The sequence below is a fragment of the Cryptomeria japonica genome, chromosome 4 (genome assembly GCF_030272615.1).
Source record: "Cryptomeria japonica chromosome 4, Sugi_1.0, whole genome shotgun sequence".
Lineage (NCBI taxonomy): Eukaryota > Viridiplantae > Streptophyta > Pinopsida > Cupressales > Cupressaceae > Cryptomeria > Cryptomeria japonica.
In genome coordinates, this window is record NC_081408.1 from 546,708,087 (window position 1) to 546,852,265 (window position 144,179).

Sequence of the window (144,179 nt, forward strand, 5' to 3'; positions counted from 1 at the left end):
CGTAGATAGCTCCTCTATCAAACTGGAAAGGTCTTCCCACCAAAACATGACAAGCACTCATAGACAAAACGTCACATAAGACCTCATCCCTAAAAGGTCCAATATTAAAAATAACCAAACATTGCTCTTTTACTTCTATCTTTTGATCATCTTGCAACCAACTTACCTTGTAAGGACAAGGGTGCTTAAGCCTCTTCAATCCAAGCTTCTCTACCTTATCCTCAGATACCAAATTATCAGTACTTCCACTATCCACAATAACTTTACAACACTTACCACCAGATTTACACACAGTCCGAAAAAGATTCTTCCTCTGAGTATATCCGGTATCTTCACTACTCTACTTCATCAAGACTCTTCTAAACATAAGGGATTCTCCCTAATCCGGTTCCAACACATTCTCATCGGTAACTCTAACTTCTTGATCCTCATTTGCCACACAATTTCTTGCCATCCTTTGCTTGCACTCAAAATATCTATGTCCGATTTCTCCACACTTGAAACATATTCCCAAGAATTCTTCATTGCTATTGCCACTGCCTTTTCTTTGTGTCTTCTGATCTGGTTCTTTACTCCATTTAGGTTTTGATTCTTCTTCAACATTTGGCTTCTCTATACTACCACTCATATGTCCTTTATATCTCTCCTTTCCTCTAGGGTTGTTTTGTTGTCTTCTTTTCACTTACTCCTCAATCTTCAAAGCATATTGGTAAGCCTCTTCAGTGTGGAAATCTTCAGCATACTCATCTCATCCCGGATGTTAAATGCAAGTCCATTTATGTACCTATCCACCTTCTCTCTATACATCTCTCTATGTCTAGACCTGATCATCACCTTGTAGAATTCCTCGGTGTATTATTTCACACAAATATTTTTATGCTTCAAGTTCTGCAACTTCTTGAACAACTCCAACTCATAGTCTCCCGGAATGAATTTAGCCTTCAATCTCGCTACCATTTGGCTCCACCGGGTGATCTTCATCTCACCATTCTCAACTCTATCTCTCTACAATTCCTTCCACTATAAAGAAGCATGCCCTTTCAACTTAGTCTATGCCAACCAGACTCTTTGCGGGTCCTTAATATCCTCAAACTTGAAGTAGTCCTCCAACTCTCCGATCCAATCAATCAAATCTTTTGGATTTGGTGTCCTAGAAAAGTTCAAAACCTCCACTTTATGAACTTTACTCACTTGTGCCACCACTCTCAGAAATATTTCCTCTCTTTCATCTTACAGTCCTTTAGCCTCCTCGACCTCAAGCTCTTCTCCTACCTCTTCATACTCATCCTCAGATTTTGGATTCCTCCACAAACCAGCCAATGTGTTTAGTATCTTGTTCCTCATCTCATTCTTGAAATCTTCCATCATCTGCTCTACCCTTCGAGGTTTCATCTTTCTTGGCGGCATCTCCTTCTTTGCTCTGATGCAACTGCCTCAACTCGACAATCTAACTACCAGTTTCAATTGCCTCACACTCAGCGATCTAACTATCGGTTTTGATTGCCTCACACTCGGCAATCTATCGAACACACTCGCAGCCTGCCTCCACTCAATGATATGTTCACCCAAAGGAATGCCTCAAGGTTCACAACCAGCTCTGATGCCACTTGGTGCAGCCATAATCCGGTGGGTCCTCAAAGAGAACAAACCAAATCATGCAGCAAGAGTAACTCAACTGAAGCAACAACAACACAAATAAAATGCAAAATCAGATATCTGCATCATCATATTATCATCATAGAACATCCACTAATCATCTAGTTACATGCAGGCTAACATGCCCTATTTTAAACTATATGCCATATTACAATCCATCTGGACCTCCAAGAGGCATCTGAATTACAATTCCACAAACCAAATATTCATAACCTTCAAACCGGTCTCTAAGGATCACATAAAATAATATATATATCCTCCAGAACACATGTGGGTCGGCCATATTAGATTACATTTACCAAGAAAGGAATGAAACATGCAAATAAGTCAGCCCCAAGAATGAAAGGAAAATCCTCCGGAAAAGAACAACCAAGAAGTATGAATCGAACAAAAGGTCGGCCAAGGACTCAAGAACATCGAGAAAGGCACCAAATAGATTCGCAAGCCAAGAAATCGCTCCGCACAAGAAGAAATCTCCAACTAACTGTTAAGCCCAAAAATTGCTCCAGGAACCAAGAATAGCCAATCTGGAAGCAATAACTCATCGAAAAAGAATCCAAATGAACTAACAATCTGGAATGATGAACAAAATCAAGCCTGGAAATCGAAAATATGATCTGCAACGAAAAAGAACCATCTACCAGAACACATTGAAAGAACACAGAAACTGCAATACTGAACTAAACAAGATCAAAGCTGAAAGGAAATATTTTTGGTTGATGCAAGATTTCTTGTAGACCAGGGATGCTCTTGCATCAAGTCCCCATGTAGTTGCATAGCTTATTTTTGTTAGCAGCCACCAGTCAATTTTTTTAGCAGCAATATTTTGAGTTGGTGGCCCCATGATTATTAAATTTGGTTTTTTATTCTTAAGAACTCATCTTAAATAGTGTTTTTAAATGAAATTATTATTAGTAATTTTTGTAGATAAAAATTGGAGAAAAATAGGAGGTGAATAAACAAGAGGGAACACAACTTGTAGAGCCATGTGTCATTTTTCCCAATATGGAGTTGCTTATTTCTAGTCCCCTCTTTTTTCAAACCTTGTTTTTTTATTTTTAAGTAGTGGTTTCTCCACTAAAATAGGGAAAGGTTCTAATTTATCTTGTAATTAAAAATTTGGTTGGGAACACTCTAATTGCTTAAATTTAAGCAAAAATTGCATTTAAGCAATTGCATGGGACATGGGGTTAGCTCCAAATGTATAAAAGATATTTCAAGAGCTTAAAAAATGAAAGGAAGCAAATATAGAAGCCTATCTCCTTTGTGTGAATAAAATTGGTAACACCATCGGAGGACTTGATGAAAAGTTTGAAGATTCAATGATTGTGCAAAAGGTATTGAGGTAACTCCCTTTAAGATTTGATACAAAAAAATTTATGTCATTTAAGAGATGAAGGATTTGAATTCATTAACAATGGGTGAGTAGCATGGGATCCTCGTTAGTATGAAATGAGGACTAAAAATGACAAGTTGCCAAAGCGTGAAGCAACATTCAAAGATTCAAATAAAGTTAAGAATGAAGATCCCGAATCTAGCCAAGTTAGATGCAGAGAAAGCTCATTTTGCAAGAAAGTTGAAGAAAGGATCTAGCAAATACAAAGGCAAACTACCATTTAAATGTTTCAATTGTGGTAAAATAGGACATTTTGCTACTAAATGTCCATATGCAAAAAAGGATTATAGTGATGATTAAGATCAAAAGAAGAAGAAAGGGAGCAAATGACATCAATACAAAACCAACTTCCATAAACATAAGAAGAGACTCTATTTGAAAAGGGATAGCAAATCATCTAAGGAAAGTGATGAAAATGTCTTAGACAGTGACAAAGAAGGAACTTTGTTCATGGCCGCATAAACAAGGGTCGATATCATGAAAGGTGAATACAATTGTGTGAAAGAAAAAGATGGATTCAAAAGAGGATGAAGATGTTGAAATTGAAGGAGAAGTGGATGTTGAAGAACTCATTTTTTCCCTAAGTGAGATAAAAATTCTTAAGAAAAATATTATAAAAAATAAATTGCTCCTTTAGAAATATGAAGAGGGTTAGGATTCACAAGAAAAAATATTGCAAAGCCTTGAGGAATCAAAGAAGAACATCATCTTCCTAAAGTTTCAACTAGAAGAGGCAAAGAGGATAGAATAGATGGTAAGAACTTAATTGAAGACAAAGGAAGAATACTATGAGTAGCTAGAGTTTAAAATTGTTTTCATGAGGAAGGAAATAGATAAAATTGTTGCTTGGTCGAATTGAAGCTTAAAGCTTAAGAAGAGTATTGAAATCCTAGACGTTATCAATTGCCAACGGTCACCATTCATTAAGACTAGTTTTGGTTATAAAGAAGATCAAGGGTATACTAAAAAAAATCATAATACATGGGCTAGTAAACCACCAAAGAGGGTGAATGTAGAAAAGTCTACAAGCCAGACAGATGCACGTAAGGGATCTATCAATCATGAGAGAATCGAGAAGAAAGAAGATGATATTCCTCATATAAATGTCATGGAAAACAAGGGTTTTAAAAGATCATTCCCTCCAAAATAGCCTCATATGACCAAGTTCCAAAATTCTTTATTTGGTTATTGTTTTTTTGTAATCATTTTGGGCATAAGGCAGTAGATTGTAGGGCAAATGCAAGACATGATTATGCGTTGCACAAAAATTAAATTCTTTTAGGGTTCTTAAATAGAAACTACAACTTGTTTGCTCCTTTGTTGGATTACAATATCATGTGTTATAAGTGCAACAACCTTGGTCATATAGCATGCTTATATAGAAGTGATTTTGTGGGAGCCTCCTAGTCAAAATAGGAAAGTGGATGAACCTGCAAAAGTTTGGAAAATGAAGTAGGAGCAAAGAAAATAGTAGAAGAGAAGTTTATGCTTGTGCAAACTACATTTAATGCCTAGAATGAAGGGAAAAAATGGTACATTGACAATAGATGCTCAAACCACATGACAAGGGACAAGAGAAAGTTTCTCATTTTGAAGGAAGTAGATGGAAGCATTGTGACACTTGGAGAGAATGCTACAAGGAGGATATATGGAAAAGGTACTCTTAGCCTAAATAATGGTAAGACAAAAACAAAAAATATCTTGCATGTTGAAGATTTGAAGCATAATCTTCTTAGTGTTAGTCAAATGTGTGATCAAGGATACAACCTCACATTTCATGCGCAAAATTGTTAGATTAGAAAGGAAAGTACAAGAAAATTAGTTGTAGAGGAAAATGCAATAGCAAATAACCTATACAGCCTCAATGAGAATGAGGGAGAAAGATGTCATATAGGACAAACAGATGAAAGCTAGTTATGCACAAAAGAATGGGCCATATCAAATTTTGATAATCAAACACTGTGCAGGTCAATATTTGGCAACCTAGTATATGCGACGACATCAAAGCAAGACATTATGCAAGCAATAAGCTTGGTGGCATGTTTTCAAGAAAAAAACTCGTGTGCAAGCATTCTAAAGAATATTCAAATATCTTAAGGCACATTGGACTATGGCTTATGGTATCCAAGATGTGAAGATTTCACTCTAGCAACAAATATAGATGCAAATTGGGCAAGTAATGTTTGATGATAGCAGTGGTGTCATGTTGTACACAAGCTCATGTTGTAGAGGCAATATACATGGCAGAGGCAGAGTACAATAGTAACATTTTCATGCTCTCTAGATGAAGCAAACATTGAAATACATTAAGGCAATTAAACAACATGTTAAGTTGGAGTATCTCGGGCAAAATTTGGGAGAAGTACAATTTCAGAGGGAGTGAATGATTGTATTATGTTTCAACCCTATAGATTTCTCGATGATATGCTTTTAGAAGACAACTCAAAGCAATCTCAACTAGTGAATTTCAAAAAGAGGGATAATTATAGGAAAAGGGAGATTGACGTCAAAAAGAAGAATTATTAAAAGGGGGAGATTCTCTATGAGAGTATTGGACATCTCTTTGGCATTGATGTCAAAGAGGAGAGTTAAAGAAAGGGGGAGCACTGCAAAAAGAGAGAGTACTATGTTCTTGTTGTATTGATAGATTAATTCTTTGCAATGTTGTCATCAATGATAAAGGGGGATATTGTTGGAAATATTGGCATTGATGTCAAAGTATGTTTTTCATCAACGAGAGAAGTTGTTGGGAATATGGCCATTGATGTTAGAGTGAGATTGTTGGAAATGTTGTCATTGATGACAAAGGTTGGTGATGTCAAATTTTAGATAATTGTTTGTTATATTGGCTTCAATTGTTTGGTCAACTCATGTAATTTTAATATTTTAAAAGAGGTGTACTTTAGACCAACTCATGGAATTTTATTATTATGATTTGATTATATAAGGCTGACCTATGTGTTTTATGTAATAATTTTAGTATCCTAAGGGGTATAAAAAGGTAAAACACGTTCGTAAGTATGGTGTGTGAAAATGTTTTATCATTTGAATACAAAGAAAAGAAAATTTTAATGCATAACAAATTTGAGGCATAGCAGATTTAATAGAGTCAATTTTGTCAAGTGTGAAAATGTTGAGAAATGTTTATCATTCGTTGAAGAAGCAACATCCAAAAGGTGAAAATTCACATAAGAGGTTGGTGCCTCCTAAAAGAAGATATTGGTCTCCCTTGTTGAATTAGTGCTCAATTGTGGAGATTGGCATCCATGGTAGGTTGTGGTGCCTTCATATTCTATAAATGGGGATTAGTGTTTCCAGTGGGTTGGTGCCTGCAAATATAGATCATTTTATTTTTGTTGTGGCTGGATATTGATGTAAATAGTGAAAATGGCATGCAACATGAAAGTTTTTGTGGTTTCAAAGGCCTTTTTTTGGGTTTCATGGAGAGAGCTCTACTCCTCAACTCTGTTATCTATCATGACAGAGAACATGTTGAAGGCATCACCTCTCGACCTCATTGGGAGTGTCTCCCACAAACCTCCATGAGGGGTGGTATCCCTCAACCCCACTGAGATCTCCACTCTTTGCCCCCACTAGTTATTAAAATCACGTTGTAATGCTCGCCAAAATACCCTAGAGAAATAAACCTAACATGCAATATGAGATTAAAAAAAATTAGAACATCTCCTAATACATGTACAACCATCTACTCATATGCATTTAACATCCATTAACAAGATATACACATATTCATCATGACCATAACACAGAAGCGATATACACAAGCAAAAATAAACACAACTCTACAATTAATCCTCCCTAGGGTATCTCAATGCCATTACTTACAACATCACAATTGCTACCATAATCTAATGCATTCTAACTCAACTAACATTTCTCTTTCATGCATACATAAAATACCTTCACTATTCTAACTATCATGAATACATCCATTAATAATGCAAATCTCATTAGACCCCCAAGATTCATTTTAAGAGCACCAATACTAAATGTTCCTAAACCCGATTACTTATTCAACATCTAACATTGTTAATCCATTTTCAATATTAATTACCACATTACTAAACCATTCCTTAATCATCATAGTCATTCACATAACACTAACACATATTCATAGAACCAATTCCATTAAAGAGCATTACCTAAGATACAATAAGACACATCTATATGTTCTACAAAACTATGATCATAACCTAATTCATCATCTACCATTATATATACATCAACCTTTACATCAAGACGCATAGCTCTCAATTACAAATACATTTACATCATGAATTCTACACATACATATGCCATATGAAACATATACATCCATCTGCGACAAGTATCCATCCATAGTTGAAGAGAGAAGAATACACATCTATGCACAAGAGCATCCAATGAAGAACATCCCAATGGAACCATCAAACCACCCGACCATGTGGAACCATAAGGAACCACCACCCCCAATCCTCCCCCCCCCCCCCCCCGGTGCTAGGAGATGACACAAGATCCCACAACACTCTAGATCTAGGTTGACACCTAATAACCAAGGGATAACACTTCGCACATCACGCGGCTAAATCAAGGCTCAATATAAACATAAGACCTAAAACCTCCAGAGACAACATATCAAATCAAGACTCAAGGAGCTAGGACTTACATGTAGGGAAAGAGTGTTATTGCATGCAATCAAAATGGGAACCTGGGCACCTGTCCCGACATCCAAGATGCTCATGTGGAGTCATCTCAACCTTGAAGGAGTAAGGGAGATCAGCTTAATTGGGTCACCAAGGCCTTCCCAATCCTATCTCAAATTGCCACCCCAAGGCAAGGAATTGGGACCACCATGCCCATTCTTTATCTTTATTAAAAGATGAACTATTTCTACCCAACCCTCAAAGAATTATTATCTAATCAGATTATCACTTGATTACAAGGTAAACTCCCAATGAGATATTCTGGCAGCTTGGACCCCGGGTAACTTGATTGTCTACTCCCCACAACCCTAATCACTCACTTGGAAGCCCATTCCCCCTAACATGCACCTAGACCTCAAGGTCACAACACATACAAACATAATATAACATGACCAAGGGCTCTCTACAACATGTATAACCTGGTAATCCAAAGTTCTAAAATAGATAAATGACAACAAATGTATTCATAACAGCCTCATAAGAAGTAAGCAATCAAATCCACCATATTAAGTATACAACCAACATGAGCCCGCGTAAATAATCACAAGTAATCCAATTCAGTTAATAAAACAGTCTTGGGACAACTTAGGAATTCTAAAATCAACAGATAACGACCTCTAGAAAAACACAAAATTGGAAAATCAACTCAGAAAGTTCCAAAACTATCACAAAAGATAGATAAGGCAGTTTAGTGCTTTTGCTCGGCAAAGTAGTGCATTCACTAAAAAATTTAGTGCATATGGCGCATTCAACAAAGCTTAAACACTATAAAATAGTACATTTGCTAAATGATACAACACCTCCAAGGCATAGTCTAGCGCATTCACCATACCAAGTAGCGCATACATAGGAGATATTAGCGCATATACCTCAAAAAACTACACGTATGAATGATACAACAATGCATATGATGAATTAGTGCATTCGAACAACAATTCAACACATACACAAAGCAAGACTCAGAAATTTGGAAATCAAATTACGACTATGACATAAGATTCTGAAAACAATCCTCATAACGAAGACACGAGGTATTATGTCGTATTCCAAGCAAACATATTATAGGCCAATAAAGGAGATAAATTAATCAAGGTAGATATGGCTCGCCCACAAATAGAAAATTGTCTCTAGCAACGCACAGAGATTAATACAACATGGTCTAAGAACATCCAAATTCACAACACAATATATTTTGCAATAATTAGAAGGTAAAGACAAAGACAACCTCCACACACATCATCAACAACAATTACACCAAAGACCCAAGACATAGTTCCAACAAAATAACAAGCTCACGACAATACACAACCACAAGAAAATGCTAGTTTCAAAATTACAACCCAGAGAACAAAAGCACAACCAATATAGTAATCCCAAATTATTAATTTAATACCCGATAATCTTCCCACAAACACAATGCAAACAATCCTTCCGAAAATAAAATGCACGAGGGATTTAATTCTCTAACCTGGAAAATGGACTGAGAAGGCCGATGAAACGCAACAACCAACAATCCAAAAATCCAAGCCAAGCCAAATCTCCACAATCCAAATTCGTAGAAAATATATACATATAAATCAAGCAATATTATTCCAAAAATTCTTCCACGGGCTAACCCCTAAGAATGGATAGAAAACTCAATAAATAGAAAATCATATCAAAACTATAGAAATATGTCGACCGATGAGAACAATCAATTAAAACATTTCTTACCAACCCTTTCCAATTGCCAAAGAAAATATTAATAAAATAATATTTAATTAACTTACCCAATATACTCATCCAATCATAAAATAGGGTAGGTAAAGAATATAATATAATATTTGATTAACCCAATAAGTAAAAAAAATAATAATAAAAATAATATAAACAACCAATAACAATTTAAACCATGGGCACAATTTAATATAATTTATTAATATTTAATTAACTTACCCAATATACTCATCCAATCATAAAATAGGGTAGGTAAAGAATATAATATAATATTTGATTAAGCCAATAAGTAAAAAAGGAAATAATAAAAATAATATAAACAACCAATAACAATTTAAACCATGGGCACAATTTAATATAAAAGCCAATTAATAAAATAACCAAGGGTGTATAAATAAATACCCTAATTAATATTGAAGTCTCAACTATATAAATGGATTTCTAAAATACTCAATTAATAAACTAATTAAATAATAAATAAAGAATAATAAATTATAATGATATAAAATCATTAATTAAATATAATCCAATAAATATTAATAATGATTCCTAAATAATAATCTCAATAATACTAAATGTTAATATCAACCATTTATTTAGTTTATTATTATAAACTATGTAAATCCATTAATTTAATTTAACATTATTAAACTGTATAAATCAATTGATTAATTAATAATTAAATCAACCAATAATCACGACCCTCAAAACAACCCAACACAGGGTAACACAAAATACCACAAGACGACTCAACACAAGTTTCTAGACTAACAAGGATATCAACTTAAGCCTAGAGTGTAAATGAGATTTCATGTATCTCCGGTTAACTTGTCATTGGGATGAAGACATGCTTAGACCTGCAAAGCCAAGTGGAGTCTGTCTGGTAATTGCAAACCTGTCACCACCAATACATGTGCAACAACATATATCATGAAATAAACAGACAAGTGAGAGGGAATCGCAACATCATGTCGTGCTCACGAATGAGTTGTATGACATCATCCCTATCACAACTACAGTAGAAGACAGTCACAACAAACAAGCACTAAAATAGTCATCATCATATCTCATATAATCATGAAATAGGGTTAGTAAATAGTTATGAATCATGATACCATCGAATCATCTTAAAATAGACTAAGCTCTATCAATATAATCTTTTGATGTACAAAAGGGCAAGATGAATCAGAAAGAGACACATATATATTATAGCCATACCTGGCCCAACTAAAAAAAATATGTAACTTAAGGCTTAAAAATCTAAATGCCAACACAAAAAGTATTAGTTGAATAAAAATAGATATATGTCCCAGTTCCCCAAGCTATTTTATATTCCATGCAGACTCGGAGTCAAATCCGAGGCAATCACATGGTTGACTCTTAAAATAATTGCTGAAGATGAATTGTTGCCCTAGTTAATCACAGGTCAAATGAATTAGTGACGAGGCCACTGGATTGTGGTCAAGAGTTTGCACTAGATTTCTTCTCTAGCAATACAATTGAAAGTTATTCTGTCAAATAGACCTCTGAATAGCGAACTATTAATTGGCTAGAGTAATTTTCTAACAGTCCTAATCAAAGAAACTCGCATATTCTTCTGAATGTCAATATCACCTATATGTCACTTTGCCCAAATATGAATAAATGACTAATGTTGCATCAAAATGGGGGAAAGCATAGACGATATACTCTTAGCTGAGTAGCAACTGCCACATATTCTTCTTTAGCATTCTGAACGAAAGTTACCATGTCGAGCATACTTCTAAAATGCAACTATTAATTGGTCAGTTTCCTTTTCTAACAGTCCTACGGAAACAGACTCTCATATTCTTCTTACTATCAATATTGTTTGGGTGTCACTTCGCACAAATAAGAAATACAAATGGTTAATGGTACATAAAAGGGGGGAAAGCATTAAAGATATACTCTCTCAGTAAGTACCAATTTTAAAAGGAATACCTAAAAGAGCTACACACCTCTGGCTTCATTTCTTTCAAGGGTACCATGTGAACTTCCTTTGATTTCATAACTTTCTGCATGATTGAAAATAAAATACTCCATCTCAATCTTTAAAGATAGTCTATGGATTTCATTCATTTCTCGGATTCAAGGGACCGTGATAAAGACAATGGTATTAATATGAAGCAGCATTTGCATGTTTCACTCTACATGGATTCCTTGAAACAGGGGAATGTGCTTTGATGACAACTGCTTATCAAACCACAAGGAACAACAGGAAATGTATGGACAAATATTCCTTCCTCAAAAGCTAATAAAAATGTAAAATCATTACACAATAACAATATGTAGGAAATGTTTATGCAGAAAGTTGTAATTGACAAAGACGAAGAATAGTTTGAAACTTTGAATCTTTGTTAACACTTAACACCTTGTAGAATGCACAAAAAGGATTGAAGATTTCGTATGGCATTCAAATAATACTGCTCATTCCAAAAGCAAAGAATGAAATCTAATTATACAAACCTAAGATTGCATGATATATTAGAAATTTATAGTGCCATTTGTTTTGTTACAAACACGCTTCCCAAATCGTCTATGTCGACGCTGAAAAGAGCGTAAAGCTTCAGCGTATTGAGCTTCTCCAAATTCAGGCCAGAAAGAATCATCAAAATAGAGTTCAGTATATGCCAATTGCCATAGTAAGAAATTACTGAGCCTCTGCTCACCACTTGTACGGATTAGCAAATCAGGGCTCCCAAAATCTCCCACACAGCTTGTTTCCAATTCTTTCTCAAACAGCGATTCTGTAATATCAGTGGACTTGAGATTGCCATCCTCTACTTGTCTAGCAAGTCGCCGACAGGCTTGTACTATGTCATTTCGACCACTGTAACTTAGAGCAATAATAAGATTTAGACGAGAATTATTCTTTGTCATCTCTTCTACTTCTACAATTGATGTTTGCAAGGACTTTGTTAGAACAGCTAAGTCTCCAATCACACACAAACGAATATTTTCTCTGCAAAAAGGAATGTGTAGTCAGTGTATTGAATGTTTATGCACAAAGAACACAAGGCTGATCTAGATTCTAGACTGACCAGTTTGACATTGAACATCAGAAATTTTATAGAATTAATGAATAATACAATTTATGTACACTTGAAAATTGAACACCCATCCTTGGACCTATATTCAGCAGATAATACTAGATAAAGCACATTCTCACTTTCGGACAACCATGTTTACCTTTTCTATATCATGTAAAAACCACCAAAGTTGTAAACTTGTATGGATATGCATGGTACAGGCAAACAACACCATGCGGGAACCCACAAAACTTGGGGTGCAGGGGGTACATAGTTGTGAGGGAGAGGGGATATGCAAGCAGAGATGGTGCACACAGTACAGACTCTCAAATTTTGGGTACATCAAGCTAAAATTTGAAACATAAGATCATGAAACATCGTAAACATCAAATCAAATATAAAATACCATATATTATTAGTAATTTATGCATCAAAGACCTCATGAACCAAATTACAAACTTAACATAATTTGATAATAGGCATAAGTGTTTAAGAACGGTTTGTAATTACATGTAAATCAAAATTACAGATCATGTCAATGGGCCTTTGGTCTACTAGTGAAGTTGAATGGCTCCAAATGAGCCCACCAGGGATCAAGTCTTGCTGAGTTCAAGGCTCCGACATCACAAGGGATGAGGCCGGGATCGTGCTCCGAGCGAATTTGGCAGAATGGATACCCCTCAGTCCTTGGCTCTTAGCCAAAGAGGTTCAACCTATTGGCTCGTGCCCCCGTATCGGGTGGCAAAAAATACTTTGTGAAGGCCCTCGCTGGTCTGGCAGCTAACAGGCTTCATTCCCTTGCTGGGCTGTCGTGCTCGCAGGTCTGGACCTCCATCAAAAAAAAAAATTACAGATCATGTAATTGTAGCGATCATACGACATCATGCTTTAACAAAAAGTAGTATAAGATTCATGACTCGAGAAGTTAATCTCTTTGCTGGCTGATAACCTTTTTTGGCTGGAAGTCAAAATGCAATCAATCTGAGTTTGTTTACTGTTCGCTGAAAAAACATTGTATGCAGTGGGTGATATGTAGAGAAGAATGGCAATGGAGCATAATCGTTAAGTTGATGAATAGAATGATAATATATACAATATGAAGGCAGGTTTGTCATCTGACCCTTTTGCTTCATGGTTTATGTTTCAATTTTAGTTTTTTATGATTTCACATTTCTTTTAATATTAGATTTAACATCTTTTAATTTTTTCAGCTTTCTGATTGAAAAGAAATTTGCAGCAATAATATACATTTCCACACAACTCTTTTGAGAGAAAAATATGAAAAAGAAGTATTCAGAATCCAAATAGCAAACATACAACAAGATGACACCAAATCCTTTCAAGGGAAAAACCCAGCCTCCAAAAGAACTCACACAACTCAATGTATTATCTCAAGCACAAGATTACAATACACTTGCAAAGTCCCCATGCAAGGTTCTTTAAGTATCAAGCACCCTAGTTTAATTCCTCCATGTGAACAAGCAAATGAAAACAATGTAGCCACACATTCCAATCCATGCTTCTTCTATTCAAATATGCATCCTACAAGAGATGCTCAATCTAACCTTAGCCAACAAGTCAAAGGTTACACAAGCTAACCTCAACAATTACTTGTGTGCTTGCTTTCATAGAAACAAACTTACACAAAACCATCAAGTGGTGTTACATAAACCATGAGCTTACAAAACATCATCTTTTTGGTACTGAGTTTTCCCCTAAGCTTTGGCAATATTAAATATTTTCCCAATATGACAAATATTAAATATTTATCTCAATGTTACATATAACATACAAGTGACCCAAAAAAATTCTTAACCTATTGTGATGTCCACATCTTTAAGATACACAACAATTAAATATTTATTTTTACATTATTAGCATTATTATTATAAATTATGAAAGGTGTACAACACACCTTTCCCAACATTAATAAGGGTAAAGTACGTACTGCATTTGGATGCATCCCGTATGTCTAGGATGTGGAAATGGGTTCATTTCACACGCACACCCATCTCAGGTGCAAGTCAATTTTGGCACAGTACACCCCCCTAGACAAACTGATAAAATCGTTTATTATGTATGGTGGACAATTTATCCTTTGGGAACTTGGGAGTGAAAAGAAAAGCACAGAAAATATACCCTGGAATCCTGTGAGAACATGCATGAGGGGGAATTTATAAACTTGGAGCAGTCTCAACGACTACATAAAAATATAATTTTAAGTTTTAACGCTTTAAGTAAGAAATGCTTTTTTCATAAGAATGTAAATAACTTCCACAGCTTCAGATACAATTCAGATTCAACTAAACCAGCTAAACAATTTTAAGAACAGAAGCCAGAGATTGGTTTAGAATATAAAGGCACATAATTCTCTAAAACAGAGACAATAACCAACCATTAGCAAGTTACTGATCTTAAAATTAATATGCAATTTGGGAACAACTAACAGATTGCATTACATGAATGGCACATCATAGCCTCATGCTTATAGAACAAAGAGAAGACTTCCACCGAATGAAAAGATAGAACATACTTTCTGTATAGATATACAATGTGTAAAAGTAAAGTATTATAAAATGATAGACAACATGAGGTAGGTAACAAGTCAAACGATCTAGATTTCAGTGTTAAAACCTAGTAGAGTTCAATGAGAATCATGAGTGGCAGAGAAATGGTAAGAATATAGAATTGTACCGTTTCTTAAAAAAAAGCAATCTAATAGTAGTTCCAAAATCAACCACTTTATTGAATTATTCATATGGATTTTGAGAATTTACAACAGGTCACAAAAATGGCAAAAAAATACTCCATCCTAGATAAATAATCAGAATTTTGGAATATGTAATGTCCCCTTTCAGGATTACCTTATATTTTGCCTTAAAGTCACAAATCCAAATGAGACATAGAATGTAATATGGTTAGAGATATAATTCTCACCCAAGAATAAGATGAGATAAGTCTGTCTTGGAAACCTGCAACTAAGTCAGATAATAATATAGATTTAATCCATGTAATACATCCATTTCTAGGGTTAAGAAAAGATATAACACAAATCTAAATGATTATGTGGGTTTCAACCATAATGAGGGTTGAGACGGGAGGGACATGATAAGGTGCCTTAATTATCCCCTACCCTAGGCCCAAGAGCGGAAACTTTGTTCCCCTTGGCCTCATGTGGTCATTAACCATGCACATGATGTGGTGTACGTAGTGGAGCTTATACGTCGTTCCCCTCTACCATGCCATCTTTCTCTCCTCTTATGATTGAGAATCCCATCTAGTTCACCTCAACAATTGACTAATATAGGATTCGTAGGGGAGACTGCAATAGGGTGCCCTTAACTTGACCCTAGGCCCAAGAGCAGAATCTCTGTCCCCCTTGGCCTCATGTGGTCCTTAACCATTCTCATGAGGTCAAGTACCTAGCGAGGCTTGTACATCATCCCCCCTCCTTGCACTCCCTTTCCTACCCTAGCATGATTAATTGTTGCAAAATTGGAAATCATATTATTACTATTGTTCAATATTCATGGTGCTAAATACATAGATGTGGGTATTGTATTAGTGCATAGAATTTCATGCAGCGAATTGGAGTTAGCGATATCTTTTACCAATTGTGGAACAAGATAGATCTTGCATATTTCGATCTGCTCTCTTGTTCTTAGTTGTTCTTCCCTATGCTCTAAGTCGAATGATCTTTTCAATATACTTTATTGGTAAAAGAGACTACTTTTCATAGGGATTGAGGCACCACCTTTCATAAGAATTTAGTCACCACTTTTCATTGCTGCCTATGAAAATAATATATTATTGTCCAAACTGACCTCACTTGGATCTCTTCCTCAAACTAACCTTCTTCCCTTTATATCTCCCAATATGAGGGAGAGGTCATACCTCTTCATCATGTATGCCTTTTGGCAAGAGACACAACCTTTCACAATTAGCACCCTTTTGAAAGAGTGCAGCCACTTCCTTATCTATTTCCCATTCCTTTTCTTCTTCCATTACTATTTCCTCAATTTAAATGCTCCCTTCCTTCTTCCCATCTCTCTCCTCTCCCTCTCAAATGAGGTTCCCTTCTCCCTTTTATATCTCATATTTGAGGGAGTCACAACTTTTCATTTCATGTCTTTTGACCATTCATTAACTTAATTAAATTTTAATTATATTCTTTTATCTGTTAATTTAAATTTTATTTTTGTTCTGATTGGAGAGTCTTTAAATATGTAATTAATAGATTATGGAGAGGCGGATTCTGATCCACCTTATGCTTTGTCATATGAGTGAGACTCGATCAGAAGGAAGCATTTTTGTTCCAACTTTGTAATGGAGAGATGGCAGTGGGTTTTCCTTTGGAAGCATAATCTTTATGTACAGATGTAGACCCTTTGAACTCTTTGAATGTGTTAAGAAAATAAAGGAAATTTTTGAATCTTTGCATTCCACTAAGTTTCCTTTTGATTGTCATATACTTTGTGATCTGCAATCATTCTTCATATTTTTCGTCTGTCATATTAGATTGTGAGTGTGATTATTATGAGAACTTTGAGTCTGGAAGTAATCATGTCATCTAAAAGGGAACTTTGATCATTTTCCCTGATTATCTATTGTGAGCACTGAGTGAGTGAACTTTGTGTTATTTATCTCAATTTCCTTTTCTTTCTAAATTCATAATTACATTCATATCATGGTGATGAATGAGTGTTAGTTTTCCTTTCCTGCTTTCTGGTTAAAAGCTTACCCAGAAAATTAGAATTAGATCATATGAGAGAGTTGTACCTCTAAAATTCAGAGGAAGATTGATGATTTCATTAGTAATCTCTCCAACAGTTAGCTTCTTATTTGTCTTTCATGTTGGCCATATTGAGTTTTTCTTATAATTACTTTGGGAAGACAAATTTGTTAACTAACAAGCTCATAGGAATCTTACATACACATGAGATTCTAGGGCGTATACACTTTTCAATACTTAATTGGCTATTTGCGAAGGTGGAAATCACCAAAACAAGGTGTTTGACTAAGGCAAAACCCTATATAGCCACAAACACACCATTTTCCAGCTTGCAAGCACAAGTACAAGTTTCTGTCAGAGGGCAATTTCTGGGAGATCTCAGCAATCTGTCATAGACCCATTTCTAGAATTTGGCCCCAGATCTCGAGGACCGAAGCGCCCATCACCCTGGTCCTCCCTAATCAGGTGTAGATTTTGGCAGTCAGGCTTCAGATCACTTCAATTTGCAGATTTCCAGTTTTTGGCCCAATACAGCCTTAGGGACTAGAACGCCCAATGCACTGGTCCTATCGATTCAGGCTCAAATTTCAATATCATGTGCACATCAGAATTCCTCTCTTAGATTTATACTCTATGTCTTTGTTTCATTTTTGTATCCGAATGTTATTCTAGTTGATCTCATTACTTCTACTAGCTTAGTTAGTTTGCATCTTACATTGAGCACATTCCCTTTCATATCAACAAAGGAATAGAAACATTAAAAGTATTCTTTGACTCTCTTTCACAAGAGTTAGACAAAGTGAATCAATTCCTTAGGCTCTTTCGTATTCCCATATATGAATCGGAGTGGGATTAGGTCTTTGCCTACCCGATCCCATTTTCATCCATCACAATTAGCACCAAAAAAAAATAGATTAGGATTCATATTGCTAAAGGAGCCCTATTGATTGTTCCTCATATAGATTGAGGACTTGGCGAGGATTGAGGACTTGGCGAATCCTAGGGCTCGCCAAGTCCTGGCGAGTGACTCGCGCGAGTCTTTAAATGGCATTGAGTTAGTTAGCTCTAAAGGCTTAGGAAATGAACAATTTGTGATGATCATTCCATTTGATCCTCATCATCATGCACCTTTAAGGTCAGAAATTAAGTGTTGAGTCTAAGAAGTGGAGAACTGTCAAACAAAAGTGGAATGCTTGATGAGAGGGTAGTCGAGGCATTAGAAATGATGAAGAAGCCTTGTAGAGATGAGGTGAATGGAGAGCCCTTTAGAGTGGATGAAGTGAGTGCTGCAATAAAAATTGAACAAGTGCGGTTACTGATAGTGACCCCCTAAATCCCCACCTTACTGTCAGTGACCCTTGGAAACTCCGACCAGCCTCTACAAGCACTTCCACTTGGTGCCTAAATCCCCGAACAGCTCACAAGTACTTCCAATTGCTTGTCATTAGTCTAATCAGACTGAAAAGGTCCTTAATTTGGTGACGTTGGATGTTGATTGAGGTGAGTGCTTAATGTTTTGAAGTTATTATTGTCTTATACTTGGTGAAGTTGCTTTGAGTGACTGGAAAACACATTGAAATGTTGAGTGAGCAAGTTATACTCATGTTGGCTGATGACTTCAAGTTGGATCTCAAAACTCCGACCTGCATGGACTGACTTCCACTTCATGGCAAAAGGTCCAATTTGCTAAAGAACATTTCCACTTAGTCTTGAAAACCCAAACCACTTTGTGGTCACTGTCAATGCATGGTCAAAACTCCGACCTACTCCAAGTTACTTCCAGTTCATGACCAAATCCACAACTACTATCAGTGGACCCCAAAATCCATGACCATGCCTGTTGTGACCTAATCACACATCACCCCATTCCAAATGGGGACCCCCTACTTTTTAGGCCCTATCGATCTTTTGGTCTTGGTCTTCGAGGTTTGTTCGCAGTAGTCTCTTCGATCTCTCGGTTTTGCAAGTGTTTGGGGGTCAATTTGATCAAGTTTGCAGCTCGTTTGAGCAAATTTGGCTAAGTCTAGAGCTCGTTTTGTCATTTTTAGGGTTTTGTCCTTCAAACCTAGATTTTAGGGTTTTCAAAAAACTGAACATTGCATTGGAATTAGGACCCTTTAAAGAACCTACACGTGAAATTTGAGCAAATTCTAAGCAACTTTCTATTTTTAGAAAGTTCCTATTTTATAGGGATTTCACTGCCTCCTGGATTTGGTCTAATTTTGCCGAAAATCAAACTTACTATTTTTAGTAAGTTTCTATTTATAGTAAGTGTCTCTACATCTTGTTTTGCTCTTAACTCTGACATTATGAAGCACTTTCTATTTTTGTAAAGTCTATTTGTGGTAGGTTCCTTGCATAGAGGCATTGAAGACTGAACATTCCTGAAGATTCGTCTAAATCCGGAAAGTCAAAAGTAGGCAAAGTTGATAAAAAATGGTTGTGTGAGCATCCATTCTTGAAGTAGAAAACATGGAAAATATTCCAAGTTGGGCGAAAATCACTTCAATTCTTAAAAATGACATCCTGATCCAGAAATGATCAAAATTGGCAAAGTCTGAGTGAGAAAAATGTCAAATTCCCTAACCAGATGAAAATGGTGCCCAAGAAGCAGAAAGGGCACCAAATGGAGGTAGCTCTAGAAAACTTCAAAATCATGGGATTCACTGACCAAGTGAAATTTGCGCCTGTTGTGACCTTTTCACACATCACCCCATTGCAAATGGGGAACCCCTGTTTTTTTTAGGGTTTTGCCTTGGCGTCGCAACTGCTAAGTCCAGTCTTTTTGCAATGAGTTAGAGTTTTTGAGAAGTCATTCAAGTCAAATAGGGAATTCATGCTCGGAACAGTGTCTGGACGTCGTCAAAGTGCTCAAAAGGCCCGAAGGACAAAAATCGCAATTGCTTAGGGTCAATTTTGATACCTTCCTATTTTTTAGGAGTTCTACTTTTTTGCTTTTTGCTTTTTTTATTTTTGGCATTTTGGGACCAATCCGGGAAGCAGCATTTTTTGGCTTGCTTTTTTGCGTTTTTTGCTTTTTGCTTTTTTTGCTTTTTTGAAAGTAGACCTAGGGTTGGGTCCCTCAAGTCATGGCATCAGCACCCATGTCTTCAGAATCGAAAAATTATGTCTCTAGGTGTAAAAAGCAAGAAAAAAGCTTCGAGCTAGGGCTTGTTCCAGAAGTTCCAAGTATGGTCATGGTTGAGCAAAAGAATTTATCTGTGTTGTGGCTCTGAAGAGATTGTCCAAGGGCGAGTTCAACAACAAGCATGGCTTAAGGCGTCCAACGACTATCATCTTCAAATTCGCCCAAGACAAGGGAGTATGTGGAGATGGCAAATTGAAGGCAAAGTCCGCCATGGTATAAGAGCAGCCAAGTCCGCCCAAGGTTGAATGGCCAAACACTTAGCAACTCCACCCAAGAAAAAGAAGACAATGTCCAGCATAAGATGAAGTCCGCCCAAGAGGTTTTTTTTGACATGGCAAAAGGTATGTCCAATAAGACTTGAAGTCCGCCCTGATGTAAGGTTCACAAACTTCGCCCCAGACATAAAGGCATGGCCAATAGAGGGGTAAAGTCTGCCCAAGGTTAGAAAGATGCTATGGCAAAACAAATTGGAAGTCCACCTAGACATGAGAAGAAGAAAGCAAGGCATGGAGAGCTTGTCCAATGAAAAGGTTAAGCCCGCTAAGCATATGAAAAAGAAATGTCCATCCTATCCTCAAGTCCGCCATGGAAAAGCAAGTAAAATGGAAATGTCTTTGGCCACACAAAGTCCGCCATGAGCAAATTGTCTATGGCAAGGCAAAATCCGCCCAAGGGGAAGTTGGATATGTCCAAGAGATGGCAAAGTCCGCCATGCCATATGATTGCAAAATGTCTTGTCAAAGATAAAATCCGCCTAGCAAGGAAAGGGAATATCCAAAGCCACATGAACTCCGCCCCTTCCATATCATAGACATGGCTGGCCAAAGATGAAGTCCGCCACAAAATGACACAAGAGGTGCAAACTCCGCCCAAGGATGGCATGAGGATTACAAAGTCCACCCAGCTAGCAATGGCATGAGGAAGATGTCCAACAAGGTGCCAAGTCCGCCCAACCTTGGCCTAGAAACTACAAACTCCGCCCAAGCAAAGGAAAACATGGCATGCAAGTCTTCAAGTCCGCCCATGTGAAAAGTGGCATGACATTGCCAAAGTCCACCTAGACACATAAAAATGTGCAAGCAAGCTAAGGTGAAGTCCGCCTAGGACAAGGCAATTTGGCCTAACATATGAATCAAAGTCCGCCTTAAGGAGAAGTTAAATAACATGACAAAGTTGTCAAATCCACCAAAGAACATGTGAAAATGGCACAATACATGCGTAAATCCACTATTGGCGAAGGGTCAATCAAGTTTGAGGTTGGAAAAATCAAAATTTGCCCAACACAGAATTATTTTTCAAAATTTGCCCAACAATTAGAATTATTTTTCAAAATTTGCCCAACACTTAGAAACATTTTGAACACATGAATTTTGAAGAAATTCCTTAGAATACATGACCAAGATGAGGACAAGTTGGCTAAGTGTGAATTGGCTGGCCAAAGCTAAAGTCCTACCCAAGGAAGGAAAGGAATTACCAAAGTCCGACCCAAGTGTTGGAATTTGCCAAGAGGAAACAAAAAAATGCTTTAGTGTGGAGTTTTCCACAACAAAGAGTCAAATTTTGACTAAGTGTTGGAAAGAAAACAGGAAGAATGAAGAAGAATAAAGAGGAAAAGTAAAGAGGAAATGGATAAAATCCTTGTCCAAGGGATGGAGTCTGTCCTACTTAACACAAGCCAAATTCAAAATTGAAGGTAGGTCCACAAGCAAAGTTCGTCTAGCATAGAGATGGCCAAAATCTTGGCTAAAGTTGAAAGGTCCGCATGAAGGTGTTAAAAAATGAAATTAAATAGCCAAAGTTTGGCTAAGTATGGCAAATACTTCACAAAGAAAGTTCCAATTTCCTCCATTGTGGCAAAGGCACAGGGGAGTTCTTCTCCAAATTCAAGGCACTTGAAGGAATTTCAAAGCAGTTAGGGCAACTTCTTGAAGGATTTCATCTCTTGAAGAATTGAAGACAAGCTCCCAATCAAGAATTAGATGATGACAAGAAGAGTATTCCAAACAAATTTCCAAACTTAGGCAATTTCTCGACACAAATTGGAGAATTCAAAGGAATACCATCAGTCCAATTCAAGCAAGAGGAATTTCAAAGCAATCAGGAAAGAAAATCTTAATAACTTCAAGTCCAAACATTCGCTCCAAGGGGAGATTTCTAGACCTCAAAGATTCAAATACAAGTGAGGAAAGATCAAAATCTCGAAAGAAATTTGAGATCACAGCTACGAAGAAGCAAGCGCAAAGGACAGAGTTGTCAGCAAGGAAAGATATTCTAAGGCAAGTACGTGGAAGAAGAACGAAATGACCAAGGAGGACATCCAACATGCTAAGGTGGCACCTCGTCATCTTCCAACCAATCAGATTGTTCCAAATCAACATGTCCAGGTTCAATGAACCTAACTTATCCACAAAGGCTTCTAGAAGGCACATTCCACAATGCAAAACCTGTCTATTTTATTATTGGTTTATATTTAGTAGGACAAGTGTCCCCAAATGTAATTTTCTCATTGGTCAAGAGGTAGTTAGTTGTAACAAACCCTAATTAAGGGTTTATTTTGTAATCTCAACCGTTGATTTGAAATCAATCTTGGCCATTGAATTGTAATTGGGGAACCTATAAATTGAGCTCGCCCCTCATTTGTAAATCATGGGAGCATGTTGCAAAACATGTTGAGATAAGCAAATTCTTGTTTATGTCTGCCAAAGTAATAAGTAATGCATTGTTCAAATTGATGGTGATTACGTCTCTTATTTTGGAGTTTGCATGGTTTTTATCCCTCATCATAGTTAAGATTTTATTTCATGTACGTTAGACGAATGCAAGATCTAATAAGTATTGATTTATGGTGAATATTTCGCTCATACTTTTGATGAACAGATGATTTTTGTTCATTGTGTAAAGTTAGTCTGAGCCTACTTTGTGGATACTTAATTTCTGTCTGGATGAATATTGTTCGATTTGATGGTAGTTATTCATGACGTGAAAATCATAAGCACATCCCTTGAAGATTGCACCCACTTTGTGTAGTTTTCCTAGCGTGGTGAAACAAAGTGTTGTTATTGGGTTCACCTAGTCAATACCGCCTCTTGAATTCTTAGGAATAGATTAGAACCTCTTAACCCTTATCTCCTTTTCAATTTTCTCAAAGTCCATGATTCAAAACCCAAACGATGGATCTTCATTGTGAATTGAACAAACCAAGCTTAAGTCCCCCTTGTATTTCAGCATACATAATCAAAGTAGCTATCCAACACAAAGTCGCCCGTTCACACATATAAAACTTGGAGTCGCCACGTGGTCTTTCTCGCAATCTTGGCACACGTAGTGATTTTATTCAAGAAAGGGTAGAGTATCCTTGGATATTTTATTCTAATGTTCGGTAAATGATAAAACGTGAGCCAATAGCGCCCAAGTCAGAGGTTGGGCGCCAAATCAAGCATGCCATGGAAAAGTTCAAAGTTGCAAAATTCCTCATCCAAGGTGTTTTGGAGCCCAGGATGGAGGAAGGGCACTAAAATCCTAGTGCCATGGAAAAGATAAAAAACTTGGAATTCCTCATGTTGATGTGTTTTTCATGCACATGCGAACACAAAATAAAATACTTAAAAGTATCTTATCCTCTCTTGAACAAAGTTACTCAAATGTTGAAGATTAGCTTAAGGATCACTTGAGATAACTCCAAGGTTCTGGTCTTGACGTGTGGATAAGCACAAGTGGTCGTTGTGATTGTTGTTTCATCAAGGGGCCTTATGTATGAGAAGACTTCATGAAGTGCTTTATGGATGGTATGCAATGAAGTTCTTTCCTATTACTACTAGACGTTTATCGAAAAAACTGCAAAAGATGAGGGTTGAGAGATACTCAGCTATCCCAGGAATGGATGGATGAAGAACGATTTAAGTGAAACTCTACTAGTCTTAGTATTGCCATACAAGAACAACTCCACCAAAACTAGTGCAATCTTCTAAGGACATTTGAAGATTTTCAAATCATTACTAAGCATAGACACCATCACTTGAATGCATATCCATGATTTAGCAACAATTGAACTCAAGCACTTTCAATAATTCCAGTCGACCATGCAAGTCACGCTTACAATCAGCAAGAGGCTAGTGGTATGGATTATGAGCTTCACAATAAATTAAGTACAACATTCCATTATTCAATCTAAATACTTAAATCAATATCAAAGATTGACTTGAGAGGATGAAAAACCATGCAATAAGCTTCAAGGATTGAATAGAAACCCCATAACTTCAATGTTTTATTAATCCAATACAAAAAAAAAACAATCTTTCAAGTCCTCTTATTTCTCTGGAACTCTAATATTTATCTCTTATAGCTAATGTCTAATGTCTAATATCTAATTCTTTTACAAAATGAAATGAGTGGAGTTTATATATCACTCCCAAATACAATGAAGGGCCAAGATCAAATGAAGACCAAGAGCTAAGATTTTGCCACCTAAACCCTAACTAGGGTTTGATACAAACAAAACCATATCTAGATAAACATTATCATGAAATCAACCAATGAGAAAATAATATGAGCTAGCATAGGAATCAAGGAAGGATCCTCCAATGAGAAAACGAGTTGCCAAGTAGGATCATAACAAACTGTCTTCTTGAATCTTATTTCCTTTCTCCCTTTCCCTTTTGGCATATTCAATGAATCTGATCATCATGCCCTTTATCTCAGTCATCAGAACTTCTGGTAAAGTCTTCAACTGTTCTTCCATGTACATGAATTCCTTAAAGGCCTTGACGATAGCATTCTCCCATTCAGGTTCAAGTTGTAGTACCCCTTCCCTGATCAGACTCTTTTTAACCCAGTTTGACCTTGGTTGACTTTTAGTGGCTTACTTGGATGGTTGATATACCATGTTATGATGTTATATTCAGGTATTATGCTTGATGTGTGTAACGGTGAATGTTGATTACGCATTAATTCTTATGTATGATTAGTTGTTAATTTGATGTGTTACTGACCTCAGGCTAACACTTTTATTGAATATATATATATACATATGCATGCGTGGCTCGGTGATGCAGAAATTGCAGGTACTAGTACCGTGTAGGTACGGGATACCGACTCCACCTGGCCTTCATATCGTCCCTAACCTTGGCTCAATGGTGAGCATCGTTAATCTCCGGTCTTCTTTGCCAATTTCGGTATGCGGGTCATGTATTTACGATGTTTGGTTGAATTTGTGTGTGTTTTGCTTTGTGATTTGTTAAATCCTTCTAGTATTTTAATTGTGAAATTTTTTATTTTACCTTAAGGTAATTATGGATTAAAGTGTATTGTCAGGAATAAATTAAATTAGGGCTAAACTAAAAGGACCCCCTTTGGTATTAAAACAAATAAACCATTTTCACCAAGTTAGCAAATTAAATTAATAGTCAATTTTTATTCTTGAAAACCTTATGGTGATAAAATTTTGTGTTATATGTTTTTGTTTTAAAAAAAAAGTAATTAAAAGTTGTGAAAATAAAAAATCTCATGTTGACTTTTGTGTATGAGAAAATTAGAATTACTTTAAAGTTAAAAATATTCATTTAAAAAAAAAAGTATTTTTGGAATTTTGCATTTTAGAAAAGTGAAAAATGAGAGAGAAGAAATTTGCCCTAAAATAAGAAAAGAGGATATTTTTGAAAGGAGGAAAGATACTTTAGAGAGGAAGATCTTTTATGGAGGAAGATATTTTTATGGAGAGAATTTTCCAGATTTGAGAGGCTTTTGTAGTTTTTGGAAAAATGGGGATTTTGGGTAAAGAATTTCTTGCAGTTGAAGAAGGGGTTTGCTCTTCATTAATCTTCATCCAGGAAAGCATATGAGATTGGAATTTTGCAAACCCTTGTTGCTCTTCCTTTGAAATTTGTGATTTGGTGTGTGGATTGTTAGTATTCTTCCATTAAAATTGGTGGTTTTTTGTGTTCTTTTTCAATTTGGGTTTGCTGTTGTAAATTTTGGCAAAAATATAAGGGTGAAATGCTGGCCAAATTTCATCAAATTGGGGGTTTCTCATTCTCTGTTTGTCTCAGAAAATTTTCTGAGTTTACATTAAATTGGGGGGTTTAATGTTTAAAAAAATATATATAATTTCTGTTAAAAAAAATCTTACCCAGAAAATTTTCTGAGTTTGCTATTTATTGGGAAAGTTTGTTTTTATAAAAAAAATTATATTGACTGTTAAAAAAAAAAAATATAACTCGGAAAATTTCTGAGTTTTGATTTTTCTGAGAAGGTTTATTTTTAAAATAAAATTTTAAAAAAAAATAATAATAAATAAAAATATATTTGGGGGCGGTGGGGGAGCCGAAGCTCAACCCCACACCGCCCCCCTTCCCTTTCATGGGAGCTGCAGCACCCATATAAATGGGCTGCAACCCACCACGTGGTGAGGGTGCAGCAGCTGCAGGCCCATATAAATGGGCTGCAACCCACCACGTGGTGAGGGTGCAGCACCATGTGGGGTGGGGTTTTTTTTTTTTTGAAGTTTTAATTTTATTTTTATTTTTTTAAGTTCTAAATTTTTTTTAATATTATTAATTAATTAGAATTAAATATATATATATATATAATATTTTTTTAATTTTTTTTTTTTTTATATGGAGAAAAATATATGTTTTGGAAAATAGGAAAGAAATTAAAAGAGTTATTTTATTTTAAAAAATAAGCATTCTATTTTGGAAAAAGAAAGTAAATATTAGATTAATAAATAAATAATTTAATATATATATTTTTCTAATGTAAATATGTATATATATAATGTTTATATATAGAGAGATATAAATGTATTTGTGGCTTTTAATGTATTGTGAAATGGTGATATTTAGCAAACATGTTTAGATCTAATCAAATTGAGTTATTTGGGAAAAAGTTTCGCTGTTAAATTTAAATAATGATTTTATTTCCATTACATGAGTATGAATGTTGTTATTGGTTAAGTTAGAAAACTTATTGCGAGGGAAAAATTATCGTGAGTATAATGAGTATGTTTTTGTAATGTCCCCTTCTCCTTAGCACGTGCACTTGTGTCGAGGTTGGCCTATATTTGACCCTCGTAGGCCAAAGAGTTGTTTAGGGGGTTGACATGGCGGTGATTGGTGACTTCACATCTCTTTATTATTTGATATTTTGATGTTATAAGGAGATAACACGTATCAGGAGATGTGTGAATTTTACTTAATTAATAAATTAAAGGTACATTAAAATTACATGTTTAATTAAATAATATAAAGTGTACCTACCCTTATCTTCTAGAAGGTGATTGTGACGTGTTATGTAATGAATAAATAGAAGAGGGGAAACACATGTTGGGCATCAGTTGTTTATGTTATCTCTTGTTGAGTTGTGGGGACACAGGTTGTCCGCAGAAGATCTTGGGGAACGATACCTCCCTATTGGTCAGCATAACTGAGGGGGTGAAAGACCCTCCGAAGGGTTGTGAGGAGAGTGGGAAGCATTCAGCTTTCCATACTGAGCATAAGGAGTTTTTGATGTTAGATTATAGTAGTGCTTCAGACTTGCAGATCTGAGGATTCACTTTGTGTGATGGTGTAGGCTTCCCTTGGGCCTAACTAGACATCGATCTCCATTTGGCATCTAGGCGATATCTATCATCACTGTTTGGAGGCAAATTGAAGGTATAAGGTACTGTCATCAACACAGCTGCAAAACTTGGACCCACGATTTTGTTCATACCACCTCCTACATGCATCGATTTGACTTGTAATGCCTCCTAAATTCATAGGGGAGTGAGGCGATATGATTGAGACTATTTGTGAGTTATTTTGGTGTTCATTTCAATTTATTTGGGAATCAGATATGAGGCAGGTCGTGGGCCTTAAGATCCTCGATTTTAGCTATTGGTTGACTGTAATAGCTTGGAGACTCCTTTGGAAGTAAGGCGCTACATTTGGGAGGAAGGTGTTGGCTTGATGATGATTGTAATATATTCATCATATGTTGTCATTGATGAAACACATACACACACTTGTTTATATTGTCTACCAGTATAACTTCAAGTTGTTTATACTACAACCGGTATGCTAGAGGTTATACTAAGAGGTTTATCTCTAACCGGTACTTTGTGTCGACCGGTATATGCATACAAGACAACCAGTGAATACACATTAGTCGGCATCAAGATGAAGATCAAGAGGAGATTATAGTCAGGAGATTCAAGGACAACGGTTCATATATTTAACCCCAACCGGTATTTGTTGATTTTGTGATGAGTTACAACCACCGACTGCTTGGCGGTATTTTTGTGATTAGTTATGATCACCTGTCCAGATACACTGCACTTAGGAAATTGTGTTATGATTTCTTAAGGCCGACATGAAATCATACTGTCTATATATTGACATCACAATGAATTATTTGATATAAGTGAAAGTGTTATGTTGTGTGCGAAAGTAAAAAGAGTTAAGTTGCAAAGTATGCAGAAGAGCAGTGTTGAATATGTTTAGAAGGATCTGATCAAGCAAGTATTGTGCTACTCAGACAGATCAAAACAATCCTGTTGTTTTCTAACAATTACAGCAGAATCAAATCCCCTAACTGGGTAAGCTCTAACAAGCTTCAATGTATAAATCCTCTAACAGGGTGATCCATTAGTTTGGATTCAGAAATCCTCCATCGAGGTTACTCCTAACAAGGTACTACCTTTAACAGGGTATAAGCTTCTAATCAAGCTTTGGGATCTCTAACAAGATTCGCTCCTAGCAGAGCACTTTGTAGACCTTAACCGGTCAGTTATCTATTACTGCAGATAGTTAACTTGTGAGTTCCATCTCACCGTGGTTTTTACCTATTTGGGTTTTCCACGTACAAACACTTGTGTTATGGTGGATGTTTTACTTTTTGTGGATGTTGTTATATCATTTTGGATCGCATGCATTGTGTTTAAAAGTTTTGTTAAGTTCATCTACCGGTTAGTGTTTGAAGTAGTTTTATTTTCGGTGTCACTGATTCACCCCCCCTCCTCTCAGCGCTTTTCAAGTCCATCAATTGGTATTAGAGCCTAACTTCTTTGAAGCCTAATCGCTTAGAAGGGAGCCTTGAAACCATCATGGGGGACATGAGCTACTTCAAGATGGCTAGAGAGCTAGAAGCTAGCAGAAATGAGCTTGAAACCCTTAGGGTCAAACTGAAAGCTTCACAAGTCAAAAGGAGAGAGCTAACTGAACAATTGCTAAAGATATCTGATAATAGTTCTTCAGATGAAGCCAATATTGATGCTTTAGCCGAGGAGGTTGAAAAGTTAAACGGTGAAAAGCTAAATCTGAGGAGAGAGTTAGGTGGTCTCACTATCCGCATGAGTCAGGAACTGGAAGCCAGAAGAGCTGCTGAAGATCTTATCAAGGAAAGAGATCAATAGATTGCCAAGATCAAGCGGGAGAATGTCACTATGCATGAGCATTTGGTTGTTGAAAGAGAAGAAAAGGAGAACCTACAGATAGATCTTGAACTAGCATCATCTCTGAGAGAGAACCTGTCAAAGCATAATGAAGATCTCACCAAACAGCTTACTGAAGCTAATGAGAAACTGGAAAAGTTCAACAGAAGTTCTACCATGCTGGAAGAACAAATTCAATCACAAAGGATGAAGGGTGATATCTCTGGACTTGGTCTTCACACATCTGAAAAAGGTGAATCCTCTGGTACAAAGAGCAACACTCTTAAGAACAAATCTGCTCCTAAGATCAATAAACCTACCAGTAAGAAGGTATTTAAACCTGTCTGTTATGTTTACCATAAACCTGGTCACACTGCAAATGTTTGTAGAGACAAACCTAACAGAAATGCAAGTTAGAATACTAATGCCAGGTATGTGTCCAAGAAATTTGAAGGTCATTGCTTCACATGTGGAATGTATGGACAGATCTGTTGAGTGCAGATATGGAGCAAACAATCTTGTACCGCACATGCATCCAAGACCAAATGGTGACCGGATGAGGAATTTTGACAACCGAGTAAACCTGAACTGGCAAAGACCCTACAGCAACCGGTTTAGTCCATTTGAGATGGAAAAGGTAACAAATGTTATTTGCACCATCTGTAATAACTTTGGTCAAGTGGCTATGAACTGCAGAAGAAGAACAAGAAGAGGAAATGCATGACCTTGGAGATAATCTAGTATGGCCTATTATCACTGTAACAAACCGAGGCACTTAGCGAAATTCTGTAGATCAAGAAATAGCAAACCGGTCAATTCTTCTAAGGATCAGAAAGGAAAGCAGAAAGTTAATGTTGAAGAAACCAGAGAGGAAATGAATCGGATTTGGAATAAGAAAAGTGATGACTCACCTGGAGAAGAAACTGTTCCTTCACCCAGTGAAGAGAACCTTGCACCGATGTCTTAAGCCTTTTTAATATGGCTAAGGGGAGCTTAACGATCAAATTACCTCCGAGCCCCTTGAGAAAAATGAGCAGTACAAGAATTTTGAAGCATGAAATTTTGGTAACTTTTTGTCAATATGTTATCAACCGGTTTTTCTCCTTGAGCGGTGAAATTAGGGTTTGTAACCCTAACCGGCGAGCATTTAAGTAAGTAAAAAGGATAAAAGCGAGTTTTTACTTTGTCATTTTTACTCTAAAGATTGTTGGTTGATAATTGTCGAAGTTGCATTGTGATTTGCAATCAAGCTGATTTGAAGGTTGTAGAAGATCGAACTGGTGTGCACTTGGGCATTCAACTGGTAAACGGGGCAACATGTGCGAAACAAGGTATTTCTTTGAACATCCTACTTCGAATCTTGTTCATCTGGAATGGCATCAACTTCAAAAACTGTAGGAAGGTTAATGATTACTTCTAAGCCAATGGAAGTTGTAGAGGCAAAACAAATTGTGTCGTATAATGCATTATCATAAGTTCCAAGTGGAGTTTTGGTTAAAGGAGATTTGTCAAATTATATTGATTGTAAGATAGAGGATCTAGGGTCACTTTACATTTACACTCAGCTAAAATCCCTCTGTGATGAGAATGGAAAGATTCAATCACGGTATGCTAGGGTTTTCGAGAAAGGTTTTCATAACTCCGCTTATTTTCTAGAAGATTTTGAGGAAGAGCATATCAAAATTATTTTGAGTCGGGTTCATGGTGAGAACATGTACTTAGAGAGAACTCACACAATTACCAAGGAAGCCATTCAGGCTATAACTGGTTCTTTCTCAACCAGTGTAGTCCCTGAGTTAAGACGAATTTCAAAAGAGACGATATTCTCACTAACCGGTTCAACATCTGACAAGCGTGCTTTTTCTGTTAACAATATCAGAGACCCTGCTGTGAAACTGGCAACAATGGTGATAGGCTACCGGGTATTTTACTCCAGTAGACTAAATAGTGTTCCATCAGCAGCAATACACACAGCTTACAAGATGATAGCTGAAAATGCAGATTATGATCTTTGCGAGGCAATTAGAAGACAATTGTTTCTAAATTTGCAATCTATCAAAAAGGACAACAGTCTAAAATTCAAGTATGGTCAGCTATTGGTCGGGTTATTCTTCTATTTTCAAAATTTGCTACCGAGAATAGGTGATATTGAATGGTCAAAGGACCTACTGGTATCAGCACAAATCAAGAACATCATCAAGGTTGTAAAGAATACTTTTCCTGCTGCTATGAATAAGTATTTCAATGAGTTTCAAAAGAAGATGAGCATGAGAATGAGATTGCCTAAAGATGTGGTAAGTCATTTTGCAAAAGACATTGTGTTTACAGTTACCACTGATTTTTGTTTGATGCAAGCAATTGAGCCAAGAGAAGAAGAAATGGAAGACATGAGTTATGAGGTGAACCATGACTTACTGGTTGGTTATGCTAATACCCTATTAGCATCTCCTAAAGATAAAAAGAAGGCAAAACTGGATATTGTGGTATTCCAGGATGCACAAGACAAAACCAGTATTGCTCCTACCACAAGTGGGAAAGGAAAGAAAAAGAAAACTGATTCACCTCCAATGATAAAGACTACAAGGGTGACTCGGAGTATCCAAACCAAAAAGGAGCCGGCACCTAAAGTCTATACAAAGAAGGAGAATGCACCAAAGAAGAGGAATTGAAAACTTACTCTCCAACCAGAATCTAAGAGTACAGATACTGAAGAAGAAGCTAAGAAGATGAAGGCTACCAGTAGAGTAGCAAAAACAGTTAAGGAAGTGCCAAAGGCAACTATGCCTATTGATATAGCATCTTACAAGCCTGAAACCCATTTTGAAAGAACAATGAAGACACTAGGGAGGAATAGGTTTGACAATGTACAAGACCACTTTGATTCCTTCACTGAAGATGAGAAGAAGCAAGTCATTGAACAGGTAATCACTCATTTGTGTCATTACAGTAGATATCCACATGATCTGGAAAAGGATATCTCAAATTCTTTGTACACTATTCTGTTAGAAAAATGGGAGGAAGCTATAAAATTGGAAAAGAAATCATTGATGAGATATTTGTACAATATTTTCTTGAATTTTCTAAAGATGAAATTAGTGCTTTAGTCGATCGATACAAAGCTCGGTTTATGTTCAAAGCAAGAAGATTGAAGCTACTCAGTGGAAAGAGGGCAATTATTGAAACTGAGACCCATCGAATAGCCTATGAAATCAAAAAGATGGAAGAACTCATCTATTCCTCTAAGAATGAGGAAGATGTTGTTAATCGACCGGAAATGGATGAAGAGATTGTTCAAGCCGATGAAGTCTATCTTGTCAAGAAGAAGGATGACACCATTATTCATGTTGTTGATGAAGTTCAGGATTCAGTTGATATATCTAGAGACAACACTGCACCAGATATGGAGCCTCCTGAAATTACTGATATACAGGTTACCTTAGTTGAGCAACCGACAACTCAACTAAAAGTGGTCAATCCACCAGAAACTGAACAACCGGAGAAACCCCAATCTCCACCGGTCTTACAAGATACTCAAAAGGAGTCTACGGAAATTGTTGTCACACAGACTTCTGAAAAGGAAACAGAGAAGAATCAAGAGAAAGCAATCATTAAGGTTACATCCTCTGAACCGGCAAAGCCATTAGTCACTCCGCAGATTGACGAGGATGATAATGATACATTAGGCATTTCAGGGCCTGTTGATGTTGACAACATGAGCGCATCTGAAATGATGAAGATTGCAAGTGTCATGCAATCTAGAGCGCATAAGAAGAGATTGAAAGAGCAAAGGGTTGAAGCTGAAACAATTCAGAATGCAGTAGATATTTTATCTAGTCTGCTACCGGACACTTCTACAACACATCTGACATCCCCTATTAGCAAACTTGGTCAGTTAGTTGCAGATGCATCTAAGCAAATCAAGTCACTTGAAGAAGCTGCTCAGACCTATGCTGAGAAAAATCACGACGAGTATGGAGAGAAACTTGCAAAGGACATTAATACTGGCAAAATGGCTCTGTCACAAAACAAAGATTTGTTGGGCAAAGCTATTGAAACAGGAGGAAAGTATCTTGCTTCTACCTCTAATGTTTCATTTTGTTATTATGATATCACCAAAAGACAAACAAAAACAAAGCAAGAGATGGAAAGGATATGCAAGGCATATGTCCCACTTCAGGACTCTATATTTGCTTTTAGCAAATTTGTAGATGATTTGCACCACAAGTTGGAAACTTATGATCATGAGAAGGCAAAGAGACTCCAGTCTCTCAAGGAACTCAAGAGTCTACTCACATCACAAGTAGACATACTACAGAGCGCCTACTCAAATGCAGAAGCTATCTTAGCAACTCCAAAAACCTGTACACTGGACTCGATGGAAGAATTTCATTCACAGCTTCTATCTACAAAGGAGTACACTGAGACTATGCTAGCGACATGGACAAACGCCATATCACAGTTGAAGCAGAATTTTAATGATATTTTCATGAGACTGGCGAATGCATAAATTTTGATACAGTTTTTTTAAAAGTTATTGTTGTATATGCTGAACACTTTGATACAAATTTTCTCTCTCTATATATATATATATTTTGCTTTTTCAATTTGGATTGTTGTCAAAGGGGGAGTAGAAATATGTGTGCTTTTGAAAATTTTGTATAATGAATGTATTAAGGGGGAGCATGTGTATATGTGTAAATTTCTTTTTGTTGTATGCACACTTAGCGGTATTACTGTAAAAAAATTCTAAGTGTTGCCATCAATGCCAAAGGGGGAGATTGTTGGCTTGATGATGATTGTAATATATTCATCATATGTTGTCATTGATGAAACACATACACACACACATGTTTATATTGTCTACCAGTATAACTTCAAGTTGTTTATACTACAACCGGTATGCTAGAGGTTATAATAAGAGGTTTATCTCTGACCGGTACTCTGTGTCAACCAGTATATACACAGAAGACAACCAATGAATAAATATTAGTCGGCATCAAGATGAAGATCAAGAGGAGATTATAGTCAGGAGATTCAAAGACAGTGGTTCATATATTTAACCCCAACCGGTATTAATTGTTCCAACCGGTATTTGTTGATTTTGTGATGAGTTACTACCACCGACTGCTTGGCGGTATTTTTGTGATGAGTTATGATCACCTGTCCAGATACACTGCACCTAGGAAATTGTGTTATGATTTCTTAAGGCCGACATGAAATCATAATGTCTATATATTGACATCACAATGAAATATTTGATATAAGTGAAAGTGTTATGTTGTGTGCAAAAGTAAAAGGAGTTAAGTTGCAGAGTATGCAGAAGAGCAGTGTTGAATATGTTTAGAAGGATCTGATCAAGCAAGTATTGTGCTACTCAGACAGATCAAAACAATCCCGTTGTTTTCTAACAATTACAGCTGAATCAAATCTCCTAACCGGGTAAGCTCTAACAAGCTTCAATGTATAAATCCTCTAACAAGGTGATCCATTAGTTTGGATTCAGACATCCTCCACCGAGGTTACTCCTAACAGGGTATAAGCTTCTAATCAAGCTTTGGGATCTCTAACAAGATTCGCTCCTAGCAGAGCACTTTGTAGACCTTAACTGGTCAGTTATCTATTACTGCAGATAGTTAACTTGTGAGTTCCATCTCACCGTAGTTTTTACCTATTGGGGTTTTCCATGTACAAACACTTGTGGATGTTGTTATATCATTTTGGATCGCATGCATTGTGTTTAAAAGTTTTGTTAAGTTCATCTACCGGTTAGTGTTTAAAGTAGTTTTATTTTTCGGTGTCACTGATTGAACCCCCTCCCACCCCCTCTCAGTGCTTTTCAAGTTCATCAAAAGGTTCGTTTTGTTTGGAGGAATAACAAGACTCTAGATGCAGATTATACATGGTTCTCAGACTTCTTTTGGCAGCAGCAGGGACGACATATAGTGGGCTTCGATCTTGCACCTAGGAGGCATCATAATTGAGGATCCTGGCTTGCATCTTCATCGCTGTACCTGGGGCATTAAAATCAGGTTCTTAGCATTCCATACCCTTTGTTACAGTTGTAAATTTGTGAGTCTATATCAGTCCTTAGTCCTCAGAATTCTGAGACTTGGTCCTTGTAATCAGTCCATATAATGGTATTCTAAATGCATGTTGTAATGACCTCAATGTGGATTGGATTAGTGTAAGGTCTGCTTCTTAATTAGTCAGTATTCTGAAGATGTATGCCAAGTGTTTGACTAAATGACAGCAAGGAGTTATGACATATATGAGCCCGATCTGCCCTTAATATGTTGTAGTTATTGTTTAGAATTATTTCTATGATATTCAATCATTGTTAAGGCTTATCCTTCATTAAAACTTGCTTCAGAATGTCCTTGAAGTCTAACTGAAACTGTGAACAGCATGATAAACCATGACAGCCAAGTGTTTGTTGAAATGTCTTAGTGAAACATATTAGGATTTCATATCAGAAAATTAGCAGGGACATTACAGTTTTGAAATCTAGTATTTTTGACAAGTCAACTTCGTTGAATGTCAACTTTGGTTTTCTTATTCATTCCCTCTTTGCGATCGTGTTCTTGTTTGCTTGAATGCATGTGTGTATTGATGAAATTTTCACTCCATGGGAGTATTCTGGGATTGTTATAAAAAAAGGCATTATCCTCGTGCCTATGTTTGTCTTTGATTGAATGCAAGTTAATTTTGCAAGCCATTTTGGTTAAGTGTGAACTTTGACCTTTCTTGCTTTTTATCCTCGTTGTGGTCTTGGCATATGAGTAGACCAAATTGTGTTTTAACTTTAGTTGATTAAACCTAGATGGTGGAGTTGGGTAACCTAGTGAATTACTCATTTTTCTATTTTGAACTTCCTTTTGTGGAATTAACCTTTTGTTATGCCTTGGAGTCCTTTGGTTTGTGTAGTGTCATAAGGGAGAGTGGCTTTCGAGTGGGGGTTGCGCCCAAAGTGGTTAGCAGGGTAACCCATCGAAAGTTTGCTTAAGTGATAACTTAATAATATAGTAGGGGGTTTGGTAGTTCAAACATTAAAATAAGATAATTGTCTTTCGCTCGTGGTTGAGTGCTAGTACAGACTCCAAATGCAGTGAGAAGGCCTGGAATGGCAAACCAACAACCTTGTCTTCACGAAAAGATGTGTTGGGTTCACATGAGACTTGGATGGGGCCGGGGGTTCGGGAGAGGTTACCAGGATAACCCATGATGGGGGTCAGGACCTATGGAGGCCTGCCAGGATAACCATACCAAGCTATGTGATGACACTCTTCCCTTATGTTCACTAGTGTGCAGTTTGTGTTGATTTTGCTTGGAGCACTATTGTGGGAGTCATATCTGATTGTTTATGCTTTTTGTGAGTACCTGATATTCTTTAGGTTCAGGTTGTTGGCAATTTTTGTGCCAACTTTAGCAGAGCTCAAATCCAAGATTTCAGTGTGGCTAACATTTCGTGTCAGTCAATACCGATAATATGTCGTGTTATCTGTCTCAGCAGAGTTAGCTGCTTCTTCATAGTTTTGCAATCATATAGCACGAGGGTTATATGATGTGTCAATAACACGAGTGTTATTGACCCCCGTGCCTCGTATGTTACATCAGCATCTCATGTCAATAGCATGTCTTGTTATTGACCACTTCAGTTTGCAGCATGTTATTTGGCACTGAGGTGGGTCCCAGTCGGCATCTTCAGACAACAAGGAGCAAAGAAAAAAGGTCTCGCGGGATAAGGCTGTGCGGGGTAAGAGAAACAAAGCAAAGATAAAGAAACTCTTATCCTGCAAGGTAAAGCGAAGGTTCAACAGAGCGCGCGGAATAAAAAAGGTCAAAGGGCAAAAAGCATTTTGCTTATCCCGCGAAGGTAAAATGGTGACAGCGAGACTCCGCGGCATAAGAAAGGCAAAAGCAAATCAAAGAAAGCCTTAACCCGCGGAATGGAACAAAGGTTCACAAGGCCGCGCGGGATAAGCAATTCAATCAGGGATGTGTTTCCTCGCTATCCCGCGGGATGAAAAGATCAACAAGTGAGGATCGTGGGATAAGATATAACGAAAGCAAAACTCTAGGAAGCTTATCTCCCGGAGTTTAAAGGTGATTAGCGGGATGCCGCGGGATAAGGAAATAAGGGTAAATCAATGAGACCCTTATCACGCGAAGGAAAATGAAGACAAGGAAGATGTCGCGGGATAGGAACTCAATGGAGTCGGCAGTCAACGTAGCCGGTGAGACATGGACCCAGGGTGCCACATCAAACATCTGCGACTATCGGATTTTCATAAGGGCCCAATCTGACGGCCATGTTTTAATCCCTTATTGGGCCTGATGGGTGCACACAGAGAGAGATCTCGCGCATCCATCTTCGCGCAAATCTCTCAGATCGATGGGTGAATTTCAATTTTCTTGGTGGCCGTTGGAGTTGAATGCTCTCTGTCAAGGGTGGTTGTCGACCCGATGGTCGAGGTACTCATTTTGCTCAGTTAGCACCGCAAATCAAATCAGATTTTTTTTTCCAGCTGCCGAATTTGCGTGCCATGACTCCAGAGGTGACCCCTGTAGGTCGTTTTTTTATGCCACCATGCCCTCTTCAATGCAAAACAGAGACTTTTGTCCCTACAAGCGTGCTTGGCAATGCTTGTCGACAAAGATTACTTCACCGGGGGGTGATTTTCGCTCTTCCAGAGGCAGAGGACGCCTTCAGAGGCTAGCTGCAGCACACCATCAAATCTATCGATCTAATATTCTCCCCTCTCTGACATTTTGTAACCTAACCATGGTTAGGGTTAGGATTTTCATCAGTTGTAATCATCTCAGTTATGCCTGAAGTATAAAGGCAATTTTGTAACATTTTGAAAGGATCTTCTCCCTCTTTTTCTTCTGCAAAAGGCTTATGTCTCTCTGCACTTGTAAAAATTGCTTTGCCTCCTCATTAATGAAATTTATTTGCTTTGCCTGATTTCAATTCTTACAACCTGTGTAATTTTCTTACCTCTTTGTATGAATGTATTCTTGTTTGTTTTTCTTCATTGGAAATGTTGTGTTCGTCCCCTTTGTGAAAGTTGACTATGAACTGAGCTCAATTCCTCTCTTCTTTTCATAGATTTCAACCTTCATTTGCACTTAGGTAGCTAATTAGGGTAGAAATTTGTGCATGTCTTGGGTAGTTTCATTTGTGTTCTGTGCAGTCATAGGCAGGAGAGATCATCATTTCAGTCTAGGTGCAAACCCTTTTTCACTTCTTTCATGCAACCCTTCTCTCTCTCCTTTTCCCTGTCAAAGCATAGATTAGATTTTCATTTGTTGGGTTGGTCCAACACTTTGCATCAGATTGAATAGGAAGTCAGCCTTCTCTGGAGACTCAACCTCACATTTAGCAAGGTCCCACACTTGAGAGGTTGTTTCCATGTTTCACGAGGTTGATGACCAAGGTTTCTTGGGTCATCAAGGGTGCAAACTTTTGTGACAACACAGGTAGATGAAATGCTTCACTAATGGTTATCTTCGAGAGATAAGCAAGTACTCTTCCATCCTTCACCACTATTCTTCTTGAGCGGGAATCATAGTGTTGGGCACATTCAACAATTAACTCATAGCATCGCACCGCAAGAGGGAAGCCAGCTGCATTTGCAATCCCGCTGTCCATCATCTTCTTTGCTATAGCTGTAGGTTCACTTGTGTACAACGGGCTTCAGAACTTCTTGGTGTCGAATTTCCCAAGATTGGTGTCTACTATTCTGCTCCAATGAGACATGATCTTGGTTTCTAATGTACCGCTCCTCGACTCTTCTTTGATGAGTGCTTGACGGTTCACAGTTCCACTAGGTTTAGGTGCCGCCATTTTGTACCTATAAGAGATGTGTAAATTAGGAGAATGGTAAAAGATATGTGAACTATTAATCTAATGAAGCCTATTTGCCCATGAGAATGATAGTAGATAACCTACAACATTCGTTTAAATCAATCTTAAATTCAAATGAATTTGAAATTAGATCCCAAATAAGACTGATTCTTATACTTATCTGCACTTTCTAGTGGATTAGTAGTAATAAGAGATGTCTAATTTAATAAAAAGATCAATATTTGACTCCAATCAGAACTGTACCTGATCTTCTATCAATCAATATGATGCACTTACCCCTGATTTTTGATGATTCAACCTGATATGGGTGCTATTGATCGAATGATGTGATTGAGGAACCTGCTGTTGCTGAGTGTGAGTGAACAAATTCGCCCTTGTAGTGATGAATTCATTGCTCCTTAGGACAAATTTGCTGGTGATATTCCTTCTTGCAGATGGAATTCGCTTATCCTTTGATGAATTCTGTTATTCAATGATGAAGTTCGCTCTTGAATCTGCAATCTTAATGCAGAAATTCGCTTTTGATGTTGATTGAATTCTCCAATCTTAATGTAATTTGTTGCCTGCTGCTAAAATTCGCTTATTAGAGAGGAAGAAAATGTTTTGATTTGATCTTTGAAATGAATGATCTTGATTCTCCTCTTATAGGCACTTAAAGGAAAGGTTGTATCTCTCCCTAGGTAGGCCGACCTGGTTTAGTAAAAATAAAATTAAGTTTGTTTTCCCATGTTGGCCGACTTGACACAATTTGAACAAAATTGTATTTTCTTTTGGCGCCAAATTCGTATTTGATTAGTCTTTGATAAGCATGAAGGTGCATTCAAACATAATTCACCCTTTTCATGAGCAAATGAAAGGCATTTCGCTCTCAACAATGAGCACATGAAGTTCACTCCACAAGGCGTGCACTCGAAGTTCACTCTACAAGGGGTGCACTTGAAGTTCGCTCTAAATAAGGAGCACATGAAGTGACCCTCAAAACTTGCCCTTCATCATCTTAAACTCAAAATTGTTCTTTTCTAAGCATCAAATCGGCTCAAGGCAATGATCTTATAAGCAATCTCGCATCTTCTCTTGGGCAAATGAGGCAAATTCACTCTCAATAAGGAGCACTTGAAGTGGAATTCGCTCCATGATTCATGCACTTGAAGTTTGCTCCAGAGCTCATGCACTTGAAGTTCGCTCCAGAGCTCATGCATTTGAAGTTTGCTCCAAAAATCATCCACTTGAAGTTTGCTCCAAAACCCATGCACTTGAAGTTCGCTCCAAAACCCATGCACTTGAAGTGAATTTCAAATCAAAAATAAACCTGCTCTCAATCACTTTACTTTGCTCCATCGACTCAAACCTTAGGTCTTTCAAACATTCATTCATGAAAACATGGCAAACTCACCTCATGGAAGACCTACAAGGAAATTTCGCTCCTATCAAAGAGCACATGAAGTGAAATTCGCTCCAAAAGAGGAGCTCTTGAAGTCACTTCTGAGTTAACACTTTAACTCTCCTTCGCCCACTTACACTCACTTTCACAACTCAATTACATCATAGCATGCTCAACATGAGGTCTTAGGAGGAATTTCGCTCTGAGTCTTGAGCACATGAAGTTCGCTCCACAAGGGGTGCACTTGAAGTTCGCTCTAAGAGTGGTGCACCTGAAGTGGATTGAAACTTGACACTTTGTGATTTCTTGCTCACTCTCCTTCATTCCATCCACTTGAGTTTGTTGAAACTAGGCTCATGGTGCATTCTTGGAACAATTTTGCTCTCAACTAAGGGCACTTGAAGTGAATTTCGCTCCTCAAGAGGAGCACTTGAAGTTTTTCGCCCTCAACCTTGAGCACTTGAAGTAGCTTGAAAACGCACTTTTGAGTTGAATCTTATTCCTTTATGCCTTAGTTTATGTCTCTATATACTAAAGGACCTCAAAACTCACCTTGAATATGATTTCACCTTCAACCTGAGGCAACGAGATGAAATTCACTCTGAGAGAGGGGCACTCGAAGTGAATTTCGCTCCAGAAGAGGAGCACTTGAAGCATCCCTTACTAGCCATCTCTCATTCATTCTTTTGGTTAAATTCATGATAGGCTTCATTCCTCATGTGATCTAGATGTTACTAAAGGCTAAAAAACTCACTCATTTCTCTTGCGAGAGGGATATTAGGCTAAGAGACTAGGACTTGAGCAAAAGAAAGGAGGTCCCCATTTTGATGGGGCGATGTGTGAAATGGTCACAACAACTCCCTCAGGGTGTTTTGGCGCCCAAGTGAAGAATGGGCACTGAATAGGAGCCCTCATGGAAAAACAACAAAATGAAGATTTCCCTCCCATAGTGGAATTGGCACTCAAAGGCCAAGTAGGGTGCCAAAATGGGTTATTCATGGAGAATTCAAAAAGTTCAAAATTCCACAAAGCATGGAAAATAGCGCCCAAGGTGGTTATAGGGAGTCAAAAAAAGAAGGGCATGAAAAAATGCATAAAATCAAAGTTCCTCCTCAATGCCATTTTAGCACCCAACATGGATGAAGGGCGCCAAAACAAGGAAGCCAGGGAAAGTCACAAAATTTGCATATTCCTTGATGAAGTCAAAACTACGCCCATGTTCCAGGTAGGGCGCTAAAATCACAAGGCCATGGAAAATGCAACAAAACCAAAATTCCTTCCTGTTGTGACCTTTTTCACACATCACCCCATTGCAAATGGGGACCCTCCCTTTTTCCTGCTTTCTAGAGGTTTTGTTAGAGCCTTGTGACCTTCCTACTTCAGTATTGTCAAGTTTGTCAGTTTTGAGCAACCTGAGTTTTGAACATTATGAGTCAATGTGTGCAAGCCATGGTTCTAATAGAGTCTAGACGTCGTCATTGTGTCTAGAAAGCCCAAAGGACAAAGATCGCAATTCATTTGAGCTAATTTGGACAACTTTCTATTTTTGGAAAGTTTTGCTTTTTGTTATTTCCTATTTTTTAGGAAGTTTTGTTTTTGGCATTTTGAGCACGATCCCCGAAATGGCTATTTTTAGAAAGTTTTTCCTATTTTTTAGGGAACCTTGCTTTTTCTATTTTTAGAAAGTGGATCTAGGGTTTGCATTGTTCACACTAAGAAACACTAAAATGATCGACAAATTCCTCCTAAAATCCAAGTTTCGACCCAAAAAGCCAATTTCCTAAATTTTAGGGACCCTGAGGAATTCGATGGATGAATGAAGTATAGTTTTCGAATTTCAAGATAATCCGGTAAAATTTGTGCAAGTTATGGAGATTTCAAGTTTTTCCTAATCTTCATGAAGTCCGCCCTCCAAATCAAGGTGCATGACATCAAGAAAGTCCGCCTAACCTGCAGGTCTATGGTGCCTAACTTCAGCAAAGTCCACCCTTCCCCTACAAGCTGAAGTACAAGAAGTTGATAAGGTCTTCCCCACTCATGAAGAAAGGTGCACAAGCTCCATGAAGTCCGCCCTCCAAGGTTCCCAAGTTGAACAAAGTCCGCCATGAGTGGAGAGTTGAGGTGCAAGGAAGTAAAAAGGTCTGCCCTTGGTCAAGGACTATGGTTCCTAAAGTTTGTAAATTCCGCCTTCTTGATGCACAACGTCAAGCAACCCCGCCCTATCATGAGACATGGTGCAAAGATGATAAAGTCCGCCCTAAATGGAAAGGTTTTGAAGTGCAAGCAAGGGATGAAGTTCACCTTGCACGAGACAAAGTCCGCCTTTCTTTGAGTGAGATGAAGTCTACCTTGATGTATGGTGCATAAACTTAATGAAGTCTGCCCTTACCTTGGTCACATGAAAAGAAAAGTCCGCCCTATCATATGAGTTGGAGGTTAAAACAAGTCAAAGAAAGTCTGCCTTGCCTTAAATGAGAAGAAGTCCGCCTTGATGTCGGTGCACAAGTTTGTTCAAGTCCGCCTTGGGAAAGGTTCCCAACTCTCTCCAAGTCCGCCCTATCTTTGATGGAGGTTGAAACAAGTCAAACAAAGTCCGCCTAAGGGAGATGCTTGCCAGAATTTGAAAGTTAATGAATATTCCTCAACGATGTCATCACAATCTTCATGAAGTTCAAACTTAAGACAAAAATAGAAAGTTTCTTTGAAGGATATGCTGCAGATCAGTTCGCGTTTGGGACTGAAAATCAAATTAGAAAATTGCATTTGAAGTTGCAAGATAAGATTTTGAGTTTAGGAATGATGACCAAGCAACTAAGCATGAAAATAGAAACACGCAAAGACTGAAATGAGATTGGAAACAAATTTGTGGAGAAGATATTGTGTTTCCAAATATAAAATTCGAACTCTTATACAAATACCTTATTCATTCTCTCATTTTTACACATAAAGTTCGAACTTTCTGAGCAAGCTGAGAGTGAATTTGAAAGGCTTCTGCAGATTGAGAGTAAATTTTGAAGGAATTTTTGCAGGTTGGAAGTGTTTTGAAGAAGATTTCAAGTATATTTCTGAGTTATCAACCATTTTTCAACAAATTTCAACTCAGATTGTTGAAGAGTTTTGACTGTTTGGAGAATAAACCCATTGATTTTATGTGATTAACTTCTGATTTTCCCATTCTTCTTCATTCTTCGAAGGTGAAAGTTGATTTCATAGGCAGAATATTAAGGTTTCAACCCGATTTTTCTTCAAAGTGCTAAAGAGAAGGAATAAAAAGAAACAGATTTCCCTTCTTCTCTTTCTTGTTTTCAAAAGAAACAGATTACCCTTCTTCTCTTTCTTATTTTCTGCTTTTCAAAAGAGTTTGAATGGATTTAATGAAATATTCTTGGACTTTAATTTTCCCAAGTTCTGATTTCAAAATCAGACCTTAAGTTTCCTAAGTATTGTGATTTTCAAGAGATTTTCAGAATAATCAAGTATGGAAAATCCCATTTTGTGACTAAGTGTTGAAAAGAAAGTGAAAACCACAGATTACTTAGCCACCAAACTCACAAACTATGCCTAAAAGTATAGAATTTGACTTAAGTTTGTTTGATTGCTTTGCAGATATCTCACAGCCAGGATGAAATTTCAGGTGGATAAAGATTCCCCCCCGGAATCCAAGATGAGGTCTAAGTGGAAGCTGGTCGGAGACACGAACTTGGGACATATCAACCTGAGGGAATTCAAGAAGCGAATGTATGGCCAAGACAACTTGATGCCTACAGCGATTGCCAAAAAGATGATGAGAAATGGAATCATACAGGCTGCTGGTTTCCTTCCAGCAATGCAGTATACTGAGTTGGTGTTAAAGTGCTTTAAACACTACAATCCTATAGACCGGGAGATCATAGCACTTGACGGGAGAGTCTTGAGGAACATTAGTGATGCTGCTATCAAGGAAGCTTTCCGCATCCCTGAGTATCATAACCCTATTTACATGACCAAGGAGGAAGCAACACGGCTATACCAAGATAATATTGAAGAATATGAGGCCAATATCAACCATTCATGGTTGGATAAGCCAAGGAAGGGTGCTTCCAAGTTACCCAAGGATCTTGTGAGAGCCTATTTCAAGGAAGATATTGGAGACTTGATAGTTTTATTAAACAAAGTCATGGGTAGTCCACAAGGTGCGCCATTTGAGCCTTGGATGTACTACTTCATCAACGAGATAACTACCGAAGCAAAGATGATTGATTGGGCAAAGATTATAAGTAATAATCTTGATGACCAACTGAAGAACTTAGAGGAGAACAGGACATTTTATATGAGTTCCTATTTGATGTACTCTCTTGCTCGAACTTACAGATATAGAGGACTCACCTATCGAGGAGAAGTGGGAAATAAGGAGAACCAGTTTGCTGTTCATGATTGCTACCCACAACTGCACTTGGAGGAAAAATCTCACTTCAAGAGAGTCAACGATACATTCTTGATGCATATTACTAGGACGCTCCAAGGTGGTCTTCATCAAAGGCTCTCTCAGGAATCTAAAGATTTTATCAGCAGATTCGGGTATTGGATGGGTATTGGTACATCCAATACCCTAGATTTACTTATCTGAGAATTCAAGGATTATCAAGACCTCCTTACAAGTTACCTATGTATCCCACCAACAGGGTAGTGTTGCTCGAAGTTGTTAGGTAGCTTGAAAATTATATGATTGTTCAGAGAGAGAAGCAAAAGAAGGCAGGAACATCTTCTCTCACTATTGGAAATGGATTGGAGACATGTCCATCATCACAAGTTGCCGCTAGTGTTGAAAAGGAGCTTGCTTGGTACCCATTCTTCCAATATAAGGCCAGAAAACATTTTGACCCTTTTCACCAGATGAAAAAGGTTAACGGAGAGATATTCGAGCATAGACCTGATCTCAAAGACTATTGGGCTAATGCACCAGATAGTTTTGAAATTAGAAAGAGATTGTGATCCAGACTTCCCCTGAATTTGATTAGAGTAACAGAAGTGTTTCGAGTGGCAGATCAGCTTGAAGATGATCCTGAGTTTGAGGAGCCTCATTTGATAAACTGAGAAATGAGCCCCTTGCCTTAGTCGATTGGTCGGATTCTGACAGATCTGATTTGAGCAACCTCATGAGACCAGTGATTGAATATTCAAAATGGTGGGCAACGGAGAAGACGAATGGTCTTAAATCCAAAGGTATCAATCTCACATATGATCTCATGGGAACCAACAAATCGATGTCTTCAAACCATGGTGTTTCATCAAGTCTTGGATCCAGAAAAAGGAAAGAACCCACCGAAAATTCTTTGAGGGTTAAAGGAAAGAAAATAGTTGGAGAAGCAAGCAAAAAGTATAAATCTGATGAGGGTCATTCGACCTTAAGTGTTGCATCCACTGCTCCAGTCAGAGCTACAGCTAATGAACAGAGGATGAATGCTGATATAGGGGATAATGAAGTAAGAGTTCCTTCCCCTTCAGTGGAAGAGATAATGGAAGAACCAGCTCAAGAGCCAAATTCTGCTAGGAATGTAGAAGTTGAAAAACTTGAGCCGCCAAGGGAATTCCTAGATGGTATAGTTACAGGACAAAAAGGAACAGAGGATAAGATTGATGAAAGTGACATAGAGCAGTCAACCATTCCAGATTGGTTGAAAGAAAGAATAAAGGCTAAGGCTCCTAAGGAAGCTCATTCAGAAGAGAACACAGCGGCATTCTTGGCTATGGTGAGTACACCAGTTGAGGTAAGACCACCCAAACTAGCTAAGAGGTTCTCTTTAATTCAAAGAGATAGTGCAAGATGCAGGACAGTTCAGGTGGCAGTACCTAAGGCAGGGAAAACTCAAGATAACATCACTCTTGAGGATTATAAAATCACTACTGTGAATTTGGGTAAGCCTACTCAGGCCCAAGAGATCCAAGATTTTGATGATTCTTGCAACTCTCTCAAGGCAAGACTAGCCAAGGGAAAAAAAAAAGGTAGAAGATGAAAATGGGCAATGGAAGAGCTATGTTCAACATTTGACAAAACCTATAGATCGAGAGGAGGTACCTGATACCCCGCCCATACCTCTTCCACAAGAATCATTAAAGGATTATGAGGACATGAAGGCAACTTTCAGAGAAGCTAGGGAATGGACGGCTAATGCCTTAGAACGTGTTGACATACTTATCGAGAACCTGATATCAACACATGACTCCACATCTTCCTTATTGAGTAGAATTCAAGACACAGCCAAAGCTTAGGAAGATATTGAGGATATTCAGAGAAGAATCATTCCATGTTTGAAAGTAATCAAAGGACTTTCTCAGCAGGATCTTATAGACAGAAAAGTCATCTAGCCCGGTGACCTATATGATTTTAGTTCTTGGTACTTTGCCTTGGTTACAAGGGTCAAATCTCTGAGAAAATCCGAGGCTGTGTTCAGAAATTGAAAAGACCATCAGAGATATTCAAGACAAGGTCTTTTTTGTGGTAGCTGAGATATTGCAACAGGATGAGGTGCGAGAGAAGCATCTGCGTGCAGAGAATTTAAGGGCCAAAGTTCAAGGAAACTTCTTCAAAGTTTCAAGGCCAATTCGCAGGGAGGATCTCTCTAGAGTTTCAAGCTTCATACGCATAGACAAAAATTTCCTAACACAAGCAACTGGCTGGGAAGACACTCTTGCCACTTGTATTGATGATGTGGATATGGTCAACTTCCAAATTAACAACTTGCCAAGTGTCACCATAGAGGAGGTGCGACTTCTTGTGTCCAAGTACATTGAATCTACAAAAAAGGAAACTGGACACTCGCCTCAGTGAGAATAGCAATTTCGCCACTTGTCTCCTTGTTCATTTTAATTGTTAGAGTTTGGGGAAACCCTAATTAAGGTTTTGAACTTTTAATCTGAGCCCTTGGTCATTGTTCGATCTCTGTCGTTCAAAATTTTTGGACTACTATATAAGATTGCCTCCTCTCATTTGGAGAGTGTGAGGTTTTTGGAATTTTGTTGCATGAAGGTCATTTTTTCAAATAATATATTACATGTGCTTTCTCTTAAGGCTTTATAATCCCTATTGTTTGTGTGATTAAGCGAGGTTTTCAATTTCTTCCACCAAATAGTTAAAATTTATTTCATGTTATTAGATTGAATGAAAGATCTGATAAGTATTGGTTTATGGTGTATCTCCGCTCATACTTTTGGTGAATGGATAATTTTGATTTACTGTGCAAAGTTAGTCTGATCTTTTCATTTTGTGTATGCTTAAACTTCTGATCTTAAGCACATCCCTTGAAGATTGCATCCACTTTGTGTAGTTGTCCTAAGTGAGGCGAAGCAAAGTGTGGTTACTGAGTTCACCAAATCAATACCGTCTCTTGAATTCCTAGGATTAGAGTAGATCTCTCAACCCTTACCTCTCTTAACTTTTTTGAAGTCTTAAATCCCAAAAAACAGAGAGAGCTTTAATTGACAAATCCATCTAAATCTCAAAATTGTTGACAATTCGTCCAAGCGTAAGTCCCTTTGTGTATTACGAGCAAATCACAACGCCCATTGAGCTTATCCACACGTCAAGACCTGACTAAAGAAACCTTGGAATTGCCATATGATCTTCTAGCAATCTTAGCATACGCGGTGATTTTCAAGAGGATAAATTATCTTTGGGTACTTTATTCTAATGTTTGGTAGATGATAAAACAGACACCAACACTTCCTCAGAGCAAAACATCTCCCAGGCAAGGAGAAGGGCACCAAAGTGGAGTATCCAAGGAAAATTGAGGAAAATGCCAAATTCCATGGCATGGTAAAAATCGCGCCCAAGTGCATTTGAGGGCTCCAAATTCATGTGGCCAAGGATAAGTCAAAAGGGTTAGAAATTCCTCCATCAAAGTGAATTTTCCATGCCCAAGTCAAAAAAGAAAAACATTTCTAAGGCATGGAAATTAAAGGTTCAAGGATGGATTAAAAAAGAAAATTCCCCTCAGGAAAATTTTTTTTAAAAATCTCCATTTTGAGGCATCAAATCTCATCCAAACTTTAAAATTCTTTCACATTTGGATTCGTGAGAGAATTCTCTCTCCTGGACCCTGGAACCCTATTTTTGGAAAGTTCATAACAAATAGGAGATGGTGGAAAATTGTCGAAAATCTCCTCCAAAGAAAGGAAAGTTCAAAAAACTTCAAGAAAATCCTTCCTAAGTCAAAGATTCTCTCATGAAGTTTTCTTTCTCCTAGGGTTTTTCTGCCAAGTGGATGGATAAAGTGAATCTCAAGTGAATCTTCCAAAACCCCTCCAAAATTCAAAAGATGGAAGGTTGGCAAGTTGGCAAGAGAATATTCCAAAATTATGATGCACAACTCAAGGTGTTAAAAAGAAATTTCCATTTTGGAACTCAACTACAAGGATGGGACCCATTTGCATGGCATCTTGGAGGAGAAAGTATGATGCATAATTAAAACAATTGCCCAATTTGATTCTTGCCAACTTAATAGCATGTTGGAGAAATTCTATATAAAAGTGCAAGTACAATTCATTTCTCACGTGCGAATTTGGAGAAAGAAGAGTTGGAGAGAAAGTACAAAAGGTCAGACTTAGAGAATTTTCATTCCTTTCAAGAAACTTTGTTTGCCAGAAGTGTTAATTTATTCCTAAAATGGCTGAATCAAGTAAAGCAGCAACTATTACTAGGTAGGCACAGATAAAAGCTGAAATGAAGAGATTCCTTCCAAAATCCAAGATGGTGTCCACGTGGAAGGAAATCAGCAACACAAACCTAGGAACATTCAACATGGCTGCTTTCTGAATCAATATGTTTGGGACATGTTGTGACCTTTTCCACACATCGCCCCATTGCAAATGGGGACCCTCTCTTTTCCTGCTTTCTAGGGTTTTGTTAGTGTCCTATGACCTTCTGCTTCAGTTTCACCAAGCCTTGTCCAGCTTGAACAATTCAGGGCCTGACGATTGAAAGTTAGTTTTTGCAAATTATGTAATTCCGAAATACGAACACCACCAAAGTGCTTAGAAAGGCCAAAGGACGAAGATTGCAATTGATTTGGACGAATTTGGACAACTTTCTATTTTTAGAAAGTTTGTTTTTTTGCTTTTTTCCTATTTTTTAGGAAGTTTTGTTTTTGGCATTTTCGGCCTGAGCCCCGGTATGGCTATTTTTAGAAAGTTTTCCTAATTTTTTGGCGATACCTGCTTTTTGCTTTTTCGGGATGGGAATCTAGGGTTTGCACTTACACCACTAACCAGCGTCGACTGGGACCCAAAAATTCCAAGTTTTGACCTAAAAAGCCAAATCGCTAGATTTTAGGGATCATGCTGCTTCAGATAATCCACCTAGGCATGGATTTCAAATTTCAAGTTAATGTGGTTAATTCTGGTTAAAATGTGAAATTTTGAAATTTTCCAAATTTTGTCCAAGTATGGCTAATGGATAAGGTTGAATGTCATGACAAGTGTGGAAAGTCCGCCATGTGGAAGCCTTAGCAAAAGTTCGCCTTGGAAAGAAGGTGTGAGAGTTATCATCGAAGTCCGCCATGCCTGAAGACCCTCAAAAGTCTGCCATGTTTTGGAAAAGCCTTGGTGGCCAACACCCAAAACTCGCCCAAGAGGAGCCTTCAAGGAAGTCTGCCATGTATGTGTGGGGTGCATAGGGGTATAGCCCAAAGTCCGCCCTAGGGGATGTGTTCCAAAGTCCGCCATCCTAGGCATGCATTCAAACTCCACCATGTGTGTGATGCCATCAAGAGGTGCCACCAAACTCCGCCTTGCATAGGAGCCTTGCCTAAAGTCCGCCCAAGCATGTCAAGTGGTGGGGACCTTGTCTAAAGTCCGCCCAAGGGGTGCAAGAAGTCCGCCATGTGTGTGTAGGGTGCATAGGAAGAGCCTCCAAAGTCCGCCCATGAGGAGAGTCCTTAGAAGTCTGCCCAAGGTAGAGGACTCACCAAAGTCCGCCCAAGGTAGGAAGAGTCCTCAAAGTCCGCTCTAGGAGAAGGTAACACCAAAGTCCGCCTTGGTGGAGGTATCAACAAACTCCGCCCTATGCCAAGGGGAGCCTTCAAGGAAGTTCGCCATGCAATTTAGGGAACCCAAAGGAGATGCCATAGAAGTCCGCCCAAGATAGGAAGGCCTCCAAAACTCCGCCAAAACTTGAAGAAGATGAAGGTAAGTCTTCAAAAGTCCGCCTACACATGAAAAGTCAAACAAAATCAATAAAAATGCCAGTGATGTCACAAAATCCTCCAAGATTTTCAAACTTAAATCCAAAATGGAAAGTTTTTTTGGAAGAGAATATTGGAAGATTATTGAATATTTTCAAACTTAAATCCAAAATGGAAAGTTTTTTTTTTGGAAGAGAATATTGGAAGATTATTGAATATTTTCAAACTTAAATCCAAAATGGAAAGTTTTTTTTGAAAGATATTTTCTTGGAAACATGAAGTTAAAATTAGAAATATGAGTTGGAAGATTTTAAGGGTTTCTACTTGAGGATTTAACCTTGTTTACAAATACTTCATTACAAACTTCATTTCTACACCAAGAAGTTCAAAGTTACTAAGGAGAGCTTAGTAAAGTATTTCAGTATAAAGATCATCTGGAGAAAATTTTGATATTGTTGGAAGTTGGATAACTTTTTGACAAAAGTTTCACAGATTTTTGGAGAAGGGCAACTAGTACGAGGAAGAATTATTTAACCTTTCCGAATTTTCTGAGTGTTCTTGAGAGAGTTCTAGCCCTACTTCTATCCATTCGAAGGTGAAACTAAATTCATGATACAGATTTATGGATTTTTTCTGAATATTTTCCAGAATTTAATAAATGATATTTTCAAAAATTTTGGAGAAAGAAAATCATTTTTTTGGGTAAGTCTGAAAATTTTTGAAAGTTTTGACACTTGGTGGTAACCACAACCAGCCTTAAGATTGAGGGTTTTTGAGATGAAAATTCAATTTTTATGGCTAGTATGGGAAAAAAAATGAAAATTTTCCAACACTTAGCCATTTCGCAGCCCCGTTATTTTCGAAACTTTGCAAATTATTTTCTAACTTAAAATTTCATTGTTTGTTTGCAGGTCCTAGACATTATGAAATTTCAAGTGGATAAAGATGCTCCTTCGGAGTCGAGGATGACTTCAAAATGGAAGAACATCAGCCACACCAACCTCAGACACATCAATCTGAGGGAATTTAAGAAGCGAATGTTTGGTCTCGACAACCTTGTGCCTACCACCATTGCGCGGAAGATGATGAAGAGTGGCATCGTGCATGCCGCCGGCTTCCTCCCCACCATGCAATGCAATGAGCTAGTAGTCGAATGTGCCAAACATTACAACCCCATCAGTAAAGACATTGTTGCACTTGATGGAAGGGTACTAGCAAACATCAATGATGAGGCCATCAGAGAGGCCTTCAGGATCCCAGAGTATCACAACACAGTGTATATGACAAGGGACAAAGCTGACGGTATGTATCAGGACCACCTAGAGGAATATGATGCCATAGTTAACCATTCCTAGCTAGACAAGCCAAGGAAGGGTGCCTCCAAACTTCAGAGGAAGAGCCTAGTACGAGCATACTTCAAAGAAGCCATTGGGGACATGATTGTCCTGCTCAATAGAATGATGGGAAACCCTCAGGGAGCTCCATTCGAACCCTGGATGTATTATTTCATTAATGAAATAATGAATGGAGTAAAAATGATAGACTGGGCCAGGATGATCAACGACAACCTAGACAGCCAATTGAGGAACCTGGAGACGAATAGGACTTTCTTCATGAGTTCTTACCTGTTTTATTCCTTGGCCAGGACCTACAGATACAAAGGTCTCACTTGTAGAGGAGAAGTAGGGAACAAGGAGAACCAGTTTCCAGTGTATGATTGCTATCCCCAGCTCCACATGGAAGAGAAATTCCATTTCAAAAGAGTGAATGATACTTTCCTTATGCACATCACTTGGACACTGCAAGGTGGGCTGCACCAGAGACTCTCCCAAGAGTCTATGGACTTCATTAGTCGATTTGGGTATTGGCACATCCAATATCCAAAGTTCACTTACCTCTGAATTCAGGGATTCTCCGGACCTCCATACAAGCTTCCAGCTTAACCTACCAACCGAGTGGTGTTGCTCGAGGTTGTAAGACAATTGGAGGAGTATATAGTGATTCAAAGGGATAAGCAAAAGAAGGCAGGAACGTCCTCACTTACAATTGGCAATGGGTTGGAAACATGTCCGTCATCACAAGCTATTGTGACCGCTGAGAAGGAGCTAACCTGGTATCCCCTCTATCAATACAAGGCAAGAAGAAATTTCGATCCATTCCACAGGATAAAGAAGGTCGAAGGAACGACATTTGAGCACAGACCGGACCTAGAAGATTACTGGGCTAATGCAGCCGATAGCTTCGAGATCAGGAAGAGATTCTGATCAAGAATTCCTTTGAGCATGGTGAGAGCAACAAAGGTATTCAGAGTTGCAGATCAAGTGGAGGAAAGCCTAGAACTTCAGCAGCCAGGCTTTGAAAAGATGAAAAATGAACTCCTGGTTTTAATAGATTGGACAGAGGGGGAGAAGTCAGATCTAGCAAACCTCATGAGATCGGTAGTTGAGTATTCGAGGTGGTGGACGTCTGAAAAGACAAGGCAGTTAAAGGCCAAAGATGTGACCTTGACCTACGAATTAATGGGAGTAGATGATACTCTGTCCATCAATCCTTGTACCTCTGTCAGTGATGCCCGAAATCCAGAAAGTGCTGGGTCTCGAAAGAGGAAGGAGTTGGTTGGAAGCTCCACAAAGGTCATAGGGAAAAGAGTTGTAGGTGAATGAAGGGAGTCCAGCAAAGGCCACTCCATCCTGAGTGTCGCTTCCATTGTGCCAGATCAGAATGCAATTGGGGAGCAAGAGATGAACATCTACATGATTGATGATGAAGTGAGAGTGCCTTTTCATCCGGTTAGGGAAGTAGTGGAAGAGGTCGTCCAAAGTCCAGACAGAGAGCAAGCTGAAGCGCCTACAGTCTTCTTGGATGGCATACCGGCAAACCCAAGAGAGGCAGATGATGAGTTTGACTGGAATACTGTAGAGCAGTCAACTATCCCGGACTGGCTAAGGGAAAGAATAAAGGCCAAGGTCCCCAAGGAGGCCTGTTCCGAAGAGGTCACTGCAGCGTTTCTGGAGAAGGTGAATGAGCCCACTATAACTAAACCGCCCAAGCCCGCCAGAAAGTTTTCTCTAATTCAGAGAGACAGTGCAGGGTTCAGGACAGTTCAAATAGCGGTGCCCAAAGAAGGAAAGACTAGAGACAATGTCGCTGCAGATGACTACGAGATCACTACCATAGAGTTGGGCAAGCCCACCCAAGACCAAGAGGTCCAGTATTTTGACGACTCTTGCAACGCTCTGAAGACAAGTCTGGCCCAGGAGAAAGAAAAGAGGAAGAAGGTCGAAGAAGAGAACCAGCAGTGGAGAAAGTATGTTCTCTATCTTACCAAACCACTCAACCATGAAATCCCGATTACTCCGCCACAGCCTCTTCAACAAGGATCGATGAAGGATTATGAGGATATGAAGGGAACATTCACACAGTCTAAGGAATGGATTTCAGATGCCTTGGCACGTGTAGATATACTGGTAGAGAATTTAGTGTCAGCACATGAGTCGGCTTCTTCACTTATCAACCGTATCCAGGATTTAGCCGCCAATTGGGAGGACGTGGAGGAGATTCAAGATGAAATACTTCCCCATCTGAAGGTTATCCGAGGTTTGTCCAAGAGAAGTCTGGTGGATGTAGGTATCATACAGACCGGAGATAGGTACGACTTTAGCACCTGGTATTACAACTTGGTTACCCAGATTGAGGTTTTGAAGAAATCCGAGACCAAGTGCTTTGAAACAGAGGAGAGTGTCAAGGAGATTTTGAGCAAAGTCTTCTGTGTAGCATCCAAGATTTGGAAGAAAGAAAGTATAAGGGAGAAACACTTGCAGGCAGAGAACCTGAGAGCCAGGATTCAATCAAGCTTCTTCAAGGATTCAAGGATGGTTGACAAGGGCGATCTTTCAAAGATCGCAAACTTTCTCTTCATCGATGAAAGTTTTCTTGCCCAAGCAGTTGAGTGGGAAAGCATCCTTGCCACTTGTACCGATGATGTGGACATTGACTTCCAGATTGGCAGTTTGCCAACTGTCACCATGGAGGTCACCATGGAGGAGGTCAATCTCATTGTGTCGAGGTACATCGAATCTACGAAGGAGGAAAGTAGGCACTCACCCCAGTAAGATTAGCAGCTGTGCCATGTGTCACTTTCTTATTCACTCGAACTGATGGTGTTTTGGGAAACCCTAATTAGGGTTTAAGACTTTCAATCTTGGCCCTTGATCGCTTTTTCATCTCAGCCATTCATTTATTTTGAAAAACTATATAAGGTTGCCTCCTCTCATTTGGAGAGTGTGAGGTTTTTGATGTATTGTTGCATAAGGTCATTTCCAGATAATATATTGCATGTGCGCTGCTTTGTAATCCCTATTGTTTGAATGATTTGCATGAATTCAATTTCCTCAACACTTAATTAAAATTAATCTAGATTTGCTTTCATTGTTGTTAATTTGAATGAAGGATTTTGATGTGTCAATTGATGGTGCATCTCCACTCATACTTTTGGTAAATGGATGATTTACATTTTACCGTGCAAAGTTAGTCTGAGCCCATCCTCTGTGCATCCCAACATCTTAATCATAAGCACAATCCATCGAAGATTGCACCGGCTTTGTGTAGTTGTCCCTAGTGTGGCGAAGCAAGGTTTGGTTTCTCGAGAGCACCCAATTGATACCGTCTCTAGAGTTCGTAGGATTAGATTAGCCTTCTTAACCCTATCTCTTTTTCCTTTTCTTTTGAAAGTCAAAATTCCCTGAAAATCAAAAAAAAATAGAAGAGCTTAAAATTGCTAAATCCATCTAAGTCCCCCTTGAGATTTTCAGCATACACTACTGTTGTGAAGTATTCACACATCGCCTCATTGCAAATGGGGACCCCTGCTTTTTTGCTTTCTAGGGTTTGTTTTCTAGGTGTTTAGGGTTTGTCTGTTAGCCTTTGCATTTTGAGTGTCGCCAAGGGATCAATAGGATGGTAGGCTTTGCTTGAGCCAGGGGAGTCAGCAGGTGCTTCAGGTTAGGGTTTCTTTGAGAGTCTTCCTTAGGGCCTGGTTTTGCTCTTGTTGCTAATTGTGTCTTGCTTTGTGAGTGGGTATCATTCTTGAAGGTCCGAGCTAGGTCAAGTTGGTGAGTGATGAAGTTTGAAATGTCATCCTGATCTTCAAATGCCCTGAAATTTGGCTGTGTGGAATGTCCTGATCCTGAAATTTGGCTGTGTGGAATGTCCTGATCCTGAAATTTGACTAAGTTTGGAAAACTGAAGAATCCTCCAAAAACTAGATTTTGCAATATGACTCCTGGAGGTCCGAAACCACTCTCAAACATCCTGAAAGTATATATAGAATATAACTTAAAGTATAAGAACATAAAATGATCCTGACGAAGAGTCCAAAATGTCAAATTTCACTCCTGACCCTTTTAAAGGGTCCAAAGCAAATTTCACTCCTGACCCTTCCAAAGGGTCCAAAGCGAAATTCTCCATAGGACATTCTACTTTGACCAAAACCTAGAACTAACGCATTCCCAGGCTTGAATGAAGGAAAAAACGCTTGTTTGAATGAAGAAATGTGAAAATGAAGTCAGGATCTTGGCCAAGATTAGGAATTTCGCTCCTGACCCTTCCAAAGGGTCCAGAGCGAAAATCTTTATAACTCTTGTTTTCCTCCTTATTTTGGCTAGGCGTTGGCTTGATGGGAGATGAATGGGTATGTTTTTGCCTTCAAAGGGAGTTTGATTGATTTTGAAAAACAAGATTTTGGCCTAAAGGAGAATTTCGCTCCTGACCCTTCTAAAGGGTCCAGAGCGAAATTCATCATAAACTTCATTTGCTACCTTGTTTGACCTTGAAACCTTCTTCCTCAGATAGAAAATGATCTAAGTTTGCTTCTTGAAGTGGTTTAGAGTTTGAAAAGTGAGTAATCTAGCCTAGATTGAGATTTTCGCTCCTGACCCTTCCAAAGGGTCCAGAGCGAAAATCTTCTTAAAGCTCATTTCCTCCTAAGTTTGACTAATTTTTCATTTGCAGCGTATCTTGGAAGGAAGGATGGACATTCTTGTTGCCTTTGAAGTGTTTGAAAGCGTTGAGAAATGAAGGATTTTGGACCAAAAGGGAAATTTCGCTCCTGACCCTTCCAAAGGGTCCAGAGCGAAATTCCTAAAAGCTCTTATTTTTGCAATGAAGAAGATCAAATTTTGATTTGTTATGACGTGGATGGAAGAGAAATAACTTGTCTTTGCCTCTTGAGGTCGTTTTGAAAGGGAGAAATGAAGAATCTAGCCCAAGTCAAGATTTTCGCTCCTGACCCTTCCAAAGGGTCCAAAGCGAAAATCTCTCTAAGAGGCATTTCTTTCCTTGTTTAGCCAAATCTTGATGACCAAGACATGATGAGAAGAAGAATGAGCATGATTTAGCCTTTGAGAATGTTTGGAAGTTATGAAAATGAAGGATTCTAGCCAAGAAAGGAAATTTCGCTCCTGACCCTTCCAAAGGGTCCAGAGTGAAATTCCTTATAAACCTACTTTTTGACCTTTCTTGGACATGAAACCTTGTTTCTAGGGCAATGAAAGATGAAATCCTACCTTGCAAAGAAGTTTCAAGTTGAAAAAATGATGATTTTTGGTCAAGAATGAGAATTTCGCTCTTGACCCTTCCAAAGGGTCCAGAGCGAATTTTCTGAAAACCTCCTTTTGCTATCAAGTTTTTGCTAGATCAAGTGTGGGATAAGGTAAAATCAAGATGAAGATGCCCTTGAGATTGCCTTTGAGTTGTTGTTTGTCTCCAAAAGTGATGATTCTAGGCTAGAGGAGGAAAATCACTCTTGACCCTTCCAGAGGGTCCAGGGCGAAAATCCTAAAAACTCCTATTTTGCCTTGCAAAATCATGTCAAACTGGGGTTGGATGTGAGAGGAGAAGTGTTTTCTAGCCTATTGAGGTGAATTCAACTTGAAATGATGGAGGAATAAGCCTAAATTAAGAAATTCGCTCTTGACCCTTCCAAAGGGTCCAGAGCGAATTTTCTCTAAATCACCTTTTTTCCCAATTTTGTGCCAAGCCAAGTGCTGACTAGGGTGAGTTTTGATGGGAGAGGTCCTCAGGAATGACTTTGACTTGGCAATGATTATCATACTTGAAGGAATTGAGCCAAAAAGTGATTTTTGCTCCTGACCCTTCCAAAGGGTCCAGAGCGAAAATCTTTAAAACACCTATTTTCCTTGCAAGTCTAGTCAAACGTTAGGTTTTCATGGCTTGGATGGGTGCGAGGAGACATGTTCTTGCCTTTGAAGTTAATTGGTGTTGAAAAATGATGGAAATTATGCCCAAAACAAGATTTTCGCTCCTGACCCTTCCAAAGGGTCCAGAGCGAAAATCCTAAAACCCATCATTTTCTCTAAAATTTGTGCCAAGCCAAGCTTAGACCTAGGTAAGATAAGCCCTTAAGATTGCCTTTGAATGGATTTTGGCCACCAAAAATGTAGATTTTGAGCTAAGCAAGGATTTTCGCTCCTGACCCTTCCAAAGGGTCCAGAGCAAAATCCTAGATAGGTCCTGTTCCTGGCTAAGTTTTTGAGCGAATTCTCCTTTTTGGGCCTTATGAAGATCAAACCAATGTTGCCAAGTTGAGGAGTGGATTCGATATGAGGGAGTCCATATGAAGTGAAGAAGATGAAGGACCAAGCTTAAAACTTGAATTTCGCTCCTGACCCTTCCAGAGGGTCCAGAGCGAAATTCCCAAAATCACCTAGTTTGCCCATGAGGAAGGTCAGGTTGTAGATTCCTAGCCTTTGGTGAGGAGAAGGATAGCGTATGCTTGCCTTGGAAGACATTTTGGAGTAGAGACATGATGAAATTTTTCCAAAAATGCAAAATTCGCTCCTGACCCTTCCAGAGGGTCCAGGGCGAAATCTTTTGAAACTACTATTTTTCACCTTGTTTGGGCCAGGCGAGGAGCTAGTTGTGAGGTAACGTTGAAAAGAGGTCTAAGTTGGCCAAGAATGCTAATTTCGCTTGGCGAAATTCTTATAGGGCCTGTCCCTGGAAAGAGTCTTGAACTAACTTCATTTTAATATCTTTTGTTGATGATTTAAGGTGTGAAATATTATGTTGAAATAAATTTATTATGTGTCCTTAATCATCTTTTGATTTGTTTTGTAGATGAAAGAAGATCAAGCCAAGACAAGGACGACCTTCTCCAGTCCGGCATCAACAAGGACGACCTCCTCTAGTCCGGCATCAACAAGGACAGCCTTCTCCGGTCTAGCATCATCAGGGACGACCTCTTCTAGTCCAGCATTCGAAGGAAAGGTACACCATCCATCCTGCACATCGAAGACAAAGGAAGTTAAAGCAAGGGTTCGTTGAAGAAACAGACAGTTTCAGAAGAGTTAATTAAAGCTAGCTTCTCAGCAACATCAAATTGAATATCTACCAAGTTACAAGTGTCAGACAAGGTGGCATCCCAGTCATCACTCCTCCAGTCGGATTGGTCCACCTCAGCATGTCCAGATTCAATGTACCTGACTCATGGGAGATGGCACAAACTTCGATGTACCTACCTCGGTTCTCCATTGGTCGAATATTCCAGAGAAGACGTCCAAATAATGCAATTATTTCATTGGCCAGAATTGAGTTTGTTGTAACAAACCCTAATTAGGGTTTTCATTGTAAAATCTCGGCCATTGATCTCAAATTGATCGAAGCCATTGAATTGTATTGAGGGCACTATATGCCCTAGCTCCTCATTTGTAAAGGCTAATAGTTAGTCAATAGTTGATAGTAGGTGAATAGTTAGCTAATAGTGAATAGTCAATTGATAGAATAGCAATTAGAGTAGAATAGAAAGAGAAGGCAGAGATTGTTGCCAAGATGTTGTTGTAAAAGACTTGTAAACTTCATTGAAGAAATGGTGAAATCTATGGGTCGATTCAACAATTTGCATGGTCTCTATACTTCTCAGATTTGATTTCATGTTATTAGATGAGTGGAAGAAATGTGTTTGATTGATGGTGAAATTCGTATATCCATACTACTAGCAGTTTGTTGATTGCAGACTTGCCTTGTGTAGTCAACTGGAATCATTCAGTTTAAGCTTAACTTCAATTGTCGCTTCTTCACTGATATGCATCAGCCTGATGGTGTCTATGCCTGTAGTGATGATCTGAACATCATAAAGCTTTCCTCCGAAGATCGCACTAACCTTGTGGAGATGGTCCTGGGATGTCAAGACAAGACTTAGTTAGAATTTCATCAAAGGTCATTCATTGCTCCTACATTCTTAGTATTAGAATTAGATCCCTCCCTCGCCCTCATCCTTTTTCCTTTTTTTCAAAAAATCCAAGCTAGTGAAATCCTGTGATTCCAGCAAACTAGACGTTTAGGTCGTCAAGTGTAAGTCCCCTTGTGATTCCAGCAAAATCACATCATACCACAAAGAGCTTATCCATGAGTAGAGAACCTACATACAAGAACCTTGGAGTTGCCTCGACTAATCCTTCAACGAGATCTTCAGCAGTCGCGAAACTTTGCTCAAGAGAGGATAAGGTACCTTTAGGTATTTTGTTCTGTGTTTGGTTGTGTACAAAAGACACATCAACAACTACCCAAGAAGCTATTCCACTAAAGTCGCTTGTTCGCACATATAGACCTTGGAATCAGTACTGATTTTTCAGGAGAGGATAGCATGCCTTCGGGCATCCTATTCTAATGTTTGGTAGATGATAAAACAGACACCAACAGGACAGCCGGACATAATCCATCACCTACCACTGCCAGGATTGTCAAAGGCGGAATTGTTGCGGCAGCAGGTTTTCCTCCTTATATTCAATGTTCGGAATTGATCCTGGAATGTGTGAAACACTACAACCCGGAGAGGAGCTATTTTAACAGCAAGCGGCAAAATTTTGGCCAACTTGACTCCGAAGGCTATTGGCGAAACCTTTGGGATTCCTTCACATCATTCTATGACCTACAGGACTATGAATGGAGCCAAGGCAGTATACAATGCAGGTCCTAACAGATGTACGGAAATCATCAACAAGAGCTGGCTGCAGAAGCCTAGGCCTCACATCTCCAAAATGCCTAAGATGCTCACCATTTTTGAATTCAAGCAGGAGTATGTGGATTTGATAATGATGTTAAGCAAAATAATGGGGTGTCCACATGCTGTAAATTTTGAATCATGGATGTTTTTCTACATTGGCGAAGTCATGAATGCCAATGGAATAGTGGACTGGGCCAAGTTAATCAGCCATTATGTGCATGAATAGCTGAAAGATTTGAAGAAGAAGAAGACCCAATCCTTCTATATGAGTTCTTACGTGATTTATTCACTTGCAAGGATGAGTGGCTTCGATGGTTTGCAGGGAATAGAGGTCATGGGTTGTGGACCAGCACAGCTGAAAGTTCATGAATGTTATCCTCAGCTACACCTCTACAACACTAATTCTATCAAACTGGCAAATAACACTTTTGCTATGTACCTGACTAGATTTATGCAGAATGAACTTCACAAGAGAGTGTCATCAGAAGCCAGGGCTTTGGTACAGAAATTTGGGGCTACATTCCTACAATTTCCAAAGTTCACTTATATCGGGACGCAAGTATTCTCGTATCAGCCATATAAATTACCGAGGTATCCATCCGATAAACTGGTGCTACTGGAGCTTATGAGGCAATTGACGACCTACGACCAAATTCAAAAGAAGAAAAGAAAGTTGTCTATTGAATTCCCAGTTGTTCTCGGTGATTATGTAGAAGTATGCCCGAACCTGCCAGCAACTGAGAAAGCAACAGAGGAACTGGCATTCTACCGCTTGGCATTTAACACCTCCAAACCTCATTATGATCCATATCATAAAATCAGGAAGGTTGTTGGATTAAAATTTGTGCACAAGTTTCACCTAGAAGATTATTGGGCAGGTGCCAAGGATGACTTTGAGGTCAAAAAAAAATGTTTTCCAGGCTACCCCTTGACACAATTAGGATAAGTGAAATAATGCAAGTGTCAAATCAGGTCAAAGAGGATTCGGACTTAATGTAGCCAGAATTTGAAAAGGTGAAGGATCGGCCCATTCAGCTTCCCGATTGGTCAAAGCCCGAAATTGATGATCTAGACATTCTGGCCAGACCCGCTCTGAAATTCACCAGACATTGAGTTGAACGGCATCTCAGGAAGTTGAAAGAGGGAAATGTTCACCTAAGTTACCAGTTGATGGGAAGTCTAGATTCCCATAGTGAAGCCATTGAAGGATCTTCACAAACTCAAGTTGAGGAAGGAGAAGTTCGACAGAAAGAAGCTAAGCCTAGTAAAGAAAGGAGTGCTCCAAAAAGGCCAAGAACAACAAGGAAGAAAGAAGTCTAGCAAGAGATTTAGCAGGAAGTCTAGCAAGAAGAGCCACCGTAGAAAAAGGCAAGAATGGAAGGGCTTCAATCATCGGCTAGCTCTTCCAATGTATGGGAGGTGGAAATGTTTGCCCAAGAAAATCCAACAAATCCAACACAAGGCAATCTTTCTAACAGCACTCTAGCACAAGATGTTCTCAATATCAGCGCTTCACACAAGCCAAATCAGCCAAGGATGCAAAGGCAAGAACTTTCCTCTCATCCTGAAGGAGCCACATCAGGATAGTTTCATAGAGATGATCCTTGAAGAAATGGAGGATACTTCATAGGAGCATGTACAGAAGGAGATTCAGGATCAATCAGTTTCCGCTCCTGATTGGCTGAGAGAGGTAGACTGAGGAAGAAACCAAAAAAGGAAATTGATCCAGCACGAGAATTGGAAGAACTCTTGAAAAGAATGGATCAGCCAGCAGAGAAGAAAGTTGCCCGGAAATTTTCCAGAATCACGAAAGATGAGTCTGGATCCAGGACTCTACATTTAGCTGAGCCTACAGCAGATAAGGACAGAAATGAAATTGTGCCAAGTGATTATGTGATCAGGGAAATTGATTTGGGGTGCGCTTCAACGACACAGGTTGTGGAAGACTTCAAAGGATCTTCCTTGGCTAGGAAAGAAAAGATGCAGAAAATGAAAGAAAAATGTAGGAGGCTGAAAGTGAAAATAGGGCCTTGTGTGAGTATATTAAAAGTTTCAAACATCCTCTTATAAAGGCAAATCCGTCTTTTGTTCCTCCTCCCTCTCTTCCTAAAGAGGTCATTGAATACACTAAAACAATCAAGGAAATTGCCCAGTATTCCAGGGAATGGGTGGAAGACGTCTTCGCTGCAGCTAGAAAATTCATTGAAGACTTGACTTGTCTTCACTCCAGATTTGTTGCCCTTCTAAACAGGCTAGAAGTGGTGTATGGTCTATGGGAGGATGTTCACATTTATCAGGACCTGACCATTCCGTGACTCGGAGCCCTAATGAAAGTTCCAAAGCAAACGCTAATTGATGGGAAAGTGATTCGGGAGAATGAGATTTATGATCTTCCATGATGGTTCTACGTTGTTTGCTCCAAAAAGGATATCTTTGAAAGGTTCAACATGGAGTCTTTAACTTTAAAAGACTCAATCAAAAGGGTACAGGAGGAAATTATCCACATGATTGAGGCATTATTCGCGAAGAAATTGAATGAGGGTGGAGTAACAGTGAACTTCCTGAGAGCCCAGTTGCAAGAATTCTTCTTCGTAGGGTCATTTTCCAAGGAGCATTTTGAGAATGTTTCTTCATTTTCCAACACAATGAAGAAAACGCAAGAAATAATGGTAGAGTGGGAGAACCTTTTCTCCAAGTGCGAAGAGAAGATTACCTTGATGGAGTTCAAGATTGAAAGTGTGCCAAGTGTCTCCATAGGAGAATTGGAGGCCATCATTTTCATCACTTATGTCATTAATGAGCGAGACAACGGTCGTCCATTTTTTGATGAGAATCTTTTGACCAAGAGGCGGTGGCACACTTATTGTTGAATATTTTGACTAAGCGGCGGCCCGGTCAATGCATGTTGAATTTATGAAGAATCTTTGCATGCAGCTGCCATACTTATGATTTTATGACAGATTCCTTTTGCATGTTGCCGTCGCATGGGAGAATAATGGGCATTTATGTCTACATGAACGTTTTTTTACATGGGGAATATTCATTGTATGTTGGGTGAACTTGATGTAAGTGGTGCATTTAATGCACGAATGGATGTCATTTTGAGCATGTTTGAATTAATTGTATATGGGTTTCATGGGAATTTATTGTAGATTCCCACCTTGTTGCATCATGTGTGGGGAATCTTTTAGGGGGAAAACCCTAATTAGGGTTATCTGTCCTCGTGGTTTGAGGCCTATATATAGGGTGACCCCCCTCATTTGTAAGAGAGGAGAGATTAATCTGAGATTGTTGCTATAAGTTTTGAAGCAGTTTACTTAATACATTGTTCGATTTGTTGGTGTATTCTTGTGCTGTTTTATAACTTGCATGGTCTCACTCTCTTCACTTTGATTAGATTTTCTTTAAAGTTGTTAGACGAACGGGATTTGATGAGATTGTCAATTGTGTAGACCCTCACTCATACCTTTGGTTGGTAGCTGATTGTTATCAACTGTGCAAGGTTAGTCTGAGCTTTTTCAACGTGGAAACTTAACTTCGATCATCGAGTGGACATTGTTCGTTGATGGTGTTCATTGGTGGTTTGAAAATATTTCGCACAACCTTTGAAGATTACACTACCTCCATGTAGTTGTCTCCTAGTGGCGAAGCAGAGTGTGGTTTGGTCTTGCTTGAGCAATCCATGTCTCCTTGCTCTTAGCTTTAGATTAAGTTAGCCCAGCTTTCTAAACCCTTCCCTATTTACTTTCCGCATATTTTAAATCAAATAATCCTGAAAAACAAACCCTTCGTTGATAAATCATTCGCGAGTCAATTCAAAGTAAGTTGCAAAATTGTCTAATCTTCTTTGTAAGTACGTAAGGCCTCTTGGATTACCAATATATCACATCGGCCAACTACGTCACGTCCGTTGCACATAGGAACCTTGGAGTCGATTGTCTGATCTTCCTGCAATCTTAGCATACAAAAGCACTTTGATCAAGAGAGTAAGGTGACCGTTGGTAACTTTATTTTGTGTTCAACGTAGTCATAAAAAACACGTAAACAATGCCAAGAACACTTCCACTTGGCCTTGAAAAGTTTGGCTTAAGGTGTAAACGAGAGAGCAATTTCGAGGAATGATCAAACAAGCGATCAAAGAAGATGAAGGATGTAGATGACAAAGGATGGAAGTTCTCACTTCCACTTGAGGGTCAAAACAACGAACAAGCACTTACAGTGCCCCCTCAAAACCCCGACCTGCCTTCACATCCACTTCCAGTGAGTACCTACAACCCCAACCTGTCTTGGACCACTGACACTTGACCATCAAGGCTCGGCTAGGATAAACATGGCCTTCGTTTTTGTTGAGATTAATGCTCAATGAAGTGGAACACTAACTGTTTTGAAGGAGGAAGATGTTACTTCCACTTGCACCCAAAAACCACGACCTTATGCTCACTTCCAGTTGGGCTTGAAATCCCCGACCTACCACTTCCAGTTAGGCTTGAAAACCCCGAACTGCCACTGCCAGTTGATAGTGAAATCTCCAACCTGCCACTGCCAGTTGATAGTGAAATCTTCGACTTGCTACAGTGCACTTCTAGTGCCCTATCAAAAGCCCAATGTCAATTGAAGGTCACTTCCAGTGACCTCTGAAATACACGACCTACTGACTGTCATTTCCAGTTGGTGGTGAAAAACCCAACTATCTTTGGAATCATTTCCTATGACCCCTTAAATCCACGCCTAAGAGCAGATCAATGAAAATCAGACATGTCTCAGACCTTAAACATAACAAATCAAACATGATATCAGTAAAATCAGATATGGATCAGAACTGAGAACATCATTTCCCAGTAAAATCAGTCATTTCTTGATCTGAGTAATGGTTTGAAGGCAAGATTTAGGATAGTAAGAAGTACTTTATATACATTGTTCTTGATTGTATCCGTGCTCTTTTCAGGTTGAAGTTGGCAAAGCAGGTGAAAAGGAAAGGTGAAGGCTCATCAGCTCACTTACAACATCAAGATCACACACAGAAATATGGAGGAAATTAGCCTGATTTCGTCATTACATCAATGTCATGAAGGATTGCTCAAGCACACTAGGGAAATCAGTCTAACCAAGGAGGAAGGGAGAAACATTCTGATTTCACCAGCATCTTGTCTCATTTCAAGTGAAGGTGAAGTCGTGGTCTATTGAAGAATAATGCAAGGTAACATCACTAGGGTGAGGATCAACATACATCAAGGCTGAATCAACAAGAGCATCAAAGCCCTAGGCATCCAAGGAGGCGGATAGGATCATCATCACAGAATGGAGGAACAAACATCAGAGATACAAGTGTTCACATAGATCATACCATTCAAGACTTCAGCACATAGAGGAAAGTCCAAGACATTGCAACACTCCAAGATTCATCAACACTGCAAACGAAAAATGAAGATTCATCATTGCAAAATCAAGATCAACATCATGAAAGAGTACACACTTGTGATGAGTTACAAGGATCAAGTGGCTGAGGTGGCGCCTAGTCATCACCTACCCAATCACTTCATTCCAATTCAAGGTGTCTAGATACAATGCACCCAACTTATCAAACGAGGATGACAACTACCACATGCAGGCACAAAGGTCAATGTACCTACCCTCCTCATTCATTGGTCAATCAGTCAAGGAAGGACATGTCCTATTTTTGTAAATTTATCATTGGTCAAGCATTAAATGCAATGTAATGGATGTAACAAACCCTAATTAGGGTTTTTATCTTTCAATCTTGGCCATTGATGTGGATCTGATCTTGGACACTCATTGTAAAGAGCTATCTATATAAAGCTCAGTTTCTTCATTTGTAAAGGTTGATAGTGAATAGTCAATAGTTAGCAGGTAGCTGATTAGCATATAGCTAAAGTAGAGTAGGATAAAAGGAGATTGTTGCCAAGACTTTGTTGCAAGAAGCATATTATTTTCATTGAAGATATGGTGAATTTCATGTGCTGATTCGACATTTGCATGATCTCTACTTCTCATTTATTTTCATGTTGATTAGATGGATGGAAGCTATTGTGGATGACTAATGGTGAAATTCTTATGTTCACACTACTAGTATTTTGCTGATTGTGAAGTATCTTGTGTAGTCAACTGAACTCCCTTCATGAGCTTAACTTCGATTGCTACTCATTCGTTGATATGCATCGCATTGATGGTGTTTATGTCGCTAGTAGTAATTTGAACAACATTTTGCTCTCCTTAGAAGATTGCACTAGACTTTGTGGAGTTGCTGTTTTGCATGGCAAAGCAAAGTCTAGTTGAATTTCACTAAGTCATTCATGGTTTCCTGCATTTTTAGGATTAGATTAACTTTCTCAACCCTTTATCCCTTTTTATCTTTTTTAAGTTATATGAATTTCCACATTCCAACAGCATTCAAACATTCAGGTTCAACATAAGTCCCCCTTGGAATACCAGCAATCAAATCAACCATTGAGCTATCTACACGTCAAGACCTAACAATAGAAACCTTGGAGTCATCTCGGTTGATCACATAATTTAGCATCCGAGGAGATTCTGATCAAGAGAGGATAGAGTGCCTTTGGTATTTTATTTTGTGTTGCATAGTGCATAAAAACACATCAACACTCTGCAATTGTAAGGGTATTGTTTTAGTCTTGTACTTAAAAGCTTTTACTGATATCGTTGGCCTATTTGGGCCAGAGATTTATCTATGTTAAATTCTGTTATAGTCGGCCTATATGGCCAATGGTTAATCAACATTAAACCCTTATATTGTTAGCATATTTGGCTAGAGCTTTATCTATGTTTCATTCTGTTATAATCATCCTATATGGCCAGTGGTTTATCAATGTTAAAACCTTATATTGTTGGCCTATTTGGCTAGACATTTATCTATGTTTCATTCTGTTACAGTCGGCCTATATGGCCAGTGGTTTATCAGTATTTAACCCATATATTGTTGGCCTATTTTGGTCAGAGGTTTATCTATGTCAATTTATGTTCTTGTTGACCTTTGGCCAGAGATTTATTAATGATATTCCTCTATTAATGCTGGCGTTTAGGTCAGATGTTTACCCATGTACATGACTGTTCTGTCGATCTATGTACTTTAGATCAATGTGGCTCGTGATGTGATCTATGTACTTTACACTGTTACCTAATTCCAGGTTGAAACTGCAAGAGCCCTCAAAATAAATCTTGAAGTTGATGAAAAGCTCGAGATATAATAGTAAGCTACCAAACTTTGTCACAAGTGTTTCCACCACATTCTCCGATTCCAAAATCGTTTAATCATGATTGAAGTCTAGTCTACAGACAAGCTCTCCAACATGTTCCTTAGCCAAAGGCTCCATTTCATAATGCATTGAAATTCCTGAAAGTTTAAGATTTGTCTTATCTTGAGATGCGAGAATAACAAAACTTCCTTCTCCCAACACATTCTCCCTTAGCAATAGAGCATTTAGTTGATCTTGATTATCGACATCATCAATAACAATGAGAAACTTTAATGAACACTTTTGGATTAGGCACTACATACATTTTACAAGACTGTCTTATCCTTCACTCTTCTTGTTGATTTCCTGAATGGTGTTGGTGAGGCCATTGAGAAGCTTTACTCTACTGTGTCAATGCACACACTGTTAATGTCACGTAGAATGAGTTTGCCAAGTCTCGTAACAGCAAAAACAGCTGCACAAGGCGAATAAGCAGTCGTACAAACAACCTTTCTCTTCATGCTGCCTCTAAACATGTTCGAAGAAAAACATTTGCTGAACGTATGGAGCATACATCTTCACCTTGATTAATGGGACTAGGCATTGCTCTTGAGGTAGATTAAACTAAGCCAACACAGTAATCTTGATTGGTGGGACTGGACACTGCACTTAAGATGAATTCCAATTTTCCAATTAGCACAACTTTACAATGACAAACTCTATTTTACCCTTACCAAACCACGGCATTATGACCACATACTTCATATGTTAAGCTTTGGCACACCAGCAGTTCAATGGATAAGTATTGCAAAGGGATGCCCACTCTGATACCATCAGAGAAATTTGGAGGAAATTTTACACACCAATAATATTATATTTCCTCTCATGTTTCATCCAACAAGGTACTGAAGATTTATAAGAGTTTCATCTCCTATATTATGGGAGAATTCCTATAAAAACTCTTATTCATGGGATAAACAATTCCTAACAAACCATAACAAATACTCACAGGTACTCACAAACTAAAACAAACTAACAAATGACTATTATGTGCATCCTAAAGGCACACTAACAAACCTAAAGATATGGGACTGATGTAATATTCCCAACATCTGTGAATTTTATACAAACAATGAACAAATAGATGATTTTTCTTCCTCTTTTCAGTATTAGGCACTTTAGATTATATCAAGGAACAAATAAAAGCAGTTCTTCTTACGATGTTTCCTCATACAAGTGGCATTTTAATTGTTGCATTCCATTAGAGGTCACTAAAAAGGGGCATATGATCTAATACAATCCAGTCACAAATCATCTAGCAACATGATAATAGCAAAAGACAAGCCAAACAGTTTATTCTGATAAAATACACAACATCAAAACCCACACCATTAGTTCTAGTGACTTTCCAGAATAAACAAATGGTAGATTACCCACTGACAATAGCCACTTTTAACCAGCCAGCCCCTCCAAAGAGCTTATTAAAAGAAAGTCAGAACTCCTAGCAATTATTCACAATTTGTTTTCAATTTCTTGACAGATCTATTTGCATTAGAGGCTAGTAAGGAATGTGTAGGTGTCCCTAAGGAGTCTCTACTTGAACCCACCAACCACAGCCACTTTTGTCCAACCGTACCCTCCACAGAGCTTATTAAAAGAATATTAAGCCAGAACTCCTAGAAATTACTCGCAATTTCCTTTCAATTTCTTGACATATCTGTTTGCATTGCAGGCTAGTAAGGAATATGTGGATGTACACATCTGTTTGCATTGCATTGCTGGTTCATTGTTGCTGGGTGTTAAGAGTGGTTATATGAGAAGTAGCATACTTCTTAAAAGGACTTTTCAATTCAGCTTCCTTAGCCATGGATATTATGAAATCTTGCATTGGCCCTCTCCTAATGGTGGATGATTATGTCAACAGTTCTTTTGCCATCAGCATAGCCACAAACATGTGACAGTGCAGATCTCCATGCATCAACTCCTAGTTTCATCAAGGGGTCCTCTCACCTGACTAATACTCAGAACATATGGCAAGGGGTTTCACCCACTCTAGTTATGTTTATTCTATTCTACTGGTCCAGTAATTAGTTTCCTTTCAAACCCTCGGGTTCTTTATCCCTAAAATTTTTATATTGTAACTTAATGTACTTTCAACTCTCATTGATCTGGTTGGCCAGTTATCGACATTAATATACTTTCTTTCTTTCTTTTTTCTTTCTACAAAGCTACTGCCCAAAATTGTGAAGCAAGTGCTACTGCCCAAGATTGTGAAGTAAGTGCTATAACAACAAATCTTAACCAGACAGCATCCTCTCAAAATTTTACTGTATCCTCTATAATAATACACCACCTAATACTGTAAATTAATATGTCACTATTGAATTACAACACAGATTAGGAATGAGGAATTCTAATAGTCCTATGGTTACTAGTCAACAAGAGAGTAAGCTAGTAAAATGTATTAGATTATGGTTTCTAGTAAATAATGAGGGTATCAATCTTTCATCTTGAAATACTATTCACAAAAATTCTATCATTGGAATAAGCCAATGATTGCTAGGGGCATATTTAAGAGCTTCTAAGAGAAGGTAGACTTGGATGAATCAGAATTGGTTGCAATAACATTCTCACTTTTGCATAGCATTCTCTCCATATTGAGGCTATAAATACTCATTTCACCTTCACTTGTAGGTGCAATTATCTTGAATGGAACCCCAAGTCTACTCTAAGGAAAGGATACTCAATAGACATATACCCATATTAATTGGGTTTCATATTTTCTGCAATAGCCGGTGACTGTAATGTTTTTCTACCCATGGTGATATTCATACTTGGATCATTTGGGCATTTCCAGCAACTTAGACCAACATTGTTGACAAGTCGACTGATCTCATCCTGCCTCACTTGAATCTGAATTCACCTACTCGTGCAATAAACAGCCCCACTCCAGTCACCTTTACAACAAAAAGAGTCAACATGTTCTACAATACTTGGTTCACGAACTTACTAGGTTTGATGAATTTCACAACAGTAAAAGAGTTTCCCCAAACTTGGGAAACTCACCAGAAAAATTGCCAGTGGCAATTATGACAAAAAAACAGAGGAAAAAAGGGTCATTCAACGCATCTTTAGAAGTTAATATTTACCTCGAAGGATTTTATCTGAGAGAAATGAGTAAGAAGTAGAAATGCAGGGGATAAGTCACATCTCTTACCTGAGAGAAGAGACTGTAAATTAGTAGAAATGCAGGGGATAAGTCACATCTCTTACCTGAGAGAAGAGAGTGTAAATTTCTTATTTTACACATTTTTACCTCATATGCAATCTTATACCCTGTTTCAGCATTTCCAATTTTCTCATCGTTATATAGTTTCAATTCATGATATTATATTACCTGTTCATTATTAATTGATCATAAAAGCATGAAACAGACAAGCAGGCAGATATACAAGGCAGGAAAATGGATTCAGTAGGGTCCACCACATTATATAGTGAGAATAATTTTAGAAATATTTTCTACAGTTTGCAACCAAAAAGGAATAAAAAAGTAATTGTGACTGTAATTAAGTTTGAAGCTTTTGGATAAAAGTGTGTGCTTTTTATCCAAAAGCTTCAGGCACAATTGTAATGGACCGTGAAAACCTAATATTTCCAAGTAATTGTAATTGTCACAGACCATTTAACAAATATTTTATAAAAAATGACAACAAATAGAAACATTACATGAGCGACTAACAGATCCTCATTTTGGTGGATTTGATCATTGACATATAAATTCATTTAAGGTAATAATCATAAACTTTATAATTCATTTGGATTAAGTTATTAACTAACATGTTTAATTTTGACTCTAAAGCACATTGCTTGCTTAATTTGCAGAATATATTAGCTATATGAGTTGGAAATTTTGACAAGAATATTACAAATGACAGGTCAATTTAATATTTGTGCTGATGCCCCAAATTCAACATTCTGTCATCCCCATATTTTCCTTTTTTCTTCAGAGTTACTTTTATATTAGGTTTATATTCTTCATAAACGAATAAAGATGAAGCCTCACAAGAACTCACCCTATTAATAATCCACTCATAGCAATTTGCAATAAAAAGAACACCACATTGAAACAAGGAGATGAGAATATTTATCAAAAGTAATGTTTCATGTCGACTGCAATTGACTAAAACTGTCACCTACCTCTTTAAGGTTTCCAATTCATCTTCTAAGACAAACTGAAATAAGTCCATCAGATACCTAACCTCTGTCTGCACCAGAAAACCATTCCATTGGGATCAGAAAGCAATAATTACCAAAAAAATTACTTTAAATACTTTATAAAAATCTGCCCTAGCTGCCACAGTACATTAATGTTCTACAAGTCATGCATAAGCCATAAGGTAAGACTCAATCTCGTTCTGAGTTTTTCATAGACCATATTACCATAACATTGTGAGAATAAGCTGTGATAAAATAGAAAAAATAAAACAGTGACAGGAATGAGTCTTTCTGGCCTTCCGTCCCATTTTGATCTGCCAAATCATTTCTTAAGAAATGGAATCTTAGGAGAAATTTTTTAGGGAGATATCTATTTAATACAATATGGAGATGATTAATTACAAAGTGAGATGTAGTTCCACTTAGAAACATCAATATTTTTGGCACCCTGTAAATGTTTAGGACTGTTTGATATTTCATATTCCAGTTTTGCTGGAGTGTTGATAGTCTGGTTTTTAATGAAGCATTGACAGATCGGAAAGTTGCATGGAGTTCAGAGTCGAGCGTTGTAAGTTTCCCCTGTTGATTCAGCATTGGATATTGTCTGAATTGATGAGAAGTTTAGTTGATCATTGATGATCTTTATACTTGACATAAAGGAACAAATAAAGCTTTGAAGAATAGAGTTGAAAATTGACACATTGTTGATTGGCAGCCTTATTTAATATTCTTTATTAAAATTTAGATAATACATTGAAACTAATAAAATTGGGAGTAGTTTCTAAAAATGTAATATTTGGGAAGACTTTTGAAGACTAAAATCAAAAATTAAAGATTCATTTTAAAATTACATTTAAAAAAAAATTTAATCTGAGGGCCCTGTTCATGTGGCTAAAGTTGGATTACCAACTCCATCCGGTCAATGCAGAATAGAATGTTGTTGAGTATCCTATCCTCTCTTGCGTAAGGAATCCCTAATGATGTTTTAAGTGATCAAAGGGGACAACCTCAAAGTTCCAAATGTCAGTTCATGACTGCGGGATAGCTCAGTGATTTAGTGTGTTTTGCTGGAAACACAAAGGGGACTTATGTGGTTAGATAAAATCAGCTTTGGTTTTACAAGTTCCCTAAGACTCTACAGTCTTATCTTCATCAAATTATTCTTTGTCATGATGCTGTTTATGGCTTCAACTTTCAGATCAAAAAGAGAAAAAAAGGGGAGATAGAGGAAGAAAGTGTAGCGTCGTAAATTGTACGCACTTGCTAGGGTGGTACAATTTCACACCTAGTTTAGCACCCGCCTTGGCGCATTTTGCATTTTGCATTACATTTCCCCTTTAGCACTTAATTAGTCAAATTAATTAGGTCTAAGGTTCTATTTCATCATCTCCCACATCATAAAGTTGGGCCCTTTCATTAAAGTGTGCCCCTTTCATTTTATTCTTCCAATACATCATTTAATCAAAAACCCTAATTAGGTCCTATTTTGAACTTGGGGGCTTGATTTCGGGGGTCAAAACATCTCGAAATCAGCTGTAACTTCGGGATTCTCTCTAAAATCATCATATCCGACGGCCCTGAAAATTTGGTGAAAAGTTGTCGGGACCATGGCGCCCGGAGAGGACCATGGCGCCCGGAGTGCACATGGTCCCGGACATTTTTCCCGAAATTTTAGGAGCGCGATCCAATCATAAAATAAAGCTTAACCCCAAGAAATTGGCGGGATATTCAATCTCTAGGTCGGCCAAAAGTTGAAATTAAGACCTAGGGTTTCATATATAAGAGCTCTCTTTCTTCATTTGAAAGGATCAGAATTTTGGGCTTTCGAGGACCTTCTATGCAGCAAAAGAGCAGATCTTTGAAGACTTCAATAACATTCAACATCCATCCATCAAGCATTCATCAATTTCATTCATTTAGGGCTTGGAAGACATTGAAGAACAATAGGAGATTACCGACTGAAGATTGGCTTGTACTCCTCCCTTGAGGGTTGGGTATGATTTCATGTTGTTTTCATGTCTTTGCATAAGCTTCAATATATCCTTTATTCATGCTTTAGATCACTTTGCATCTTGATTTAGAGCATTTACATTATCATTTACAAGCAATTAGGGTTTACTTTCTAGGTTGCTCTAGTTTGCTTTCTTGCATTTAAAGACCTTGCACACACACTAGGTCTGCACACACAATACATTTTACAATACAACTTGGCTATTCGTGGAGGTGGAAATCACCGAAGCGGGGGTTTGACTAAGGCAAAACCCTATATAGCCGCCCACCACACCTTTTCAGATATAAGTGCAGGTTTCGGAATTTGGACGACGCCGCAAGTTACAGATCCGGAAGAAGCAGACGGAGACCGAACTTCACACCAAATCTCAGAGCAAAAGACCAGGACAGGGGCGTGGGGCGCCCTGGTCCCTGGGACAGGGGCGCTGGGCGCCCTGGTCCTTCTGACAGCATTTTCAGCATTTTTGACAGCTTTTCCAGAGTGCAAAAACAGCAGTTTTCGGAGCAGTTTCAGGGGCAGAATCAGGACAGTGGCGCCCGCGCCCCCGTCCCGAACATTTTCACTCAGATTTTAACACCGGGCACGCATTTACATTCTTGTCTTGTCCTTGTGTTTACAGCTTTCCGCTTTCCATTGTTTAAGTTCAATTCTACAATCTTGTTATTAGTTCATACTTGCACTTTGGGGTTAGGGATTGAACTTGCATTATTTTATCTTTCAATTACAACAAAGAAATAGAAATCCTAATAGGTAGCCCGTGGCTCTCTCTTCCACAAGAAGAAGTAGCCAATTGTGTGATACCTCTAGGCTCTTTCGTATTCCACAAGTGTGTGGTTGAAAGTGAGATTAGGGCATGTTTGCTTAGTGTCACTTTTTCTCCCACACAGAAAGAAACTAACTAATTTATCTAAATCAGCATATTCAAGTGAATACACGGAAACCTTTGAAAAACCAGATCTAACTTTGACAGCTAATACAGCACAACTATGTAAAATCTGATGCAATTTTCAAGGGAAACTAGATTTTCAAGCTATTAAACATGAATACAGAGCTTTTAAATCCATTCATTCAACATTTAATAACCGAACTAAGCATATATATGAGTTCAGACTAACCATAAAGGGGGAATGGCAATCAGCCAGTCCTTAATGGTATGAACTTGAAGACTTCTATCAAATATTAACCTAAACATACTATCTGAAAACAAAATACATAGCATAAAATCAAATGGTGAAGAAGGAGACCATGCACTCACATAAAATTATAACAGCTTTAACTTCCATTAATTTTGTATAAATTTTGACAGAGTTTCAGCAACAATTCTAGAACTTCTTACAAAAACAAGGGAACTCCAATCCCTTTATATAGGTTTCCAAAATTGGATGAATGGCACAAATTTAATCATACGAGTGGCCCAGATTCATCCTCTAAGAGGTGGCTGCCCATACCTATTTAATAAGAAAAATATCCCCTTACCAACAACCAACTAACTAATAACTACCTATCATAAAACTACCCCCCCCCCCAAAAAGTGCACCTGCACGGAGCTCAAAAGTTGCAAAAGCACTTTAGTGGTGGGAAGAAATAACTATTTATGGAAAACTGACTTTTATGATCCTAAGGTTGACTTTTTCTCCAAAAAGTCAATTTCTCCATCCAAATGATCTTTCCAAATATCCAAGTTTGTTGTGCGCTCTACCCGAACATATTCTCTGAACTTTATGCACATAGGGAACAATTCATTACTAGGAGGAATAGGAGGATTATGCATTTTGAACTGGATGCCCTCTCGATGGTTGTCCACAACTCTCAACTGCCCGAACCATTCTACCTAATAAGTCTCAAAACGCAACACCTTTGCTTGCAGCGTGTTGACGAAGTCTATGTCAGCCATGGAGTATGTGATTTTATCAATCTTTAACCTGCCATTTGTTGATATGTCTTTTATGCACATGCGAACACAGAATAAAATACCAAGTTATCTTATCCTCTCTTGAACAAAGTTTCCTCAAATGCTGAAGATTTCACCTAGGGATCAATCGAGGCAACTCCAAGGTTCTGGTATGTAGGGTCTCTACGTGTGGATAAGCTCTTGTGGTGTGATGTGATTTTGTTGGAATCACAAGGGGACTTACATTCAAATGTTTGAGCGTCTGATTTGCAGGAACTTGAATCCTATCTACTGGCTGGAAGATAAAGAAATAGCAAAAGATACAAGGTTTGGAGAATCTAATCTAAGACCTAGAATGCGAGAAGATGGATGAATGATTAGGTGGAGTCCTATTGGGCTGGGTCTCACCATCAGGTTGAACAATCCGACACCCACTCAGTGCGATCTTCTAAGGGATGCTTCGAAAATATTCAAATCGTACACCATCAGATACTGATCACCATTCAAGTTAATGCATGAACAATAGACGCGCAATGACTCAAGATTAAGCTTATTCTATGCCAGTTGACCACGCAAGGCGCACTTACAATCAGTAAGAGGCTAGTGGTTTGGATTAGGTGGATTCCACGCAAGTGCATTCAATAACTTCCTTCCTTCAATCTAATTATTTACCATCTAAAATGAAGACTCAACAAGAGACCATGCATATTGCAAAGAAACAACACACTTCCATAACTTCAATGAAAATGGAGTTCATTTGCAATTAAGGCAACAATTTCTTGCCTTCTCCTAATCTACCCTAATTGCTATTCTATTTGCTATTAATCATTAGCTATTCTAACCTCTATGAACTAACTATTAACCTTTACAAATGAAGAGCCAAAGCTTTATATAGAGAGCTCCTTACATTTCAATGGCTCTAATTGATTTAGAATGAATGGTTAGGATTACAAGATAGAAACCCTAATTAGGGTTTGTTATAACAAACTCCTTTAGCCAATGAGAAAATTGCATTCCATGAATGAGGACCAATAGATGTCACGGGTAGGTGCCTCGAAGTTTGTGCCCTCACCAGTGAGTCAGGTACATTGAATCTGGACATGTTGATGTGGACCTATCCGGCTAGAGGAACGGTGACTGGGATGCCACCTTGTTTGACGTTTGTGTCTTGGTTGATCCTCCTCTGTCTTTGATGTTCTTGATGGATGACGTGCCTCTCCTTGGCTCTCCTGTGCTTGATGAGGCTTCTTCACGGTCAAGCAATTTCTTCTTTTCTGCCATCTTGTGATTTCTTCATGTGATAGAATGAGGTCCTTGAGGATAGCTTGGTCCATTATGTGCAATTCCTTGAACACTTGAAGGCCTTCAACTTGGAAGTACTTTGAGTCCTCTCTCACGCATTTGAAGTGCCCTTGATGATGATGGGACTGGAATAGGTCGCCCTTGTCCTGGCCTAATCCTCCTCCATCTACAAAACAAACCAAAAGATGATTAAGTATACATGATATATTTGTCCTAACATGGCATTTCTTACCCAAAATCATCAACAAGAAGGCATTAGAATGAAATTCGCTCAAGATCCTCTCCAAGGACAGGCCCTATAGGAATTTCGCTTTGGACCCTTTGGAAGGGTCAGGAGCGATTTTTTCTTTTTAGACTCAAATCTCCCATTTCCTCAATCTTCAGTTGCTTCCAAGGCATGATAACATTCTAACTACGGCTCCAAGGCACAAAATTGGTCCAAATTTGAAACAAGGAGGATCATCCTATGAAAATTCACTCTAGACCCTTTGGAAGGGTCAGGAGCGATTTTTGCTATTTTGTTCAATTTACCTCACATTTTCATCATTTCACAATCTTGAACTTAACCCTTCAATCCTCTTGCCATTATGATCTCACAACTAGCCCTTTGCCCAACTCAAACATGGTGAAAATAGGGATTTCAAAGGATTTCGCTCTGGACCCTTTAGAAGGGTCAAGAGCGAAATTCATGATTAAGACTCAATTTCATCCCTTGCTCCAAATTGCTTCTCAAGGCAAGTATATAATAATCTTCTCTCCACCAATGCCTTAGGAAACCAAATCTAGATCTCAAATATGAGCAAATTAGATGTTCTAAAGAATTTTGCTCTGGACCCTTTGGAAGGGTCAAGAGCAAAATTCACATTTTTGGACAAACTCTTCATATTTTGAGATCACAACTTTGTCAAATGGATGCCTAGGGGTCCCTTTAAGTTCAATCAACCCTGGTCAATGTTAGGCCTGACACAAAAATGGGAGAAAAAGGAGGTTTTGGGAATTTCGCTCTAGACCCTTTGGAAGGGTCGGGAGCGAAATTCATGCTTTAGGTCAAAATCTTTCATTTCCTTCACTTTCAATCACTTCTTAAGGCAAGAATATATCACTCCACTCTCAACCATGTCCAAGGAATTAAGATTTTGGTTTAATCAAGGAAGAAAATAGTGCTTATGGGAAATTTTGCTCTAGACCCTTTGGAAGGGTCAGGAGCGAAATTCTTCCTTCAGGTTGATTTCACACTTCTTTTCCTCAAAACTCACCTCAAACTTGACTTATCCAATCTCTTATCACCATAATCAAGTCAATTTGCCATCTATTTAACTCAAAACAAGGTCTTTTTAATGCATTAGGCAAAATAGAGAGTCAAGTTGAGGATTTCGCTTTGGACCCTTTGGAAGGGTCAGGAGCGAAATTCACATTTAGGCTCATTTTTGCATTTCCTTTTGCCTCAAACTACCTTTCAAAGGCAAGTACGCATCAAAGCCTTCCCAACCATGCCTTAGAAGTCAAAAATCTTGGTCATAACAAGGAGCAAATAGGAGTTATGGGAAATTTCCCTCTGGACCCTTTAGAAGGGTCAGGAACGAAATTTGTCTTTGAGCTCATTTCACACCTCCTTTCTCCTTTCTTTGCCTTGAATCTAACTTCTCAAACCTTCTTCTATCTCCCTCAAGTCAACTTGCTCTCCAAGTGGTGTTTATTTCAAAGTTTTAGTGAGGAAATAAGGTCTCCCAAGAATTTCGCTTTGGAACCTTTGGAAGGATCAGGAGCGAAATTCAAGTTTTAGGCTCAAATTGACTTCATCTCCACGCTTTCCTTATCAAAACAAGTGCTTTGCTCTCAAAAATGCATGGGACAAGGATTAGTTCATAGGTTTGGGCAAGGTAGAATTGCCTTATGGAGAAATTCGCTCTGGACCCTTTGGAAGGGTCAGGAGCGAAATTTCTCTTCTAGGCTCAATTCACCTTCTCTTCCACTTGGCTTTGTCTTAGACTCAACCCTTGATCCATTTCCTTCCATAGTCTTGCAAATTTACCCAACCATCCAATGACTTAGGTGAAGACTTAGGTCCTTTGGGAAATTTCGCTCTAGACCCTTTGGAAGGGTCAAGAGCAAAATTTTAATTTTAGCTCAAGTTTCTTGACCTTTTTCACTCATCATGCTTTAGTCTTATCTTCTTGAATCCTCTCCTTGCCATTCAAGTCCATTATTTGATATCCTTAATGAAGAAATAAGCAATAAGAAGGATTTCGCTCTGGACCCTTTGGAAGGGTCAGGAGTGAAATTTGCAATCATGTCCAAATTCCTCACTTTTCATCACTTCTCCTTATTGCAAACATTAATGGTCTCTTCATACCACCATAAGGACAAGGTTTCTTATGCAAATTAGGACTAGGAAAGAAGATCCAAGGAAATTCGCTCTAGATCCTTTGGAAGGGTCAAGAGCAAAATTGGTGAATTTGCCTTAGACATTACTCAAACATTCAAAGTTCTCCCTCAATCACATTGCTCTTACCTCAAACAAACCACCTTGAGGAGTTCCTAGCTCAAAAGAATTGGATTACAAGGACATCTTAGCCATTTCGCCTAGGTACCTCTGGAAGGACAGGACCTATCCAAGAATTTTCCTCTGGACCCTTTGGAAGGGTCAGGAGCGAAATTTTCATTTTAGGCTCAATTTCCTTATTTTACTCATTCCAACTTGTTCCCAAGGCCAAAAAGAATAGGTCATTGCTCACTCAATCAAGATGTAGGGGCAAGCTTTGAGGCCTAGACCAGGAGCAAAAGAGGCTTCAAAGGAAATTCACACAAATTCCTCATCACTTCCTTGACTAAATGCCCTAGGTCTCAAAAGGCAAGACTGTTGGCAAGATATAAGGACTTCCTCAAACCCGACCCAACCTAGAAACAAGAGCAAGGCCTGACCTAGAGAAGGCTTTCAAAGAGACCCTGACCTGGACCACCTATTGACCCACCTCGACTCAAGCAGAGCCTGCTATCCTAATGATCTCCCTGGCAACTCTCCAATGCAAAGGCTAATAGCCAAGACCAGGCAAACAAGCAAACTAAACTAACCCTAGAAAGCAAAAAGGTAGGGGTCCCCATTTGCAATGGGACGATGTGTGAATACGTCACAACACCATTCCAGCGCGATATCATATCGCCCAACTCCATGTTATCATTCCAATCGATGACCAACTCCTTGAGGACACTCGCCGAAACTCTTAACATCAGACAAGGCTTCCTCTCTTTCCTCCTGCAATTTGTTGATGGTACTTGCCATGTCAGTCTTTGTGCTAATAATCCAATACCATTCTTTAAAAGTACTGACACCATGGAGATCCAGGATTGCCTACAGCGTGGGAATCTGGGTGTGAGTCCAGAATAAGGCTCTCATGATGGGTAGAGCCATACCAAACATTTCCTGAAATTTGACATATTCTTTCCTGACCTCCAACATCTTCATGCGGGTTGACTGTAGATCAATTGCCATGTTGACTGCATCCCTGATAACTTGCCTTGACGCTCTTGATCCATTCTCTAACTGCCTTAGCTGTGTCACGCACTCCCTCAAACTCAGCTGTAGTTTTCTGTGCCAATGCTAATGGAGGTGTTGGTTCCCAAACCAACAGTCTCTGAGTTCTAAAGGAATTGCCACTAACTCATCAACAAACTCGAAGAAGGATTTGGCCAACTGAACGAGATTCAATCACAATGACTGAGATCTCCTGCATTTTTTACTCTGCGAGACCAAGGCGGGTGAACCTATGTAATGTCTTCCTGCAATCATACTTAAAGATCCTATATGCAAAAGACATATTTCATCATTCTACTCAAGCATCTTAGTCTCTTCCTTGAAGAGAAGAAAAAATAGAACAAACACCAAACTTGCTGGGATAAAGTAAGTAATCCTTGATCATTTACTTCATAAAAGATGTTACATATTGGAGACAATAATAAAAAAGACCAATATTCATTATATGCTTGTCTGGTTACAACTACTCAGACCATAAAGCAACTACAAACTGAAAAATAACACTAACTGTCATTAAAACTTACACCCTATACATGGAAGCCTTGCTTCCAGAATGATGAGAAAATTACATTCAAAATTATTATTCTGAGAAGAAGAAAGAGTATACATCCAAGAGAGAAAGACCTAATGTAAACCCTAAAGGCATCTTGAGAATTGACTTGTCTTTTCTCTTGAAATCTGCATTTTGAAGCCTGCTCTTGTCCTTTCAAAATTTGCCAAAAACTAGCACCTGACCCCTGCTGGAAAAGTTGAAAATCTGAAAATTACCATCTTGGTCATTGGTCAATTCAACTTCCTGCACCTCTACCAATGTTTGCCACTTTTGGTCACTGTCCATCTTTGTCCTCTGATTTGCATTTTCAACTTGCCAAAGAAATCTGGAGAAATCTGAAAAGTAATCCCTCAGTAGCGTGTCAAAATCAAAAATCAGCCCACTTTTCAAAACTTTCTAATTTTAGCATGTTGTCCACTTTGTGCCAGGAACTCACTTTTCCCTCTTCTTGAAAACTGAAAATTTCCCTTTAGATGAAAGTCCAAACTTGACTTTTAGCTGCACTTCTCTTATCTGACTGAAAATAGCAAAAAGGCCCCTGTGACTGAAAAGCTCAGTCATTGCATTTTATGCACCTTTAGCATATATTCACAAATGAAAATGACCTCCTCTCTTGGTGTAAATGAATTATCTTGCAGCCTACACAAGACAATTATTAGTAAAAGAAACATTTTCCATTTATTCACTAAAAGGTTTACTCTACCCTTCCACAAGTGCAATCTCTTTATTCATCTTCAGCAAGTAACAATTTGCCCTCTTCCTTGTTTACACCTGACAAATTTGAATAGCCCTGTAAAAATGATCCCCTTTAGGTGAAAGACATTTTTGACCTTTTACTGCATCATCCTTTGGTTTCACTGGCTAAGAGTATTTCTTTGATTGGTGAAACTACTCCCTCTTGGCAATTTTTCTCTAAAATTTACCTTCATCCTTGCTGCTACATTATTGTTTTGAGAAGGACAGATCAAGGATTTGGATGAAAATTTACTTTCATCCTCATATCATCTTGAGTGGGAGTGTTTCACCCTTAATGTGAAAAAATATCATTGTTGCATCTTTTCAACATTAATACCCACGAATGAATACATTGGCTCAAAAACAATGCTTCTCTGTGTGAGAGAACTTATACTGGGTTCGATCAGCAAATCTCTGCTTTTTAACGATTGCCATCGCCCATCTACATGAGCTGCTCATAAATTTGAATTTGGGAAGTGCTTCCACTATTTCAACTTGAAAAATACGAACCATTGAGATCAACCTCCTTCAAAGCCCCCGGTATTGCCAACAAATGTAGGAGTGCATCCCACAACTTCAAACAGTCCACGTCTTGCTTTTATCCCCATGCTTCCATGGATACCACTGCCTCTGATCTGGATATTAAATATCAAATCTGCATTGGGCCCCTACTATATACAGCTGAAAGTAAATCCATTGTGTTCTGGTTTACCATGATCACTAATGGCATTTGGATGAAATATTTCCCACATTCCTTATTTATCGGCATTGAGAAAATCGTCCACTTAACATTCAAGCGTTAAAAATGCCTTGAGTATAGATCACCGCAGCGAGCAATATTCATGAAAAATCTAATGCACTATTATTTTCCCTGAGAACTCCCAGAGCATTGCCTTGAACCCATTTTATGCGCATGACTATATATAAACTGTCTCTACCTTAGGCTTGACACGTTGTGCATCCATTTACAGTGCTCCTTTAACAATTTCCCAATAGTCTTAGCTTCGGTTATGAGAAGATTGAAGAACATATACTGCCCCTCTATGAATACTCACAGCCCTCTCTGCGACATTGTACCTATGCGCAATACCCCCTCATAGCCACGATGACTCAAAATGGCCTTGAAACAGTCTCATTCTGCAAACATGCATTTGACGCTGGCATTGATACGTTTAAATTTGCGATGAACATCCCGCTCATGTTGCTCAACACAATCCCTTCATGCCGCTGCAACTTTAAAATACCCCAAATGCCATGATCATAAGGCAAAAAGCTTGACCGTTACAAAACACAGACTCAGCCCTGAGCCACACCCCATTGAATCAAAACATCATCAAATCTGCAGCAGTGATAGCAATCACCCATATCCCTTGCCTCTTGATTCGATCTTTGCTGTGTTGGAACGATTCCTTGCATCGATGCTTTCATTCCCATGCTTTTAAATTTCCCTACGCAATCTTTATAAATGGTTTTCACCATATTCATGGCTGAAAGACTCTGAAAAGCGTGACTTGCATTGCAACACCGTCCAGTTGCATTCTCAAACCTTCCTACAAAAGCTTTGTGTCCACTAACACCATCACACATTTCGCACAGATGCGTAGTTGATGCAGCCTCAGCACTTAAAAAGAAATGCTAACGTCTTCCTCTCTCCTGTGCACTCAATTCATTGTAGTGCCTTCAAAATCCCTACCAGCCATGGGATTAAATTTCTTCTTGCAAAGAGAATTCACGACATTCTACACACATACCCTAAAAATCTTAAGTTTGGCTTGCCCTAATTTTACATTATCTTGCTTTTATTTCTTCCTCCGCCCAGCATGCATTTCTTATCCTGCATTACTTTTATTTTCGCATTTAACTGCATGCGGGATGGCGGGCAACTTTGAATTCTCCTGCCCCACGCCTGTCTTGGAAGTTGCATCGCTCATCGCGGGGTGGCGGGAAAGCCTCCTCCCCAGGCTTCCCACTTCCCGCATCCTGCTCTGAATGCACGCTTTCGGACCGTGGGATGGCAAGGGAAATTCCTCTCCCTATCCGCCAACTATCCCGCATCCTCTCATCATCTCCCCTCAAGGACTCGCGAGGTGGCAGGAGTGAAGGCCAATGCGAATTTATAAACTCCCTTTACTTTTCCACATGAGCCCCCACCATGAAATTAATTCTCCTGGGCAAAACAATTAGATCGAATCACAAATGAAGATAATTCTGATTGTATTTCAATATGTCCCCATTTTTTATTATATCCGCACAGCCATAACAATCTCACTTCAGCAAGTAATCATCTCCTTTGTTATTAAATTATCATAAAATAATTTAATATATTTTATTTTATCCTCTTCAATTATTTGAGACAATTCAATAAGCTCATCCCCTTTTACACTATTGTGTACTTATTAAAACAATCAAATAACCTATGCGGTTTCTTGTGCCCGCAAACCTCAATTGGTCAAATATTATATTATTTAAGCTCGAGAGGCTTTGCAAAATCCTTTCCACTGAGTTTCAATTAATCACACCAAGTCGTGTCATTAGTCGGGCCCTAGGTGGGCCCAGCTAAAAAAAAAATCATTTCTAAACAACTGGCCACTGAAAATGATTTAATACCCTGACTCGAGATGCTTTGAATCTAAGAAGATTGAAGGCGCGATCAATAAACTCGACATTTTACAACTTTGAAATTCGGTCAAAAACACTTGAGTAGCCTCTGGAACTGGCTTTAAAGACTGACCAAAACACATGACCAAACCCTAAGAGCTAGCACACTGACAGACTGTAGTATGAAGAATCCAGAGAATCAGACGGATCGTCATTATGACATCCAAGGCAAAAATTATTGACCTCCAAAGTTGCCTACTCAAGCTCTTGTGAATCTGCAACTGCTAAATCAACCTGAGTTGCATCCGATACCTGATCTGAAAAAATATCAAATCTCCACTTCAAGGGCCGCCATTTGGCATGTTGGCACATGAACATACCCTAAACACCTGTGTAAGAGGGTTTGACCTGATTAGATCACGTGTGCAAATTATTCACCCTCAAAGTTGTCTTCTCTGAAAATACTGAACAGGCTGCCTGAGAAACCCTCAAAATGTTCGTTTGGAATGGGCTTCAAAAACCAATCAACTGACGAGCTAGGGGTCTACAAACTGGGGATCTGATAGATAATTTACTGAGAATCATGGGGTGCATTCATCTTGAAGTGCAGGTTGACTAGGCGCAAAATAAAAATTTACAAAGTGGGTCTTTGACTGCTGTTTGACACTGTCCAGTTTGCAAAACTGAACTTTTTGAAATAGAATTAGCTTTGAAACTCAGCAGATGGATTCATGGGATTTAGCCACTTGGCATGGGGCTTCAAAAAGTAGTAGAGAATCACGCACAACTCTCTGGTTGGCTTGAAAATCAACTGGCAAAAAGATACACTGCCTCAAACAGGGCTACTCAGAAAAGTGTAAACATGTGCAAACAGCAACCCTAACTTTTGGACCTCCCAAGGAGACGTCACAAATGCATCAAAACTGATCCGAGGAAGCTGCAAAGGTACATGGAATGTCTATAAGGTGTATAACCATCCCCCAAAGGGATTTCTCATGACAATTCTCCAGCGCAAAAATATGAGCTAACCAACTGAGCTACTCATGCCTGTTCTACAAGGGCAAATTTGAATGCAATCTACAAAATTTTGAGCCTGGGTCCTCAAATTTATGCAAAATTTCGAGGTCCCAACAGTGGCTCTAGCTCGAGGATGCATGCCCCTTGTGAGCATGGCAAGATCCCAGATCTCTGGGGAGCAAACCGGCTGCCTACTCCATTAAGCACATAGTCAAAAAAGGTCTTCTCTGCCCCACACTGTTGTGGCTTGAGCATCAAACCACACATGATGGCCCAAGGCCATCTAAAAAGAAAGGCCCATGCTTCCCTCTGTCATTAACATGGTTCTCCTCGGATTGCATTGAAACCAATTTGATGATATAGTTGGGTTGCTGCTGACTCAACACATTGGCATTTCTCACCCAGCCACCATACTGAAAACTATCAGTGCATATATTGTCAATAAACATCTGAAACCCATGCACTGACTGAAAATACTGATCATTGTGTAACATGCATGTGTTATGCTCATTAAACAATACACTGCTATGCTTCTCATAACACACATCATGGCTCAAATCATTGTCACATTCCATAAAAACACCATTCAGCTAAGAAAACAAAAGCTCATAACCCGGCACACAAGTGAAAACATAGGTCTCATTCAAATCATTAGTTTGCATGGAAAAATTTTGCTTTGAAAAGAACCTCTTTGCGGATCATGTACACCATGCAAACCACTATCAAGAAAAGAGAAAGGATCAATCACGACCTATACATGTAACTACAAATCATCAAGCTGAAAAGAAACTTCAGCCTCTAACTCTGAGTCCCATTTGATGTCATTCACATCAGCAACTTGGATGCATGCTGGATCAGCACATTCACTATTCCATGATCCTTCATATGCATGCATTTTGTCTTCCCACTCATATGAGAGCTCATCACCGTGGGGTTCAACACACCGGGTTGGGGGCTTGCATGTATTTATTAAATTGGATTCATCATCACACTTTTCCAGCCCATCACCACTTTGATCATAGCAATCAAAAGTCATCTCCCCTTCATATGCACCATCACATTCACAAAGAGTGCCATCACTATCATCCACACGCATGCCATCAAAATAAAAATCTGATTTTTATCAACATGCATATCCTCGTTATCAGCACACATGTCATAGTTGAATTCAAAGAATCCCATGCCCTCAAGCTCTTTGTCCTCTTGCACATCAGTTGGTTCAAACATGGAATGGAGATTAACAATAGGTGCATTGCTTAATGCGTCATAAGAGACAACCTCACTGTCAAAAAACAAATCAGCAGGGTGCATAGATTCTTTATTTTTTCCTTGTGCATACCTCAGGTACTCTGCTGCTAGTAAGTCTGAGATGCCTTCACTGTTGATTAAACATGTGTCATCTTCACTCATATGCCCCCTACTGTTGTCCTTTTCAACTGAAAACTCACTGGATTCATAAGAGCATGTATCTATCATGTTATGGGAGATTGCATCTCCAACAACCTTCTCAAAATCACAATCACCATTCAAAAAAGATTGCTGACCATGTAGATGCTCATCTTCGACTTCATTCAAGCTGTCACAACATTCATCTTCAAGTTCAAGCTCTTCATCCAACTGCTGTTCACAATTCTTATCTCCTTCATGCTGATCATGTGACTGATTTTCAACAGTGTAGGGAGCATTATCATTAGCTTGTGCATTCTCATGAAATTCTTGCTCAACCTTGTCATTATCAGCATGCAAGCTTTTACCATCAAGCTGCATTTTAGATTTGGAATCCTCAAATATATCAATCCATGCAACTATCTAGTTAAATCAATCTAATTTCGAATTTCTTGGCCAATGAACAGTATCAGGTTCATAGACTTTCAAAAATAAATCTATCCACTCAGAATCTTGAAGCATAAAACTCATAGGAATACTTTGTAATGCCTTCAAGAATCTTGACAGCAATGCGTAAGGTCGTTCACCTACTTGTTTCTTCATGTCCAGCTACTTCATGAAATATTGGAACCTTGTTCTCTAGATGCCTCAGCGGACTCATTGCATACCTGCGACTGATCAGACGTGGAAGGTTGGTTGGGTGTTGTGTCTTGTCCTTTACTCACAATTGAATTTTCACCCACCTCACTGAACAACTGCTAAGTAGCTTCCAATGCCGGTTTCTCTTCAGTCCCATGGGGCTCTTCGGTTTTATCCTCTTCTCTCTCTCCTTCAACTGTAGTACTACCTCCTGCATCACCTTTTTCTTCTTGTTCTTCATTCTGCAGAAATTCACCCTTCTCGACCTGATTTTCAGGCCTATCCAGATTAATGATCTACATATCTGTTCCCTGCTCATTAATCTGTTGCAGATCATCTGTCTCTTGTGGCTCATTTGCCTCTATGGCAACTGGATCATTTTGCGGAGGTGGGGTAGGCAAATGATCAAGTTCAACTACCTCATCATCCGAGTTGGGGTCCTTAGATGAAGTGGCGACCTCTAGCCTTCTTATTGGGATCTTCTCCCGCACATGGGCCTCGGGTGATTGACTGGGGTTCCTTTTTATTCTCTTTGATGTTCGGGTTCCCCTGCTGGCCTTTGCCTTCTTTCTTTTCTTTTCAAGTTTTTCAACTTCTTCCTCCCTAGCTACACTTGATGCTCCCTCATCTTCTGAAGACTAGGACTCAAAGTCCCCCATAAGATTATATGTGAACTGGATCCCCTCATGGGTTAGCCTCTCCATCTGCTGGTATAGCCAGCTATCTGTATATCTCTTGGGACCTTCCATTATCGCTTCCAAATTTGAGATAGGGTCTTGGGCCCAGTTAATGGATGGTGGGAGGTCTTTGATTGCCTCGTAGTCCTGGGTCTACAAGCAATCCCCATAATCGACTATCTGATCTCGGACCCGACGGTACTCGAAAATTCTCATTTGCTGAATACTTAACCTTGAATATTCTCGTCGACAGACCTCAAAGTCGTCTGGGCAGTTAGTCCAGTAGTCCTCTATGGATGCTTTACCTCTATACTGTCTGCCATAAGCCTCCTTCCCTAATCTAGCAAGGTTGAAGCATTTCCTAGGGAGGTGTTGTTGTAGGCAATATGATGCTAGCTCGTCGAAGGATTCCTCGGCATGCACAGAGTTTTTGAAGTACACATCATTGTTCCCTATGACCATTGGGAATGTGAATCCTAATTGCCTCTTCTCTCTGAGTATGTGTCCAGCTGGGTGCGCCTGTCTAGCAACTTCTAAGAGGACCATTGTATCTGACAGATAACGGGGAAGTCGGAATGGTGTTCCCTCAAAGCCTGAAATTTTGATATAGGAGAAACGAGGGAACTGAATGAACCATGCTCCATACTTCCATATCAATCCTCCTTGCATCATTTGGACCATGCGCATCGTGAATGCATCATTCACGCACTCATACCAGCCTATTGCATAAGCGATGTTGTTTTTCTCCCTCTGAGCTATGTTGTAATAATGCAGCTGAGGGTAACAGTCGTATACCTTCACCTGATTTGGTCCATTCCCAATTTCTCTTGTTCAGATCAACCCTGGCAACTGCTAATGTCTAGCAAACATGTAAACCAAGTAGGAAGTCATGGTGAAGTATTTCTTCTCTGCGATCTCGACTAGCTGTGTGTGGATGTTGTCGCTTATGATTTGAGCCCAATCGAACTTAGCCTTTCCATTGAAGACCTGCTCTGTGAAATAAAACATCCACTCCTCAAACAAGTTAGAGTGGGGGAACCCCATGACTCGACTAAGCAGTGTGACCATGTCCCTGTATTCCTCAATGAACTCGCTTCTATAGGTCTTCTTGACGATCCTAGTGCTCAAGGCTCTCCTTACTTTGAACCATTCTTCGTTTACTATACCCTTGCACTTGATGGGATCCATATCAAAAGCGAGTTGGGCCTCATCTATGGTTACCGTGATGGCGCCCGTAGGAAGCGGGATGTCAAATGCTTCTCCAATGACCTCTGGAGTGAAATCAGCCATCACCATCCCATTTACAACTCCCACTCTACTCTCTGGCCAATAGTGCTTTGCGGCCTCGACCACAAGCTCATAGTTTTGAATTGCCAGTGGGAAACCTACAGCCTCTGCAATGCCGCTCTCTACCATCCGTATGCGTTTGGAGCATATACCCTTTCCCTGAAGTTTCAAATGTCTACATATCCAATATTTGTATCACCTACGTTTTCCCAATTACTCGGGACTCTGGACTCCTTTATCACCCCATGATACTGATGCTTCATCTTTTCAAGCTTGCGAGGAATGTGAGCTTTGGACGTCTGTGATGTCCTTGGTGCGTCAAGTGCCTTGGAAGATTCTGCCACCTGATTAGGCATTTATCCTGCACACCTAGACACGAATCACGAGACAAGTTTAAGGTGAAAAACGTGGGTTAGCAGTGCCAGAAGATGGTGTTAGCACTAAAATCGTTAAACAGCGAGATAATCAGAATTTAAAAATGCAGTAAAACGTGCTATTTAAACAATTTGTATTCTGTGGATGGAGATAAATGTAATTAGGATTCTGAAAATCAAGTGGTTTTGGTTTGAGCGAATTTTCAAAATATTGTTGCTCCTTATTTCGTTGATGTTGTGAAAGTTGGGAACGTTTTTGGTTTTCAGCGTTAAGTTTTCAATTTGTTTGCTTTGAACGTTTTGAAAATGTGCTTGTAAAAGATGGTTTTGTTTCCGTTTAAGCCAAAGTCTCTAAATTTGCCTAAGTTTCAAATCTTGGCTAGACGCTGAATTTGACAATCAATGGTTGTTGCCTAGGGTTAAGTTTAAGATTTACTTGAATTTGTTTTGCATATTAACCCTAGTTAAAACATGAACATTCATATGCAAAATTTTAACTATTAAGGGGAAATTTTAACTACCTGTTGATGTGTGTTTTATGCACATAACATTATAGAATAAATTACCAAGATAATTTACCCTCTCTTGAACAAAATCACCTCAGATGCTAAGAATGAGATCAACTAAAATGATTCCAAGGTTTCTACATGTCAGGTCTTGACAAGTGGGTAACTCAATGGTCGATGTGAATTGGTGTGTTCACTTGAGGACTTATACAAATGTTTGGATTATCATGAATGATGCGGAATAGGTGTGCTGACAACTTAAGATTTATCAATATGGCTCTAGATTTTACTTCTTACTAAAAAGGGGGCAAAAGGAATAGGGTTCAGGAAGTCTATTCTAAGCCTAAGAATGTAGAAAATGATAAATGGATCTAGTGGAATCAAACTAGGCGAGGTCTCACAAACAGGTATTGACACAAGCTTAGTGCAATCGTCTAAGGTATACGTAAAGATTTTCAGGCTATCACCATCAAACGTTGACACCATCCAAGTTGATGCTTGTCAAGGGATGCGTAATAGTTGAAGTTAAGCTTACTCAAATTTCCAGTTGACCACACAAGGCGCACTTACCAGCGGCAAGGGGCTAGTGGTATGGATTAAGGATTCCACACAAATGAATTCAACAAATCTTTCACTCAATCTAACACACATGAAAATAAATTCTAACCTAAAATTCTAATCTAACTTGGAGGAATTGAGAACCATGAATGCAAATACAACACTTGAAGAGCAAAATCACCAACAATTGAACAATGATTATGATTCAAATAGCTGCAGCATATACCAACAATTCTACAAAAACTCTCTTACAAATGAGAGACAAGGAGGCATATATAGAGTCTCTTACAAAAATGGATGGCCAAGATTGATCCAAGATCAACGGTCGAGATCATGCCAACAAAACCTTAGAATTGCCCTAATTAGAGTTTACATCAAAAATGGTGCCACCTACATATGGCCCAATGAAAAGATACCTAGTCATCAAATAGAGAATCTTCTAGAAGATTCCTCCCTGCATCTCTCTCTCTCCTAGCATACTCCAAGAATCTAGCCAATACTGAATCTAACTCCTCCATGGAAATGCTAGGCAAGGTATCCTGTTGTAAATCAATCACGTCTAGTGAATCCGAGCAAGCATCCAAAGTGTTCTCCCATTCTGGCATGAGCTTCTACGAACTATGAACATGAATCAACAAAGAGACCAAGTCATCTATCTGACTCTTCTTCAAAGAGTCCAACTGGCAAAAATACATAAATTTCATCTTGTCTCTTAATTCGGCTAAGTGTAAACCACTAGCATCACTAACATCAACACCCAATAATTCCTCAATCGAGGCAAGGATCTTCATCTGAATGTCCTGAATCAATCCCTCCATCTCCATACAACTTGACTGGGCGTTCTCATAAGTTGATTTCTTCAAGGCTAATGCACAATACCAACCATGGAAATCGTATCTGTCTCCACTGTGCACAATGCTCTCGCTGACCAAGGTGGAATTAGGAATCTTCTTCAAAGCCTGGGAGCATGGAATAGTCTTGTCTTGAATAGGCCGGAATTCTTCCCAAACTCCCTCCAAATACTGGATTCTGAATGCGAGCCCTATTGTCCTATCATATGCATGGACAAACTGAGTAAGGAAATCATCTGCCTGCTTTCTTGTATTCTCAATCCACTTTTCCACCTCCGAGAATGTACCTCTCGCTGCCTCAAGTGTGAATGCATTCCATGGTCAACTGCAATAGGGGAAATAAGGGTGGGATTTTCACGCCTTATCCCTGCAATATACTCTCTAAGTCTGATATTCTCTTCTCTGTACATTTCTTTCTCCACAATCTCTTTGTCTAACCTTGCATCGATTGCCTTGAGGTTTTCACCAACCTCCTAAAATTCTTGCTTTCTGGATGTACGACCAAGGGCAACTGAAGTGATCTGGAAATCCATAAGAGTAGCAATGTCTGTTGTCACACCTGCAATAGGAACAGCAATCCGCATTCCTATCTCATCTCTAGCTATGTGCGACAAAAATCTCCGCTCTCTTGGGTTCCTTCTCCTTAGCACTCCAAGCTAGGTAGTCATCAATGTCGTCAATAGGTTGTACCTCTATCATTTGTTTACTTTTCTCCATACTTCTCATCAGCCATTCAGGAATAGCATCCATCTCCATACCATCATCGAGACATATTTCTCGATCAAGTCCTCTCAATGACGAGATAACATCATCATCATCATCAAGATTATTCTTGGTCCAATCATATACCTCATTTTCCAAACTAACTTCCTAAAGGACAGTAGGGGATCCCGGTTGATCATCATTCTCATTTGGAGGTGCAGATGTCGTTGTGGCATGTAACTCCTGAGTATTCCATGGTACTGTATTGGAACACTATTGAGTCTCCTTGTTCTGCTCTGTTACTTCAATCACTTCGATTGATGAGACACTGAGAGGGGGTAAAGGAATGATAGGTGGAGGAATGATAATCTTTTGTTTCTTCTTCACCTCATCAATCTTCTTCCCTCTGGCCTTGACTTCTCCTGTCGTGTTCTTCCTTCTCTTGGGAGCTTGACTCTCTTCGTCTGCATGAATCCTAACATCACTGATAGTCCTCTGATCATCCTCGGAAGTAGACTCTTCCGGCTTCATCCTTTCATAAGTGAAGGGAACACCCATATCAACTAACTTATTCATCTGTATATCTACCCATGCACGGGAGAAACTCAAGACCTCTCTCATCAATACATTCAGGTCATTCTCTTCTGACTCTGACCAATTTGGCAATAGGATTGCCTTCTTCATTTCACTCTCATACTGTGGATGCGTATGATCTTTGTTATCTAACACTTGATCAGGAATTAAAAAAAGTCCACACTTCCTCATGAAATCCACTAACATTCTGGACCACATTCTTCTCTTCACTGCTTGCTCGTCCATCAGGTTAGCCCAATAATCTTCTATGTCAGCTTTGTGGATGAACTTCTCTCCCCTGATCCTTCCAACTTTCTTGTCTGGATCAAATCTTTCTCTTTTCTTGTATGTAGCAAACCGATAGAATGCAAGCTCCTTACTCGCAGTGCTAGCGGCTATGGCAAAATGGCAAACCTCTAACTTCCTCCCAATTGAAATAGGGAATGTCATGCCTGTCCTATGCTTCTCTCTTTGAATGACATCGAACTCTCGAAGCTGTCTCACCACTTCCAACAAGATCATTCTGTCAGTCTGATACCTAGGAAGTCTATAGGGTTCAGATTGAAACCCATGAATCCTAAGGTACATGAAAGTGGGAAACTGAATATACCACGATCCATATTTTTCTATTAACTATGTTGCCTCCTTGGACAATCTTCTTAGCTGGGGGTAGCATTCATGACTCTTAAATTGTCCTTGCCCATTCCCGACTTCACCTTTGCATATCAATCCTCTGTATGAAACAAACCATGCAAGCAGGTATACCAGGTAAGAAGTCATGGCAAATGGCTTGGACCACTCTACATTCCTCAGCTGAAAGTCCAGATTGTCACTTATAATCTTACACCAATTTACTAACGTTCCTCTAAGATAATCCTGGATGAAGTAGAACATACATCCATCGAATATTGCTCCCTGCAGCATCCCCATCACTCTGTTGAGTACGAATATTAAGTCGCTATACTCCTTGAAGTCTACGCACATGAGTGTCTTGGGAGCCTTGGAATGATGAGACCTAGGCTCAATCATCCACTCTTTGTTTATCAAATTCTTGTATACACCCATCTTCTTCATGTATCTTTTTGTATATTCATCCTTGGTCACGTCCTTCATGTCCGTTCCGCGTGGAATTCCGAACACCTCAACAATAGCATCCTCAGCAAGGTAGGCAATGACAATGCCCTCAGGAGTCTTGATCATTCGCGTGAGCGAATCATAACACTGTGCACACTCCAGGATAAGCTCACTGCACTGTATGGACTGTGGAAATCCAGCGGCATGGAAAATACCACTCTTCATAATGTTCGCATATGCTGGGGAAGAAACTTGATCTCTGACTCCGAACATCCGTTGTTGCATCTGGTCGAAGTCTAGGAAATGCATGTTTGTATCTGTGATCTCCTTCCATCTGGATGAAATCTTGAGCTCTGGATAGAATCCAGTCTCCAGCATCTTCAGTAGTTCTTTCCTTTCCTTATATCCAGACTTCGACATCACACTTGTACGAAGGTTGAAGTTAGACTTAGGAAAATAAATAATGCTCTTAATAAAATTCTTGACTTTCTAAAGATTTTAGCTAATTAGAGCATAAAGTCAAGAGAATAATTCATACACTTTGTAGATTTTGACAATTAAATTCAAAGTGTGACAATGCTAGGGCATGAGAACCCTCTATAAAATTCATTAATACCTCCTTATGCTTGGAAATTATGCAAACTAAAATGCAAAGGGGTATACTAGATCAACGATGACGAAGGAAAGGTGTGAAAGGTTGTGTTTTCACACAGAGTATGTCTGAAGACACCTTCCGAAATCAACAATGGAGGTCAACAAATCTAAAGACAACCTGAAAATCAGACTTTTAAAACATGTTGTAATCTTTCAAAAATGTGCATAAACTTGATAAAAATCAATTTTGATGATGAAAACAATCATATCCAGGAATGTAAGTGTGGCTGGTAAAAAATAAATTTATGAGGACAAGTCTGAAAATTAATTACTTCAAGCTTACCAGCACCTTGCAAAGTAGTTAAAAATCTCTGAAAATGATAGAAAATAGCTAAGGAATCAGCTCCAAGCAAAATCGCCAAAATCGTTAGGTGGCTGGAAATGAAAATTTCTGAAGACAGCTGCCTATAATGGAGTTTTCAGACCTGCAACAGCGATAAAATGGTCTGAGAATGCACTAAAAACTCCACAAAACACCTCCAAATGCAAATCGCCTAAGTTGGAATTGGCTGGGCAATAAAAATTGAAATCTAAAAAGTAATGTGCAGCTAACAATGGAGGTCAAATCTGAAGCAAACCTCAGATCTGAAACAAATCAGCAAGCTGGGAATGATGGCAGCCACCAAGCATGAAGAAAATCACCCCAAACAATGGCACAAAGCACTCCTGAATAAAATTCGAAATTTTCCCAGCTATGGCGCCATTCCTAAAATTCTGAAAATGTCTTCAATGGCAACTTGGATCTGCAACAATGGAGGTTGGAACAGCAAGCAAAAATGGAGGAGAAAATCACTTAACTCCCAAACAGCAAAATTGCCACCTTCACCAAAAATCACCAAATTTGGAAAAAATGCCAAACTTGGAAAAATCGCTAAATCTGGAAATGGTCTTCAATGGCAGCAAGGGGATGAACAGCCAAGCTGGAAAAAATGGAGGAAAGAATCCTCAACCCAACACTTCACTTCAGCACTTTGCCATAATTTGCCAATAAAGGAGAAAAATCGCCTTTCATGGAGACACCTGGCAGATTTAATAATAAAATAATGTTGAAAACTCCTCTCTTATACTTGCTTTTACCTCTCACTTTCACCACACAAGCAATGTGGGATAAAACACTTGCATATATACTTGTTTGGTAAAAAACCAACTTGCTTCTAGAAGGTTTAAAATATTAAATGTTTATTGCAAGTTATTTAATTTTGCTTTTAAAATTTTAAATAATCTTTCATCATCATTTAAAAGCAATTAAAAATGGGGCTCACTTATTAAATATTTCAATTTAAGTCCAAATTGAACCTCCAGGGGAAAATCGACTTAAGTTGGGATTAAAAAAATCCCTTTAAAAAATCATTAAAATGTCAAAAATTTCCCCACAAGGGAAAATCGATCCTAGCTTGGATAAAAATCCATGCTCAAATTTCATCAAAATGCACATAAAATACTCCAGGGGAAAATCGATGGCAGTCTGGACACAAAATCCACACTCCAAATTCACTTTTCTTGCAAAAAATACTCCCTGGTGGAAAATCGACCTACATCTGGATGAAAATCTGGACTTAAAAATCATCAAAATGCTCTCAGTGGAAAAATGACTTGGGTCTGGACTGAGAGTCTGCACAAAAATCCGCACTAACTTGTCACAAAACAGCCTGGTGGAAAATCGACCCAGGCATGGAATCATCCTTAACGTTGTCCGCACTATAGTCCGCACTCCAGTCCGCACTCCTGGTGGAAAATCGGTGGCAGTCTGGAAAAATCTTGACACAGCACCAAATTTTAGCACTTCAAGGGGAAAATCAACTCAAGTATGGATAAACAGTGGTGGAAAATCATAGCCAATATGGATTTCAGGGGAAACCCATGTGTAGTGTAGATTTTGAGTGAGGGAAAACGGTGGGTAGTCTGGAATATGAGGGGGAAAGCACCTCTAGCATGAAATTTGACCTTCTAACCCTTGGAATATGGATTTCCCTTAGGAATTTGGCATTTTAACCACTCAAAATCACTTAGAAACTTCAAGATGAGCGAAATGCTAGGAAATTATTGGGATAAAGTGTGAAATCAATTTAAATAATACCTTAGGAGCGAGAAAACAACTCCAAAAGGTCTAGGAATACCTTGACACTTTAAAATCACTGATGCACGTGTTTAAAAACACGTTAACACTCAAAAGGTCAACACTTAGACAAAATTTAGGATCATTAAAATATCGGTGTTTGCAACTTGATCCTATAACCTCAAAAACCCTAGACGGCACTAGGCATGATCAAAACTCCGAGACTCGAGCATGGGAAACACAAAATTGCCCACTAAGCAACCAAAACCCTAACCTAACAATGCAGAAAGCCGAAAAAGAGGGGGTCCCCGTTAGCAATGGGGCGATGTGTGAAAAGGTCACAACACTACCTGGCAGTGAACTTGAAGAAGTTTACTGACTGCAAATGTTGATTGGACTTGGAGCTTTCAAGAGTTGATTTTCTTTTGGAATACCCTGCCCCTCCACCCCTTTTTGAGGTTTTTTATCAGCAATGAAGGAACCTGTGCTTTAATTCAGGCTCTTTGACAAAAAGTTGCGCTTAACACTTGGGTCAAGGGGTATAAAAGACCTACACCTTTGCTTTGAATTCGATTTCCAACACCCAAAATGCGCGAAGGAGATAGCTCAGCAAAATGGGATGAAATGCGGGGATATCAACTCACTTCTTTTTTACCAGATCCTGCAATTGGGTGACTTTACATTTGTGCTATCATCCTCGACCTTTGAAGACCTTTAGGCCCTAGCGTAACTTCGGCTCTTTGAATAGAAATGTGCGATTTTGTCCATTCCTCACAAAACATTCAGAATCGTCGAACTTCTTTACACACCCCCTTCTTGGAGAATTCCGAGATTTCTACTGGAAAATGCGCAACCTTCATTTGACTTATCTCCCTCTTCACACGATTTGAAGGCGGATTGCAAAGTCGGGATATTTTCTAGGGGTTTAGAATAGAAATGTGCGACCTACACTTTGGGACATTTTAAGTTAAAAAATGCCCCTTTGCGTGATTTTGAATTTCGCGATTTTTGGGCTTTTGGTCCAAAATGCGTGACTTTGAAGTATTGAAACGCCGTTTTGATGAAATTCGGGCTCTTGAGGAGTACAAAACATGGAAAGGGTCGAACTTTATATTTGTCTCTTTTCAGCCATTTTGGACTTAATGCGTGAGTTTGCCTTGCTTTCTATTTTCAGGTTTTAGCGTGGAATGAGCGATTTTGTGAAATTTGGGCCCTTTTGATGGTTTGGGCGATTTTTTTGATTCAACTTAAACTTCGCTCACTTTAATCCTTTTGTGCGATTTTGAGTTTTTGGTTTGTGACGTCCTTTCATAAAATTCGGCCTTTTTGATTAAAACGCATGATTTTATTCTCTTGCAAAATTAATGAACATGGTGAATATAGCTTATACGCCTCCTCTAAGAAAATTCGGGCTTTTGATATGTTTGGCACGAATTTTACTTTCACCTTTTTAGGCGCCTCTCTAATTTTGGGCCATTTGCCCAAAATGCGTGAATTTTACTTTAACACTTTTAGACGTTTCCCTAATTTTGGGCTATTTCATGAATTTGTGCGATTTTGCCTATTTCGAGCCTTTAGCCCCAAATGTGAGATTTTTCTTTTGTTTTCCCTTTTATGCGCCTATTTCACAAACTTCGCACACTTTAGTGATTTCACGAGATCTTTACTTACCTTGCAAACTTTAAATTTCAACCAATTGGCTAGGAATGAGCAACTTTGGCCTGCCTTAGGCATTTTCACTCAGATAGGCAAATTCCTCCTTAATTTTCAAAACCCCCTTGCTAGCTTGGTCATCTAACTTAGATGCAAAATTTCCTTCTCATTCTCAAGGTGCGAACCCTCTAGATTTTAGGATTCAGGCTAGCTCTATTTCAAGCTTGAATCATCGTCTCCAAGCTCAAATTTCCCACTGATGCAACCTACTCTACCTGTTCAAAAGAAACTCCTACTCGAGACCTCAACGAGGCAAACAGAGAAAGGGGGGGACCCTGTCGACGACGGGGAGTGTGAGCAAGGCACAACAAGCCCCTTTTTGGAAAGATTTAAGAAGGTTCAAAATCACAAACATGGACAAAAACCCTTGGTTGCTCAAAGATTTGAGAGGACGAAAACCCTCATTTCCATCTAAGGTATCCTCACAGAGGGGTTGCATTGGGACTGAATTTGAGCGATTTCATGCAAAATTTCAGAGTTTGGGCAATAAGGATCTGCAAGAAAATGATTTGATATCATAAAGTGGGAATCAACTAATGAACATGAAAAGTGATCCTAGACTAACATCCATCAAACCTATGAACAATAAAGTGTTGATCAGAGGAAAGCCATTGTCGATTCCATGCAGAAAACTGTGAGCACAATGAATGATCTCGAGAAAGACTATGATAGCAGAATCGCAAACTTGGAGGAGAAACTGAAGAAAGAGTATGATGGAAGACTCAAACAAATGGAAAGTAATTTCAGAAAGTCAATGAAAACCTCATCTCCTTGGTCACATACAGCCATAAAATTGTAAAAAATTCTGCTGAAAGTATCAATACTGTGGTTGGAAAGCTGGAAAGCCTACATCAAGAAGGGACCACAATTCATGTTGAAGCCCTTCAAAAGAGGCAGGATGATATCTCTGGGCATTCCAAGAGAACTAGGGCCAATCTGAAGAAGTCCCCCAATCAAGAAATACAAGAGCTGAAGAAGATTTCCCTCAACATGACACAGCTAGAAGCTAAGGCGGTTGAGGCCTTGAAAAATTCGAATTAGTCTGTCTTTTTTGTGGTGCTTGGTTTTTTGCTGGTCTTTTGCCGTCTTTGGGCTGCTGTTACTTTAAATGTTTATCATTGTTAGCAGCATTTTGTAGTCTGAACTATTAAAGGGTTTCGGGGTCCCTTCAAAACCTAATTGTTCCTTAATCAAAAACATCCATTAACCTAGAATCAATTCTCTTTTCACATGCATCATTAGAAGAAGGTGTGAATGGGTTTCATACTTTAACTACAATCCTCAAGGGAGAGCCAAACAGTCCTCAATCCACACCTTTTTTGTTTATGCGCTATCTGTTGTTACATGTTAGGGGATTGATTGAGAGCATGAATGAACTAAACTAAAGACGGCCAATTTGAACAAGTTTAACCAGTATGCATGAAATACAAAATATTGTGCAGGTTCACATTCAAACAAGCCCATCCATTTTTCTTTCCCTAGTCTAGGGCACTTAGTCATCAATCTCTATGTAGTCCCTAATGTGCTAATGGAGCCTTGATTTCACCCTGGTTTTTTCAGACACCAATTTGACATGGAGGTGGCCTCCACTTTTGGTTCGACAACCTCCATCAATCAGACACCGTACATATATGTTTGATGTTCATCAAATGCCTCTACGACACGCATAGGTCACACTTCCACCATTAACAGGAAGCAATTTATTCTTCATTGTTTTTGAATCAGCATTTTTTGGGTCGTGCCTCCACCATCCAACGGCCCATATGCCCTCAAATCTATGTGAAGCCACACGAGATTATTGCAGTTTTTTTGCAAACTATTTGAGGATGAGATAAATCATATTTACATATATCGACCTGCCTTCTCTACTGCAATCTTTCTATGCAACCTTTCTACTCAACATTAGATCTCATCAAACCTTGATCTTTGCCACACCTCCAACAGATTTTTTTTGGGTTGCTCAATCAACTCCCACAACAAACAACAAGCATTTCTCTAACGACCTCCATTTTTCACTGTTATGTATCAAGATCTACATAAAATGAGGAAATATATTTATGATTTATGATTTAAATGATATTCGAGCTTATGATTGTTACCTTTATTTTTTACAAATGAACCTAATTCAAAAAGAAAATTGCAAATCCACAAACCAGATCTGCAAACCCAAACCAGAACCAGCAACTTAATTATTTTCTTTTATTCCCAATTTGTTCAAGTTTTGCATTGTCATTAAATGTGATGTCCCCAATTTTTAAAGTGACAATTAATTAAATTGATTTTTATTAAGTTATCAAAAAATAAATAAATTATTCAAACAATGACTTAATATTAATTAATTAAATTAAATAATAATAAAATAACAAAATATTTTAATAAGGTCACTTTATTAAATAAAGTTCTCTAGTTGGCCTAATCTTCTAGATGTTTCTTGGAGGGCTTTATAAGGAGGTCATGGGGTTGTGGCAAAGGCATGCTTGAATTTGACAAACGATTTATGATTTCTAGAGACAGAAACCTTCAAGAGTTTGATAGAAGAGCTGGACGAAAACCTAGTTCTTCCGAAGAGGTGGATTCATGACGGAGTCTACATCTGAGCAAAATTTGTTAAGTCTTTGTTGTGACGTTTTCACACATCACCCCATTGCATTTAGCTAGGTCGTCTTAGCTTGGTAAGTTTAGTAGTTGTTACCCCTTGCTTATGAGAAGTGGATATGTCTTGTCAAGTCAGTATTGAGGTTGTGTTGCCAACCTTGATAGGGTGGTTAATGTTGCTAAAAGTTGTCAATTTGCAAGAAAAAGTCTTAGGGTTTGAAATGGCATGAATTAGGGTTTCGAACTGGTATAGGTCAAAATGAGAAAAAAAAGTGTCAACAGAATTGCTTTCAACAATGCAATCCCATGGCATTGGTCAAATTAGGGTTTTGATGCAAAAATTGGACAAGAGCTTAGCAAGAAGGCTTAGTGCAAATGAAGCCTTGAGGACCAAAACATTAGTACAAACGAACCCTAGAAGGCCGCCCTAGCTGATTGAATAAAATTGGTTCCCCAAGTGCCGCCACTTTAAAACCAAATTTGGGCGATTTCAAAACAAGAGAGAGTTTCAAATCATCATTTCTTTTTGAACGAATGAGGGCAAGATCACCGATTCTCCATGAAGGAATTGATGCTGGAGGATATAGGTGATATGTTGGACAATTCTTTGTCTTGTGCAAACAAAGTTCAAAAAGATCTGATCTGTTTGATGAATGAAGGCAAGTGAACTCAATCTTTCAAAATGATTTTAGTACGAATGAAGCTCCAATCACCAATTTGAAAGTGAGGTTTTTGATCATAAAAGAATGAGAGTGTCATTTCATCAAGTTGTCAACTACAAATGAAAGCAAAAATGCTGCTCAAGTTGTCAAATGAAAGCAAAAATGCTGCTCAAGTTGTCAAGTACAAATGAAAGCAAAAATGTTGCTCAAGTTGTCAACTACAAATGAAAGCAAAAATCCCGCTCAAGTTTGTCAACTACAAATGAAGGCAAAAATCCTGCCTAAGATTGCTAATACAAATGGAAGTTAAATGCGGCCCAACAAGATCATGTTGTGCGCATCAAGGATGAAATGTCGATCAAAGCAAAAGGGTTTGAACAAATGAAGAGAAGAAAACCGATTCACCTAAAGGCAACTAAGTGATCAAAAGGTGATCAATCCAACCTGCTCACACAAATGAGGCATGAAAGACCAATCTGTTTGATGAAGTAAGGCAATCAAAGTTTAATCAATCAAACCTACTAATGCAAATGAGGACTTTAACGTCGATTCTACAAATGAAGCCTTTGAGGCCAATTTGCTTATGCAAATGAATCAACTTGTGCAAATGACCCTACAAAAGCTGCCAATATCAGATCTAAATTTGCCCAAGTGAAAGAGGTACAAATGAGCACAAAAATGTCGAAATGTAAATGAGCAAGAAAATACTAATCAAGGCTTGTGATACAAACGAAGGAGAGATAACCGATCAAGTTAATGAATCTCACAAAGTGGTGATACAATTGAAAATTACAAAACCCTAAGTACAAATGCAACCTTGGAGACCGATTTACTTAGGAGGAATGAGACAATTCAAATGGATCAATTCAATGCAAAACTACGAATGAAAAAGAAAAGGCAGATTTAATGTGATGCAAATGAAGCATGAAAAGCCAATTTACTTAGTTGCTTCAAGGTGATCAAAACTTGATCAATCAAATCTTGGTATGCAAACAAAAGCCTAAATTGCCGCCATGCAAATGAGTGTTGAGAGGCCGATTTGCTTATGCAAATGAAGCTCATAAAGTTGAAAATGATCTTGTGCAAATGAAAGTGAAAATACTTACTAGCAAGCTTATACATATGCAAGCATAAAGGCCGCCTAAAAGTGATAATGCAAACCAAGGGTGAATGACCACTAATGTTATGGTGTGCAAAAGAAGAGGATAAAGCTGATTTGATTGTGCAATTGAAGGGTAAGTTGCCACCCAAGTTTGATGACTTTGTGCAATTCAACACAAAAATGCCGCCACCCTTGTGCAAATGAAGATCAAAATGCCGATTTGGCAAAAAGAGGGTTTTGTTCAAACAAGAAGTGAAAATACATTCCACCAAGCAACTTTGTGCAATTGAAGATCAAAATGCCGATTAGGCAAATCAAGGGCTTGAGACCGAAATCTTTATACAAATGAAAGCCCAAATACCGAAATTCTTGTGCAATTGAAAAGAAAATTGCCAATTTGATTAAGGTAAATGAATAACAAAGAGCACAAGGTGAAGAAGTCGGCTTTCACATCCTAAATGAGGTATAGGCACTCAGAAAAGAATAAAATAAAATGTTTTATTGAAAATGCTCGGCCTAAGGTGAAAAGAGGCAACCCTTAACATCCAACGCCTATATAAAGGAGGTGTTTCACATCATTTCAACATCATTCAAGCAATTCGAGTTCTAATCAATGCATCAAGGCACAACGAAATAGACCAAGAGAGTGATCTATCAAAACTAAAAAACATCATTTGATCATCAGAGCACATAAAAGATGAAGGATAGGTAAAGAGAATACGTACTTTATGATGTTTGATATCTTCTTGTTTGTCTTGCAGGTAAAAGCAAAGGGGCAAGTCTGATCGTAGGAAAGACTAAGGAGAAGATGAGGATATCAGAGACACATTCTGCATTCAAGAATCACAATAAAGGAGGATGAGTCCATGACATGATGAACATAGAGAAGAAAAAGGAAATTAACAATTCAAAAGGAAAGAACTCTACATCAAGGAAATTCCAAGACATGATGAAGATCAAGAACTCAAGGTCAAGTATATCATGAACAAGGGAAAATTGACCAAGGTCATCGCATAGTCTACATCAAACATGAACAAGGAAGCAGATAGTTTCAGAAGAGTTAATCAAAGTTTGCTTAATCATAATGATGCTCCCCATCATCACCACATTGAGCAAGTGAATAATGTTGAGTATCAAGAGATATAGCTCAAACACTTTGTGTTGATCTACCAAATACAAGCAGACTGAGGTCATCCTTGTCATCATTCCACCAATCAAGAGGTTTCACATCATGTCTAGATGCAATGCACCCGACTCATCCTATGGAGGCACAAACTTTGAGCTACCTACCTGTTGATGTGTATTTTACGCACGCACATAACATTCAAAATAAAATACCAAAGAACTTTACCCTCTCTTGACCAAAATCACCTCAGATGCTAAGGGTAAGATCAACTGAAATGATTCCAAGGTTTCTACAGTCAGGTCTTGACGAGTGAGTAACTCAATGGTCGATGTGAATTGTTGTTTTCACTCGGGGACTTACACAATTGTTAGAATTAACTTTGCTTATCTTGAATATGGAATAGGTGTGCTGATAACTTAGGATTTAGCAATGTAGTTTTGGACTTAATTCTAACAAGACTAAAAAAATGACAAAAGGGAATAAGGTTCAAGATATCTATTCTAAGCCTAGGAATGTAGAAATGATGAACAAATTTAGTGGAATCAAACCAGGCAAGGTCTCACCATCAAGTCGAACAGATTTTGACACGAGCTCAGTGCAATCATCTAAGGTGTACTTCATAGATATTCAAGTTATCACCATCTAACATTGACACCACCCAAGTTGATGCATATCAATGGACGTATAATAATCAAAGTTAAGCTTGCATAAATTTCCAATTGACCATGCACAGCGCACTTACAATCAACAAGAGGCTAGTGGTATGGATTAATAGATTCCACACAAATATACTCAACAATTCTTTCATTCAATCTAACAAACATTGAAAGCAAATTCTAAATCCAAAATTCTAATCTAACTTGGAGGAATTGAGAACCTTGAATGCAAAACAACACTTGAAAGACAAAATCACCATCAATTCGAACAATGATTTATATTCAAATAGCTGCAGCACATACCAACAATTCTACAAAATCTCTTTCTTACAAATGAGAGGCAATTGGGTATATATATAGTCTCATACAAAATGGATGGCCAAGATTAAAACTAAATCAAGGGCCAAGATCATGCCAACAAAACCCTAGAGTTGCCCTAATTAGGGTTTACATCAAAAATGGTGCCACCAACATATGGCCCAATAGAAAAATACCTAATCATCAAATAGGGAATCTTCTAGAAGATTTTGTCCTACATCTCTCTCTCTCCTAGCACACTCCAAGAATCTAACCAATACAAAATCTAACTCCTCCATGGAAATGCTGGGTAAGGTATCCTGTTGTAAATCAAACACATCCAATGCATCCGAGCAAGCATCCAAAGTGTTCTCCCAATCTGGCATAAGCTTCTGCGAATCATGAACATGAATCAACAAAGAGACCAAGTCATCTATCTGACTCTTCTTCAAAGAGTCCAACTGATTGAAATACATGAATTTCATTTTGTCTCTCAATTCTACTAAGTGTAACCCATTGGCTTCACTGACATCAACTCCCAATAACTCCTCAATAGAGGCAAGGATCTTCGACTGAATATCATGAATAGATCCCTCCATCTCTGCACAACTTTTTTGCACGCTCTCATAAGTGAATTTCTTCATGGCTAATGAACAATACAAGCCATGGAAATCATATCTATCTCCATTGTGCACAACATTCTCCCTGATCAACGTGGACATGGGAATCTTCTTCAAAGCTCTGAGGCGTGGAATAGTCTTTTCCTGAATGGGTCAGAATTCTTCCCAAACTCCTCCCAATACTGTATTCTGGATATGAGCCATGTTGTCCTGTCAAAGGCTTGGACAAAATGAGTAAGGAAATCATCCGCCTGTCTCTTTGTAGCCTCAATCCATTTTTCCACTTCCAAGAGTGTATCTCTCACTACCTCATAATGTGTATGTAGTCCACGATCAACTGCAATAAGGGAAATAAGGGTGGGATTCTCACGCCTTATCCCTGTAATGTACTCTCTAAGTCTAATATTCTTTGCTTCGTATTTCTCTCTTTTCTCTATTTCTCCATCCAATATCGCACTAATTGCCTTGAGGGTATCACCAACCTCCTGAAATTCCTGCTCTTTTGTAGTACGGCCAAGGGCAACTGAGGTAATCAGGAAATCCATGGGAGTAACAATGTCCGCCGTCACACCTCCAATAGGAACAGCCACCTGCGCAATCCGCATTCCTGTCTCATCTCTAGCTATGTGCGACAAGATCTCATCTTTCCTAGGTTCTTTCTCCTTATTGCTCCTAGCTAAGTAGTCATCAATATCATCAATAGGTTGTGCCTCTATCATTTTCTTACTTTTCTCCATACTCTTCATTAGCCAATCAGGAATAGTGGCCATCTCCATACCATCAGCGAGACACATCTCTCAATCAAGCCCTCTCAATGCCGAGATAACATCATCATCGTCATCAAGATTATCCATAGTCAAATCATATACATTCTTTCCCAAACTAACCTCCAAAAGGACAGTAGGGGATCCCGACTGATCATCTTCCTCATTAGGTGGAGCAGATGTTGTTGTGGCATGTAAATCCTGAATATTCTTTGGTAGTATCACTGTGTTGGAACATTGCTCGAACTCCCTGTTTTGTTCTGGCATTTCAGCTTCCTTGATTGATGAGACACTGAGGGGTGGTGAAGGAATGGTAGTTTTTTGCTTCTTCTTCTTGACCTCCTCAATCTTCTTCCCTCTAGCCTTGACTTCTCCTGGTGTGTTCTTCCTTCGCTTGGGAGCTTGACTCTCCTCATCTACGTAAATCCTGATATCACTGACAGTCCTCTGATCATCCTCGAAAGGGGATTCTTCCTGTTTCATCTTTTCATAAGTGAAGGCAACACCCATATCAACTAATTTGTTCATTTGAATATCTACCCATGCTCGGGAGAAACTCAAGACCTCTCTCATCAATACATTCAAATCTATTTCTTCTGGTTCTGACCAATTAGGCAATAAAATCGCTTTCTTCTTCTCATTCTCATATTGTGGATGCGTATGATCTTTATCATCCAATACCTAATCAAGAATGAGGAAAAGCCCACACTTCCTCATGAAATCCACTGACATTCTGGACCACATTCTGCGGATTCTTCCTGTTTCATCTTTTCATAAGTGAAGGCAACACCCATATCAACTAATCTGTTCATTTGAATATCTACCCATGCTCAGGAGAAACTCAAGACCTCTCTCATCAATACATTCAAATCTATTTCTTTTGTTTCTGACCAATTAGTCAATAAAATCACTTTCTTCATCTCATTCTCATATTGTGGATGTGTATGATCCTTATCATCCAATACCTGATCAGGAATGAGAAAAAGCCCACACTTCCTCATGAAATCCACTAACATTCTGGAGCACATTCTTCTCTTTACTGCTTGCTCATCCATCAAGTCGGCCCAATAATCTTCTATGTCTACCTTGTGGATGAATTTATCTCCCCTGATCCTTCCAACTTTCTTATCTGGATCAAATCTTTCTCTTCTTTTGTATGTTGCAAATCGATAGGATGCAAGTTCGTCACTTGCTGTGCAAGCTGCTAAGGCGGTCTGGCAAAACTCTGATGTCTTCCCCACGGAAATAGAAATTGGCATGCCGGTTCTGTGCTTTTCCTTCTGGATAGAATCAAACTCCAGAAGTTGTCTCACCACTTCCAACAAGATCATTCTGTCAAAAGGATACCTAGGAAGCCTGTAAGGTTCGGATTGAAATCCATGAATCCTTAGGTATGTGAAAGTGGGATACTGTATATACCACGATCCATATTTCTCTATTAGCTATGTTGCCTCCTTGGACAACCTCCTGTGGATTCCACCTTGCAACATTTGTGTTATGTAAATTGTGAATACATCATTCACTCTCTTATAATCTTCAATCCAGTACATGCTCAGTTGTGGATAGCACTCATAACTCTTAAATTGTCCTTGTCCATTATCTACTTCACCTCTGCATATCAATCCCTTGTATGTAACAAAACGTGCAAGCAGGTATACCAAATAGGAAGTCATGGCGAATGACCTGGACCGCTCCACATTCCTCAGCTAAAAATCCAAATTGTCACTTATGATTCTAAACCAATTAATCAATGTTCCTTTTAGACAATCCTGGATAAAATAGAACATCCATCCATCGTATATTGCACCCTGCGGCATCCCCATCACTCGGTTAAGCAAGAACACTAAATCACTATATTCATCTTTGAAGTTTGTGCACATGAGTGTCTTGGGAGCCTTGGAATGATGAGTCCTAGGTTCGATCATCCACTCCTTGTTCACTACGGTCTTGCATGCATCCATCTTCTTCTTATATCGGTCTTCATATTCATCCTTAGTTATATCTTTCATGTCTGCTCCACGTGAAATTCCAAACACCTCAGCAATCGCGTCCTCAGCAAGGTAGGCAATGATGGCACCCTTAGGAGTCTTGATCATTCGGGAGCGAGGATCATAGCATCGTGCACACTCCAGGATAAGCTCACTACACTGTATGGACTGCAGAAATCCAGCGGCTTGATAAATGCCACTCTTCATAATATTCACATAAGCTGGGGAAGGTATCTGGCTTCCAATTCCGAACATACGCTGTCGCATCTGGCTCATGTTCAGGAAATGCATGTTTGTGTCTGTAATCTCCTTCCATCTGGATGACATCTTGGATTCTGGATAGAATCCCGTCTCAACAATCCTTTGTTGTTCTCTCCTTTCCTTGAGTCCGGACTTCGACATCGTACCTATACGAAGCTAAAAGTTAGAACCTTGGAAAGTATTCCTGACAAAATTTCTGATTTTTGTTGGCATTGTGTTGTCATTGATGTCAACCAGTGTAGGATAGCTACCGGTATAAGAGATGCATGTGCAGCAATCATTGATGCATATCAAATGTGATGCCTTTGATGTCACCTAGCTTGGCAGGTCACCGGCAAGGGAGAGAATGTCATTCAGTACAATGACATTGGAGTCACTAGTACACAAGTTAGTGTTTGACTTGTGTTGAAGATATGGACAAGAGACCGGTATGATATAACAACCGGTAAATGATGACATCTGCAAGAGTGCAAGATGTTGGTCGGTTGATTGTGATGAAGAGGGGGAATGTTATCTAAATCACATCAACACCGGAAGAGAAGTATGTGCAGGCCACCGGTATGCTGTGGGGATGAAGAACAACAAGACTCCCACCGGATAAAGGTGCAGTCACCATTTGAAGAGATGACTGACAGTGAGTGTGCCCAAACCGAATCACATGTGCCTATTTGAAGATATGTTGCTCAAACAGGGAAGCCACATTGACACATTGGCAGGATGCAAATGACAAGGATCCACTCCCACCGGTAAGTGGAGCTTATCCCCTATTATGCATGAAATGCTTGATAGTCCACCGAGATAAGAGAGAAGAGTAGAAGGCAGGTGATTGAAGGCTCACACCGGATGAACAGATGAAATACTAAGTTGCCTTATGTGCATTAGATCAAAGATGTGTACCGGATCTGCAAAGGTAGACATGATGTGTCGTCAATACAAAGATAGAAGGATAGGTTTGTCACTTTGACAAACCGGTTGAGATATGGTTCGGGCTGATGATGAAGAAGGCAAGGCTGAGCAACTGCAGATAGAGAGTGCAACCGGTATGCAGTTGCCTCGAATGGAAACAGTTGAAGGTTGATGACATGGTGTCATCAAGGTGTTTACCGGTAAGAATGTCCACCGGTAATGCGGACAAAGTGCAGATGCAGAAGACTCCCATCTGATGAAGATGTGCATAAGGTTGGTTAGCAAGTGTGTTGATTGGTTGAGTGTTCCACCGGAAGAGAAGCAGAGTGCAAGGTGATGGCAGACCGGTTAGGGTATAACCGGCAGGGTTAGTGAGCCGGTAGATTTATCCGATAATGGAGTTGGTCGGTGATCCTATCCAGACCGACACAGATGACCTAGCAAAGGTGGATGCCGACAAAGGGGCCACGTGGAGGTGAAGTGGCATGCATGCACAGGTCAGTGAATGTGTTGTCGGCGAGGTAGATGGTGGCAAGTCGACATTTATGTCGATAGCGTGTTTCATAGGTCGAGGTGAAGAAGAGTGCGGCTCGAGACTGATTAAATGACGAAGATCTGATTGGATGACTTCATGATTGAGGCCGAGTGTCCAGGTGTTGATCAGGGGAGATGAAGCTATCTGCATGATCGCTTTATAGGTGTCTGACAAGTGCAGACCAAAGGAGCCGTGTTTCCTAAACTTAGCAAACGTGTATTGGAAGTTGCACAATTGGTGGAGTTGATTGATCCATTGTAGGTGGCCGATCTCTGAAAAGAAATCTGATTGGATTTGGTTTGCATCAAGGTCGATGAAGAAACCCTAACCGCTTCAAGTTTGAATCGGTTTTTGGCAAGAAGACTTGTTTATATATATGCAAGTCTGAATCGATGCAGTTGCTATTGCTGAATGAGAGAGAGTTGTTGCATGTGAGAGGAGAAATCAGTCAAGTGCGAAAAAGAGAGAACCGGGTTGAAGGGTTCAACTGGCAACAGTGAGGCAACCGGCAGTCAGCCAGTGAGTCTGACAGAGGAGTAAACCGGTGGTGACCATACCGGCAGAGAAGGGTTGCAGAAGACTGCACAGAAGGCAAACTGAGAACCGGCAGGAATCAGATGGTAGACATCTGACTAAGTTATCAAGATCGGTGGTGGAGGAAAGCAACAAGTGTGATAGTGAGAACATAGAACCGGCAAAGAGTAGAACCGGCAGAGAAGGAGAAGAGGGAGAACCGGCAAGGGTGTAGCAGAAAGCAAGGTGCAGCAGAGAGTGGGTTGCAGCAGGAGATAAGGTTGCTGCAGTAAGAAGGTGAGCAGAGAACCGGCAATGAATTGGATAGAGGAACCAGTAGAGAGATTTGCAGAAGAGTTACAAAATTCATTTGTAACAAGACTATTACTTTTGTAATTGAATATACTCATAGTAGACCACTGAGTTGGAGCTCGGTGCAGGGGTTGTAGCTCCTTGGGTTGGTGCCCTAAACATTGTAATAAGATTTCCATTGTGAGGCTGGATTGGAGCAGTAGACTCCAGCAGCATTTCTCACCGAGGTTTTTCCCATCTTGGGTTTTCTTCGTATACGCTGGTGTTATGTGATGTCCCTTTCATGTGTGATTGCATTTGTGACAGTCTCCCATCTAACCGGTAAGCATGCTTTCTGTTAGAACTAATAACCAGTATACACACATAGAATAGATAAAGGGAAAAGTTTGTAAACCACTAATTCACCCCCCCAACCTCTCAGTGGCACATTGTGTCTTAACAATTTCCTAATGATTTAGACAAGTTTGAGTATGGAAATCAGGAAAATAATCCACATTCTCAATAGATTTCAACAATTGAATGCAAAATGTGACAAGGTTAGGGTATAAAACCCTCATGAAATTCATTTAAATCAATAATTTTCAGACCAAAGTCTGAAAATACCTCCTTATACTTAGGAAAATTATTCAAATTAAAGTGCAAAGGAGTATACCGGATCAAATAATAACTAAGGAAAGGTGTGAAAGGTTGTGTTTTCACACAAAACTATGTCTGAAGACACCTTCCGAGGTCAACAACGGCTACCAGCAAATCTGAAGACAACCTGCAACTTCACAAATTAATCTCTAAAAACATGTTGCAATCATCCAAATGTGCACAAACTTGATGAAAATAGGCTTCAATGGTGAAAACAATCAATCCCAGGAATGTAAGTATGGCTGGTAAAAAGAATATTTTCTAAGGACAAGTCTGAAAATGAATTGTTTCAGACTTACCAACACCTTGCAAAGTAGTAAAAAACAATCCCTGAAAATGATCAAAAAATGCCTTCCAAACAAAATCACCAAAAATGACAAGTGGCTGGAAATGAAGTTTTCTGAGGACAGCCGCCTATCAATGGAGTTTCAGACCTGTAGCAACTTAAAAAGCTCTGACAATGCACTGAAAATGCCTCCAATCAGCCCCTAGGCAAAATCGTCTTAGGTGGAAATCAGCTGGGAACAAAGTATGAAGTCTGAAAATCGAACTTCCAGCCAACAATGGAGGTAGAAAATCTTCAGCAATGGTGGATATATCAGGTCTGAAAACAATTACCAGCAACTCCCAACGATGGCGCCACCACCCACAGAGGAAAAAATCACCAAAAATGTAGGTAAAACCTCCCCAAAATAAAAATCGCCTTCCTCCAAAATAGTGCCACCTTGCCAAAAATCGCCAAAGTCTGAAAAATGAAGCTTCAACACACTCCAATGGCAGCCAATAAAAATCGCCTTGGGCTGGAAATGAGGAAAAATGAGCAAAAAAACAATCTTCATCCCAATGTGTCAACTTGACACTTCACCAAAATTCGCCAGTTGGAGGAAAAATCGCCTTAGCAAGCACACACTTGGCAAATATAATAATGTTGGCCTCCTCCTTTTAAACTTGTTTTCACCTTGAACTTTCACCACACAAGCAATGTGGGATAAAAAACTTGTTCTTATACTTGCCTAGCAAAAATCGATTTGCTTCTAGAAGGTATAATCATTAAATGTTTATTGCAAATTATTTATTAGTTGTTTTTATTTTTTTAAATAATCGTTGCACTTCGTAAAAACAATTAAATTTGGGGCCCATTCATTTAAAATATTTCAAAATTTGAATCAAAATGGCCACTTGGGGGAAAATCAATTTTACTTGGGATAAAAATCCCAATAAAAAATCATTTAAAATTATTAAAATATCCCCTTAAGGGAAAATCGAACCATGTAGGGATAAAAATCCCAACAAAATCATCACCAACTTTGCACAATTGGGTCCAGGGGAAAATCGACCCCTATTGGGATAAAAATCCGAACCAAAAAAATTCATCACTTAGCACAAAAAATCATCCTAGGGGAAAATCAACCCAAGTCTGGACAATCATCCGGACACAAAAATCATCAAAACGTCTTCTAGTGGAAATTTGCCTAGGGTCTAGAATGATTATCTACATAAAAATCCATGAAATCTTGTCACAAAAGTCCTAGTGGAAAATCGATCCATGTCACGAATCATCACAAGTCATCTGTACTCCCAGTGGAAAAACGAAAGTAGTCAAGAAAATTCCCAACACTTGGACAGAATTTAAGTCATCTGGTGGAAAATCGCCCTTAGTATGGATTTTGAATGGTGGATAAACAGGGAATGTCTGGATTCCAGGGGAAATTCGTGTCCAGACTGGATTTTGAGTGGGGGAAAATCATGGGTAGTCAGGAATATGAGGGGAAAAGCACCTCTAACATGGAATTTTGACCTTTTGACCCTTAGAATATGGATTTTCATCCAGATTATGATGATTTTTCCACTCAAAACCACTCGGAAACTTCAAAACTCAATAAAACTTAAGGCAAATTCACCAAAAATTTGAGCAAAACACAAGGAAACCTATTGGGATAAAGTGCAAAATCAACTTAAATACCTTCCTAGGAGCGAGAAAACAACTCCAAAAGGTCCCGAAACACCTGAGCACTTAGAAATCACCGACGAGGACATTCAAAAACACATTAACGTTCAAAAGGTTTAATCTTAGACAAAATTAGGATCATTTAAAATCTCAACTTCACGTGCCTGATCCTATAACTTCAAAACCCTAAACGACAATAAGCATGATCAAAACTCCGAGACTCGGGCACGGGAAATCAAAATTGCCCACTATGCTGCCATAACCCTAAACTAAACAACGCAGGAAGCAGGAAAGAGGGGGTCCCCGTTTGCAATGGGGCAATGTGTGAAAAGGTCACAACACTACCCTCGTATTTCATTGGTTCACATTCAATATCAAGCCTAAATGTAATTTTCTCATTGGTCAGAGGGAGTTGTTTTGACAAACCCTAATCAAGGTTTCCATCTTGTAATCTCGGCCATTGATTGTGAATCAATCTGAGCCATTCACTGTAAAGCACTATCTATATAAGGCTCAGTTTTCTCATTTGTAAAGGGTTAAGAATAGCAAGACAAGAAGAGTAGAGTAATAGATAATAGTTCATAGATAGCAAATAATAGTTAGCAATTAGAATAGAAGTTGGATTAGGAGAAGGCAAAGATTGTTGCTAAGACTTTGTTGTAAAGAGCATATGATTTCATTGAAGCTATGGTGAATTTAATGTGTTATTTCAACAAATTGCATGGTCTCTACTTCTCAATTCATTTTCATGTTGTTTAGATGAATGAAAGAACTATGTGTAGGATCAAAGGTGAAAGTCATATATCCATACCACTAGCGATTTGTTGATTGTAAATTTGTCTTGTGTGGTCAACTGGAATCCTTAATAAGCTTAACTTCAATTACTATTCACAAATTGAAATGCATTGCCTTGATGGTATCCTTGTTGTTGATAGTGATTTGAACATCATGTACTTACCTTAGAAGATTGCACTAAGCTTTGTGGAGTTGTTGCTTTGCATGTCAAAGCAAAGCTTAGTCGAGTATCACCAAAGATTGTCCATCGTTCCTATATTCTTAGGATTAGAATAGACTCCTCGAACCCTATGTCTTTTGTCATTTTATTTTCCAAGCAAGTAGTTAAAATCTAAGTTTCAGCAACATCCAAATGTTCAACATTCAAGTATTCAACGTAAGTCCCCTTGGATTACCAGCAATCACATCAACCAATTGAGCTATCAACATGTCAAGACATGACTATAGAACCCTTGGATATTTCATTAAACGTCTTTTTGCTTCTGGTTTTATTTTTTAAGAGAAAGACCTGTGTTTTAATCTTTTTGCCTCCAATGCATATTTGGACATGAAATCATCTTTAATTGGGTTTAAACTTAAAACTACCTTTGCATCCAGCTTTTCATTGTTATGACTTAGCCCATTTAAATCCAGACCCAACCCTTACTTTATTCTAGCTTGAATAAAATTTCAAGTCTAAATTCATCTCAAAAAACGTTACAGCTAGTTTTCATCTTTTTACCTTCGAGGGATATCTGGACCTGAAATGGGATTCAATTTGAATTTAATTCATTTTTTCGCATTCACCTTTTCCTTGGACCTTTCAAAATAGTTAATCCTTATGAGATGTTGCCACATAGCACCCAAATATCTCAAGATTATGCCATGTTTCACCCAGATATTCCCCTTTCAATTTCCCTTAGTGATTTTCATCCAAACAACGAAGGGCGGGTGATGCCAACAAGTATCAGAACTCAAAACTAAGATTTGATAAAAACAAAACTTAAACATGAAATCCTTTATACCCTAATTTAAGTTACTATCACATCTGATTTCTCATCAAAGAGAAACAAGTGCCCAAAGGCCATTTTAGAGTTCAAAAAGCATCCAAATCCAAAACTCAATCAACTTGAAATCGAGTATGGATTTGTAGCCCAAGTGTATATACTACATCCATTTAAACTTAGACTAAACCTAGGTGAAACTTTGGATTAACTAAACTATATTTTATTAAAATTTTGCATCTGGAGTTCATTGGAGCATTTTTGTGCTTTTCGAATATTTCTTAACTTTGATGTCCCAACAGATACGATATATCTAAACACTTGGATTTCATCTAAATTTGAAATTTATATTTCAAATAATTGGAAAAAATTTGAGCTTAGTGAGTGAGCCTTGTAGAGTATGGGTAGTCTTGAATTAGGCTACTCTTAAATTGTTTTAGGACAGTAACAAATAAGTAGAATTGTCATCTCTATTACTGCATTATGATTGCTAATTTCAGCAAGATTGGGAAGATTTTAATCCATAGAAACAATATACAATTGTTCAATTGTTATGAGTGTGGAACAATTTTCATTGAGAACTTGACATATTTTCTTGTAAATTGTAGATTTTCTCCGATGGTGAATGACAACAAAATTAGACTCCAATGTTAAAATATATGTTTCTGCCCCTTGATTTGTTTGGAAGATAGTAATCAATATTGGGATGGCGTAAAGATATTATTCTTGCATCTGAACATGATATATGAACATATTTGCAAAAAGTTGAATGAATTGTTTTTTAATACTGATAGTTAAAATTTAATAATAGTATAAAAAACCCTAAAGCATTTCATATCTAGTAAACCTTAAAAACCCCATTTCTCAGTTCCATCACATTCCATGTTTCCCACTTTCAGTATCATAGTACATAAACATTATTATAATTTATATCAATCACTAAAGAACAATGCTAATTGTTTCATTCCTCTTTAAAAAGTTCAAGCAGAGGCAATGAACATATGAGTTCGTTTCAAAAAATTTAACTTACCTTTGGTCGAAGCCAGTTATCTGTTGAAAAGGCAAATACAGTGAGAATCTCGATGCCCCACTTGCAGGATAGTTTGACAGCTTCAGTTAGTGCTATCCTACCTGCTCGATGCCCTTCAGTAGATGGCAACCCTCTCTGCTCAGCCCACCTAGAGTTTCCATCCATTATAATAGCTACATGTTTTGGCATTAAATATGGATATAATCCATATGGCAAAGGGTCTTCATAAGCATTATCCTCTTTGCCACTTTCTACTGGAATTTCCTCTGTGCCCAGACCTTTTATTGAAGACTCTGCTATGGAAGCACAAACGCTCAAAATTCTCCTTCTTTCTATCCCACTAATATGGAGACAATGATGAAAAACTTGCCAAACTGTTTCTTTTTTAAGGGCAGCCATAGGGTGAATTTGACATCTCAGCCCTGGAGAACAAGGGTTACTTGACCGAGTCGTATTCCAACACATTGACTTCTTTGATTTGAATGACATGTGAACTTGAGAGCATGATGCAAAACTAGGTTTGGCAAGCATACTATTTACCGAGTAGCCATAGCATAAATGAACTGAAGCAAATGACCCAGGGACCTGAACTTGTTCATTGCAGTTGAAACCATTTGCCAATGGAACAGTGCCACGTAAACCCATTGTGTTCTGAATATTATTTCTATAGAAAACGAATTAGAGTATGCAAGGGATTGACTGCATAGCAAATCTATAAGACTTCAACGAATTTAGCAAAACTTGACCCCAGAGCTCTGAATTGTCGCAACCAAACCATGTTCGTAATGGCATGTCCTTATTGCCTCTGATGGATCATAAATTGTAGAGTTCTCCTTAGTTAAGAGAAATTAAAAAGACTTTTTAAAACTGGGTTAGCCCTAGAAGCTAATCCCCCGTAAATTAACAAGTAATGTTCAAACTTATCGAACAAATCAATGGGTCTCTACAATTGAATCCAGTATGAAATTTTGTACTAACCTGACCCGGCAAATGAAATTATGACATTTAAGGAGGGAAACCATGGCCTAATGCACATATATGATCCCTCCAAGCTTGGATTATGGTCGCAACATCCTGCTCTATCCGAATTTGAGAAATCTTAGCATCCGCCCAGAAAATTTCCAGATTCGCGGTTGAGGTTGAGGATAGCCCAGCTGAGATCAACTTCATAAAATAGTGTCAAATTTATGTTCAACATTAAAAAAGGGTAATGCCTATGTTCATCCATAATGTGGGAAAAGTGCATCCTTGTTTTATTTTACTTTGGATCTGTGGATGTATGATTTTAGTATATATATAGATTAATTATTTTCATAGTTAATTAATTTCGTACTAAATTTTTAATTTTAATGTAATTTTTCTGAGCTAAAAATACATTTTATTTAATTTTTTTTTTTTTTTTAATTTTGGAAGAAATTGTGGATGTGATTATATTTTATTTTTCAAAAATTGAATTTTCAAATTTCAATGTGAGTTTTTTTGAATTTAATTATTATTTATTAATTAGGTGATAAAAAAAAAAATTATATATCTAAGGTTGTGTTTATAAAGATATTGTCATGGGACACTTGAACTTCAACCCTTTCATAGCAAGTCTCATAGTGCTCCTTGGCACCACCACCTTTTTTCTTACGTGGTAAGCAAGCAAATATTGTAGGTGTGGAAAATCAAAAAAAACTTGGGACAAAATCACAAAAAAAAGAACATAACCTCATCATGTATGACATGATCATTGTCGTGACCATGTCCTTCCATAAAATTTTGAGGATGATCAAATTCAAACTTTATTTGTATATTTACAATTTAAGCAATTCTTAACTGCAATAAATAAGTGATGATCAAATAGTAACAACACTCTATCAAATATCAAATTAACCAAGTCATTTCATTCATAATTTTCAATTATCTAATTTAGATTATATAATCTAGCACAACTCTTTATCTAAGATATTATATATTTAATTGTTTTTAATTATTTATTAGTTCTAGATGTTTTAAATAGTGCATTTTATTGTAGACACCTAAAAATGTCTCATTACTAACACTTTAATTATTTTTTTTATTAAGGAAATAATTGTTTAATTAATCTAGCTTTATTCTTCTAAATTAATATTTCATCATTTCTAATTATTCAATTTCTCTCTGTATACAATTAAAAATGGCTATGATTAATTAAATAAATATTTATTATTTATTTAATGTTTATTCTTCTATTAAATAAATAAATTGAAAAATTATTTAATTCATTGGTCCTATTCTTGTATGTTAATTTATTAATTAAGTATCAATTATTTAATTATTTTCATAATTCTTCTAAAGTCTTCTTTAATTAAATAAATTTAAATTATTTAATTAAATCTATTCCACATCATTTTTTTCTCCACGTCATCTCATTTCCATGTAACTAAATAAATTAAAATATTTAATATTTAAATTAGCTACATTTATCTCCAACTTCTAGTTCTGGTCAAGGAGAGGAAGAAATGCAGGTGTCCTCCTACTCCATGTATTCTCTCCATACTCCTACATCTTTGGAGGAGGTTTTGTCCACCTCACCTTAGTCAACATCCATTTGTCCTACATTTCCTAGATCACCTCTAACCATCCTATATTCTTGGAGTTTCCCTCTCTGGTCAAGGTGAACATACTGCCACTTGGACTCTTCTTCCACCTTTTCCTCCATCTTGCATGTGTAGGAGGAATATTTTCCTCCTTTCTCTCTCATATTCTAACCAATCATTCATGGCCATTCATCTCTCAAGATTCACTCTCAACTGTTGATCCTTGCCATGTAGGTTTTTGCTCATGCAAAGTCTATAAAAGATGCATTTCTCCAACAATTTTAAACTAGTCAATATTATCGCAATCAAGTTATCTTAGAGAAAATCATAGAGCAATTTAGCAATTCAAGTGTGCCTTTGGCTTAGCATAGGTTTTGCATAAAATCATATAGCTTGCATTTAGCATTCAAATACCATTGTCTATTCATCTATTGTCATCTTGAAAACCAAAATCAATGCAATCTGAGAGCAACCACATCAGCAAGCAAGATCAAAGGTGATAAGACACAATGAGACAACAATTGGAGGTTTACTTGTTTTAGTTTACTTTGTATATTTATTTCATTGGTAGTCTTGGATGTTCTATAGGATTTTAAAGTTTGTGGTAGCTTAGTATAGTCTTGCAGTTTTTATTTCATTTTTACAGGTTACACACTCTCAAATCATCTAAATCATTTAACCATTTAACCTTTCCTTCCTAAAATAAAATTAATTTAGTATTTAGATTATTACGATTTATTTAATTCAATTAAATAATTGTATTATTTAATTAAATTCAATTTCTATTTTTCCCTAATTAAATGATTTCTTTAAATTATTTAATTAGCTAATTATGTCTTCAAAATTAAATAAATTTCTCAAATTTACTTAAATTCATTTTTCTCTTAGTTCACAATTCAAAATTCCCAAATTCTAATTTCCAACTAATTTCATTTCATGTGCATGTCATTTGATCTTTTTGAAAATTAAATTTTAAATCAAATTCAAATGCAAATGCAATTTCATGCTAAATTCCTACAACACATGCTAATTCTAACTGCCACTAACTCGGACAACTCCTAATCACTTTTTCCTGACTAGTCAATCAAATCAGTCAACTAATCAATTAACTCTCGCAATCACCTTTCTAACACTCAATCAGCTTTTTTCTAACAGAATCATCTAATCAGTTATCCCCCCAATCTATTCAATTCACTCATCAATCAATTCAGTTTAACTCTCAAATCAGTCTGCACATCAATCTTGACCATTCATTTTTTTCTCAAATTTTTATAAATTTGATATCAATTCCTTCATTTTCAAGAACCACTATCTTCGAATTCTTGTGCTACCATTCTGCAGGTTTTCAAGCGTGACTTTAAGAGCCATACGACCGCGAGAATTGAGAAGAGCAATGGAACCGATATATCGATTCAATAAGGGAGTTTTCAATTGATTTATTGTTTATGCTTTATTAATTTAGATAAATTTTCATTGTGTTTACGAATTTGTTGATTAGATTGGATTTTTGTGGTTCATCTGATAATTTGGTTAATTATGCTAAATTCCTCCATAAAATATTTGGTGAACTTGATGTGAATTTACAAGCATGTTGATTTGGATTTCTATTTATAGTATTTTGCAAGTTTTCGTATGGATTTTCGCACTCGCACCTAGGATTTCGCATTTGTCTTTGTCAAATTTCATATTAGGGTAATTGTTATTTCGCATTTGATCAATTAGTCTGTCGCATATGTCCAGTCTATATTTTGCTTTCATCCTTTTGGTCTGTTGCATTCATTGATTTCCTATTTCGCATTCATCGTTTTACTATTTTGCATTCATAGTCTTAGGTTTTCACATTAGGTTGTTTTATTTCAATTGTTTTTGTTTCTATTTTTGTCTATGTTTCTAGTTTTTCTTTGTGCTATTAACCTTTTGTCTACAATTGGTGGCAATTAGTAAAGGTGATTTTGATCAATCGACGACAAAATAATAAAACTACTAATCATTTTGCTTGTAGAGGTAGATTAGGAAAGTGTCTGTGATTTTTTAGATTATCTCACATTTGATTTTGGTGCTTAAAATTAACAAGTATTTTTTGTGTTTAGAGTGCTAGGCTCATTTATGTTTAACCTTTAGAGGGCCTACCTCCCAAGAATCCCTTAAGGTCGGATGTGAGGGAACGACCCAAGTGGTAACAAGCTAAAGTCAAGCTACTTTTGAGCCAGTGTAAAAAAATGTGTTTGTGACAAAAGTCATAAGAAACAAGGTTGAATGTGTCATATCGACGTAAGTCTCCCTCAATATTCATGTGATGTGTAATCCACACAATGATGCATAAAAACTCGCAAGGGTTGGGAGACCTCTTAATTGATAAAAATGTCACACGTATGGCCACCTAAACAAATGCCCTTACTAGAAACTAATTGTTGTAGTAGCCAAAATCCTTCTATTTGTTGGTGCAGGAGGTTGGATCTTTGAAGCCATCCCACATTCTCGTAGTTCAAAGTTGAGATAGAAAATTCCTTTAGATCTTCAATTCTTTGGGAATTCAAAGTTTGGTGTGCCCGAGAAGTGAGTGTCGTGGTAGGGGAGCTAGTGCCATCAAACTTCTAAGCTATCTACTCTAAATATGTGTGGTTTAGATTTATCCGCAGTGGCAACCCAACAAATATTGTCTTTTCCAACCTAGGATCTGTACTTGAATGTGCATGTTATTTTGACCACACTGTCTTTTGAGTGCCTGCAATTTTACACTTGACCGAACCATCATAAATATTTCAGAAACAGTTCATTATTTCACAAACTGAAATCAAAATCCTCAAAATTTTGCATTAGACCGATTAGGATTTCACATTAGCACAACTACCATTTCACATTCATCCTACTAGTGTTTAGTATTAACTCCATCAAAAATTTGCATTTGTCAGTTTGTCATTTCACATCCGTCTTGATCAACAATAGGTGCTTATTCAAAAAATCACAAGGTCAACTATCAAAGATCATACTATCCCACTTCCTTTTTGTGATGAAAAGTTTATTTAGGTCCCCATAGGTTGCATATCCTTAGTATTCCTCATCTTTTCATCTACATTATCTTAGAATCAAGTTCAAACACTTGCTTAGAGTGTCATTTGAGAATCAAAAAACCCTTTTATCACCAATCAATCCTTAACCAATATTTATGTCCATGCTCATAAGTCTAGTATAGGGTACCTTTAGTCCATAATTAATTCTAATTTCTACCTAGGTCAACATAATCCTCAATATCTCTTGCACAGTGTCCTCAATCTAGTCCTTCAATTTTGTCATTAACTTGCTTCACATCTGTCTTGTCCTAATTTTGCATTCGATTGATAAACCAGTGCTTCATAGCACACCCACATTTGCATTCATTAGCATGCTCCTAGGAGTCTTTCATGGCCTATACACAACCCAAGAACAAGATAAACCAAATATGTCAAGATGCATCTTTCAACAAAGAGAAAAATCATCCCCTCATGTCTAGCAGTGAATCATTCCAAAGTGAGTATATCAATGTCATATCTACCTCATGTGATTCCACACCAACCAGTAAATCCAATAATGACATCCTTCAAGTTTACCCCCAAGGGTTGTCCACAGTACAAATCCAAGATAATCCATTTCTTAATACAAATTTTTGGCACAATTCAGAAATCCTAGATCCAATGCCACCATATGCTCCATTTCCAAGCAAACCCACTTCAAAGAGTCCTATTCAAAATCATTTCTCATCATGCCAAAATGTTAAATATTTCCAAGAATCCCTCGTACATATCCAAACTCATACCTCATGTAGAGGATAATCTAAAGTTAAAAGAAACAAGTCTTAGCACAAATCAAGATCAAGATACCATGACTCTCCAATCTAATCCAATTTTTTATCAAGATCCCACCTATCAAGAATCTTATGAAGATCCCCTAATCCTTTTGTATTCTAATTACATGATCCCCTTCCACCTCAAGAGAAAAGTGTCCTTCCAATTCCCATTCAACACACACCTCCTAAGCGAGATCATGATATCCCTTCCATCCCCTTCAATGATCCAATTTAAGATCAAGAGCAAAGCACAAACTCCAATAATCCTATTCCAAGTCAAGATCAGAGTTTCCCTTCATCTCCATGTTATAATCCTCCTAATCCACTTGAAGATCCCATCATTCCTTCTTATTCCTCTCATGATCCTAATCCACCTCAAGATCCCATCACCCCTCTCAAGGCTAGTCATGAACCACTTATCTATCAAATGGGTTCCTCCACTTCCATCCAATTTGGTCTACTCCATGATCCTGTCATTCTTTCCATACCATATCCTCCTCAAAATGGACTCGCATTTTGTTTTAAAAGCAACAAGTATCCTATGCTAAAAATATTTGTCAAAACAGGCATTAGCAAGGCAAAGGGTTAGGCCTTCATGAACAAGTTATATTAGAACCCCTTGATATCAAAGCAAATCTCAACTATAATGGCCTTGGTTACATAAATCACTTTCAAAATGTTGGTGTCCCTACTAAATCCCACATTCCTCCATCTAAATCCAAGCATACACGGTCCCTATCCTCCAAATCTATTTTGCTTCCTTTATCCCAAAATTAAAGCCTTCATCCCTTTCATCTATCTTAGGAGCCTACATCCCTCCATCCACTATCCATATGATCCCTAGTTCACAATACAATTACCCTGTCATAAATCAAGATCAATAAAGGCACAAATCTCAGAGCACCTTCCAATTATCTATCTACATCAACCCATCCAAACTACCTTAGTATCATTCATATTCATCCATGAACCTCATTCCCTTTCGAAGCAATTTGGAGGCTATGCATAAAATTCATAGGTCCAAAAATACATGTATCCACTAAAAGATCAACATATACCATCTAAAAGACATGTAAAAATTAAGCAAAATTTGATCCAAAAGCAAACAACAATATCCAAAAGGCCACAAAAGGCCCACTAAACAAAAATAAATCAAAAACTATGTGGATTCCTTAGTTGCTCATAGAAGAAATGCGTTCCAAAGAAACAAAAAGAAAATCAAAATCAAAATCAATGTGGATTCCCATAAAAGCATTGCATCCCAAAGAAATATCAAAATTGGCATTTAGACTCATTCCAAAAGCTTCCCTCAATCGTCTATCTAAACATCTCTCACCTTTCAAACCCATTTTGGGTCCTTATGTCTTGAACTTGACATCCACTCCTCCATTAAAATCTCAAAATCAAAAATAAAAAATCCATGTGTCCTTCATCACTCCACAACCCCTTAAGGTGTGTGCCAACGTTGATCTTGAAGACATATTCATCTATCCTTGTGCAAATCTTCCAACATCTTGTCTATTATTCAACTCCTATTTTCCATTGTTCCATCCCTCATCCAATCCTTTACATAAATCCTTTTCCCATTCCATCTTATCATCCATTTCAATTCCCTTTACCATCACCCTATCAACATGTTTGAGAATTCCTTTAATATCCATGACCCAACGTGACACATTTTCAAGGGCACCATCCAAACAATGAGATGCTTTAGTCCTTCATCTTCTATCGCACATCCATTATCTTCCAAAATCTCAAAAATCCAAAAAAAAAATGAATCTTTAAAAAATCCAAACAAATCAAATAATTTAAGTGTGTTGAGTAGAAGTATTCATTTGTGGAATAGGCATTTATATTGTTTTGTCACACATTTTCCCATGCTCAATCTTCTGTTCAATCCATTTCCTAGATATTTATCTCATGAAATACTTTAGAATCTGAGGTTGTTCATTTTTAACACTATCTTTTGGTTGGGATGCATACTTGATCCGAAAAGAAAATCACTTGTTGTATCTTGATACCAACATCTTTTGATTATTATATTTCATACACTTAATACATCGATCTAAGTCATGTGGTTTCTTAGGTGAAGATGTGACTAGTGAAAAATCTAAAATCCTACTTCAGCGTTGTAATTCTTGAAACCCATGTGACCTTCACTGCTTATGAGCAAAGGCACAAAAAAAATACGAGCATTTAAGAAAAGCAATATCAAAAAGATCAAAAGAGAAAAATAACCAAGAAAAGAAATATCAAGAAGAGAAAAGCAAAAGAAATGCAATGAAATGAAATATCAAAATGCTTGGCTTTGGGAACATGTGAGTAACTTCATCAGGGCTATGGACGCTTAGCTAGAAATGGAGCAATATTTGTGAGATTACAATGATAACCTTATTGGGGATATGGATGCTTGCTAGCAATGAGGCTCTATCTAGGATGCTTTTGAAATCAGGTTATCTCACATAGCTAGTCATACCAGATTCTAAGGATTACAATGATCATATGAACCAGAATGAATGCATTTTCACACACATGGGTAATCAAAGACTAGTGCCTTGATCTAGTTTTGGATTCTTCTTCCCTTTTGAGTATGCTTCCTAGTCACTAGATATGTTCATTTGAATTCTCTAGAGCTTCTAAGTGTGGGTTGGGTCTCTATCTTTGAAATGTTCAAGAACACTTATTTAGGTGGCGTTAGATGTTGTGACAATATCACATATCACCCTTTTGCAAAAAGAGACCTCTATATTTGGGGGCAAGTTTCATCCATTTTATCCTATCCTACTACAACTCCTATTATCCATCCTCCAATGTCCATTACCCTATTTACATCCATATTCCTTTTTCCATCTTTGATCTTGACAAATCTAAGGATCTTCATAAGCATCACACATCCTATTTGCTTCAACTTATCCACATTCTTTAGTCCATATCACTTATCTTATCCTTTTCTTACTTAAAGAATCCATTATTACCTTTGAGATTTCTTATCCTAAGTGTATCCTATCCAAATCCATCTCTTGGTCTTGAGAAAAACTAAGGATATAAAATGCAAAACATGTTTTTCAAAATCATCTTGACATGTCCATCCTTGTGGACCACATACCATTCATATGCAGCAAGCCATTACCTTACATTTCCATACCAATCTCTTAGCTTGTATAAACATGTGGTCACCTAATGAGATAGTCCTTGGAAACCAAATTATCTTTGATTCCATAATAAGCTACCTCCATCTTTTGCCTATCCATTTCCATCCCACTAGTTCCTCCATACATTCATAATGTCACATGCCTTGCTAGACATTGGGACATATAAATATATCTTGCTTGAGAATAAATTATGATACGTGTCTTTTACTTCAATCAGTGATCTAAGAATCTCTTAAAAAAATCCCAAAAAATCCAAAAAATTGAATAATGTCCTAAAAAAATCATTAAAAGTCTTGATTTTTTTTTTTAAAAGTCTTGAAAAAATCTCAAAAAAATAAATAAAATCTTTCAAAATCCCAAAAAACAAAAAAAAACTTTAAAAATCCAAAAAATCATAAAATCATAAAATGTCTTGAAAAAATCTAAAAAAATCATATATAATTTCCTAAAAAATCCAAAAAACATCAAATAAACTCTAAAAACCAAAAAATAAGAAAAACAATAAAAAACACAAAAAACAATCCATCAATCACAATTCACAATAAATTATCCTTTGCAAAGACAATTATTTGAGCAAACACAACTAGAACATCATGCAAAACATTGAGCTTAACAAATCATGTATCAACAAAACAAAACTAGCCTACGACCTAACCAATCAAATACCTATCAGTTTTCAAACATCCTTATCAAACAAAGTACCTTTACGAATATATCAATCCTAAAATAGGTCATCTATCAAATATCATGTCCTAGCAGATACATCTCTCCTACAATGGACATCTTATCAAACAATCATCCTATCCAAAAAAACTTATCCTTGGCAAGAAGATCAGTATGGTTGATGACTCGTTTGGTCAAGTTAGTCTTATCTTTTATTGATTTATCTTGATCAATTGGTGATAGGTCATGTTCCTATTCTACTTGAGGATGTCCACATGTGACTTGATGAGCTGAGATGGTTCACGATCCTTTTTCTTTATTTGTTGTTTGTGGTGTGAACCGATGAAGTTTTGGGGTAATGGTACTTTAGATGGCTGTGTTGGTACTTTCATTCGACAAGTATTCTATGTAAAAATAAAAGTCAAGGATAGCTATTCTTGTTTAGGATACATATTGTTGACCTTTTTCTGTCGACTTAGGATCCAGTCTGAGAAAATCTTTTCTGCATAACCTTCCTGTTATGTGTCCATGCATAACCTTCGCGTTATGCGCTCTTCTTTGTTGACAATCTGCAGCAGTGGGGCTCTAATTCTATTTTTTATTTGACCATCTTGGGCATTCAACTCACTTAAGATCACCAGCTGGAGGGTTCCCCACCATTTGTTCCCCTTTTTCCCTCTTCCCAGTTGATGGTGGTTTGTCTCCTTGCCACCCCGCAAGGTTTTCTAGGTCCAACAGATGAGGTCGCGGGATAGTGGGGTGGTGATCCGGCTTATGGTCCCTACTACCCCACGAAGGGAAATAGCGTCGTCACTGAGGTTCGTAGGATAAGGCATGTAGGGCAAAGACCAAGGGTGGATTTTCTTATCTCGCACGTCCCCATGGGGATAAGGAAATGATCGTGGGATAAGTAAAGACAAAGGTGATAAAGAAGGTTTATCCCACGAGGATGATGTGAGTGTCCCCACAACACGCGTGATAAGGAAACAAAGAGGGCAGTGGTCTCCCCGCTAGCCCACAAGGATATTTGGGAGGCATTTTGGTCTCGTGGGATAAAAAATAGCAAGTGGGTAGTGTCCCTACTATCCCGCGAGTATTTTCATAAACACTACATGGCCCCGGGATAAGAAACAAAGGGAAAACAAACAAACGCTTATCCCGCGGGGTGAAAATCAACCCACTGAGATACCACGGGATAAGAACTCAGAGCGCCCGGCGGTCAAACACGGTGATGAAACATGGACCCGGGGTGCCACGTCAACTAATTGCGGTTGTTGGATCTTCATAAGGACCTGATCCAATGGGCATGTTTTAATCTTTCAATGGGCCTATTGAACGCACATGTGGGGAGATCTCGTGTGTCCATCCTCACGTGAATCTCCCTAATCAACGATGGACATTTGAATTTGCGGTGGCCATTAGATTTTTGAATGCTCTTGCAGGAAGGTGGTTGTTGACCTGATGGTCAAGACATTTTTGTACTTAGTCGACACCCTATCTTAGGTCTAATTTTTGTGCAACCACCAGGGATTATCGCCATTACTCCAGACGTGGCCCTGCAAGCTGATTTTGGATGCCATCCCATGCCGAATTCTCCTGATTTTCAGGGAATGATTGTCCTTCCTATGCCTCTGCAGCCAATTTCAAATGAAACCATGCTCATTCATTGTGGTTCAGAGACCTTTTTGTGCCTGTAAACACCATCAGATCATCCTCGATCTGATCTCCTTCTCCCCTCTTAGATTTTTGTAACCTAACCTGGGTAGGGTTAGGGTCTTCATCAATTGTTCAATTCTAAGTTATGCCTCAATTATAAAGGCAATTTTTTGTAATTTTCTCAAGGTCTTCTCCTCTTTTCTCTGGCAGTAATCTATGATTTCTGCAACTGTAAAATCACCTTGCCTCTCATCAATAAAATTTGTTTGCCTTACCTAGTTTCATTTTATGCAAATGTGTGTATTTTCTTACTTGTTTGTATGAATGCATCTTTTTCTTGTTTTCTCAGCATGTGTGATAGTGTTGACTCCTCTTAGGGTGGCATTTGAGAACATTGTTCGTTCCTTTGCCATTTTTTAAGAATTCCAACCTTGACTCAGTCTTAGAAGGCTAGATTTAGATAGGAATTAGTGTATCTTTGAGCAATTTTGTTAATGATTTATGCAGTTACAGATGGGGGGTGGATCATTTCAGTCTGGGTTCAAACCCTTTTTCCTTCTTTCATGTAACCCTCATCTCTCTCCCTTTTCCTTGTCGGGACATAGATTATTTTTATCGAGTTTGGGTTGGTCCAACACCTGCCCTCAGATTGAATAGGAAGTTATCCTTCTCCGAAGATTCAACCTCACATTTAGCAAGGTCCCACACATGAGAGGTTGTTTCCATGTTTCACAAGGTTGGTGGTCAAGCCTGATCACTAAGAGGGTAAACTTTTGTGACAACAAAACACATACCTCGACCCTTAGTGCTACACTGAGAATAGAGGGATTCATTCATTGTCTACAATATTGTTTGTTTATGCAATAGGATATCATCTATACCTTGGTTCCTTATACCATAGTGTACAAAGGTCCATTGATACATAATAAGGCTCGATGATGAAAATGTTGCGGTATAATAAAGACACAAGAATTCATGATAGTTTCATTTCCTCATATCAACTATTATATCTATCAATCAAATTCCATTTCCTAACATTCTTTACTTTCATAATATTTCATCAATCATTTGTCTTATATAGGATGTGTCCTTCCTGAAACCAGACACGATCATTTATCTTTTTCTTGTATAAGATGTGTCCTTCCTAAAACTAGACTTGATCTTCATCCAATCAATCCCATTTATTTGATTGATCCTATCAATCCAATCAATCCGATCAATCAATCTACAAATCATTCCAACCATTTTTTCTACCCAATCAAACCCATTGATGTCATCAAGTTAATCATTCTTTCATCTAACATTCTTCTTCTTTCAAGGGATCAGTCATGCCTTTAATGCACAAACAATCTCTCGTAGGGGCATGTGGGGAAGGAATATTTTTTCATTTTCTTTGAAACAACATTGTTCCAACATTGTTTCAAAGAGGGGAAAAATCTAGACACCTAAAAATGTCTCTTTATTAACACATTAATTATTCTTCTTTATTAATTAAACAATTCTTTAATTAATTAATTAATCTAACTTTATTCTTCGAAATTAATATTTCATCATTTATAATTATTCAATTTCTCTCAAATCATCTAAATCATTTAACCTTCTCTTCCTAAAATAAAATTAATTTATTATTTAGTTAATTAAGATTTATTTACTTTAATTAAATAATCTTTATAATTTAATTAAATTCAAGTTCTATTTTTCCCTAATTAAATAATTTCTTTAAATTATTTAATTAGCTAACTATGCCTTTCAAATTAAATTAATTTTTCTCTTAGTTCAAAATTCAAAATTCCCAAATTCTATTTTCCAACTAATTTCATTTCATGTGTATGTCATTTGTTATTTTCAAAAATCAAATTTTAAATCAAATTCAAATTCAAATGCAATTTCATGCTAAATTCCTACAACACATGCTAAATTTTAACTGTCATTGACTTTGAGTTCAACTCCTAATAAGCTTTTTCCTGACTAGTCAATCAAATCAGTTAGCTAATCACTTAACTCAGTTAACTCTCCCATCATATTTCTAACTCTCAATCAGATTTTTTTAACAGACTCATCTAATCAGTTATTGATGTAGCCATGATTCGGAAGGCCCTTAAAGAGAACAATTTGGATCATGCAACAAGAGCAACACAATGAAAGCAACAACACAAAATGTAGAAAATGCAGGATTAGACATCCGCAATGTCATAGATTCATTATAAACTAGCTGACAACATGCGGGAAAACATGCATGCTTAATGCCTTATTACAGAATACAATCCATCCAGACCTCCAAGAGGTATTCTCATTACAAATCCCAAATTGAAATCATCATATCTTGTTTCTATCTACCCAGTGATTGAATACAACAATATATATAGCATCTGAAACACATTCAGGTCGGCCACAAAAGATTACATTCTCCAAGATAGGAAAATGAAACGTGTAAAATAGGTCACACCCAAAGCGTGAAGATCTACTCCGTGAAGGATGCAAATGAAGTGTGGATCACAAAGGAAGGTTGGCGAAGGGCCCATGAAAATCGAGTGTAGTGTCAAAACAATCTGCAAGAGAAGAAATCTCCAACTAATCGTTAAGCTCAAAACTGCTCCGGGAACCAAGAAATAGACAATTTGGAAGCGATAACTTGCTAGAAAAAGATCCAACCAAACTGAAAATATGGAATAAGGAACAAGAACAAGTCTAGAAGCCAAAGATCTGTTCTGCAATGAAAAATGAACAAATTCTGTAGAATGTTAGAAGAAACACAAAACTGAATTGAAACAAAACTAGAAATAAATATTTTTTTGGGTTGATGCAGGATTTCTCATTGACTGGGGATGCTCCTGCATCAAAAACCCTAGGTAGAAAAAGATGTTCCATGAGAGGAAGCTCATCAACATCGAAAAGGATTCAGGATATAGACCCCATGCTCATTTTTGATCCAAATGTCTTCCTTGTCTACAAGTTTCTTCCTCCTTACCTCTTCTGGTACTTCTGCTAGATTCTTTGATTTCTTCTTCTCTTTTCCTTTCTTTCCTTGCTTCATACCTGCACTCTGTCTCTAAGCGCCACTACCCTTCTTCTGCAAAACTGATATAGTTCTTCCACTAGAATTCATCTTATCTGCCACCATAACTCTAACAGTGCTGTCATCCGGTACCACCTTGCTATCAGACCTATCCACAAGGTCTTTCTTTAAATCCAAGCCATCCTCTGCATCCAACTTCTCAACATGGTAACTCTTCACAAGACTCAAGTTCTTCACTTCCTTCTCCTTCTCCTTCAAAGAATCCGAAGTAAACTTTTGCCCATCCTTCTCAATAGTGATCAGGTTCTTCCTACAATCATAGATAGCTCCTCTATTAAACTGCCAAGGTGTACCTAGCAAAACATGACAAGCACTCATAGACACATCATCACACAAGACTTCATCTTTGTAAGGCCCAATATTAAAATTTACCTAACACTTCTCTCTCACCTCTTTCACATGATCATCTTACAACCAACTCACCTTATAAGGACAAGGATGCTCAAGCCTCTTCAAACCAAGCTTCTCTACCATCTCCTCATATACCAGATTACCAGTACTTCCACTATCCACAATAACCTTACAACACTTACCTCTTGATTTGCAAACAATCCCAAAAAGATTCTTCCTTTGTGTAAGTTCCTCTTTGCTCTGTAAGACTCTTCTAAACATAAGGGATTCTCCTCACTCCAGTTCCATCGTACTCACATCTATAGCTCTGATTTCCTAGTCCTCACATGCTAAGAAACTCCTTGCCATTCCTTTTTTACCATGAGAACATTCATAAAATATATGTTCGGTTTCCCCACACTTGAAACATTTATCCAAGAACTTTGTTGCTACTACCACTTCATTTTATTTATGTCTTCTGGTCTGGTTCTTTACTCCATTTAGATTTTGATTCTTTAGTAGTCTACTTCTCCATACTTCCACTCATTTTCCCTCTATTTGTTGCATGTCTCTCTCTTCCCTTAGGGTTATTCTATTGTATTCCCTTCACTTTATCTTCTGCCTTTAGGGCATATTGATAAGCCTCCTCAACTATAGAAATCTTCAGCATACTCATCTCATCCTGAATGTTGAATTGAAGTCCATTTATGTATCTAGCCACTTTCTCCCTATTCACCTCTCAATGTCCGGATTTGATCATCACCTTGTAGAATCTCTCAGTATACTCTTTCACACTCATGTCCTTATGCTTCAAATTCTGCAACTTCTTGAACAACTCTAACTCATTGTCTTTTGAAATAAATTTAGCCTTCAATATTGCAACCATCTGCCTCCACTGGGTTCATCTCACCATTCTCCACTCTATCTCTCTACAACTCTGTACATCATAAAGTAGCGTGCCCTTTCAACTTAGTTTGTGCTAATTGGACTTTCTACGACTCTTTAATATCTTCAAACTTGAAGTAGTCCTCCAATTCTTCGATCCAATCTATGAAGTCTTCTAGATTTAATGTACTTGAAATGTTAGAAACCTCAACTTGATGAATTTTACTTACTTGCACCACTGCTCTAAGAAATATTTCTTCTCCTTCATCTATCGATCCTTCAACCTCTTCAGCCGCTAGCTCTTCCCCTGCCTCTTCACACTCATCCTCTGATTCCAGATTCCTCCACAAACTAGCCAACACGTTTAAGATCTCATTCCTCATGTCATTTATGAAATCCTCCATCATCTTCTCTACCTTTCTATGGTTTATCCTTATCGACAACATCTCCTCCTTTGATCAGGTGCAACTGCCTCAACTTGGCGATTTGACTACAAAGTTCCAATTGCCTCTTTGTTGGTGATCTATTGAACACACTTGCAGCCTGCCTCAATTCAATGCTTTGTTCACCCAAAGGAATGCCTCAAGGTTCACAACAACATTTGATATCGTTTGATGTAACCATGATCCAGATTGTTCTCTTTAACATCCCTCGAGGTCATGGTTGCGTTAGTTATCCCCCCAATCTATTTATTTCACTCATCAATCAATTTAGTTTAACTCACAAATCAATTTTGTCTCAATTAATCTCAATCATTGCTCAAGTTAGTCTGCATATCAATCTTGACTGTTCAATTTTCTTTCCAATTTCTATAAATTTGACATCAATTCCTTCATTTTCAAGAACCACTATGTTTGAATTCTTGTTCTATCATTTTGTAGGTTTTCAAGCGTGACTTTGAGAGCCATATGACCTCGAGAATTGAGAAGAGCAATGGAAGCAATATATCGATTCAATAAGGGAGTTTTCAATTGATTTATTGTTTATGTTTTATTGATTTAGATAAAATTTCATTGTGTTTACAAATTTGTTAATTAGATTGGATTTTTGTGGTTAATCCAATAATTTGATTAATTATGCTGAATTCTCTAGTAAAAAATAACCTATAACTTACAAGCTTGTCTCTTAGGGCTAACAATATCTATTTATTCTAAGTTTCAAATTTGAGTGCTTTCATTTCTATCTTATTTTTAAAATTTATCTACACCTTGTAAATTGTTGTTGTTGGCTATGTTGGCAACAATGCAACAAACTGAGAGGGAGGGTGAATAAGTTTCTAGCAAAAACTACTGCAACTAGTACCACAATTCAGATCTGATAATGAACAGTTAAAGCATTAAACAACACCACATCAATAACACACATAACACCAAAAATTTTAATCTGGAAAACTCGTTTAAGGGAAAAACCACGGTGGGAACCTACCCGCAATGAGATAATACCTTGTTAGGAGTAAATGTGAATATTACAATGGGAATGCACATGCATTTAGGCACACTACCTAGAGCTCACTACTCAGAATAAGAAGCCCAAAAAGGCTACAACCTTAAGGGAAGGCTCACTACCTTACAAGAAGTCTCAGTGACTTACAAAACCATTCGGACTACAATCCAGATCATATGAACTATGAGAATAGCATCTCCATATGCTTGAGTACAGTTTTGGTTAAGCACACAATCTGATCTGCAACACTTCTCTTCTCCACACTTATGAAAGATCAAACCACTTGTTCGCACATCCAACTCGATCATTCATAATGCAGACACTTGTAAACATACATCTTACATGATTATTACATATATTTATACAAACCCTTCAACCTCTATTTCAAGGTCGGCCAAACCCTTAATACAAATTATAAAATAATATCCTCACACGCTACAAAAATACATGCATACTAAAAAAATGTTGGTGAAGACATAGTCTGGACCCAAATCAACACCACAAATATGAAGCAACTCCAACAATTATGCCTTGATCATCCACAACATGCTACAACATCAAGACTGCCACATAACATGAAGAACATCACCGGACAAGGAAAATCTTCAATAACGTGCATAATAGTCGATACAGACCACCAATAAGCATAGAACATGATCTAGAGACATTCACAAGCAATGTGAATTACATCGCAATGACCGCAACAACTCGGACTACTAGAATCATCACCATCTCTATCGGAGCTCAAGAACATCAACATAATTGACTGCCAACAAGAAATGTTTGCTTGTGGATATCCAAATCATGAACCAAACTAACCGAGGACACACATCAATGTCCAAAACACATTCCACTCATTCACAACCAAAGATATAGCAATTTCGGAGCACAAACCAAAATATTGAATACCATGAACAATTGCATAACATCCCAATACTAGATCTCATAACTCGATCTAATCATCATGTAGACCTCTGCAAATGGGAATGAACCATCTACAGACAACATGCTAGAAACCCTTTAAACTGCATTAGCTCATCTGCAATACATAGGCTAAACGAACTCATCCAATCAAACTATAACACTGGAATACACCAAAGAAAAATTTCCAACAATCTCCACATATGTTGACATCAATGACAATATATCAACCAATATCTAACAATCTCCCCCTTTAGCATTGATGGCAACATATGAATGTGAAAAAAAATCAATGCAAAGAAAGAAATTAACTCTCGACAATATCCCTCAAAATCACAAGGATCAACACCTCCTTTGACAAACAACTCAAATCTCAAAATGCTCTACTTTGATGCAGAGCTTTTCACATGCTTCTCTCCCCATTTGACATCAATGACAAAGGCTTAGGAATCAATCTTCTCGCTGAACATTTGAACCATCAACATTGATACCGACTACTCCCCCTGAGTAGTAGCTGTGTGTGTGAAATGTGGACTTGTATATGTATCTGAATACACAACACTTCAATTAAGTCATTAGATGCATGGTTAGTAAATCAATAATCAATGAATAATAAAACCATTAGAAAGCGACCTATTGTCTTCTAGTAGATGTGAGTTTAGTCTTGCTCTCATATTTCTTTACGAAACACTAGTGACTAGACGACACCTAAATAAAGGATTTAATCTATATGTATGCAAGATTAAGCTAAATGGATGCAAGATACACAAGATTAATGAATATTGGGCTAACATGATTAAGCTATGAATGAATATTAAGCTAGATAATTTAACAAATATGCAATAACTAATATTAAATATTCTCAATGCACAAAAATCTCAATGATCCTAGAGAAAAAACAAACATGATAACGATAAATCTCCAGTTTTTTTTTTAATGAGAGATGAGAGCCCGAATTTATAGAAAATCCAGAGAGAGATCAATGGTTGAGATCGATCAATGATGAGTGACAAAGATTCTCCAAGAAGAAGCACAATCCAGGTGAATTGATGTGATTGGCTTCTTTTCTCGGCTTTAAAGGAAATTGAACTAAATTTAAGATAGAATCAGAAAAACTGATTTATTTCATATTTAATATTTTTATTCAATTTTGCTATTTAATTGATTTAATTGCTTTTATGAGATTTTTCAATTTAATTCCTTTTTTATTTCTTTTTCCAAATTTAATTATTTTTCAAATTAATTCCCTTTTTTCATGATTTAATGGCAAATTGATTTATTAATTAAATATGCTAGGATATTTAATTAAATAAGTAGGATAATTGATTAAAATGATTTTCTTGGAATGATTAATTAATTAAATAAATATTTAATTAATATAGAATGATTTATTTGCTATGTGACATTGATGATTAGAGAATTAATTGATTATGTGCTCAAGATTGATTTAATTTGCCTTTGGTTAGGACCTTGGTGATGTAGTTGAGATTAAGGGGCCCATGGTTTAGGTGACCATTTTTAGGGTATTACATTTGCCCCTCTTTGAATTGATGTGCGAGCAACACATTGATTCAAAGAATAGTTGATGTCAAAGAGATATCAGTTCAGAACTTGATGGATCACAAATTGATGAAGAGCAAGATGTTTAGCTTGATTTGAAGTGATGAAGTTGAATAGATTGATTAAAGCGACACCAATCCTGAACATGATTGAACTAGGACCGATGAAGAGAGAGATACTTATCTTGAACTCAATGGATCAAGTAACGAGTATCGATCTAGAACTTGATTGAACTAGATTGAGCGAAGAGATGAAACTGATTCCGAACTTGATTGAACTAGAACCAATTGAGTGAAACAAAATGTCTAGCTTGATTTGATGCGATGAGCCTAAACACCTATTTGGATTGAGTGTGTGATCACTGTAAAAAAGACTCTTTAAACCCTCGATTAGGTTTAAATGAATTACTAGCTTGATGAGATGCGATGAAACTGATTACTATTAAGAGACCGATTCAAATGAAGACAATATTAGCTTGATTTGGTGCGATGAAACTGATATGCCCCTAGCAATGAGGTTTTAGTTGATCTGATTTGATTGAAAAGATTTTCTGCTCGACTTTAGATGGAGATTTGAAAAATTTCTTGACTTTTCGATGATGTAATCACTAATAATGATGATATAATGGTTATGCCCCCTCGAGAGCGAAATAGAAAGATAGCGAGGTCACAGTGATTTTGGGAAATTGAAATGATAAAAATATAAGCGATGATAATCCGAGCATGAAGATTATTGGAGAATTAAGTTGAAATCAGAGTTGATTCAGAAAAGATTTGAGCACAGAACGATGTAAAGATTGACGCGAAGAAGAAAGTGTCAAGTGGTCAACATTGTGAAAATTTGACTAGAAAATTGACGTTAGATTTTGATTTCGATCCCGAAAAATGGACTTAGGACAATCGATTTAGTCAAGGGTATAATTTTCACATCCATCAGAGCAAGTTTAAAAATTAGGGTTTTCTATATAAGGGGTTGAATGTGTCATTTTCATTTCATTTTCACCTCTCAAAGTTCAAAATTTCGAAAACCTTCTCTAGAGCAAAATGGCAATTCCCGAGCATACCCCCTAATTTGAGCTGCAAAGATGACATAATCGACCTAGGAACTATCCCCCTGCGATGAGTGATCAATCTCTAGCCTGTTAGATTTCCAAATTTTTAAATTTTTGCATGAATTTCTCGTTTGAAATTTCATTTTATCTCATTTCGGTCATTTGGTCGTATGGAGAACTAAGGTTTGTCGTACGACAAATTGTTTAAATTTCTTTTGTCGTATTAAGCTATTAGTTTTGTCATTTTATGGGCATCCTTGAGTCGAACGAGACATGTTATTAGGGTCTATTTAGTCATTCTGTCTTGGCAAGCTATTCGCATTAGTTTGTTTAGTCATACAACCAGAAATATTTACTAGTACAAGTTTCTGCCCCATTGTGAAAATTTGTATGGGAAACAATGTGTGTATTTCAAGGCATAAACATGAAGTTTTGATTTTTGTGATTGATTATTTGGATTCATGAGCACTTTTGACAACTTTCTAACCCAATTTGTATTGCATATTGATGATTTGTCATCCAATTTTGTAGGTTAATTTGTTGGACATACAATTTCAATGTACCTATCCACCCACTATAAGATTAGTTTGGCAGCTCTCAGATTCTCAGAGGGCTCATATCGATGCATGTGGTTTTGGATACTTGTTGTAGATGCCAGATATCTGTGTGAATCATAGATTGCTTAGTACATTAGTCAAGAGATTCCATTAAGAGCATAACACTTTTCATCTACCTATCGGGCAGATGACGATCACTCCCGAGGACGTATATAGGATTCTGAGGATTCCATTTTCAAGCGGCAGGGTGGACTATGATTCTTCTCGTCAGGTGGGGATTACAACATTACACAGGGTATTCCACAATGACAATCTTATAGTGCACTCCATTTCGTGGGATGACATGTTGAGCAAATATGGAGGGCAATTTCCTATCGCTTGTGTGCTTGTTGAACTTATAAGATGCTTTGTTATGTCGAACAAAGGACAACATGGATTCTTGTGTGGTTGGGGGAGGATATTGGAGATGTTAGTTGCTCAGTCGAGAAGATTGGGTTGGGGATCCTACTTGTTAGCACACATGTACCATGAGATGTGAAGAACATGGCCGATGGGGTTCTTTTATTACAGATAAGGGCATGGGAGCATATCCTAGTTTGCAGGCTAGTTGTCTGGAGGCCTTACAGGGGTTTAGAGGAATGGGATAACTAGAGGTGAGAGCGGAGATTGATGTTTATGACACGCCCACTCATTAGGAGATCTCAAACTATTATTGAGCGTTTTGTTGTTAGCCGGGTTATGAGGTAGTACGGGCAAGTTTAGGCCATTTCACAGGAGTTTACTGCTTACGCTCGGTTCGGGGATGAGGAGAGGAAGGGATGGGGGCCGAAGTTATCTTATGCATTGGTGGTACAAGAGTTGATAGCCCTCCAGCCACAATGTTGGGACTATTTATAGGATATTGGTGATGCGGGGGTGACCCCAAAGTATAGGGATGAGTTATTGAGACATCCATTCCCACGATTTACAGATCTAGCAGAGTGAGTGCCTCATGTAGCGCTCTTCCTCGACTAGACTTCTAGTGCATGCTTGATAGACATATTTAGACCTATTAGACCCATTTAGACTCTTGATGATGATGCTATGGATTATGATGATGGTTTGACACTTTATTTTAGTTGCTTTATGTCATAGATTACTATGAGGACCTATGACACTTTGATGATTTCATGAATGATGGTGTTATCATTATTGATCATGAGATTTGATGGTTGTATATATTTGATGGATTTCCTTATGTGTTCATGTACTTGATGATTATATGTTCTATTTACATTGATGGAATTACATTGATTATGCGCTAGATGATATTATGGATGGTTTTGCATTGATTATGTATTTGATGTACTAACCCTATTTCATGGATATTTTTGACGAGATGTTTATATGTTGTGTTTGACCTATTGTTTGACTCTATTCGTAGGGAATCAACGTCGCATCACTCATTGCGAGCGGGATGTGTCATTGCATTATTCTACCACTTGTCTGTTATATATGTATATATACATGTATCATTGTTGGTGGTTGGAGGACTTGCAGGTACTGGACATTTATTCCTCCTGGAATCCCCATGTGTGAGCTCCCCTGGCTTCACAGGTGCGAGCGTGTCCTTATCCCAATGGTAATATGTGGTTTCGGAGTTGGCATGGGTTCCCTTCACATACTCTAGGTCTAAGATTGTCACTAGGCGCAATTGGTCATGTCAGTTGTCATCTTGGCTCTTTTAGTTTGGGAGTATGACTCTTTTGGTATGAGGATTATTTATGTTGTGGTTGATTTTATTGTCATGTGGTTATTTATGCGGCATTGGATTATTTGTCTATTTGTTGAGAGATTTGATAGTTAGTATTTTTTTTTTTTTAATTATTTGATTTAAGCTATTTGAGCTTTTGATTATTTGATTTATGATTCTTAGAATTATAGTATTTATTTAATTAATAATTTTGTAAAGATTATTTAATTAATTATTGATTATTGCTTATAGTCTAAATATTAATTAATATTTTTATTTTTTTTTGGAAAAAAGAGGGGTAAAAATTTATTCAATCAAAAGGCAAGAACAAAGACAAAGCCAAAGGCCCAAAACAACACTACAAACTCCTGTCCTCCAGAAGCATCTGATCAATAGTCTCACAGTACTGAGCAGGTAATTCATCCCTACCATTAATATTCCACTCACCCACATTCTCAGAAGCCCACTTAGCCAGACAATCGGCCACCCTGTTCCACTCGTGAGGAATATGGCGAAAGGAGACAGAGTCCACTAGCCTACAAAGGCCAAGAATTTGTCTGGCTAAAGAGGCAAGTTGCCAACTAACATTATCCAGCCTCTGATTGTTCAACATATCCACCACAATCTGTGAGTCAGACTCACAGATGAAATTCCGCCACCCTAACGAGCATCCACGCTCAATAGCAACCTTAATGGCAAGGGCCTCCATCAGATTATTAGAATGCTCACCCTTGTAAACAGAGAGAAGAAAGACTGCATCTCCATCATCGCTTCTACCAATAGCCCCAATGCCGGCATGCCCAGGATTCCCCCGGGAAGACCCATCAGTATTGATCTTCAGGAACCCAGTCGGAGGAGGGGACCACCTCCCATCTCTACACACCCGTTGCTTCCCATGGCTCGGTCTGTTGCTGGGACGACCTCCCCGCCTGCTATCCTTCAGGTTCAAATTCTTCACAATAACTTGATCCCCAGGATCAATATTAATAGACATGTCACACTTAGCATATAACGTCTCCTGAATCCTGTTAAGAATCAACTTCCACAAATGGGTACTAATCGATTTGGTATCACAAAAAATCCTACGGTTCCGTTCCAGCCACAGGTTCCAGAGAATGAAGACTGGACCAACCACCCAGGCAACCTGTAAGAAAGAGGTCCTCGCAGGAGGTCTGCCCAAGCTTTCCCAAAATTCGATAAGAGAATTGGCATGAAAGCAACCATGACCCCAAGCCTCCCACCATCTATGCCATATCTCTCCTGAGAAGGGGCAGAGAAAAAACAAGTGCGAGACACACTCCTCGTTATGCTGACAAAGAACACAAATCGAGGGACCTTGAAAACCTCTTTTGCATAGATTCTCCCAAGTAAGGCATTTCTTTTGAGCCAACACCCATAAGAAAAAGTTACACTTGGGCCACGAAAAGCTATTCCAAACTTTCTTGCACCAGTGCACCTCTGCCTGCCCGTAAAGGTTCCTATCAAGAACAGCATAACCTTGAGCCACTGTGAATTTACCTTTAGGACTTGGACTCCAAGCTAAGGTGTCCCTCCCATTGAGAGAGCTACAAAATCTACCCTCCAGCACCTGAGCGAAGAGAGCTCGGTCCTCAACAGATCCATCCCTCGGCCACTCCTGGGGATCCTTCCAGCAAGTAATCTCCCCCTGTCCTAGACGTTTAACCGTCTTAAAGTGTTCCACCTTAATCCAACCAGCATTAGAAAAGGATTGAGAGAGGGGGATAAGTTGGGGAAAGCTAGAAAGAATAGGAGGGTTGCCATCCCATGAGTCTTGCCAAAAAAGAGTATCCGAGCCTTTGTTGCAGATCCAGAAGAGCCCCTCCTTAACAATTTTTGCTCCCCTTTTGAGAGTATTCGAAATACAGGAGCCTTTGCCCACCAAGGGAAGTCGTGGCACCTCAGAACAATCTGCACCAGGATAGTACTTGTGGGTGATAATCTTGGCCCACTCTTGATCATGACTGTTACACCAACGCCAGTATAATTTGGCAGCCAGTGCAGTGACAACAAGGTCCATCGACCGAAGCCCAAGACCACCAACATGCTTTGGCCTACACACAGTCTCCCACTTAACAAGACTCCACTTCGAGGAAAGCAGATTGCCGGACCAAAGGAATTGCCGAGATAAAGCATCAAAATCTCTAACAAAACTAGCAAGGGGAATCTGGACACCACACCTGTAGATGGGAAGAGACTGCACCACAGACTTGAGCAAAACCACTCTCCTAGCAGAAGATAGCCATCTATAGGTCCAATGACTAACCTTACTTCTGAACTTATCCAAAATCCCCTGCCAATAATCCCTCCGTTGAGCACCCAAGGACAGAGGGACCCCAAGATACATAAAGGGGAGAGAGCCAATCTGAAACCTAAGAATTCCAGCAATCCTATTCTGAATGAGCCTAGGAGTGTTGAAGAAATAGATAGAAGACTTATTATCATTAATTTTCTGACCTGAGGCTTTCAAATAGATATCCAGAGCTTTCCTGATGTTAACTGCCTCACTGATTCTAGCCCTGCCCAAAAGCCCAGTATCATCCACAAATTGAAGGTGGGAATAAGAAGGAAGGTTGTTACTCCAACTCCACCCTTGGATAAGTCCCTGACGAACTTGAGCTTTTAAAAATCTGCCAAGTCCTTCTGCCATAATAATGAATAAGTAAGGAGATAAAGGGTCACCTTGCCGAAGTCCTCTAGAGGCACCAAAGAGCTCAGAAGGTTCTCCGTTAATGAGCACAGAGAAAGATGTTGAGGACACGCAGCTAAGAACCCAATCAACCCATTCCACAGCAAATCCAAACCTTAGAAGAATTTTTTTAAGGAACTCCCAACTCACCCGATCATAAGCCTTGGCCATGTCGAGTTTTATAAACATAGCTTTCTCCTTAGAGTTGGCCATAGAATGGATAGCCTCAGCTGCTATCACAACTCCATCCAGAATTTGTCTTCCGTCCACAAAGCCTCCCTGTTCCGCAAAGATTAAAGAACCAAGGAAAGGTTTGAGCCTCTCTGCAATCAGCTTGGTGATGATCTTATAGATCACATTACACAAAGCTATGGGCCTGAACTGGTCCAACCTGTCAGCCCCTTCCTTCTTAGGTATGAGGGCCAAGAAGGTTGAGTTCAAAGACTTCAACATCTTTTTATTCCTGTGTGACTCCTGGATCACATCTAGAAGATCAAACTTTATAATCTCCCAGAATTCTTGGAAAAATTCAATTGGGAACCCATCTGGACCAGGAGCCTTACCCTTCTTCATATTAAACACAATCTTCTCCAACTCTGGAAGTGAGATAGGATCTAATAGATCTTCATTCATTTCTATAGAGACAAAATGAGGGATACAGTCCAAAATGTCGCGCTCCTCATGGCCACCTCCAAAATCCTCTCTAGAAAAGAGATCAGAGAAATACTTAACTGCTTCCCTAGAGATAGCTTCACAAGAATAGATCTGAGTTCCATCTGATAAAACAAGAGAGGACAGAGAATTCCCATGACGTCGTGCCTTAACAGAGTTGTGGAAGAAAGCAGTGTTCCTATCCCCTTCCTGAAGCCAATCAATACGAGATTTCTGCTTCCAGAAAATCTCCTCCCGAAGCTCCCATTCTTCCAGCTCCTTAAGGGCTAAAGTCTCAGCTGCACTCATCTCAGAGCTCAATCCATGGTCCCGAAT

General features: G+C 38.3%; 1 protein-coding gene across 2 annotated transcripts; it reads right to left on the reverse strand.

The window, feature by feature from the left end:
• Positions 1-11,711: 11,711 nt before the first annotated feature.
• LOC131034997 (dehydrodolichyl diphosphate synthase 2) lies at positions 11,712-118,319 on the reverse strand. 2 transcript variants are annotated; one of them, XM_057966629.2, is made up of 5 exons: positions 118,054-118,319; positions 117,609-117,880; positions 117,076-117,497; positions 72,640-72,707; positions 11,712-12,451 (listed from the first exon to the last, which is right to left on the reverse strand). In XM_057966629.2, the coding sequence occupies exons 2-5, from the start codon at positions 117,718-117,720 to the stop codon at positions 11,974-11,976; spliced, it is 1,080 nt and encodes a 359-aa protein (XP_057822612.1). In that variant the 5' UTR covers positions 117,721-117,880; positions 118,054-118,319; the 3' UTR covers positions 11,712-11,973. The 2 variants fall into 2 exon arrangements, with proteins under 2 accessions (XP_057822612.1, XP_057822611.1); XM_057966628.2 differs by having other exon boundaries at positions 117,076-117,880; positions 118,054-118,317.
• Between the last annotated feature and the right edge of the window lie 25,860 nt (positions 118,320-144,179).

Excerpts from the sequence above, each read along its gene's own strand:
- LOC131034997 (XM_057966628.2), bottom strand. The coding sequence starts at position 117,720 with ATGGGTTTACGTGGCACTGTTCCATTGGCAAATGGTTTCAACTGCAAT. Across the intron at positions 72,708-117,075 it reads ATAACTGGCTTCGACCAAAG|ACAGAGGTTAGGTATCTGAT; the intron begins GTAAGTTAAATT and ends TTTCTGGTGCAG. Across the intron at positions 12,452-72,639 it reads GAATTGGAAACCTTAAAGAG|AGAAAATATTCGTTTGTGTG; the intron begins GTAGGTGACAGT and ends TCCTTTTTGCAG.